Source organism: Chenopodium quinoa, unplaced genomic scaffold (assembly GCF_001683475.1).
Source record: "Chenopodium quinoa cultivar QQ74 unplaced genomic scaffold, ASM168347v1, whole genome shotgun sequence".
NCBI lineage: Eukaryota > Viridiplantae > Streptophyta > Magnoliopsida > Caryophyllales > Amaranthaceae > Chenopodium > Chenopodium quinoa.
Window position 1 is genome coordinate 1,467,402 of NW_018743893.1, and position 144,179 is coordinate 1,611,580.

At 36.1% G+C, this 144,179-nt stretch overlaps 9 protein-coding genes, 1 long non-coding RNA gene and 1 pseudogene across 13 annotated transcripts in view; 8 read left to right on the forward strand and 3 right to left on the reverse strand.

Annotated features, from left to right (window-relative positions):
- Positions 1 to 13,350: 13,350 nt before the first annotated feature.
- LOC110686724 (two-component response regulator ARR6-like) lies at positions 13,351 to 16,834 on the forward strand. 3 transcript variants are annotated; one of them, XM_021863332.1, is made up of 5 exons: positions 13,351 to 13,988; positions 14,128 to 14,204; positions 14,292 to 14,369; positions 14,722 to 14,795; positions 16,144 to 16,834. In XM_021863332.1, the coding sequence occupies exons 1-5, from the start codon at positions 13,892 to 13,894 to the stop codon at positions 16,457 to 16,459; spliced, it is 642 nt and encodes a 213-aa protein (XP_021719024.1). In that variant the 5' UTR covers positions 13,351 to 13,891; the 3' UTR covers positions 16,460 to 16,834. The 3 variants fall into 3 exon arrangements, with proteins under 3 accessions (XP_021719024.1, XP_021719025.1, XP_021719026.1); XM_021863333.1 differs by having other exon boundaries at positions 14,725 to 14,795; XM_021863334.1 differs by lacking the exon at positions 13,351 to 13,988 and having other exon boundaries at positions 13,998 to 14,204.
- Positions 16,835 to 17,452: 618 nt separating this feature from the next.
- LOC110686774 (ABC transporter C family member 3-like) lies at positions 17,453 to 23,359 on the forward strand. The gene is made up of 10 exons (XM_021863377.1): positions 17,453 to 17,462; positions 18,195 to 20,047; positions 20,140 to 20,226; positions 20,321 to 20,920; positions 21,160 to 21,324; positions 21,424 to 21,715; positions 21,814 to 22,334; positions 22,413 to 22,476; positions 22,584 to 22,823; positions 22,930 to 23,359. The coding sequence occupies exons 1-10, from the start codon at positions 17,453 to 17,455 to the stop codon at positions 23,046 to 23,048; spliced, it is 3,951 nt and encodes a 1,316-aa protein (XP_021719069.1). The 3' UTR covers positions 23,049 to 23,359.
- Positions 23,360 to 25,878: 2,519 nt separating this feature from the next.
- Positions 25,879 to 36,056, forward strand: LOC110686775 (annotated as a pseudogene).
- Positions 36,057 to 36,334: 278 nt separating this feature from the next.
- Positions 36,335 to 38,607, forward strand: LOC110686725 (protein EDS1L-like). 2 transcript variants are annotated; one of them, XM_021863335.1, is made up of 3 exons: positions 36,335 to 36,896; positions 36,979 to 37,782; positions 37,867 to 38,607. In XM_021863335.1, the coding sequence occupies exons 1-3, from the start codon at positions 36,381 to 36,383 to the stop codon at positions 38,581 to 38,583; spliced, it is 2,037 nt and encodes a 678-aa protein (XP_021719027.1). In that variant the 5' UTR covers positions 36,335 to 36,380; the 3' UTR covers positions 38,584 to 38,607. The 2 variants fall into 2 exon arrangements, with proteins under 2 accessions (XP_021719027.1, XP_021719028.1); XM_021863336.1 differs by having other exon boundaries at positions 36,994 to 37,782.
- Positions 38,608 to 41,911: 3,304 nt separating this feature from the next.
- Positions 41,912 to 45,443, reverse strand: LOC110686726. Its single transcript, XM_021863337.1, has 3 exons — positions 45,200 to 45,443; positions 45,029 to 45,095; positions 41,912 to 44,913 (listed from the first exon to the last, which is right to left on the reverse strand). Exons 1-3 carry the CDS (start codon positions 45,266 to 45,268, stop codon positions 43,961 to 43,963), a joined length of 1,089 nt encoding a protein of 362 aa, XP_021719029.1. The 5' UTR covers positions 45,269 to 45,443; the 3' UTR covers positions 41,912 to 43,960.
- A 3,440-nt stretch (positions 45,444 to 48,883) lies between these two features.
- Positions 48,884 to 77,255, forward strand: LOC110686727 (general transcription factor 3C polypeptide 3-like). The gene is made up of 21 exons (XM_021863338.1): positions 48,884 to 49,178; positions 49,258 to 49,325; positions 49,404 to 49,468; positions 53,740 to 54,071; positions 55,293 to 55,395; positions 56,562 to 56,669; positions 60,453 to 60,634; positions 62,432 to 62,627; positions 63,368 to 63,625; positions 63,970 to 64,113; positions 65,059 to 65,137; positions 67,335 to 67,448; positions 67,549 to 67,718; positions 70,371 to 70,489; positions 72,001 to 72,124; positions 72,249 to 72,320; positions 74,128 to 74,254; positions 74,447 to 74,561; positions 76,190 to 76,380; positions 76,469 to 76,581; positions 76,793 to 77,255. The coding sequence occupies exons 4-21, from the start codon at positions 53,764 to 53,766 to the stop codon at positions 77,057 to 77,059; spliced, it is 2,790 nt and encodes a 929-aa protein (XP_021719030.1). The 5' UTR covers positions 48,884 to 49,178; positions 49,258 to 49,325; positions 49,404 to 49,468; positions 53,740 to 53,763; the 3' UTR covers positions 77,060 to 77,255.
- A 38,952-nt stretch (positions 77,256 to 116,207) lies between these two features.
- On the forward strand, positions 116,208 to 120,256 carry LOC110686729 (TORTIFOLIA1-like protein 3). The gene is made up of 5 exons (XM_021863339.1): positions 116,208 to 117,144; positions 117,247 to 117,355; positions 117,925 to 118,490; positions 118,700 to 119,171; positions 119,666 to 120,256. The coding sequence occupies exons 1-4, from the start codon at positions 116,347 to 116,349 to the stop codon at positions 119,135 to 119,137; spliced, it is 1,911 nt and encodes a 636-aa protein (XP_021719031.1). The 5' UTR covers positions 116,208 to 116,346; the 3' UTR covers positions 119,138 to 119,171; positions 119,666 to 120,256.
- A 2,260-nt stretch (positions 120,257 to 122,516) lies between these two features.
- On the forward strand, positions 122,517 to 125,659 carry LOC110686730 (GDSL esterase/lipase At5g14450-like). Its single transcript, XM_021863340.1, has 5 exons — positions 122,517 to 123,029; positions 123,947 to 124,156; positions 124,254 to 124,426; positions 124,525 to 124,798; positions 125,155 to 125,659. The coding sequence occupies exons 1-5, from the start codon at positions 122,789 to 122,791 to the stop codon at positions 125,403 to 125,405; spliced, it is 1,149 nt and encodes a 382-aa protein (XP_021719032.1). The 5' UTR covers positions 122,517 to 122,788; the 3' UTR covers positions 125,406 to 125,659.
- Positions 125,660 to 127,895: 2,236 nt separating this feature from the next.
- On the reverse strand, positions 127,896 to 128,687 carry LOC110686731 (40S ribosomal protein S16-like). Its single transcript, XM_021863341.1, has one exon. The coding sequence runs from the start codon at positions 128,572 to 128,574 to the stop codon at positions 128,128 to 128,130; it is 447 nt and encodes a 148-aa protein (XP_021719033.1). The 5' UTR covers positions 128,575 to 128,687; the 3' UTR covers positions 127,896 to 128,127.
- A 1,419-nt stretch (positions 128,688 to 130,106) lies between these two features.
- On the reverse strand, positions 130,107 to 132,837 carry LOC110686732. The gene is made up of 2 exons (XR_002504290.1): positions 132,613 to 132,837; positions 130,107 to 130,412 (listed from the first exon to the last, which is right to left on the reverse strand). It is a non-coding gene; the product is annotated as an uncharacterized LOC110686732 (long non-coding RNA).
- Positions 132,838 to 143,316: 10,479 nt separating this feature from the next.
- The window catches only part of LOC110686733, a 2,436-nt gene continuing 1,573 nt past the window's right edge, over positions 143,317 to 144,179 (forward strand). Inside the window, exons 1-3 of the mRNA XM_021863343.1 lie at positions 143,317 to 143,370; positions 143,551 to 143,715; positions 144,024 to 144,179. The exon at positions 144,024 to 144,179 is cut by the window's right edge and continues 25 nt beyond it. Of these exons, the coding sequence (XP_021719035.1) occupies positions 143,615 to 143,715; positions 144,024 to 144,179 (257 nt within the window). The 5' untranslated portion in view covers positions 143,317 to 143,370; positions 143,551 to 143,614. The remainder of the gene's footprint in view (positions 143,371 to 143,550; positions 143,716 to 144,023) is intronic.

The window sequence follows — 144,179 nt, forward strand, 5'->3', positions numbered from 1 at the left end:
AGGTGTTTGCCGACTTCATTGTTGAAATGACAAGGCCGATACAGCCGGATAAAACTGATCAAGTTTGGAAAGTATATGTAGACGGGAGCTCTACTGTGAATGGTTGTGGGACAGGCGTAATTTGTCATTCTCCAGAGGGGGACAAATACGAATATGCTCTACGATTCAAATTTCAAGCTTCAAATAATGAAGTTGAATACGAGGCCCTGCTAGCTGGTATCCGCATGTGTAAGGCAGCCGGGGCAAGGAAAGTTGATGCCTGTTCTGATTCTCAACTCATCGTTAGCCAGTACAACGGTGACTATGAGGCCACCCATCCGGTGAAAATTAAGTATCTTCAGGCGGTCAAAGAGGAGGCTGGGGCATTGGATGAATTCAATCTAAGTCAAGTACCTAGGTCCGAGAATAATCAAGCGGATGCACTATCAAAACTGGCATCATCCGCCACATGTGATACGCCTAGGTCAGTCTTCTAGGAAGTCATGGAAAAGAAAAGCATTGAACATGATCCCATTGGAGTTCTAGATCGAAGCTCCACTTAGATGGACCCCATCCGGGATTACTTGGTAGACGACACTCTACCGGGTGTCTCATCAGAGGCGGCTGCTCTTAAAAGGCGAGCATTAAGCTTCGTAATGCACAAAGGTGAACTCTTCCGGAAGGGTTACCTGCAGCCGCTATTCAAATGTGTAACCCTAGAAAGGGGAAAGGAAATGCTGGAAGATCTGCATGCCGGCTTCTGTGGATCACACATTGGCGGAAAGACACTTGCCAAAAGAGCCAGGCGGCAAGGATACTTTTGGCCCACCCTCGAGGCAGATGCATTAGATCTGGTAAAAAGATGTGATAAGTGCCAGAATTTTGGCCGGTTGATCAGACAGCCGGCCACTGATTTAACAGCTATTCACAGCCCTATTCCCTTTGCCAAATGGGGCATGGACATTCTGGGGCCATACACTCCTGCCCCAGGCGGCAAAAGATACATTTTGGTGGCTGTTGATTACTTCACCAAGTGGGTTGAGGCCGAGGCGGTAAAGGGCATCAAAACTAAGGATGTCATCTCCTTCATCTGGAGAAATGTCATCACCCGGTTCGGTGTACCAATGTCAATGGTCTTTGACAATGGCCCCCAGTTCGAAACGCCTGTCCTAAAGACTTGGTTGCAAGATCAAGGGATTTCCCATTACTTTGCATCCGTTGGCCGTCCTCAAGCAAACGGTCAAGTTAAAGCTTTTAACAAGCTCATCTCAGGCGGCATAAAGAAAAAGATTGAAAAGGCAGGCGGTCTTTGGGCAGAGGAATTGACTCATGTTCTTTGGTCTATCAGAACTACTAAGAAGGGGTCAACCGGTGAAACTCCATTTCTTATGGCATATGGCACAGAGGCGGTGCTTCCCATTGAATTGTATGAGCCAACACTTCGAATCATGTTATATGATGAAGAGGCAAATTGGGAAGCCATGCGCCTGGCTTTGGATACTCTTCCTGAAAGAAGGGGCAATGCCACCTTGCGTCATGAAATCTACCGTCTGCGAATGACGAGGGCCTTCAACAAAAGGGTGCGTAAACGCCCCCTCAAAGTTGGAGATTTTGTGTTACGAAAGCTTGAGGCAACCGGTAGGGCGAACGAACAAGGGAAACTGACCCCAAACTGGGAAGGACCCTACCGGATTTTTGAAGAAATTAGAAACGGCACATACCGCCTGGAAACCCCAGACGGAATGCGGTTGCCTCGTACCTGGAATGTAGATAACTTGAAAAAGTACTACTTCTAAGGATTTTGTAATTTTTTGTAAATAGTATTGAAACGTGAAAGCATATAATTTCCATTCATACAAATTGTATTAGCACCTGTCTAGTGCAAGAACACAAACGGAAGAACACTTGTTAAAAACCACTGCTCCAAAAAGAGCAGTCATCCGGCGACACCCATCCGGGTGAAATCGTTGAAGAGAACAGCTCCCTTCCGGGTGGTACATTGTTCTAGCGATCAAATGACTCAAACGGCATTTACTTAAAAGAAACTTACAGCCGTTAGAAATGATCCTTTGCATCTAAGATTCATCCGGCAAGGACCCAAAAGTGGTACATCCGGCAAAATGAAAATCCTAGTGGGTTAATGCAACCGGGTATTACCTAAAATCCACCCAAACGGTTTTACAACCCATCCGGCTGCCAATGAAACGGTTGCCTGTTTACCGTTGGAGTAAACAGTTGGCCATTTCAGGGGCATTTTATTGTACCAACCGGGGCAAGAGTAGATCAACCATTGATCACCCATCCGGCTGCCAATGAAACGACTACCTGTTTACCGTTTGAGTAAACAGTTGGCCATTTCAAGGGCATTTTATTATACCAGCCAGGGCAGGAGTAGATCAACCATTGATCACCCATCCGGCTGCCAATGAAACGGCTGCCTGTTTACCGTTGGAGTAAACAGTTAGCCATTTCAGGGGCATATCATGGTATCATTACTTCATCCGGCGAAAATAGAACGGCTGATCATGTTAACCGGATGAGTAGTAGAGAAATTGTAAAAACTTGTAAAAATGCATGAATAAAAACAAAATGCAAATAGTAGAATAGCAAAACCGAATGCGTCGGTTAGTAGATTAAAAATTTATACATAAAAATGTTAACCGGACCCCCGTCCGGGAAAGTTACATTCAAAGATACATGGCACGCAGGCCGGTAAAAGAAGTTATAATAAAAAGAGAAAAATTCATTGCTACTCCTGCTGCTGTTGTTGGGCTCTGGCTGCTGCTCCGGCTGTTGTTACTCTTGCACCTGCTCCTGAGCCGGCTCTTGAGTCTGCGCCGTCTGCTCACCCTCTTGTTTCTCTTCTTCGACCAAACCTGCCCATTCCTCGAAGGGAGCAGGCGGGTCCAGTCCAAGGACCTTGGCATCATATACCTCTGAGGCATACTTGTACCTAAGGTCAAAGAACTCGTAGTCATAATCCGGGTGTATGAGCCCCCAAGCGAGCTTCATGCGCTCCTCATTGTCGGTCTTGTTCTCAGCAATCAGGCGGCTTTGTTCTTTTTTCAGCTCTTCTTTATGAGACGCCTGACTAGAATCAAGTTCATTTTTGAGCCGGTTGACGTCGGCGCGAAGGTCGGCGTTTTCCTTGTCAGCTCCTTCTAAAGCCTTGAGATTGGCTTGAAGGTTGTTGACCTTTAGAGCTAGCCCATCCGCCCTCGCCTTTTCCGCTTCAGCAGCCTCAATAGTTTGCTTCAGCAATTCCCCCTGTTCCAACTCTCTGTTAGGTTTTCAAGTAATTCTAAAACAAGAACTACTATAACAATTGTGGGAACAAAACCTAACTATGTATAATTGATAATGAATTATACAAAAATCCAAATACAATTCAATGTATTACAACCAAACACCAATTTATCAAATTAATACAGAAAAACACAATGAAAACACTAGTTGTGAAAGATATTTTACTTGCCTCTACTCCAAGCTATTACATCCAACATGAACATGAGAAAACCGGTGACCACTTGAGTCTCAATCCTTGACACACTGACTTAGGCGTATGAATACAATCCTAAAGAGTTTAATTTCCCCCACAAAGGTGCTTGGGTTTGATCCGGAAATACTCTTTGAGATACAAAAGTCAGCCCAATTGTTCTTTGCACTAAGAAACAAATTGATGATGAATAATTCACAAGAAAGACTAAAATCAAGAAGATTTCTCACAAAAGATTGCAAGTTTTTTGAGAGAAAAATGGAGAAATTACTTAGGGAGAATCCCATAGAAAAGTTCTGTATATCTTACGAAAAGAAAAAACTCCTTTTTTATAAAATAGAATCAACCGTCGTATAAAACCGCAAAACGGCAAGAAGCGCGGGCGCGAGCGAAGAGGCGCGGGCGCGCCACCAGCCCGCGCGGGCGCGCCTCATTCTTTGCCTAAAATCTTCGAATTTCCAGAAAGTTAGCGCGATTTTAGCGCGGTTTAGGCGCGGGTCGCGCCATGCCATGACGCGGGCGCGCCTCCAAACTTTTCCAGAATTTCCAGAAACTCATTGCGGTTTATGCGCGGTTTTGTCGCGAGTCGCGCCTAGCTGGCGCGAGCGCGATTCAGAAGAGCGAGCGCTCCTCCGACACTCTAAATTATCAACACTCTCGCCGTTTAGTTTCCAGGTCATATCTAATGGCATTGTATTAGGAAACATCAATGAGCTCAGATGCCCGTCTCTGGGCATCCCTTACCTCCTCTTGCTTCTTGCGCAAGGGGACCTGAAGCCCGTCAACTCTCAGCATCACCTGTCATATCAGCCGGTAGAGGAATGTTAGAATTATCTTCAAACAACTAAAACGGTAATTAATGAAATTACAAGAAGGTGATGCATCCGGTAAAATCACTTCAGCCAGGAGAGAAGTGATCCGATCAATGTTGACTGTATGCACAGCCGGCACAACCTCTTTCTCGGTCCGGGTTAGGGTCCGGATCATCTTCTTGGCATACTGTTGATAGTTGGGCCGGCTGGAGGTAGCATCTGCAATTAGAGATTTATCTGTCAGGTGTTGAGCATACGCCTCGCCAATATTCTGACGGCTGCCAGAAGAATCCCCGGATTGGCAAGCTTGGGTCTTTACTCGCATAGGCCCAAGCGGCCAGGGGGGATCAAAGGCAAAAGTCATACCTTTGTCGGACTGTAGGGTAGAATCACCCCCAGCCGCGTTTGAGCTAGTACCCGTTTGAGTCTGGCCAGCCGGAGTCACCGGCTCCTTCACACCCTCATCCACCACTTCAATGGTGGGAACAATCCCACTAAGGCTTTTGCCTCCAGTGGTGGGCCTGCCTCCTGCAGGCGGCTTTGGAATAGACTTAGCCGGCGGGGGAACCGACATCTTTAGTACCTTAGCAGCAGGCAGAGGGATATCCCCCGCCGGTCTTTTGACCATCTTAGACAAAGAGCGAGGAACAACTTTGTTCCCAGCCTGCAAATATACAAAACCAACCGGTTAATGTCAACACAATATACAAATGCTACAACTGATGAAAAAGAGGAAATAAATGTTACCCCGCCGTCTTTAGCCGCCAGCTGCAACTTTTTCTTCTCAATTTGCTCCTTCCGGAGCAGAGCGGCTGAGGTAGCCGGTGTCTTTTCTTTTGGTATCTTCTCCATCGCAACTTCTGCAAAAACAAAAGAATGGTTAATATGCAGTACAACATACCAATGTCAGGCGGCTAGGGCCGGTGATTAGTAAAAACCTACTCTTGGGAAACATGGTGCTAAGGTTGCAGGCGGAGAGAAATGCCTCATCCTTGAACCAGTCCGGGTGGGGCACCCAGAACTGAGGAACTATTATCTCACTCCCATCATCCAGGCGGGGGGTTGTCTTTTTGAAGAGGCCCTTCTACATGATTTTATCCCATGCCTCGCTTGGCACTCTAGGCATATCACACTTCCTACCAAGCAAAGCTGGGTGTTTATTGTATCTACGCAGCCGACAATTAAGTTGGGGAGATGGGGAAGAGACGACATAAAATTTGCTCTTCCAGCTACTCCATTTGGACGGTTTGTCCAACGTCATCATATATTCTGGGTGCGTGGTTAGAGTATACCATGCATTCCACCCACCTGGCGCCCTGCTGAGATAATGCATGTGTGCAAAGGCTTCCCAGCTTGGTTTGACCTCCTGCAACTCGCAGACGGCGATGTATCCAAGTATGTTGACCCATGAGTTGGGGGTCAACTGTCATACGCCCAAGTCATACCCCCTTAGTATGTCTTTAATGCAGTGGTGGAGGGGGAGCCGGAGGCCGACTGTGAATGCCGCCTCATAACAGCCGAAGTAGTTGTCGGCATTATCCACATTGTCGGTCTAGACGACGCTTGCCTCTACAGGTGGGACAACTACTTCCCATCCCTCCCCAACCAGTTTCTTTTGTAAAAAAGCAGGGAGAGTGGCATTTAGAGTGACCACATCCCTGGCGGACATGGTCATGTCGGTAGGGTCGCCAGCAGCCGACCACTTATAGGCTTCTTCGTCAATAGGGGCAGCCATTCCAGGAGACTCCTCATTACCGGCTGATCCCTCTCCGGATTCTTCACCGGATCCCTCTCCGGATTCCTCAGCGTTGGAACCAGAGCTATCCAAGATACTGTCACCCGGTGTGCTAGGTGTATTCGGAGAATTTTGCGGAACCCCTTCATTAGGACCCATCTCAGCCAGTTCCTCGGCTTGTTCTTGATTTATAGGGTCAGCCGGATCAACGGCTGCATCATCGGACTGGTAGTCAGGGTCGATTGTTGTCACTCTGATCCGAGCCATTCTGTCCTGCACATGAACAGAGACGGTCGGATTCGATGTAGGTGAAGGTTGTTCCAAGCACCCCCAGACGGCAATCCCAGTCCTAGACTCAATGTTGTTCCTGGTGACCGGCTGACCACAGTCGTAGGCTGTGCCGTGTGTGCATTGGCGGAGTCCATATCCTAATACTATGCAACCGGAAATAAAAGAAAGTGACAAGTATGGGATGCAAGCGGTACCTTTGAAATGAGAGTTGAGATTTAGCTTGAAGTCACCTCAGACGGGGAACTCCGCAAAAGTGTTTAAAGCTGAAAAAGACAAAAGTAAATACTTAGCCGGTTATTCATTAACTCACCCAAAAACCCCCTAGACGGTGTTCAATGAGGTGGGTCAGAATTATCCCAGACGGCATAAGGCCGGATGGGGGTTCTTTACAAACATTTGTAATAACTAGCTAGAATATTGTAAATCTCTCTATGATACCCCAGACGGTATTCAGTGAGCTGGGTCAGAAGCACCCCAGACGGTATAAAGACCGGATGGGGGGTTATGACTTGCATTATTGTAAAACTTAGCTAAATTAATTGTACAGTTCACTGAATAATACCCCAGACGGTATTCAGTGAGCTAGGTTAAAAGTGCCACCAAACGGTATAACACCGGATGGGGGGTTGTGATAAGCTTTGGTTAAAATAGTAAAATGTAAGGCTCACTCCATGATAACCCAGACGGTATCAAAGAAGTTGGGTCAAAGGTACCTCATCCGGTAAAAAAAGAAGTTGGGTCAAAGGTACCCCATCCGGATGAGGGTATATTAAAAAGGCCTGTTCAAACGATACCCAGACGGTGAGTCACCGGATTGGGGTGCATTGAATGCACCTTAAAATTTGGAAAGGTCATGAAAGGACAAGGATGATGACCCAACCGGCTTTAAAAACCGGTTGGGGTTTTTGAAATCATCACTTGACAAAACAAATACCCAGGCGGAGTAATCCCGAATGGGGATGCTTTAAAAGCCATGTTTAAAAAAAAAAAAAATAAGCAAGCCTGCTCAAGCAATACCTAGACGGTGAGTCACCGGATGGGGGTGCATTGAATGCACCTTAAAATTTGGAAAGGTCATGAAAGACAGGGATGATGACCCAACCGGCTTTAAAACCGGTTGGGGTTTTTGAAATCATTGCGTGGTAAAAGCTCATAAGTATCCCAGGCGGAGTTTGACCGGATGGGTACTTTGAATGCTTGGTTATTTAGAGGTAAATCTATTTGGGAATGGATCAGAGACCCCCCAGACGGTGTTAAACCGGATGGGGGTGTTTAGAATGCATTAATCTTAAAAGGTTAAAGACCCCTCAGACGGAGCTATGCCGGCTGAGGGAGAGAATTCAGCACTGAGATATGGGTTAAAGAACCCCCAGACGGCATGCAACCCGGATGGGGTGAAACGTTCAAAGTCCTCAAAAACGAAAGCTTAAAAGTAGAAAGGAAAGAGCAGCCGGTACCTTAGAGATTGGAGAAAGAACACCCAACCGGTCGCCGGATGTGCTTGATTTGAAAATGCCGGATGCAAGGAAACTTAGGAAATTATGCAGCCGGTATCAGAGCTCTCTCTCAGAATTTTTTTTTGAAAAGTTATGCAAAGTGTGGAAGAGAGAGAGGGTGTCTCTCATTTATAGAGAAGGAGCAGAAGGCGAAACGATGCCTTCTGCTCTAAAAACTTGAAATTTGAAAAAAGGGGGGAAGAAGACGAACCGTCTCCTCCCATGCGTCTGACACTTGTCACAGGTGACACGTGGACATGCCACGTCACACCTGTGAGGGGAAAATGTTTAGGGTAAAAATACCCTAAGACACGTGGCCCTATAAAGGCTTGCCACGTGTCAAGCTTGCAACGATCAGCAAAGGCCCAATCCCTTTGCGACACGTGTCATTGTACCCTAACTGAGGTAAAGCTCTCCCCTACTATAAATAGTAAGGGCAGACCTCATTAATGGGGATCGAATCATTTTCCACTAACCAAAAAAACATAAATCTCCTTGCAAACGCTCTCAAATCGAGAAGCATTTATTGTCTTATTTCCTTATTAAGAAAGAGACTAACTAAATCTTCGGAGGCGGAACACCCCAGCCCCAGCCGGAGTATTCCGTTATTTGTGCAGGTACAGGCTAAGGAAGGAGCATACTAGGAAATTGTAACTCTCCCGTAGAACACATAAAAAACCCCCAAACAATATATATATATATATATATATATATATATATATATATATATATATATATATATATATATATATATATATATATAATTCCCAAAGAAGTTCATAAACAATAATTGAATGAGCCTTATGATTAAAAGATAGATGTGTTGCATGATGATTATCATTCATGTAAAGTTCATAATAATTGCAAACATGAGTACATAATTTTCATTTGAAATAAAATTAATCTAAGCATGACAATGTAAAAAGATTAATTAATTAGTTGAATAATGTATTCACTATGCACATATTTTTGAGAATCTTCAATATAAAGATTCATGTAATTGGGCAAGAGGAAAAGAATAATATTGTTTTGTTTGATACATGCATTGCTACAAAAAAAAATTATGGCTTAAAAGGAGTAAGGGATTTAAAGAGTGGTGGACTATTTTTATACCCCCCACATGCAAGGATTACGGGGAGATAGTGTTTATTCCATGGTTTTTATGTAATCCTTGCACATGAATAATTAAATATGTTGATGGTCAGTTTGGTACATACACTAGCATAAATATCAACGATTTATATAATAGAGGTGGCCACATGATAATCAAATATTTAGAATGATACTATCCAGAAAATGGATATGAATAAATAACTTTTTACCAGCTATACATGTACATATTAAGTTGATGTCCTAGAAGGACAAGATCAATTGCTATTGAAACTAGCACACCTGAAGTGTGGTAATCCAAAGGGTAACAACAGTAAGAATCCTTGGAAGAGGAAAGGAGCAATAATAAACAATGACAAATTTGAGAAAGTGACACATTTTGATGGATCTCCTGAAGAGATCATTTCTAGTACTTTAAAATGTGTTATGACTATATAAAGTACTCCAAAAGAGTATAAAATGTTGTCCAACAAGGTTGGCATGTATCAAAATTACAATCAATCCTTCAGTGGAGTATGGTGAATTGTCTTGCCAATTGTAGAAAGAAACACATTGGTGTACTTATATCACATCATACTCATGGCCATGCATAAAGTATCTCTAATAAGGTGATCACCATTATTATGAAACTAACCATAATTTAAATACTAAAGGAAAAGTGATTGGATGTGATAATTAAATTAAGGCCATTCGGGTTCAATAAATACCCGTTATGCATGGAAACCTGAAGTTTCATTTGATAATGTGTTGACACTCTCTCAATGTTAGATATATGAAATGAATTAAATGGCAAGACATAAAATTGAGATTGAGCTATAATAATTTATGTTGATGAAAATTTCAAGCGTTAATATAGGTTTTGATTTTTGTATATACGAAAGAGTAATAGGTGACCAGAAGCTCATCAAAATTACTTATATATTATTGTCAAGTATTAGATGACCAGAAGCTCACCGAATACACTATTTAGGTCTTCAAAGATCCAGGAAATCACTATATAGTGGCTTTACATACAAATGATTTCATTATTCTTGATTAGGGTTATTTTATGTCAGCACATAAGAAATAGAATAAGAAAATAGACAACTGCATAACACATGTCTCCCCATTGACATTAATCTCCAGAAGAGAACATATTATGGAAATTGTAATAATAATTATACATGCAATGTAAAATTCATGAAGAAATGATTCTACATTGAAATTCTTCTCCAGAAGAGATAAATGTTGTTTAATACAAATCTTCTGAGAGATAAATTTTGATTGTGATCCTCGCATGAAATATATTTTAATGCAATACTAAGTTGGTATAGAATTATACGCCCCTATAAATGAGATATTTTACCAATTTAGGGGGAGAAGAATCAGCAAAAGTTGGAAAATGGAAAAGAATTTGATGATCCCTATAATGGTAGTTTGAAAAGTTATATGCCAACTTTTGTTTGTATAATATCAAGATATGTTGCACATTTATGATTTGATTTGTATTCAGTTATGACTCATGTTGCATAGCGTTGAAGATACATTTTGGTCATATTATGTGTATACATTGAGATAAAATCTTGCCAATTATACTTGAATCACTACACCTGAAGTGTAGGTTGGATGACCAGTTCCAAAATAAAGATATGATATGTGGCAAGATAGTGCAGTTAACACTTTTAACAGTGTAATAGTATATAAATACCATAATGTATGAAATACCCCAAATAGAAGTGGTATATATATAGATATCTGAAGTATAATAGATGGCCTATGACATGAGAAAGTCATAATGGTACGTACCAATTGAAAATGTATTCAGATATCATTACAAAATAGCATGCGGAATGTAGATTAAAGAATTTTATGATGTCGGTACACAATGGAACCGATGAATAATGTGCATATAATATGAATGATAGAATGGACTAATGAATAAGGAATCTGAAATATATATGTCCATTTTGATGTCGACATAAAATGATCAAAAGTTTATTATGGACCAGAAGTCCAATGAGATATGGATTTTTAAATCTACACTGTACAGTGTCTTGCATCATTTTGAGTCTTATGTTCATGTGCATGTGTGAGTCATGGGTTAATGAATTACTTATTGCATGTGTAGGAAGTTGTTAGATGCATTACTCATTGTACATTTTGCTCAATATCTTATCATGATTTCTATATCTCAAATTGCATGCATTAGTTTCTATATTGTCTTTGTGGTATATGTAATGTTCATTATATATATAGTAAGATATATTTACAAATTTAATGGAAGGAAAGACATATTTATATTCCAATGGGCTTATAATTATGATAAAATTATATATGACGTTGATCTAATATTATTTATGAATCATGTAAGAAAAGTTCCCGAAAAACTTATATGCAACGTATGTATAGCCCTACAAATTTTATTGCAATTATTATCAAACTCTTGAAAAGTCTATGTGACTACATCATTGACATCTCAACCTGAAGTTTGAGCATATGAAAGTTAGTGAGATTTGCATTTTGTATTTGCAAGAGAGCTATCATGTCAATTATGAAACGTCTAAAGAATATCAATGGAATACTTATGCGTGAGAATGTTTTATTATGGTCTAGAAGAACCATGATCAATGTATATAATTACATATGTTATATTAATTCATACGAGATTGAATAGCAACATTTATAATATCATGTGTTGCCATTAAGGAATGTTTGATCAAATAATGATCATCGATTTCTATTATTCACGACCATCAGAAGAAGGTGTTACCGCATAAGTTTAAAGTAACTTTATTCAAACAAAGGTTTGGAATGATATAGAGATAAATCCATACATGGTGAAATGAAGATACTTTATATGTTCACGTGAAGACTTGAAGATGCAAATTCAAATTAGGAGGGTCAAAGAGCAAGGAATGGTATTCTATTACATATGAGAAGACACCTCGCCATATTGGATTCATTGCAGCACTAGATAATCTCAAGTTATGTATTCATTAGGGGGAGAAAATACGCGCTGCACTCTTTTTCCCTTGACCATGGTTTTGTCCCACCTTGGGTTTTCCTGGTAAGGTTTTTAATGAGGCAGCATCTCGAGCGTATTACGAAAAATGTTGTACTCTTTTTCCTTCATTAGGTTTTTATCCCACGGGGTTTTTCCTAATAAGGTTTTAACGAGACACACTCTTCGATAATAGACATCCAAGGGGGGGTGTTATGAAATATTATGTTGTGTGGATATCCATTATCCTCCTTTATCATTTTGGAATGTTCTAGATCTAGGGTTTATTGTTATCTAAACAAACCCTAGTTATATTGTATGTATATATATCCCCAATCTATGGAATAATACAAACTGATCAATTCTCTCACATTTCTCTCATATTTCTCCTTATTTTATAACAATTATGAATTGTTGTGTCGTTTTCAGATTTGTGCTTACCAATTATAGTTGCCTATGTTACTAAAAATATTTCAAACAACATTTTTCGAATATTTTGGTGGTTTTCTGCTATTGTCGACAACCTAAGACCATTTTCAACCATTATTGTTGGCGGCCTTCAAATCTCCTATTTATTTATCAATCAATATGCCTTTGGTTACTTGTGTGCCTTTAACAGTTATAGTATTCCAACAAAAAATCCAAATCCATTTGAAATCGATAGGATGAGAAGACCCATTTCACTACTTCAATTGAAAATAGGTATATTCTGCAAACATACCCATTTTAAAATTGGAGACGATTAATGGAGGAAGATTAAGTCAATTAAACCGCAAAATATTTAACATAATATATTCTGCAAGTAATATATACACGTTTACATTGTTAATTGGAATATATCCTATTTGAACACCCTAAAATTGAAAATTCTGAAACTTATTTAACTCGAAATTTCTTAATATTCTCAGGTAAACAACAATTATTTTGTTCAATTAAACCGAATAATCTTTGCGGTGGATGTAAATTTAAGCTTCTGTAACGATAATTCAGCAGCTTCAAGGTTTTTTTTTTCATCTTCCATCATCGCCCATTCGGCCCTTTCTCTTTAACGCTGTTCATTGAGTTGCAGAAATGATTTTTTTAAATATTAAATTAGTTGCATTGGAAATGACAATTATTTGAAATTCAAACCTTAGGTTAATCTGAAATTTCAATCACATTTGAATGAAATATCAAAAGTAGTGGATTTTGGGCCCAATTAGAACAACCAATGAAAAGTTGACATTCAACATTGTATGTGGCTCCCACATACATTGATTATATGTGTAGCCTTTTCGAAAATTCTAAACAAACACAATTGCATATTGGCATCCAGTCTATCCACCCTCTTCAAATACGATAATGAGTTAATGACTACTCCTTATTACTCTTTCATGAAAAAAAAAATCCTCCAAATCCAAATCTGGTAACATTTTCCTCTAAACAATTTTACCAAGTTGCAAACTTGCTTCACCTACCTAACCTAACCTCCTTTAATCTTTACATAAAAATATATTATAAAAAAAAAAAAAAAAAAAAAAAAAAAAAAAAAAAAAAAAAAAAAACTTGAGCATTAATGATTAGTCAAATTGTACCAATTCAACTCTAATTACCAATTGATCATATTATCTACTCCACCTTTTTAAAATTGTTTAATAGTAAATCAAATCAAGTTGATTATACAGTGAAATCAAGTTGGATGGACTATTATATACGAGAAAAAAAAAAAAAAAATCACACAAAATCCGATTTTCCGAATCTCAACTTTTGTCACTTTTTGCCACCCACAAGAATATAAATATCCTGCCTTTTTTTTTTCTTCCTCTTTCTGTTCTTCAACAAAACCAAACAACAGAAATCCCCCAAAAAAACATAAATCCTCTTTTTTCTTTTTTGTTTTTCTTTAAAAATCCCAACATTTAATGCAAAATATTCTGTCTTTTTAAAGGGTTTTGCATGTTTCAAGCTTATTAATCAAAAAGTAATCCATTTCTTCTAAGATTAACTACTATAATGGCTGAAAAATTTGAAATTCATGTTTTAGCTGTTGATGATAGTTTTGTGGATAGAAAGGTTATTGAGAGACTCTTAAAGATTTCATCTTGCAAAGGTATAAATATACTTGTTGTTGATGAAAGGGGAAAATTATTTTTTGTTTCTTTTTCTATTTTTGGCTAAATGGGTTAGTATTTTTTTTTTTTTGCAATAGTTTCTAAAAATGGGTTGTGTTTTTTGGAATAATTGTGCAGTGACTGTGGTGGAAAGTGGGAAAAGGGCATTACAGTTGCTGGGATTAGATGAAGAGAAAAGCTCTGTTGAGTACACAGTATGTACAATTTTCATTTCATTTTATTATAAAAATAATAAATTATACTATGTTTGATGAATTCATTATATTGTGATGTTTTATTAGGGATTGAAGGTGCATTTGATTATCACAGATTATTCCATGCCTGAAGTTACTGGATTTGATTTGCTGAAAAAAATCAAGGTTATCTTTGCCTCTTTGAATCCTTTCTTACAATTTCTATGATTCTGCCCTTTGATATTATTAGTTTTAATTTGTACTTTTGTTTGGTAATTTCTGCTGGAAAATGCCATTTTCAGCCTTATAATATGCCTGTTCTTATATATTTTGGCACTGATTTAAAACTAGAGTATTGTATAGATGATGTTTTGATTAAATTTTGTGGCTTCCTTATTTGGAGTCAGAATATAATAATTCTGAATTTAGGCACAAATTCTTTAGACTTTGAGTATTAAACAGAATTTTGAGTATAATTCTGCTGTCTGTCTTCCACAGGTTCTTGATGTGATTTCTTTTTCTCTTGTTCTAATTTTAGCAGGAATCATCAACATTCAAGGAAGTGCCTGTGGTGATAATGTCATCTGAGAACATCCTTACTCGAATCGATAGGTATGGCTGCTTAGACAATTCTTGATAGTTTGATAAGGATTATAAGCTAGTAATAGTAAAGAAATTTGCTTTACCTAGTGAGCTTGATCTGGTGGTAACACTACTACCAAGCTAATTTATGGTCACATGTTCGAATTTTGCCTACAGGGACGGGGTTGACACATAAAGGGTCCGATTGATTTGAGTCCTGCACCTTACCATTTAAGAAAAGTGTCATGAACTTTACTTAGTAGGCCTTTATGAAGTTAAGCTTTGTGAACCATCTTCTTAATTGTAATTTGGTTTACAATTTTGTGATGAAAAATATTAAAGTCATATTCTTGCCCGAATTGCAAACAATGAACTCAGGGTGTGATAAGGCAAATTCAATCTGTTTCTGTTTCTGTTTCATCAGACAAGAAGTTTAATCCTGTCTGACTTTAGACATGCATGAATGCACGCAGATTACTCGTAACCTTAACTGGCATTAGTTTATCTTTGTCAAATATTGCAAATCGCATGCTTAAGATTTGATAATCTTCGTGATAGTGATATGAACACTATATAGATAATATAATTATCATATGGTCCATATGGTCAATTGAATTTACACCCACCTTTTGTTTGTTTATCTTATACTGTAGCATCTTGTTTCTTGTACCTACTTGATCTATGATGTCCTTGCTGATTATTTTGATATTCTTCAACTTTAATCTATTCAATGAGATCTTGAAACTATTATATTTAACGATATGCTTTGATCTGGTGACTCTTGTAATCAGGTTCCACTAAGTTTAAGGTATTAAGTACCTGTTAAAAGTAGGATATTCGATGAGCATAAAGAATAATCCTTAATTAAATCAAGTCAATGACGACTATCATAAGAAACAACAAAATCTATCTATGAATTTCATCATTATATACTCTTAAGAATATATCTAAAAGGGTAGAAGATTTCTTCTGTACAATGTTTTTTTAAAAAGTGTTGAATTCGTACTTAATAGAAAAAGATTGTGATATATGGAGTATAGATTTTTAGCACTTACCGTGCATTATGCTAAAATTTAGGCGTCGCACTATGTTTAATTGGATATAGAACTCACTTTGTCAACACTCTTCGTGTGATGGTAATATAATCTCAGTATTAGATAAGTAACATTAGTGTTTTGAGCTTGTCAAGACGTGTCTTTGTCAACTCTATATAGGCATTTTGATGGCATATTATAGTTTAATGTCTCTAATTATATTGCTGCACAGGGTGCTGTACACCATAAACATTCCTTTTCTGACTTGGGACTGTGCAAGTGTGCAAGCTCAAGTTTTCTTTTTCTAGTAACTTACCAACACCATTACAATTGTCCTCAATCAGATGCTTGGAGTTGGGAGCAAAGGATTATATAGTAAAGCCTGTGAAACTTTCAGACGTGAAGCGCATAAAAGAATTAATCATGAGTACAGGTGACTTGGATAAAGCTAAGGAAATTGGTATTTGTAACCCAAGTAGTCTACAGGTCAAAGGTCTGTCATCACCAAAATCATTCCCATCAGCTGCACCTTCACCTTGCGTTATCAATCCATTACGTCTCAGCTTTTCGTGTTCTTCACCAAAGTGTGTTTGCAGATCAAGGCATCTCAGGTTTCGTAGCAGAAGCTTGGAGTATCCTTCAGAGTTGTCGCTACACTGACCTGTTATTCTCTGTGGTTTTCTTGTGCCTGAAAGAGAGATTTTTGTGTGCATATGATGAACTGTAAATGAAGAGAGAACAAGAGAAATTTGAGGGAGAAAAGCCGAAAGTCTAGCAAGAAAAAAAGGATTTCTTTTTTCTCTGAACAAAACAGTATATTTTTTTCCTGACTCAAAAACAATGTATGTTGAAATGGATTTTACTCAATAGCAAGTAATTCTTGGCTAAGTACCTTTTGAAAAAATTCATGTGGATTGATTTTATGCTTCCTATTATAACATGCAAGAAAACTAGCTAATGTAAAATTTTCACATAATATGGCGTATGCCTTGTTCAAGCTGTGTTAGTCTTAAGGAAAGGGGGGACTTATTTTCACATACTTGGTGTAAAAGTCATAGGGATGATTTAGAGTCCTTCACAAGAAAAGTACTCTAGTCTAGTGCTAAAAACATGAGTAACTATAAACTTATACGAAGTACTTCGTGATAGAAATGTACGTGGTTATTGCTTCTCCGTGTTAATTATTGTTACTTGTTAGTGACTTAGTGTGTATAAGCCAAACTAATTCGATATTTTTTTGTTCAACGAGGACTTGAGGAATAACAATATATAATGAAAGATAAAATTTATGAATTCGCAAAAATATCCATACGCATAAATAATTAAATATTAAAAAAAAAATTCAACCTCAATTAATGTATAAAATGTATCAAAAGGTGTTGGAAATAGTGACCCTCTAATATTGCGTTTTTTAAGCTATGTTTCTATTTTTGGAAATTACACATTGTAACAATCAGACTGAATATTCACTTGTTTGAGTTGTTTCTATTGGACTCTCTATGTTATTGATGCAAATCATGCAACAATAACAATGCAAGAATTGTTGCACTTTCAAGATACTCTGTTTCCTCCTCCCTTTTAAATTCACCAGTCACCACCATTAACACACCTCCTCTGAAGGCAGCAACAACCCGACCACGTCAAATCGTTACAATGGTCCAAGGTATTCATCTTTACTTTTTCATATGAATATCATTGATCATCAATTCATCATACTACTTTTTTTTTTTTTTTTTTTTTTTTTTTTTTTTTTTTTTTTTATCATGAAAACAAATTTTGAATTATTCTTTTCAACAACTATACTTTTGTGTCATGTCCTTTATTTTGGTTTTTTTCTTAGAATCACACTACCTTGTAAATGCTTAGTTATAAGTTACCGCAAATTTAAAGTTTTTATAATTTACTTTTAATCTAAAACCCTACTATGTTAAACCAATTTATCAATTTGCCAATTTCACCCAATTTATATATAGTTCTTACTCTTCAATTGTGAATTAAGGTTTTTAATTCGGGGATAAATTATTGAAATCGTTGAATGTGAGCCTCATATATGGAAATTTTGATAATATCCAAAATTAATCCTCAATAATTGTGTGTGATTTCCAAATAAACATATCCATATTATACACTGTTGCAATAATGATGATCAATTGTTGTAAATGGCTAAATGCATACCTTTTGGAAGATGAGTCTCACAATAATCCCACTAGGGGCTATGTATTTGAATGTGTTATTCGTGTTGTTTTGTTCAAAATCAATTGTTGCATCAAATTAGTAATGTGACAACTAAATTTGAATGGAGTTTATAATCGTTAACGTGCATTTGTAAATTATTGATATACCTGTTGTATTAGTATACTACTAAAAAATGGCTTGTTTTTCTGTTATGTTATAGGATCTTTGAATAGTGAGAATCAAGTACTTAATCTTGAAGAACCCCTTTTGGATCATGGTGTTAATAATGCTAAAACAAGAGGGTGTGATACTGTGACTCCTTACGAAAATGCCGGTCTTTTCCATACTCTCTTTTTCTCTTGGTTAACTCCTTTACTTGCATTGTGCATCGAGAAATCAACCTTAGAGCTTGAAGATATTCCTCAACTAGGCCCTTCTAATAGTGTGTTTGGAGTATTTCCAGTGTTCCAAAGGCTTTTTGAGTCATCGTCACTAGCCGATAAACAAGATAATGTCAGTGGTGGTGGTAGTATTAGAGTTGTTACTACTAAGTTTGGGCTTGCAAAGGCATATTTCTTGTTGGTTTGGAAGGAAATCTTTTGGACAGCTCTCTTGGGGATAATATACACACTAGCTCAATTTGTTGCTCCATATCTTATTGATAGCTTTGTTCAATGCCTTAATGGTAGAGAGATTTTTAAAAATCAAGGCTATATTCTTGCTTTGACATTTTGTGCCACAACTTTTCTTGAGAATTTCATACGGAGACATTGGATCTTTAAAATGCAACAGATTGGAATTAGGATTCGAGTAGTGACAACTGTAATGCTATACAATAAGAGCTTGACCCTTCCTTCTTGGTTGCCACAATTACAAGGCGACCAGCAGGGTAGTGGTGGTAGTGGAGGAGAACTTATCAATGCCATGGCTGTTGATGTCGAGAGAATCGAAGCTTTCATTGTTTACATGCATGATACATGGTTAATCTTTTTCCAAATCGGTTTAGCTTTGCTAATTTTATACAAGAAGTTGGGATTTCTTGCCACCGTTGGTTCTTTTGCTGTAACAATAATTTTTGTGGTAGCAAACTCTCTATTTATGACATGGCAGGAGAAGTTTCAAAAAAAGCTTATGGAATCTAAGGATAATAGAATGAAGGCAACTATTGAGACTCTAAGGAATATTAGAGTTCTTAGGTTTCAAGGATGGGAGATGAGTTTTTTGTCTAAGATTTTTCAACTAAGAGAAGTGGAGATGCAATGGTTGAAGAAATATCTATATAGTTCAGTAGTGATGGGTTTTTCTTATGAGATAGGTCCAACTTCAGTGGCTTTGGTTGCTTTTGGCTCTTGTATATATATGGGAATCCTGCTTGACATGGGGCAAATTTTGTCTGCACTTGCTACCTTTCGGGTTCTTCGACAGCCCATCTTCCTCCTACCTGATACTTTATCCTTGCTAGTCCAAGCCAAGGTTTCCCTTGGGAGAATCGCCTCTTTTCTTTCCCTCCATGAGCTCCAAGATGATGGTTTAGAGAAGCTGCCATTGGGCAGTTCTGATACATCAGTTGAGATCGTTGCTGGGAACTTCACTTGGGATAGTAATTCTTCATCTACTACTACGGCAACATTAAAAGACATAAATTTAAAAGTGTCTTGTGGTATGAAGGTTGGCATATGTGGTACAGTTGGTTCAGGTAAGTCGAGCTTACTTTCTTGCATTTTGGGTGAAATGCCTAGGATCTCAGGGGTAGTTAAGCTGTGTGGGACAAAGGCTTATGTTGCTCAGTCACCTTGGATACAGAGTGGTACGGTTCAAGAGAACATATTGTTTGGTAAGGATATGGACCGACAAATATATGATCAAGTACTCGAAGCTTGTTGTCTTAAAAAGGACTTGGAAGTCCTTTCATTTGGTGATCAAACTATTATTGGTGATAGAGGTATCAACTTAAGTGGTGGACAGAAGCAAAGAATACAAATTGCTCGCGCTCTCTACCATGATGTGGATATTTATCTATTTGATGACCCTTTCAGTGCTGTTGACGCTCATACTGGTTCTCATCTATTCAAGGTGAAGTATATTTACCATTTATTTTTACATGTAAAAAGTAGTAAGATTATTAAAATTTTGATTTTGTAATACTATCTGATTTTTTATTACAGGAAGTATTGCTTGGTGTACTGAGAGGGAAAACTGTTATTTATGTTACTCATCAAGTTGAGTTCTTAAACACTGCTGATCTAATTGTGGTGAGTTCAGTAATAGTCTGTTTTCTTCATTTTATTTCATTGCGAGATCATCAAGTCATCTGAGTTTTTAATGATCTTACGTATTTCTTCTAAGGTCATGAAAAATGGAAGGGTTGCACAAGTTGGAAAGTATGAAGACATTCTCGTTCCAGGGTCTGATTTTACACAGCTTGTAGGTGCACAAAATGCAGCTCTGTCGGCACCTATTTCTGCAGATAATACAAAAAGTGTAATCAGCCTTGAAAATGTGAATAGTGAAGTAGATGATGATGGGGGTGCTGCTAGTTCTGCACCTGCAGCACAGCTCGTAAAAGAAGAAGAACGTGAGAGGGGTAAAGTCGGGTTCCATGTCTATTGGAAATATATCACAACAGCATATGGAGGAGCTCTGGTGATTCTTGTAATTCTAGCCGCAATTATCTTACAAATTCTTCAAATAGGGAGCAATTATTGGTTGGCTTGGGCAACTCCACCGTCAAAGGATGTAAACCCTGCTGTTAGTGGATGTACGCTACTGATTGTCTATGCATCCTTGGCTATTGGCATATGTTTCTTCACCCTTGTTGTAGACACGCTTCTTGTAACCACGGGATATAAAACTGCTATCACACTTTTTAAAAAAATGATGGAGACCATGTTTCGTGCTCCTATGTCCTTTTTTGATGCTACACCTGCTGGAAGGATTCTTAACAGAGTAAGTTATCAATCATCTACTCAATTGTATTTTTTGTTCACAAATCATATTTAAGTCACAATCTATGTTACTAGGACTTGGGTATGTACTCGTGAAAGACTTGACTACTTTATGATATTTTCCATGTTTTACTGAAATAAAGTGTCGGTTGGGAAAAATACTAAGTATATCACAATTCACAATAGAGATACTAGATTCAATTTTCATTTACTGATTAGTTTGATCACTCTATGATATAGTGTTCTACTGATCAAAGTGCTGTGGAGACTCGAATTCCGTCCATACTTGAGGGTCTCATTTCCCTCACCATCCAACTTCTAGGAATAATTGCTTTGATGTCTACAGTAGCATGGGAAGTTTTGTTTATATTCATCCCCTTGATCTTCGCCTCCATCTGGTATCAGGTAATGCTTTTAAAATGGTGATTCTACAAGTATGCCTATATTTTCGGTATGCAGTAGCTGGCAATTATGTAACAAACACTAATCAAATATTATATGTAGCAATACTATATGCCTGCATCAAGAGAATTATCACGATTGAGTCGAGTTTGTGAAGCTCCAGTTATTCAATATTTTGCTGAAACAATTTCGGGAATAACAACTATAAGAAGCTTTGATCAAGAGTCAAGATTACAGCCAACATATATGAAAATCGTAGATGCGTATTCTCGCCCTGAATTCCAACTTGCTGCTGCAATGAAATGGCTAATGTTGCGGCTGGATGCATTCTCTTGTGTTACATTTTCCTTCCTTTTGGTTCTCTCGTTGTACTTCAGAGAAAGCATAGATCCTGGTATGTTTTAGTATTGTTTGTATCTTTTTCTTTATTTGTATCCCTTTGTAATGGTAAATATGATACGGAGTAATATAAGTTTTATTTCATGGGTGCAGCAATTGCAGGGTTAGCCGTGACATATGGACTCACCCTAAGTTTTAAGCTCTCTGCATTAATATGGTGTGTATGCCATTGGGAAACCAAAATGATATCAGTTGAGAGAATTCTTCAGTACATGAGCATTCCTATTGAAGCTCCTCTTATTATTCAAGAAAACAGGCCAGCTAGTTCCTGGCCGTCACGTGGTGAAATAAGTATTCACAATTTGCAAATTCAGTATGCTCCACATTTGCCACTCGTGCTACACGGGGTGACATGCACTTTTCCAGGAGGGCTGAAAACTGGTATTGTGGGAAGAACGGGAAGTGGGAAATCAACTCTGATCCAAGCACTTTTTCGGATAGTTGAGCCTACAAAAGGTCATATTGTGATCGATGACATTAATATCTCTTCCATTGGACTCCAAGATTTGAGATCAAAACTGAGCATTATTCCTCAAGATCCAACCATGTTTCAAGGAACTATACGAAGCAATTTAGACCCACTTGAGCAGTACACAGATGCACAGCTTTGGGATGTGAGTGTCTCTTTTCCTTTTGGTGTATAATTGAAGGATTAACTATACATTCTAACTCGAGTGTTGTATAACTTATAGGTTTTGGATAAGTGTCAACTTGGAGATGAAGTCAGGAACATGGAAAGAAAATTGGATTCTAATGGTTTTTATTCCTTTCCAATCACACTTTCGATATAAACTATAAGTTTTTTTTTTTATATGATGATCATACTAATTCCAATGCATTTTTTTTTTCAACAACGCATATAGTTCATGAGAACGGGGAGAACTGGAGCATGGGTCAGAGACAACTAGTTTGTCTTGGGCGAGTATTACTCAAGAAAAGCAAAGTGTTGGTCCTTGATGAAGCGACTGCATCAGTTGACACAACCACTGATAATCTTATACAACAAACTCTTAAGCATCATTTTGCAGATTGTACCCTTATTACCATTGCACATCGCATCACTTCTGTTCTTGACAGCAACATGGTCTTGCATCTTAGTCATGGTACAACCAATTGCCTTCCATGTACACATTGCACATTCATTTTTCTCAGGCACCAAAATTTAATTTTTCATTGTTATTTACAGTAATTGCCAATTCTCTTTTGTAGGGCTCGTTGAGGAATGTGGTTCTCCTACAAGCTTGTTACAAAACAAGAATTCTTCGTTCTCAAAACTTGTTAAAGAGTATATGTCAAGGTCCTCTAATTCAAGCGACGACCCTTTTTAGACTACTCATGAAGAATAGATGATGATGTTGTCATTGATATGGTGCTAGTGCGGGTCAATTGTTGCTGGCTTGCTGGCTGCTGCTCCAGAGTCCAGTCTTTCCTTCCACCTTTGGTCCGAAAACTCATCAGATGGATGTAGGCGCAATTAAACTAGGGGTAAAATTATAATCAAATATTGATAGAGACTTGATATCAGTTAGGACTTAGGAAGTAGGGTCAATTCATTGCATTACCATACAACTCAAGGGTATTGAGCTTGATATGGGTGTTTTTGACAAGACAACAGGAGATATTCGATCATTTTATAATAAACTGAGTGTTTTGCTCCTATATGGTTTATGCCAAAGTAATAGATTAACATGTTTTCATTTTTATTCTCTCTTTTGCTGGTTTATGCCTAAATTTTAGATCAACTTGTTCCCTTTTCATTTTCACATATTTCTTATGAAATTGATGAAGTGCGGATGATGGCTAATTCTGGAAGATGAAGATCATAGTTAATATCAATAACTCGGTCTTAATTATGACCTTCTTCCTACTTACATTTCTAAAACATGTGAAATACACATTTTGTCAAATTGGCTGTGTTATTTTTTAGTCGTCATGATTTGCAAAGCATCATTCAGGCAAACCTGCTTTTTTTGTTTAACTATAGTTTTCTCGATCTTGTCCTGGTAAAGGATCAGTTAACCTACTGTCACATAACTACATTACCTGATGCTATGAATTACATGTGTGAAAATCACAAGCACGTGAACTTGCATTTCCTTTACCTTCAAACACAATTTATTTATTTTTAGTCCAATCGGCATACATGATAGGGCTTAGTGATGATCGATTAATTTTCGAGTCTTCATCTGTTTATATAAGCTTAATAATTGAGGAGTCCTCTAGGACTATGGTGGCATATATGATATGTGTCTTTGGAAAAAGAACAAAGAAATTATGACTGAGCCAGCAGCCAAAGTGGCTTGAATTTGATGAAGTGGTGGTCTTGGGCAGGGCAGCGTTGCTGTAACATTATGTTGCTATGTTGAAGAGGAAGGTGCGTAGTTGATGCTGCTACATTATGCATTTGTTGTGTTTTCATTTAATTGCCACAAATTCCCCCCTTAACTTTCTGCAACTAACTGGAGCTCTTAATCTACATCCTGGTAGTGATCATTAAAAAATGACATGACACGGACTGCATAAATAAAAATTTGGAATTTTTACCTATGTATAATTGTTGCTTCAAGAATGCCTAAGCTTTGTGCCACCTATCTCTAAATGCAACTTTTCATTCTGTTTTCTGACTGGCTCAATTTGTGACAATGAATGCAAATATTACTAGAACTAAAGTAGTATTACCACTACCTACATTCCTGAGAATTGTAACTGTAATTTGTGGTTATTTTAGAGGCAGAAAAACTGCAGAATCTGTAACTCCCAAGTGCTGCATAATTTTCAGCTTGTGATTGCTTGTTTATGTGTTAACTGAGTTTTATTCCTGATTGCAAATCGCTAGATCTCTATTTAAATGCCACTATGGGTTGTTTTATTGCATTTTCGTGAGACAGATATGCTTGTATTTTGTAACTGTAACAGACTATTAACAGTAAATAGTTTAATGGAGTTTTGAAAATAAGGGTTGTCACATGTGGGAGATTATGTCTTAGAAAACGAAGCTTGAATGTTTATGGAACTACACTTCTAAGTATTTGAACTATTGGATCAGAGTAACAGCTGAAAGCAATGATTTCCATACGTATCACTAACATTGCTTTGTCCTGCCTATTTTATGTAAATTTTCTCATAGCTAATTGACACTGTGGCTCTCTTCGTAGTGATCGTAGTTGGTGTACGAATGAGAAAATGCCTGGTAGTCTTTGAGTTTATGTATCCCTTCAGTAAGAGAATGAACGAGGCTGTGATCTTGCATTCTACATTAGCAAAAAATGATCGGGGGGTAACAGTAATATTCAAACACTTTGCACTAGCTAGTTGTCCACTAGATTCCTATTGCTCAATATGAAAATGTGGCAATCTATTAAGGACGGTTTTAAACGGAAAATGGGGCAAACAATAAGAGATAGAGGAGTATACTATAAGGGAGTATCAAAGATTTAATGACTGATTCATCCGTAATAAATTGTTTCCCACTAATTTATCCGTAATAGATTGTTTCCTTATTACTTGTCTCTAACTATTTAAAGAAGCTTTGAGCCTTTAACTGTATCCCTAAAAAGATCATGCTGAAATCTTTTATAGTTTGATATGTTGTATATATCATTTTGTCCTTTAAATCGGGATTCAACACTTGAATTTTTGATTTGTTGACCCCACTTAATGATAGTCAACCCAGCCCGGTTAACGGTTTTTTTTTACTTATTACTATAAGATAGGATTTTATTTTATTTTTCACGGTAAGATACGGAGATCCCCACCCAATCACAGAAAGGAGGATGAGGATCGAACCCCAACCACTTGGGGAGATGGAGGGACTAACGTCTCCTATGTCCTCTCGGGTTAGCAGGTTTTGTATTTTTTTTTTTAGCAGGTTAGACCCCACTGAATGTACATTAATACTCCGAGAAGACAAATACAATTAAATCATAGTGTATGAGACTCTCTCTTCCCCAACCAGTATTCCACATTTCCACCCCCACTTTGTCCCGTTCATTTCTACAGTCACTGTCTCAATTTCCCTAAATTGATTTCAATGGCGGAACCAAGCAGCATCCAGATCACAACATCCGATGCCGAATTGCCAGATTTGCCGACAGAATTGTGGAGAAAGGTCTTTGCTAGGCTGCCGGCTAAAACCCTAATGAGATTCAGGTCTGTTTTATGCATCTTCAAATTTACAACAACAATCGCAATCAATCCTATTTGTTAGCTGCGGAATGGTGTAAGAGGCATCGTATGCATATTCATAGTAGAGATACATGTAGGAAAATTGATGAACTTTTCGAAATTCCTGAGAATTGGGTTGTTTTAGGGAGCTGTTATGGGTTGATTTTGATCAAGTACTTATGGTTTTCGGATAGGATTGTGTTCTATAATCCTTGTATTCTGAAGTCCTTGTTGATTCCTCCTTGCCCTTTTATATCAATGGGATACAAATTCATAAATTATTGGCCGGGTTTCGCTCCATCTAGTAATGATTATAAGGTGTTTGCTTTCGGGTATGTTAAGTATTCCGAGTTTTCGATTGCAGTTTATTCACTAAATGATCACCTTTGGAGGATTAAAGATAGGTTGGATGTTCGCATTCCAGGATTTTTAAGTTTCTATGGTGAAGTTGGGGATGTTCTTTGTTTCAAAGGTTCTATGTATTGTTTAGGATTTGATAAGTACAAGCCTGGTGTTGCGTGTGATTTACTTACTCTTCTTGTATCGTTTGATTATGATTCGGAAGAGTTCGACTTTGCAGATTTGCCTAATGCTGCAGAACAAAGTATTAAATTTAATTTCGTTCTTGGTGAGTCAATGGCATTCTTCAGTATGTCTTCTAAGCGTACCTGCATATGGGTTTTGGTTAAGGATAATGGAAAGTATTCCTGGAGGCTATGGTGTTCTGGAGATGCGGATTTAAATGCTCTTCAGTTTCTTGAAAGTGTTACTCATACGAAGATTTTCAATGTGGAGAAGAATACATTTTTCTTACAGAATGATGGTAGATTGAATTCTTATAAATTTAGAAGTCATCAAATACAACATTTAGAAGATTATATTGATGGCCCGACATCTTTTGAGACTTCTGTGGAGAGCTTAGTATTGCACAAAGGAATCCAAGGGAAGACTTTGGCATCCTTCCCGTGCAACTGTTGAATATAGAAGAAGATTGGTTGAATTTAGACAATTGCAAGTAAAGCAATGCGGATGCTCTTAATTTGGTCATTTTTTTGCCACAAATTGGTAAAAAGGTCTGTTAACCCTTTTTGACATTGTGTGATTATTGTATGGTTTTCGTGTGTTATAATACATTGGTTTATATACACCTCTTTTGACATTGTTTAATTTCATGATTCTTCATTTTTTCCCTGTACAAAGGATAGTTTACCTTTCTCATTTACTAGATGAATAGATGATGATGCTATCAGAGTATGATAAAACAAGATTAAGAGGGAGGGGTAGAGAGAGAAGGGGAGGGGGAGTATGGTTAATCACTTAATCTCTGTATGGAGAAATTTGATATATACTGCAATCTGTGAAGTTGCAGAGAGGGGGGGGGGGGGGTGGAGTATGGTTAATCTCTATATAGAGAAATTTGATATTTACTTCAATCTGCGAAGTTGCATCGACCTTTATTTTAGCATGGACTTCTTATCTGAGACAATTGGCATCTATGATTGGATAGGTATTATAAAATAAAAATGAAAAAGACTTTAGCACACCCTTGGGGGAATGCTCCGGGTGCTGAGAGTGCTTTCGCCGTTGGTGTTCTTTCCGATCTCTATTTTATCTAGTGGCATTCGATCACAGAATCCATTGACAGCTGCGATAGCTTCTGTTAGAGCAAAGCCCAAAATAGCATTTCAGCCACTTGTTTAATTTATAAGACAAACGAATGATAGAGGGACACTTACTAGCTTCACATTGATCTGCTTATGTTATAGTATATGATTGATGATTCCCTCAAACCAAACCTCCAAATTATACATTCTTATAAATAGGTAAAGCACTCTAGTCAAAATTCCTTTTAGAACAAAAATAAATACCATACTTCATAAGATTGGCTTCCGCTTTTGATTTATGGAAATCTCAGCTTGACACTTTTATGACACGATCCTCCACCACTAATATCAGTCCAATATCCTAATTGCCAAATATACTCCTCCCCGAATGAATCATGTAAACTAAGCCAAATCTATCATAACAATAAGTTATTTGAAAATTGGTTGAGCCTAGAGGTCATTAGCCAACTCTTTCCCATCCCTGGTGAGAAAGAAAAGTATGAGGGTCCAGGCACCTTTGAGGACATTGATCAACCTCACTATATTTCATAGATATGAGGATGTTAAAATCGGGAACAAGTTGTCTTTACTTTTTACAAATCAAAGGCCTACATCAATTAATCTAATGAGTATTCACAACAAATTGTGAACCATTGGCAATGCAACTTTATGTGGTTCTAAGTAGTTGAAGAGGATATGGTTGGGTTTATTATAATTACGATGGGCAGAAATGTGAAAACAATATCAACCCCGTCTGGAAAATGGCAAATGTATATAGTCTCCGGCGAAGCTAAGACCATAAGGCATAAGGTAATTGGATGTCACAAAAAAGATTTTCTACCTTATGCTATTTATGGGTGCCATCATTAGGAAAACATCCAAGTAAGAGTGGTTCTTCTATCAGGTGAAGATGGAACCAAATTACATATTGTTGCAATCTGACATATGAACACTTCATCTTGGGACCTTCGCTACCTCTTGTTCCAGCTTATGAAGAACAAACCTGGTTTTTAGTGTGCCATTTTTTGGCAACTGATGATATTATTTGGATATGAAATACTATATTACAATTACCAATAATAATAGTAGTAACGATAGTATTAATGATACAAATTAAATGAATGTGAGGAGTATTGATTAGGAAAGGGCCATGGAAACTCGAAGAAGATCAAGTTTTAATCAACCACGTTAAGAATTATGACCCTCGTGACTGGAGCTCCATTAGATCCAAGGTCTTCTTCAATGTATTGACAAATTGTGTCTGTCTTCGACTCTTCGTACAACTTAGATTTATAGATTTAAGGTACACAACCATATATATATAGGTCCAAAAAAAAAGTAAACATGCAACATATATATGTATATATGATATATGACAATATATGTGCAATACATATACAAATATAATATATCGTAAATAGATACAAAGTATTATTTTGGAATTGAATTGAAACAAAGTTTAAATTTGTAATTGATAATCTACGAGTTATGAAATAAATTTGTAGTGTTATACTTCAAGTTTTAGTTAATAAGGGCCGGCAAAAATTAACTAAATATCTTTTTAATGATTTAGTACAATAACATTTTTATGTTTGATTAAAATTTACTATACTTTTAATTGATTTGATTCCACTTGAAACGATAGCTAAATTCAGTGTTGTTGTTGTTGTTAATTATTAATATTATATATTATTGTGATTATTTATATTAATTTATGTATTTATTTATTTATTGTAATTATTATTACTATTATTATTGTAACTATTGTAATAATAATAATAATAATAATAATTATTATTATTATTATTATTTAGGTGGGTCAATGCCAGTGGAAATCCGAGCATAGGTAGTGTTATACAACATTTTACCTTTTATTAAGTAGTTTCTTACAACATTTTTTTATTAGGTAGTTTCTGACAGAAAATATTATTTTTCTTATTTAATCTGATTGTCTGATTTGAATAACCTATAAGTCGAGTCTTGTTAGATTTGTAACAATGTGTATTAATATGTAATTTTCATAATTTTTTAAATTAAGAAATTATTGATATCTAATTAGCGATAACAAAGCATGGTCAGAACATATTTGTTATGATATGAATTAGTTTTTCTGATTTGATTTGAAATAAATAAAAATAAGGTGAACTATTCATGTAAATCAAGTTGATTATCACAATGTGTGTTTTTATAAGGTAAGATAAATAATCCTTAAGAAGCCCTCCTTGCGAAGGGAATTCTTAATGTAATTATCACAATGTGTGTGGTTTGCAATGAGTCTTAGTACACACATCATGTACTGCTATGTACTGCTATGTATTACCCCCATCACCAACAGCATCCTCCATCACCCTCCATCATCCCCCATCATCAGACCCAAAACATTTTTTAAGACACTCGCATCCTCGATCTTGTCAAAATTCTGGAGCATCAGATACGTCTATCAGGAAACAAATGGAGTAACAGATTGGATAGCTAATGTTTGACTTCTAGTTGTAGATTCCATGGTAATCAATGACTATACTAGTTCAGGTCTAGCTGTCATCCTTGAAATTGACACATTAGGAATTCCCCTCGTGAGGAGGTTTCCTAAACTTTTTATTTCGTACCTTAAAAAAAACATTGCAATATTAAATTTATGGAGCATAAAAAAAAAAAAAAAAAAAAAAAAAAAAAAAAAAAAGACTACCCTAATTCTCACTCTTCATATCCCCTTATTTTTTTGGGAATAGTTTAAATCCCCGTTCGCTCTCATACTTTGCTAATTGAGGAATTCTAAGGCTATAGTCTATTTTAAAGTAGGAAGTCAACTGCCTAAAAACCTTGAATAATATTCCTTGTCTAGTTTGACTAGGGTGGAGGAAAAAAATAAATAAAAATAAAAAAATAACAAACTTGTTCAAACGTATGATTTTGATTTTCTTTTTTTTTTTTTTGGTTGACTTGCAATTATCGCTTTAAAAAAAATTAGATCAATTTTATTTGCTGTTTTTATTATTAATCTACATTGCATGAGGGAACTAATTTTATTTAGCCTATAAAATTATAAGAAGGGCTTGATTTCATGCATCAATAACATATTTATTCTAAAGATCTCTACTGTTGTGTTATAGGCCGCATAATCTTGTATTCCTTAATCATCGTCAAATAATTAAATAGCATGATTAAAGGTATATATATCTCCGTTTTAATCAAGCTTTACTTAATTATTATGTACTTTATGCTATATACGAAGTATATTTGTTGTAAATCTTTAATATACACGTTTTTTCAAGAAAAAAGAAAATGGTTTTGAGGAATTTCTCGCACAATTTGATTTGTTTGTCACATTTTTGTATGTTATGTTGTGTAGGATCATTGAAAACCGAGGATGAAATTGTCCCTGATCTTGAAGAAGTCTTCTAAATCATGGCAACTTCGAAACAAATAACAAGGCTAAGACCAAAGGGTGCAAAACTGTGACTCCGTACCATAACGCTGGTCTTTTTCGTACACTCTTTTTTTCTTGGATAATTCCTTTGCTTGCGTTGGGGACCGAGAAATCAACCTTAGAGCTTGATGATATTCCTCAACTCGGCCCTTCTAATAGTGTGTTTCGAGCCTTTCCTGTGTTCCAAGCTAGGCTTTTCGAGTCATCATCACAATTTGATAAACAAGATAATGTAGGTGTTAGTAGTATTACTAGTAGAAGAGTTGTTATTTGTGAATTCGGGCTTGTAAAGGCTTATTTCTTGTCGATTTGGAAGGAAATTGTATGAACAGCTCTCTTGGCTATAATATACACACTAGCTCGTTTCATTGCTCCATATCTTATGGATAGTTTTGTTCATTGCCTTAATGGACAAGAGGAGTTTAATAATCAAGGCTATGTCCTTGCTTTGACATTTTGTTCCGCCACTTTTCTTGAGGCTTTTATAAATAGACATTGGATGTTTAGGATGCAACAAATTGGAAGTAGGATTCGAGCAGTGGCCACTGTAATGATCTACAGCAAGAGTTTAGCCCTTGCCTCTTGGTCATCACAATTGCAAGGCGACGAGGCTAGTGGTGGAAGTGGAGAGCTTATCAATGCTGTGGCTGTTGATGTTGAGAAAATCCAGAGTTTCGTTGTGTACTTTCATGATACATGGTTAATCTTTTTCCAAATTAGTTTAGCCTTGCTAATTCTATACATCAAATTGGGACTTCTTGCTTCTATTGGTGCTTTTGTTGTAACATTAATATTTATGGGAGCTAACTCTTTATTTATGACATGGCAGAAAAAGTTTCAAAAAATACTAATGGAATCTAAGGATAATAGAATGAAGGTGACTATTGAGGCTTTAAGGAATGTGAGAATCCTTAGGTTTCAAGGATGGGAGATGAGTTTTTTGTCTACAATTTTTCAACTACGAAAAGTGGAGATGCAATGGTTGAAGAAATATCTATATGGTTCAGTATTGATTAATTTTTTCTTTGGGATAGGTCCAACTTTAGTGACTTTGGTCACTTTCGGTTCTTGTATATTTTTGGGGATCCCACTTGAAATGGGGCATGTATTGTCTGCACTTGCTACCTTTCGTGTTCTTTGAGAGCCAGTCTTGCTCCTTCCTGATACAATATCCCTGGTAGTTCAAGCCAAGGTTTCGCTTGGGAGAATTGCTTCTTTTCTTTCCCTAGATGAGCTCCAAGATGATGCTTTAGAGAAGCTGCCGTTGCGTAGTTCTGATACATCAGTTGAGATTGTTGATGGGAACTTTACTTGGGATAATATTTCTTTGTCTACTACTGTGGCAACATTAGAAGACATAAACTTCAAAGTGTCTCATGGTATGAAGGTTGGTATATGTGGTACAGTTGGTTCAGGCAAGTCGAGCTTACTTTCTTGCATTCTAGATGAAATGCCTAAAATCTCAGGGGCGGTCAAGTTGTGTGGGACAAAGGCTTATGTTGCTCAATCACCTTGGATACAGAGTGGTACGGTTGAAGAGAACATACTGTTTGGTCACGATATGGACCAACAAAGATATGATCAAGTACTCGAAGCTTGCTGTCTTAAGAAGGACCTAGAAGTCCTTTCATTTGATGATCAGACTGTTATTGGTGAGAGAGGTATTAACTTAAGTGGTGGACAGAAGCAAAGAATACAAATTGCTCGCGCTCTCTACCATGATGTGGATATCTATCTGTTTGATAATCCTTTCAGTGCTGTTGATGCTCATACTGGTTCTCATTTATTCAAGGTTAAATCGTTTACCATTGCCTTGTATAGTCTGAAAAAAATTTATAGAAAACTTATTTGGAAATACTGCTTTTTGATTTTGGATTGCAGGAAGTTTTGCTTGGTCTTCTGAGCAGGAAAACTGTCATTTATGTTACACATCAAGTTGAGTTCTTGAACGCTGCTGATCTAGTTGTGGTGAGCTCAGTAATATAGACCACTTTTCTTCATTTTATTTGAATTTGGGATCATCAAGTAATCTAACCTTTTGATAATCTTATGACTACTTTGAATTTTTTGTAAGGTCATGAAAAATGGAAGGATTGTACAAGCTGGAAAGTATGATGACATTCTTGTTCCAGGGTCCGAATTTTTTCAACTTGTAGGTGCACAATATACTGCTCTGTCGTCGATACCTGATTCCAACAAGGTTGCATCTACTTCTGCAGACAATAAGAAGAGTATCATAAGTAATGATAATGTGAATGGTGAAGTAGATGATGAGGGGAGAGCAGCTGGTTCTGCACCTGTAGAACAGCTTGTAAAAGAAGAAGAACGAGAGAGGGGTAGAGTCGAGTTTTCTGTCTATTGGAACTACATCACAACTGCATATGGGGGAGCTCTGGTGATTCTTGTAATTCTGGCCTCAATTGTCTTACAAATTCTTCAAATAGGGAGCAATTATTGGTGGGCATGGGCAACTCCGTCATCAAAGTATGTTGAACCTGTTTTTAGTGGATCTACACTACTGATTGTTTACGCATCCTTGGCAATTGGCATATGTTTCTGCACCCTTGCAGTAGAATCGCTTGTCGTAGCCACAGGATATAAAACTGCAACTATTCTTTTTAGAAAAATGCTTGAAGCCATTTTCCATGCTCCTATGTCCTTTTTCAATGCTACACCTGCTGGAAGAATTCTCAACCGAGTAAGTGATCATTCCTTGTATAATTTCTTTTCACAATTTACTTAATATGGAGTACTTATAAATAACATCCTTTTTTTTACTAGGACTAGAGTAACAACGCTGGATGTTGATATGTGTCCAAGTGTTGAACTTGAATATTCTATGATTGTATCCATGTTTCGAATACATGTCATGGTTATTTGAGGTGAAATGAATAGTTTGTGGAGCTTATATCACAATAGTGACTTGGCTCAATCTTCCTTTACTGACTAGTTCAATCCACTTCCTCCCATTTAGTGTTTCGACTGATCAAAGTGCTGTGGAGACTCGAATTCCAACCTTACTTGAGAGGCTTATATCCCTTTCCATCCAACTTCTGGGAATTATTGCTGTGATGTCTACAGTTGCCTGGGAAGTTTTTATCATTTTCATCCCCTTGATTATCGCCTCCATATGATATCAGGTAAAATTTTAACTTTACAAGTATACCTCCTGTTTCTGTATGCACAACTGGCACTCATTGTTAGAACATAGATTAACTAACCAAGAAATTGTCTATTTTTCCTTCCCAACTTCAAGTTCATAAGAATATATGGGTATAAAAAGTGGGATAAATCAAGATCAGTAAATAGCTACCATTTTGGATTTTGCTTGTTTAAACATAACTTATTTATAAGGTCCCTACATTTTACTTAATTCCGAGCCCTATAGAATGTTTACTGTTCTAGTTCATATTCTGAAACACTGATCATCTATCATATGCAGCAATATTATATGTGTGCATCAAGAGAGTTCTCACGGTTGAGTCCAGTATGCGAAGCTCCAGTTATTCAATATTTTGCTGAAACTATGTCGGGAATCACAACTATTAGGAGCTTTAATCAACAATCCAGATTCCAGCCAACATATATGAAAATTGTTGATGCATATTCTGGCCCTGAATTTCATCTTGCTGCTGCAATGAAATGGCTATTGTTGCGGCTAGATGCATTCTCTTGTATTACATTTGCATCCCTTCTAGTTCTCTCTATGTACTTCAGAGAAAGCATAGATCCTGGTATGTATTAGTATTGTATCCTGTTCTTTATCCGTGTTTATCTTTGTAATGGCAAATCTAAAACTGCAAGTCTTATCTTCATGACTTCATGTACAGCAATTCCAGGATTAGCTGTAACGTATGGGCTCACCCTAAACGGTAAGCTGTCTACGCTAATAAGTTGTTTATGCCATTGGGAGAACAAGATGATTTCAGTGGAGAAAATTCTTCAGTACACGAACGTTCCTAGTGAGGCTCCTCTTATCATACAAGAAAATCGGCCAGATTGTGCTTGGCCATCACATGGGAAAATTGATATCTATAATATACAGGTCCGGTATGCTCCTCATTTGCCACTAGTGCTACACGATGTGACATGCACTATTCCAGGAGGGTCAAAAACCGATATTGTAGGAAGAACAGGAAGTGGTAAATCAACTCTGATACAAGCACTTTTTCGGATAGTTGAACCTACAACTGGTTGTATTGTAATTGATGGCATTGATATCTCATCTATTGGACTCCAAGATCTGAGGTCAAGACTGAGCATCATTCCTCAGGATCCTACCATGTTTCAGGGAACAATACGAAGTAATTTGGACCCACTCGAACAACACACAGATAGACAAATTTGGGAGGTTGGTTCTTTTAGTTAGCTCATTTTCTTTGCTTTCTATAATATAATTCATATTCTGACAACATTCTCCTTGGAAGGTAAACTGCTGATGCTAACTCGAATGAATTTAAAACTTGCAGGCTTTGGATAAATGTCAACTTGGAGACGAAGTTAGAAAGATTGAAAGGAAGTTGGATGCTAATGGCTTGTATAGCTTCCCATATGTGCTTTGATGTTAATGTTTTTGAAATGATTTATATCAATGGATGTTCTTCTTTCTAAAATGAATGCAGTTCATGAAAACGGAGAAAATTGGAGCATGGGTCAGAGGCAATTAATCAGCCTTGGGCTAGTACTACTCAAGAAAAGCAAGGTTTTGGTGCTTGATGAAGCCACTGCCTCGGTTGACACAGCCACTGATAATCGTATACAACAAACTCTTAAACGAAACTTTTCTGACTGTACAGTCATTACAATTGCACATCGCATCACTTCTGTTCTTGACAGCGATATGGTCTTGCTTCTTAGCCGCGGTAAACTCCATTGCTTTGTTTTTCTTTAGAATGTACTCCGTACTAACCTACCTCTATAATTCTATATTTATGTATTGTATCATAATTTCAATCCTTTGCAGGGATCATTAAGGAATATGATTCCCCTAAGAGATTGCTTCAAAACAAGTCGTCCTCGTTCTCACAGCTGGTAGCAGAGTATACAAAACAAGATCCTGAAACGTCTGCGTTTAAGATTAGTGATGGATAAAGTTTTGGGTTGCTTAACCAACTGTATTAAATTGTATAACAGGTGGCATATTTGTTTAATACTATGTATGATTAATCAAAATGCAAGTTATGCTACAGATAATCTAGCCTTGCATCTTCCTAATATCACATTATTAGTTTATAATTTTTTATTAAAGTATTACATAATATAATGACAATTAACTTTGATGAGTCTAAATCAATATAATCTTGATTAAGGTGGTTTAGCTTGGACAAAGACATGACCTTTAAAAGTCCAAGTCAAGCACGTAAGTGGGAAGCGGGGATGAATTCTCCACGAAAAAAATCTTACAATCATTTTATTTATGACCATAGAAATAGCACAATTTCACCTTTCAAGTCAATGCAAGTAGAATGACAAATATGCCCTTCAGAGCTATCATACATCGGCCTATATTAATATTACAAGAGGGCATTTCAGTAATTACCATCCCACTGCTAGCCTACCTCAACACTCCCAAACATAACATTTGGCCAATACCACCAACAATAATCAGAACAGCCATTTTCTGCTCTCTTCATGTAAAAATAAAAACTTCAAGTATAGGTATGGCAGGAGAGAGTGTAGGATTAAGTGAAGAGTTTATCGGTAGAGCTTGCGCTGTAGCCATAAAAGCTCACAAGTCATCAACTGGAAAGCCGTTTATATGTGAGATATCTAGGAGCTCGTTATCGGAGGTGATCTTTGGGTTCACAGGAACTTGGGATTTGGGTGACTGGTTTACGCATAAGCCTTTTGGAGAGGCAAAGATCAACCTTAATCACTTCCCATCTCTTAAAACTATTGGCAGCAACGAAGCCGCGACAGTAAACCAAGCATACCTTCAAAGATTTGAAGCACTATTGGAAAAAACATCATTCAAGAATGAGGTATGATTTTATGAAAATTGCTTGTATTATCATGAAAATTATATATATATTGAACTCAAAAACGAGAACATTTAACTTACAGAATTCAGATTCTCAGGTGGAAAAAGCTGCAACAGAGAAGCAGATAGTGTTCACAGGACATTCCTCAGGTGCAGCAACAGCTATCTTTGCAACTCTTTGGTTCTTGGAATCCTGGAACCAGAGACACATCAACCACGGCCCGCCCCGCTGTATAACCTTTGGATCACCGCTTGTGGGTGACAAAGTATTAACCCATGCTGTGAAACGAGAACATTGGAGTCAATATTTCACACACTTCATCATGAGATATGATATCATCCCTAGAATTTCCCTCACTCCTCTTCCCTCTATAGAGAAAGAATTGCAGCCGATTCTGCATTACTACAATCCAAAATCTCCCTTTTTTGCAAGTGATTCTGTAGGAAGAACAGCAGAAGCTTCAACGTTTGTTCTGACAGTGATGAGAAACGTCTCATTAGTGACCAGTCGTGCAGCCTGCAAATTCATGGGGTGTACAAACTTGTTACTGGAAAATGTGACCAATTTTATTGAGCTTAGCCCTTACAGACCTTTTGGGACCTATGTCTTCTGCATTGGGAATGGAAAATTTGTTACTATAAAAAATTCTGATGCCATTCACCAAAGTTTGTTTTACTGCCTTCAGCTAGGCTCTGAATCAGAGTGGAATGAGGTAGCCCAGAGAAGCCTGAAAGAGCATTTAATCTATGAGCACGAATTACTCGAGAGCATGGCAAAGCACCGTGTAGCTTACTTGGAGCATCTGGAAGATCTGCCTTTATCGGCAGAAAACATGGGAGAAGGTGAAAATTTCAATGTATGTGGTGCTTTGAATGATTTAGGCTTGGTGAGTTCTAAACTAACCTTTTTGTACACTTCAAACATGTACTCCAAATTAAAACTTTTGATAACAAGCTGATTGTTATTCCAGAGTGCAAGAGCCAGATTATGTCTTCGAGCTGCAGGAGAGCTAGAAAAACAGAAAGCTAGAAACCAAATCAAGATCAGCAGCAACAAAAACAAAATCAGAGATGTGTTGGATATGCTTGAAAGATATCAAGCCAATAGTGAGGTTCGGAAAATAGGATACTATGACGCCTTTAAGATGCAAAAGCACACTGAAGACTTCCACAACAACATCAGGAGATTGGAATTAGCTGGCATATGGGATGAGATAATTGAGATGTTGAAAAGAAATGAATTACCTGATGAATTTGAGGGGAATAAAGAGTGGATTGAGGTTGGTACTAGGTACAGGCGCCTTGTTGAGCCCTTGGATATAGCCAACTACTACCGCCATTTAAAGAACGAGGACACTGGATCGTACATGGACAAAGGTAGACCATCACGTTACAGATACATACAAAAATGGCGTGAACACGTGGAGAAAATGAAGGCTGAACCAGTGCCAGAATCCTGCTTCTGGGCTGAGGTTGAGGAGCTTTGCATAAGTACTCGCAACACACAGCACTTTGAAAATGTCGAGGAGAGAGTTCTCCATCTTGAAAGAAATGTATCATTATGGGCCCAGAATGAGCTGCTGGGCAAAGACGTATTCTTGAATGAATCCTCCTTTGTCCAGTGGTGGAAGAGGCTCCCTATCCAACATAGATCAGTATCTTGCATCAGGGATCTATTTCATGTATAATATTATATACTCCAGTCTCTTTCGGAATCAGCAATTTGCAAGAATACAATTTACAAGTAATGCTTAGAAAAAATGTTTTTCTTTTTTTTTTCTGAATTTCCCCTGTAAACAGACAACAGCTGTGGCACTAGAGATGCATAGCACTCTCTACAAATAAATAGATAATTGTGGGTTCAGATTCTAAAATATAGAAAATGTCATCATCTTTTAAGTGACACAAAGAACCTGATACCAACAACTAGATAACCGTGAGTTCAAATTCAGAAAATAGCAAATGAGATAATTTAAACAGATACTTAGCACCTATAACAATAGCTAGAGAGCTGAGTTCAGAATCTGGAAGAAAAAAAAAAAAATAGGGCATAATTAGAAGATAGATTAACAATGTAATAATGCATCTCTGGTTTTACATGCTAACTGAAGGGTTAGTCTTCAAATACTAACTTCTCAAAATACCTAACTATAAATTACAGTATATAGCAAATTTGTTCTGGCTCTCAGAAAATCTTTCATCTCCAGCAGCGCCCAACTAAAAGTATTTTTTTGGCTACAGTCCAAGATAAGGCAAATCGTTGGCATAATAATGTTGAATTTTAAAAGGGAGCTATAGCTCCTTTCCCATGCCCAAAGCCTAACCTGATCTTCAGACGCTGGTGGGCTTCCTTACCCAACTTAAGAGAACTACATAGCCTTCATTTAAAAGCTATTGGACAACATAATAATAATAATAAAAAAATAAAAAAAAATACTGTGTCCAATTCCCCCTTGCAGGTTATCAAAACATAACTAAGCATCAAATTATCCAACTTACGAGAAAGTATTTAGCATTCATTCTAAAAACTATTGAACAAATATCAGCACATCAGAAAAATCACTCCAATAACTAAACAAAACAGAACTTAAGCAGGCATTACTTGATCTCAATCATTGCTGAAAGCCTGAAACAATTATAACCTTCAAAAGACAGCACAAGCAATCAGATATAGGTGCACACTCAGTCACAAAAGGGAGGCTCAAAGATGAGCTATCAGTTTCTAGAAGGTTGGTATAGCAACAAATAGCCCAAGACAAAAGTACCAGGCGCACATACACAATGATTATCACTAAGTTGCTAGCCTCAGTTATTAGCTTTACATTTGTCAGAGGGAGGTTAACATAGTCTCTGCCCTCTCTGCTTTTATTTCTGTCATCGATTCTATGGCCATACGGCCCATACCAACTCTGTAACTTAACAAAAACTGACATCCAAAACAAGGCAGCACAACTAAACTGGTAGTCTCTTCTCTCCAGGCAATATGATAATACTGTCATAAGCCATTCCCAAATGACACAGACTAAAAGTTACAAGTGATTGAATACCACCTGATTCTAAGATCTCGACATAAAATTTCTCAACATAAACCATGTCCATCGTGTAACCACAACAATTAAGACTTAGAACCCAGGATTCATGTTTGTGTCGTGTTAATTTTAGAGCATTGTTGCACAAACCATTTCAAATAGCCTGTTTCATACACAACATTCCAGATCTGTTAATCAATTAAAGGTTGACAACGAGAATCAATATGGATAAACAATGAAGATGGCACATCACTTGTACAACCACCATAGTTTGCAATGTAACTAGATAATTACGTAAGACCACATTTTTAATTTGTGGAATTAACAAGGCCATACACTGCAGGCAAATCACCAGTAAAAGAACAATTGACTTTACATCTTCACTTCACAAATTCTAATCTCTGTCATTAAAAGGTGATGTGCATTTCTTCACACCCAGGTCAGAAACAAGATAGAGCGCAAGTAGGGGTAATAAGATATGGTAACTAACCACGACAATGTTCAGGATACAGATGTTAAAAGACTCTCAACATAAGTTGACACTTCTTTTGGACCAAAAAAACATGCATAAAATTTAATAAAATAAAAAATTTAAACAAAATAAATAAATATAAAAAATTAAAAAAAAAAACCTGGGGAGTGACACTTTCCTATGTCCAACCTTTGCAAGAGGAACATAGGAAATTACAACAAAAATTCACACTAATGTGAGTAAAGTCTGCATGTGAGTACAAACTGTCCATTCTCGAACTAGATAAAAGATTCAAAACTTTTGACACAGATTAAAGGAAGAAACATCAAGTGGTCTGAAGATTACAAAACAAGTGAGCAAGCAAATTACTCAAAAAGCTTGAAAAAAATATAGGTTTCAAAACCATAGTCCATACATAGCTCCATATCACTTTCATATGGGAGACAAATGATCAGTACCAAAGAAGATCAATTCATCAACTCTCTCCAAAGCAAAAACAGTAGTCAAAATTATTCTCCACAATACAACTTCTCAGGGTAAATGATGCACCAACATTACAACTCTGCATAACATTTTTCTACACTGAAGTTTTGGCTTGCATAATAAAGGAACTTACCTGGATAAAGTAACATAATTACATGTCATAATTCCCAAATTATATTATGATGGCCCCACATAGATCTTCAAGCTTCAAGAAAATTAAAATTGGCAGAAACATCAAAAACCATATTAGAGCAAAACCAGGATATAGAGACCCTTGACATCAATCACTTCAAAACATGATTACTAAAAAAAGGACTAGTTTGAAAGATATTTGCTGTAACATTTCACTACTCAAGCTAGAAAGTAACATGAAATAAAAGCTACAAATGCATTAAGAAATAACATGGCTATAAGGCCTATAACTCTATGGTATATCATGCATAGTTACATCAAAATTATGCAAAATGAAACTATACCTTCATGGCTTCATTATCCAGGGAAATGTGACCAAGAAATAAAAAAATTAAAGAAAAAAATGGCATATTCTTCCAAGCATAGATAGAAAGAACCCTACATGTTTGACACCCTCAGGCAATCAAGCCTCGATCTAACAGAATATCAAAAAAAATTGAGACAACCACTAGATCCTTAAACAAAATGTTCATTGCCATGACTGGAGATCATCAGCACTACCGATCATGCTGTCAAGGTACCCATACAACATAAAGGAACTGTTCAATAATAACTGATACAACATTCCTCGAACCCAAAAAATCAAGCCCCATAGGCCCATACCAAAACAAACAGTCAAACTACAGAACAATTCAGAGATTTCAGGCTAGTCTACACAGGCCAAGCTAAAAAAGAACTTAAAAATATGTAACAACAACAATGATGATGACAATAACAAGATTGTACCCCTCTGTAGTCCTTTTTTTTTTTGCACCATGGATCCATTTTTAGTGAGAGCTTTTTGGGTCAAATGGTGCAAAAATAAGGGGCGGAGGGAAATAATTGTAACCAACAAACTAAAAAAAAAACAAATTCCATGGTCATTTATATAAGCAAACTCAGAGGAATGACTGAATGCTGTATAATTGATCCTGTCTTATAGATCCTGGATGATTCTAAATTACATCATTGAAATTCATCGGTCAAATTCTCTATCTCACTACATAACGATCAGCATCCTGGACCTGGCATATTACATACCTAAATCAATAACCTATAATAGCCAATAAAAACAGCAAGGGCACCAAAATGATTTCTTCCGGCAGCAGCGGACACTGATTTCACCAAACACATAGAACTATAGAAGATTTATTTTCTTTAGTAGAATTGGATCCACCTTCAGCAACAATGAGCCAGAAACAAGCAAGATACTAACCATAGCTCCAAGATAGCTCTCATAGAAGAAAGAACATCTCCTTAATTATCAATAAAACCAAAGTTAACACCGTCATATTCCATTAACTCCATAAGGGCTAAGTAAAAAAAGTCAGAAAATTCAGATAACCGGATTTTTTAATCCAAAATTTGATTTTATTATTCGAATATTCAGATTTCAGACCCAAATCATCAGATATAACCAAAATAGATGTTTGATCCAGATTTTTGTGATTAGAGATTTGTATCGGATCCGGATCAAAAAAATTCCATATTCCTTCAAAATTTTAATGCACTTATTCACAGATTTATAAACTGAACCATCTTGACCTTTTATGATGTGCTTCCGCCTTCCTTTAAATTAATGCTGCTCAACAGCAGTCTGAGTTATTTGATTATTTCACAACTGATGAGGAGCCACTATCAGATGCAGTACAAAACCGTAGAGATCCTGAATGTCACACAATCACACAAAAGCCATTAAATTTCAATTTACCATACAGACTTTACAACATATCAGTGATACACATTAGTTACAGGCAAGAAATTTTCACTATATCAGTACTGTTTCTTGTTCCTGTCTTATGAGCCATAGCACCAAACCATCTGTAAGTGCTCTTAATTTTTCCAACCAGATGCAAACATGCAATTTCCTTCAAGCTGAACGAACATTTCCTGCAAGTTCCATTTAAGTTCTCTAGAAATTTAACTGAGAAAGTTGCATAACACATAAATGAGTATTAAGCCAAAAAAAATGTGTTGGAAGTTAAATAATAAACCAAGGTGCCCCAAGCACAAAAGCTCGGCCTAGAGAAATTTTAAGAGATGGAAGATTTATGGGTTGTTGTCTTAACCACCTGCAGGACTAACCACTATTTGATACGACTATATGAGTAGTAATTAAACAATGAAAAAGAAGGTTCCAATGTCAGTTTCCCCTCATCAGCCTTTCAGATCATGGCAATCAAATTCGATATCCCCAACAACCTCGTTGTGGAGTCAAACCAGTATTTAACGAGCAGAGGGCACTAACAGCTCTCACTATAAATAGCACAGCCTCCTACATAAGTTGTGCTTCTAAGACAAGATTTTGAAAATATCAATTATGAATATGTGAAACTGAAAAATAAATGGTGTAAAAAAGAGTCGAAAAAGACTCCATAAACAAACATAAAATGGAACCACAGAGAAAAAAAAAAAAAATTAAGCGAATTAAGAAGTAAACATACTAGGCAGTAAAGAAGGATCTCAGCTTCTTCCATCAAATTCTCTTTCAATGTGATGAAACAGATACCAAGTTCTCTCCAGCACGAAACAAAATACGTATCCGTAGTATATAGCTAGTATCAAATCCAAGGATCAAATAGTTTGCTGCTAACATAAAAGACAAAAACAAATAGAGAACAGACAAGATTGTAATGATCTTTAATGTATTCAATTTCTGTACCACTTATCTATTCACATACTAGCATCAATTCCTCTACAATCAGCAAAAGCATCACACAGATTAGGACCAAACTCTCTATATTCAAGCCAGCTCAATAACTCGGTGCTTAAAACCACAAGCTTTTATACCCACATCTACGAACTAGAATCAGGCTAGATCAACACAACACTGATAGACACCACAAAGTAAAAACTGAGAATTCCACCATACATAAGCTGAGCCCAAAAGAAATACGACAACTTTATATCCTAAACCCTTGAAGACGACATGCTACAAGAGCGAGCCAAACGAATTGTTAGACTACCACCGGACACACTGGCCTCCTTCTCTACTGGTTCTGAAGCATACTCCTTCCTGCATCCAGGACAACGGGCATCCTCCTCAAGAATCCTCTTGTGACAAAAAAGGCACAAATGGAACCCACACGGGCAAGGGAGAAAACTGGAGTCCGTCAAGTCCAAATCCTCACAGCATATAGGGCACGATGTAGGCACGCGAGGAGTCATGTTGTTACGAACCCAAGGGTTTGCAAATCCTTGAAGCCTCTCTGCACCAGACGGAAAACTATGCTGTTTAGCCAAATTGGGCAAACTCTGAGGCCTAAAAGCATCATCCGGTCTCCAAGCTTTGCAATTCTCACTACCCCTGCCCAATATCCCAACCCCAACGCTCTTCGATTTCTCCAATTGAGCATCCACATTCTCACAGATAGGCAGCTGACCTTCAAAATTCAACCCATCCGTGGTTTCTCGGCCAGGGGAAAGATTAGAGTTAGAGTTATGACCTTGATTAGCATCAGAAGCACCAACCAAAGCATCTGCAACAGCCTCCCAATCATCCAAACACTCATCATCCTCACAACCACCACCACCATCACCATCCTCTTCTTCTGTCAAACTCCCTGAGAAGCATCCCCTGCCGCTGCTGAAGCTCGAGCTGCTGCTGCTGCTGCTACCAGTATAAGTAATCCCTGAATCATTTCCCCTAGAAATGCTGCTCGTCGGACTATTCGACGGGGACGATTCTGAGTCACTAAAGTGGTGGCTGATCTCCTCAACTCCCGGATTTACCACTTCTAAATCCTTACAGCACTGCGCCGCCTTATTCCGAGTTTCAATCGCCGGCCCATTGAATTTACCACCACCACCACCAACATCAACAACAGGAACATTCACTTCCTCCTTGCAATTCTTGTTCTTCACTATTATTAAAATTATATTCATCACAAATTTCACCAATCAATCAAACTTCAAACACTAATCGAAAACCAATCCAAAATTTTCAAGAAAAATAATAATAATAAAACATTGCAGTACCTTGAGAAAGCCACTGTTCACGGCGAGCATCAAGCTTACTCTGCTTCAATTTCGCCGACCTATTCGCCTGAACAATCACAAACTCCATTTTCAGACCAAAATCAAACAATTTTCATGCAACAAAAAATTTCCCAAAATAAAATCAAATTAAAGAGATAAGATGTTAATTACCCGTTTTTTCTTGCCGAAATCCTTGGAGACATTAGGAATCGAAGCATTGATGGTTGAATCAGACACCATGATTGAAGATAAACCTCGAATTTGATTGAAATCAAAAACCCTAATTTCCGAATTTTATTTTTTTTGGACGAAGAAAAAAATAAAAATATCTGACAGAAAAATATAAATGGTGAAGAAAGAGAATGGATAACGGAAACTGCTCTGCTCCTCTCGCTCGCCTTTTCGCAGCAATTAAAAAACCATGATAACATTTTCTCAACCATATATATAATCTTTTTTTTCCAATTTTACCCTTGACATTTTCTTGAATTTACAGGGATTTAGGGTAATTTTTCAGCTGTTGTTTGTGATGAAACGGTGTCGTTTGTTTGTTGGGGGTTTGACTTGTGTGAATGACGTTAGATGTACGTGTGTGCGCTTGATCCCCAAGGTAAATTTTTGGGTTGGAGGGGTATTTTAGGGAATTTGATATTTGGGAGTAAATTGGATTGAGACAAAAAAAAAAAAAAATTGTTTGATTTGGATTCTCTTACAAAATCTCTAGATTGGATTGAATTGGATTTAATTTGCTTAATGCTAGGTGGTATGAATGCCAACAAATAAATAAAGAAAAATAAATAAATGGAGAGTACATTTTGACATTTCACATTGCACAATAAATAATTATGACAAGGAGGATGGTGTAAAAAAATGGTTAAAAGTAAGAAAAAATAGATTTGATTTGTTTTTCGCAAGAGAATTTAAGTTTATATCCTTATAAATATGCAGTGCATTTCTTTAAAAAAAATAAAAAATAAAAATAAAAAAAAAACAAAAAAACATATAGGGTATATTTTTGAGATTTTGCAGTTTTAATTTGAGGGTATATTTGTAAAACACACATACAGTGCTAGTGATTTGCAACCGTAGTAGGCATCGCGTTCTAGTAAACTGCATATTTTTCATAATGTTCTTAACATATTTTACTTTTTTTTTTTTTTTTGTTTATAATGTTCTTAACATATTTTACTTTTTTTTTTTTTTTTTGTTTATAATGTTCTTAACATATCCATCTATTATCTAGCGCCCTATGTATCAAAAGCTTCTTTGCTCTAACTATATTATTATTCTTACTCCATCATACATCCAATATTTTTTTTTAACATTAATCTCTATTACTCCAACCATCCATTTTACATAAACAATTAAACACCCATGTTTTTGCACACCTCACCTTTTTTTTCTACTGTTGCTCACTATTTCACATTATAATTTTTCATTTTTTTATTTTTTTTGTAAATTCTTGTGCAAATAGGACGGAGTATATGTTAAAAACATTATGAATATGAAGTTCTCAAGTACGTAGTATATTTTTTATTCCGCTATGTCGTATTTTTCAAGTGTCATTAAATCGACTTAAAAAAATTAAAAAAAATTAAAAATTTCTTACACTCAACCATTTTTATATACAATCACTATTCTTTGTCTTAGTTATTGTGCAAAACAATAAGTGTTAAGAACATGTGATCAAAATGTACTCTGTATTTGTTTACACTAAAATAGTAAAATGTGTTCATACAAAATAAACGGGATATATATTATACAGCTGAACCCATACTGGATTGAAAAAATTCATAAATTCCGAAAACAAAAATTACGTTAAAAGCAATTGCATGTTGTTATCTTTGATATGATAGTCCATTGGTTCAGTGATGTTTTTTCAATTGTGGTTTATTTCGTTCGTTTGGCGAGGATTGAAGATCTAGGGTTTTATAATCACCGTAAGTATTTGAAGAACTACATGAGTATTTTCACCCAATTGACTATGCATCAGTGGATTGCATGTTGAATTAGTGCTAACTCACAGATTGTATTGCTTTAGATTTTTTTTTTTAATTCAGGCTATTGTTGATCGAATATGCGATTTAATTAATTTTAAGGTGTTCTATATTTGTATTTGTCTTTTAATTTAGATTTCTTAGGGTTTGTCACTCGACTATATATCATTAACGAAATCTTGTTTCTTTATATATTAACAAAAAAATCTAAATTATAATTGCACAATTTTTATCTTAACTTTTTTCACCATATCACTTGAAAGCTCCAATCCTTAAATTATGTGCACTTTTTTAAAAAAAATAAATTAAAAATATATAGCTCCATAACTTTCACTATTCCTTAAAAAAAACTTCCAATATTGTTTTTTATTTTTTTCAAAACCATATAGAGGATTTTTTTTTTTAATTTTTTACAAGGAAAACAGTAGAAGTTAAGGGGCTAAATATTAAAAAAAAAACGCAAATAATTTATTGACCAGTCCATCTTGTGTACGGCTGGCCACAACATGTGATCACTTGTAAAAAAACAAAGTAGCTCTTATAACACTGATCGAGTAACTCGTATAACACTGATGAAATAATGCTTGTAGCACTGACCGAGTAACCCTTACAACCAGAGGCGGATCTAGAATTTTAATTAAGTGGGTTCAATTTAACAACTAACATTTTTCATATTTATATTGTGATTTGGATCATTTTGTAAGTATAAATTTGTGAAATTTATTAATTATCTCAATTTTATTTCTAGTATTTATTTTAATTATGTGTCTTATACAACGAAGACAATCTATAGAACATATAATGCCCCACAATAGAAGTGTAAAACGTCATTTAACTCCAATGTAACTATGTAAGTGGGGTCAAGTTTGATTAAAAGAAAGGCAAATCTCTTGGAAAAAAAAAAAATCCATTACTTCTACTATATAATTAAAAAATTTGACACCAAAGTAAGTGGGTTCCTTTGACCCCTCTTATCCCTTAGAGCATCTGCCTATGCATATAACAGAGCAATTTCTATATATAATGTTAAAAAAAAATAAAATTCCATATATACGCTACAATTTGATAAAATTCCGGACTTACCGTCCACGTCATCTTTTGTTTTTTTTTTTTAAAAAATAAAAAGCTTAAAACCGCTAATTCCTTGGGATTTTTTTCCAAATTGAGCTTTATTGGCAAATTATTTACGAAACCGTGGCAAATGTATTTCCCAAACTAAGCTTCTGGGGTGAAACGCTGTCTCGGACAACGTTTTACACCCAGTTTTTTTTTTTTTAAAAAAATTCAAGACGTAAAACGTATGGTAATTTGACTTTTTTTTTCTCAAACTTCGTATTTCATACTTTTTTATACAAATAAACGCTGCTTGAGGCAGCGTTTATATCTTTAAATGAAACGCTACCTCAGGCAGCGTTTCTTGCGGGGAATTATAACGAATTCCAGTGGCTTTTTTTTTCTCAATTTTACAAACGCAACTTACACTCTCTCTCTGACTAACTCTCATTGTCACAAACAAAGAACCACTGCCCTTGCCAACGCCTCCCCTGCCGCCCCTGCCTCAGGCTGCGTTTTATGCTGTACAATAAATGCTGTCTGAGGTAGCGTTTTATGGTAGTTTAACTTTTTTCTCAAACTTCGTATTTCATATTTTTTTTATAAAAAACTGGGTTTTATTTCTTGAATTTTTTTTATAAAAAACTGGGTGTAAAACGTTGTCCGAGACAGCGTTTCACCCCAGAAGCTTAGTTTGGGAAATACTTTTGCCACGAGACCAATTTGGTTAATACTTTGCCAATAAAGCTCACTTTGGGAAAAAATCCAATTCTTTGTTTGGTATCGTTTTTTGTTTTCAGTTTTGCTGTTTTTTTAAAACAAAAAACAAAAAAAAGGAAATAAGAAGTTATTTTTACTTTTCTGTCGTCCGTATTCAAATTATTATGATATTAATAAGTTTGAGTGATTGTTGATTCGTTAGATAACATAAATCATATGATCAGTCCTGAAACCACCATTTCCCCCCCTCCTCTTCAGCTTCCCACAAACATTGACGTCGGAATGCCGATGACCATTTGATCATTCAATTTTCCTCAGCCACACCCGTTCATCGCTGCCACCAGAGCCAGCTTCTGCCGCCCCTGACGCCGTTGGAAAAGGTCAGTGTTGTTGTTTTTTTGTTTTTTTTTTTTAAATTTTTTTTAATACAACCGGTAAAACCCTAACTGTACTTCGCAGCCACCTCCACCAAGCTACCTCCGACTTCCTCCCCTGCGTCGCCGCGACCAGAACCACCACAAATTCCGGTAAGTCCTCCTACTTTCCCCCTTTTCTTTTTTTAAATTTTTAATAAATTAATTTCCTCCACCACCCTTATTTTGCAGCCACCACCGACGACGCTTCCACCGAGCTTGCCGTGCAGCCACCACCGAGTTTTTATCTACCCATAGTGAGTTCCTTTTCCCCTTTTGTTTCAATTTAATTTAATTTTGGAATAATAATTAACCCTTTTATATATATATATATTTTTTTTTTAATTTTTGTGTAGGATTTGTACTAATAGTTAGGTTTAATTGTCACATTACAAACCCTAATACAATGCATGTTAGTTTAGTTTTGCTTAGTTTAATCTAATGTAGTTTAATTTAGTTTAGTTTTATGTAATGTATGTTAGTTTAGTTTAATATTATGATATGTTAGTTTGGTTTGGTTTAGTTTAATATGATGTATGTTAGATTACTTTAGTTTAATATAATGTAGTTAGTTTTGTTTAGTTTAATATAATGTAGCTTAGTTTAGTTTAGTTTTATATAATGTATGTTATTTTGGTTTAATATTATGATATGTTAGTTTTGTTTAGATTAATTATGATATATTTGTTTAATATAATGTATGTTAGTTTAGTTTATATATTTTTAAATAAATCATTTGCATAATCATATGCCTAGATACCCGTTCAAGGCATACACATTAGGAGTATGTCTTGAATAGTCCTCGGATGAGACTGTCCTTGTACGCTTATTCTCACTTAGGTGGTGAATGTATGTCTTGTTATTGATTCTAGGGAATATCCTGCCTTGTTATTTCTCTACAATGTTCTCCGGATACATATGTAGGTGTGTTTAATCGCCTACATCGTGTACTTGGAGAGTTGTATGGAAATGCTGTCGGATTTTTCATAGAATTGAAAACCTGGGTTACATTCATTAGTGGGATTAAACGTACAAGGATGGGTTAGGTTGGAGTGATAAGGACCCTTGGACATCATTTTAAAGCGCATTTGCATTTCAATAACACTTTGATGGATAATGAGTATTAAATACGCTTTGTGACTAATGTGATTACACATGCGTGAGTTGTGTAGAAGTTGTAATCATGAAACGAAGAGAACGTAGCTGGATGTATGAAAGGAAGGTTGGGCTTTCTATTAATCCAGAGTTCGTGAAAGGGGTTGATGAATTCATTCAGTTCATCAAAGATCATCTCGAGAGTAGTAACCCGAATGAAGTTAGGTGTCCATGCTTTAAATGTAAGAACAAACGGCTTTGGGATGCGGAAACGGTTAAAATTCATTTGTTTCGCAAGGGTTTTCTACCTAATTACTATGAGTGGATGTGTCATGGGGAAGGGTTTCTAGGAGTTCTTGAAGGGTGGTCTAACAAATATCGTGAAATGGTTTTCGATGCTTTTGGTCATACTAAAGACCAAGGGCATTCAGAGGAGGAACCTAATGCACAAGCCAAGCATTTTCTAGATTTGTTGAAGGCTTCTGAACAATCATTATACGAAGGGAGTTCATTGTCTGTGTTAGAGATGGCTAGAGATGACTGCTAGAATTACTAGTCTAAAGTGTGAGTATAATTTGCCCTACAGATGTGTTGATAGGTTTGCTTCTTTAGTCAGTAAAGCGATTGCTAACAACAACCATATGGCCAATACATTCTATGAGGTGAAGAAGATTGTGAAGGGTTTTGAGCTGCCTCATGAAAAGATTCATGCATGCCCGAAAGGATGTATGTTGTTTTGGAAGGATGATGCTCAGCGGGTGTGTGGCAGCGACCGATACAAGAAGACTTCTAAAGGTAGCTTAGTGCTTTTGAATGTTTTATTTTATTTCCCGATCACACCCAGGTTACAAAGGCTCTTTGTAACCAAGAACATTTCGGAGGAAATGACATGACATTCGAAAAACCCTGGAGTACAAGGTACAATGGCACACCCTAGTGACATGGCATTCGAAAAACCCTCGAGTACAAGGCACAAAAGGTTCCTAAAACTTAGTTACTTAGGTTTTTTTTTTTGTCATTTCAAGCCCTATGCACCTAAAACTACCTATCATTGACATTATATGAGAAAGAAAGAGTTCATTTGATAATAAATGAAGAAAATGGGCAATGTAGAAGTCACCTAGGCCACATTTGGATGAATTTGGATGAAAAAGGTTCCTAAAACTTAGTTACTTTGGTTTTTGTTGTCATTTCAAGCCCTATACACCTAAAACAACGAATATCATTGATATGTTATGAGAAAGAAAGAGTTCATTCGGTAATAAATGAATAAAATGGGCAACGTAGAAGTCACCTAGTCCACATTTGGATGAAAAAGGTTCCTAAAACTTAGTTACTTTGGTTTTTTTTGTCATTTGAAGCCCTATGCACCTAAACTACATATCATTGACATGTTATGAGAAAGAAAGAGTTCATTTGCTAAGAAACATTGAAAATGGGCAAAGTAGAAGTCACCTAGGCCACATTTGTATGAATTTGGATGAAAAAAGTTCCTAAAACTTAGTTACTTTGTTTTTTTTTGTCATTTGAAGCCCTATGCACCTAAAACTACCTATCATTGACATGTTATGAGAAAGATAGAGTTCATTTGCTAAGAAACATTGAAAATGGGCAAAGTAGAAGTCACCTAGGCCACATTTGTATGAATTTGGATGAAAATGGTTCCCAAAACTTAGTTACTTTGGTTTTTTTGTCTATGCACCTAAAACTACCTATCATTGACATGTTATGAGAAAGAAAGAGTTCATTTGGTAATAAATGAAGAAAATGGGCAACGTAGAAGTCACTTAGGCCTCACTTGGTTCTATTTTGTTAAAAATGCTTCCTTAAACTTAGTAAGTTGCTCCTTTTCATATGTATATCTTGTACGAGGCTTACTAGAAGAAGGTTGAAGAGGCAAGCATTCAAGGGATTCGGAAGAGTCCGAATGAATTGTACTGGGAGACCGTGGGTGGTCGCAACAAGAAGGGTCGTGTGAAGGGACTTGGTCGAAGTGCAAAGCTGTACTATGGCAGCCGGATGGGACGAATTTCCACGTCTTCACAGCAGTACACGCCTTCCATTGTTTCTCATATGCAGGATCAGATGGAGCATAGGGTGCAGGCTCTTCGCAGTGAAATCCGGAGTGAATTGGAAGTCGAGATGGAAGCCCGACTTGAAGCAACAATGGCCGCAATGGAGTGGAGAAACCAGGAGAGGTGGGAGGAGTTATGAGTCGTTTGCCCATCGGGACCCAGGGATGACCCGGGTAGTGGCGGAGCACTGCAGGATATTCCGGCTGTAGCTTAGCTTTAGTTAAATGTAGTATGTACATGTACTTAATTTGGATTATGTTTTATGGCCGCATACAATGTGTGTGTGTGTATATATATATATATATATATATATATAATTAAATCATTTATTTAATTTTATCATGGATTAGGTGCAGGAGGTATAGGTTTCGAATGGTGGTAATTCCCAAAAAAAAAAATCAATAAATTTATTAAATTAGCAAGTTTTTGATGGATAATTCGTCAGAAACCCTGCTGTTGCGACGGAAAATTAATCCGTCGGAATATTGCAACGGAAATTCAGATGCAAAATTCCGTCGTAAAAACTAGGGAAATGAAATCCGTCTGAAATTTGTGACGGAATAAGGCACTGTAAATTTCCGATGGAATAATATTCCCTCGCAAATACAGATATTCCGACAGAAAATTCCGTCGGAAGAGTGTATGTTCCGACGGAAATCAGTCCGTCGGAATGTTGCGACGGATTTCCAATTTAAGTCAAACCAAGCTTTGACAAATGTATTTCCGTCGGAATTAGCATTTCCGACGGAAATTCCATCGGGAAAGGGCAAATTTCCTACAAAAGCTTTGGCGACAGAGCATTCCGACGGAATTTCAAGTGACCCCGACGGAATTTTTCCGTTGAAAAACATCCTATTTCTAGTAGTGTAAGGTAGCGAGTAGCTGTCAATTAGTAGTGGGTATAGGTTAGCTGTCAAAAGATCAGTTGATAGTATGAGTGTTTGACAAAAGTAGCGTTTGCAATACTAAAATATATCAAAATTCATATAAATATTAATTAAAAAGTAATAAAAATTTGTCAAACGCTACCCCTCTTCTAAACACTAATATTTTTAATGTTTGAGAAAAGCTACCTAAACGCTACCTCTATCGCTAACCGCTACTAGAACCGCTACCTTGCCAAACACTCTCAAATTTTTTCTAGTAGTGTTTTGACTAGTCAAAACGCTAATCGCTACCTCAAACGCTACCACCAAACAGAGCCATTTTTTTTTTTTTTTATTTTACTGAATTATATGACGTATTATACTCAATTGTGACCATGTTTGTTAAGGGTACGAATAATTCTGTTTAATTTGTGATTTAACATGACTGCAACAGATCACTTGGTCACGATGATTTCCCTATATTTGTTGCAGGGTTACTTGAATTGTTTTATCTCGATGAAGAGCGAAGATGGGATGAAGGAAGACAATATCTTTGAGGAGAGAGAATTATCAGATGGGGAAGAGGAGGAGGAGGAAGAAGAAGAAGACAACGAAGAAGATGGTGATGGAGGTGAGGAGGGAGAAGGTGAAGAAGGCGAGAATGAGTTGGAGGAAGAAGAGGAAGAGGAATGTTCAGTGAGATTTGAAGGGAATATAAACCCTTTGGATTTTGTTAAAGAAGGTACTTCTGAGGTTCAACTTTATCAAGAGCTGGAAAAGCTCAACTATGGAACTTTGGTTGGGAAGAGGCGGAAAGGCCAAGGGTATTTACTTTATCACCTTGCATTTTTTTTCATTTCCTTATAGTTGTGTTGACTTCTGCATAATTTTTTTTTAGAAAATATTATTTAATTGTATATTGAAACAAGAACAGTCTAGCATGAATAGCAGTCTAGCACCAACACTTTATATAGCGATGGGGCATTAATGTATGTGGAAAAATAAGTGTGTTTTTTTGCATATAATTGACTGATCTTAACACATTGTAATTCTGAGCTCAGATAGCCCTTATCAAAATGACTTATTTTTCATGCAATAAGTTTATTTATGATGAAGAGAACAAATATGTATGCAATCTTTTGGGTATTTAGAAAGCCTGGCAGAGGTAGCATTCAAAAGTGGTTTGATAGAACATGAAAACGCATATGACAATCATCTGTTTTGAGCGAATTTGTGTTTTGAGTTAGCAAGTTGGTGTTAAACTGTTGGTACATTGTCAACTATGAACTATGTCTCAACTGGTTAATACCTGGGAATCGCTGCCATATATGCACTTATTTGAAGACCTTAAGTGCATATTCTTCACTTTGCCTGAAGGTTCATTTTACTGCTTTTAGTCCTCGTATATTCTTAATTGCATAAAGACCTTCAATGCATATTCTTCACTGCTACTTATTCCGATGTAAAGTCTAAGTAGATCACTTACACAGCATAAATGCTTTCCAGCAATATAATGACTTTTTGGCTGCTTGTGGATTTGTTAGATTTATTAATGTTGTAGGAGCACAAATTTATTCAGCTACTATCATTTCATTAGGGTATATCCTGGATTGAGATCTGTGAATAATTTTTTGAGTTGTGAATAGTTCAGGGTATATCCTGGATTCCTGAGATTTGGAGATCTGTGAATAATTTATTGAGTTGTGAATAGTTGTGTGTGGGTGTTGGTGTGTGTGTGTGGGGGTGCGGGGTGGGTGTGGGTGTGGGTGTGGGGGTGTGTGTGTGGTGTGTGGTGTGTGGTGTGTTGTGTGTGGTGTGGGTGTGGGTGTGGGTGTGGGTGTGTGTGTGTGTGTGTGGGTGGGTGGGTGGTGTGTGTGTGTGTGTGTGCGTGCAAGTGTGTGGTTTCATTCTTAATCAGTTTGATACATCATATGTAGAAGCTCAATACATCATATGTAGAAGCTCCCAGGTTATATTAAGCTTTATTTGGGAATGTTGCTGGTGTGAGTTGACATTAAATTTTTACAAATTGGTTATTTTGGCAGAGAAGGGTCAGCTAAGAAGCAGAGGCCGGAGATTAATGTTGGAGCAACCCCTGCAGAAATGGAGGAGGTCATGAGTTATACTTCTAGGCGAAGATCTAAGAAGGTAATTATATTGATAATTGGGACTCTGTTTTCTTTAGTGAGTTTTTGCAAAGTTTTTATGATGGAATTTTCTTTATCTGTTAAAATGGTTTCTTTAGAGATTAAACTTATTGCATATAAGAACATTTGTGTCTGAAGAAAGTAAAAACAAGGTAATTAGGACATGGATAACTAGGACATGCGTAAGTTAAGTGTACGAAGATGTAAAGCTATATGTGGACAATATGGTGCATAAGCGTATCGATATTAAAAAAAAAAAAAACAACAACAGCAACAACAATATTCTGTCTATTAATGTGCTTAAGGATCTGTTTTTTTTTTTGTGTTCCATCCGGTTCACTCTTTGGGCTAATCCGGATTTGGGGCTCAGTTCTGGGTGGTTAGGTTCCAATCCCCTCCCAATTGTTGTTGTGGGGGATCAAACACGCGGTTCTCCCTACCAAGTGTCACCACTACACCAACATCCAATTGGTTGCTTAAGGATCTATTATGGGCTGTGATTATGCCTTCACAAGGGTTTAATTAATTGGTTCCACATCTGGATGGGAGAAATTTATCAATATCATGTTGTGATATATATTTTTCATCTATCAATATTGACTAAATGCATGTATCTATACCAATGGTGCTTGTTGTAGAACTTGTCGGAAAGCTTCATTTCCACGCGTTGAAATTTTTTCTATCAAATTCCCACTATACTAGTCATAGTTAGAATTATTTGTTTGTTTGCTCTGGATAGTTATATGCTGTGATGTTTTACACTTACATGGTGTTGAAGTTCTTCACTTTTTATTATTCCGGTCATGTCCTTGCTCTTCCTTTTCCTTATTTTTGTAGTCAGTGTGTGTATTTTGGGATCCTTGGCTGCAGCCTGCAGTTATCATGGCAGGACATTTTGCAGCTACATTAATTATTTATTTATTTTTTTAATTTTCTTTATTATTATTATTATTTTTTATTCTTGTTATTGCATATTTTGAAAATGTGAGGCTATTTAATTTGTTTGGGAGTATCTATATTCTACACACTATACTTGCAACTTCTTTATATGGTGACCTGTAATCTAATATCTTATGATATATGCATATCTCCCTTACTCCTTACTACTACTTTATTTCGTGTTTTATCACATCTCACTCTGTTTTCTTGTTTTATACTATACTACAGCCTAAGAAGAGAGGGAGGCGTAAAGGATCAAGAAATAAGCTTAGCACTGAAATCACAAGGAAGCTTGGTGATGCTAATCTTCATTATGCACATGGCCGCTATGAAGAAGTATGTGTTGCTCTATTTAACATTTGTGCCTCTTTTAATTTTGGAAGTTGAATTTTAAGTTGAATCAATCATTGTCTACTCAATTGATGTATTTTCCCTTTCCTCTTTAATCGCATTGAATTATGGTTTTTTTTTTGCTTCCCTGCATGATCAGAGCAAGATTTTGGCCTTCTCAGGTTTAGCACACTCTCTAGATAATGATTATTCTCTAGTAGTTTGGGTTAGGGAGTGAAAATGAATGCAACTGTACTTATAATAAATTAAGACTAGTAGTAGTATAGGGTTTGCTATAAATAATAATTGGAATTGTTTTGGAAGCAGACAAATTAGTGTAAGATGGTGTGGTACAAAAATTAAGTTATGGTCAACCACCCACAAAGATTTACAGCCGTATAAGTTCTTTGATGTTTGTCATCTGTCTGTGGAGTGTTCGATTTGGCGATCAAGTTATTTTCTGGGAAAAGTTAGGGCACTTCTTGCTTTTTTTTATATTCTATTTTTATATGATACTGTATTACATAGTTTGTACCCCCCTCTTTTTTTTTTTTTTTTTTTTTTTTTTTTTTTTTTTCTCTTTTACATGTAAGATTGCCAGCCATGCAAATTGTGGAAGTAATAAGGGGATTTTTTTTTTTGAAAATCTGAATGATTGGCCAACCTTAAATTTTGTAATTCGAAATAAATGATAGTTACAAACTAATCTGTACGACTCTTAACACTTTTTACAAGATGGAGTTTTCAGAATACAACTATTGTCATGAGGCTTTGAGAGTGGCCTACTGTGCTTTTCTTTGGGCTACTATATGCAGCTTTTCCTAGGGTTACCTTTTAACGACTGAAGCGTGATTGGCACTCTATTTGTCTATTTATTCTCATTGTTTTTTTAGACGAGTTCTTTCCTGTGCAGATGTTTATCCTTATATTGTCCTTGAGTATTTCCTTATCTAGGAGTTTACCTATATTTTTCTTGAAAAGTTAGAAATTCTGACTTGTTTTAAGTGAATATTTTGAAAGGAAATGAAACTTGCTTTCTTTGGCATGAGTAAGGAGACTAAACGGGTTATGTTCAATTGTTCACAATTTGGGGGGTTGATCATGTTTCCTTCATGTTCAAAATTAGGGAGGCACTTAACTTGAAAGTTGAGGTCCACATTTGGGGAAGAATCCCATTACTAACATTATGTATGTACTAGTAATTATGCTAATTAGTAGTATCCTTACACTTCACTTTGTTAGTGGCAGTGTTAGAGAAAGCACATCACATGAAGAATATGGTTTAACTCTAGGTATTGCTGATGCTGGTTTGCACTGTCTTCTACAAGGGGTTGAAGACTTCCTTAGGATGCTTAAATTTTTTTTCATAAACTGGAGTGTTGGTTGTGTGTTCTACTTGTGATTGTTTACAAAGGCTGTATATTGAGATGCTGCACCTGCTGGGGGTTTGATCCATAGTTGTACTTAAAGGAAGTCTTCACTTTTTAGAAACCTAAATGTATTTAGGTCCTGGTCCATTCATGCAATGTGGGGATATTAATGGGAAGCTAAAACACGGAGGAAGCTTGTGTATAGAGGGCCTAGTTGAGGACTTTTCCCTGTTTGTTGCTTTGCCACATAGCATATCCAGAGTTTACACGGGCAACTTATCTCAGTTAACACAGTTCAGACTTCAAACCTTGTGGGTTCACACTTCACAGTCTACCGTCACCGAGGTACATACGATTAATCATGGCGAGTTTGAAGTGTAAGGAGTCAAACTACCAATTGACCACATCAGTGTCTGGTGTTCTTTTGAGAAACAGAAAACAAGGCTCTGAAATTTCTCTTGCTCTAGCCAAATTTTAAAGTCAATGATTATGAGGCAGGAAGATAATGTATATACTAGAGGTCTACCCTTGGTGCAAATGTTTGAAATGGTAAACCTAGGAAAACAGGCTAAAAACCTATTTAAAACACCTCCAAAGTAAATTATTCACCTTCTTTTTGGTCTACCATGTCTAGGGCTGTGTTGAAGGGGATTTGCTATTCAGAGTTGTTTGACCTCTCAAAGTTGTGGAATGCTGAGAAATTGAGAATCAGTGGGGAAGCCTAAAGCATGGTATGCTGGGGTGTACGAGAATTAGGAAACTCTGGCTAATAGTTCTCGATTTTCCAGGAATAGTAGTGGTTCGTGTTTGTCCCATACTCCCATCTCTTCTACTTTGTACCGATTTGAACCAAATCTTCCCTTTGTGTGGTTGCCTATTTGCCTGGAAGCTACATTTCTCTTTTGTCATTTGTTATTCACCCTGAAAGTGTTCAACTTTTAAACAATTTGGCAATGTGCTGATGCAGCATGTATTTGTCAATACACTTAACTTGTCATAGCAATCGTGCCCTGTATATCTGCCTTTCTGCCTTGCTTTGCCTTGCTTTGATTATCACTTCTTTATAAATCAAGAATTCAGTTTTGAGTTCTTCCTTTTTTAATATCTCCCATTCAGGGGCGGCACTGACATGGTGCACGTTGGGCGACCGCACAGGGCCCCTCAATTTATGGGGCCCCAAAATTATGTATAACTTATTTTGAGTATATTGAACAACTTAAGTATTCTTGGTTCACTGGTAAGGTGGTAGTGCATTGAAGAGAAGGTCAGGGGTTTGAACATTGATTCCACCTATATTTCTAATAAAAAGCCATCAACTTACCTAACTTTTTTTGTTTACCTTATTTCTCTTTTTTCGATCAATTAGAGTGGTTTAGAAAATTCTGGAGACTTCTTTTTTTCATTATTTTATTTATTTTCCTTATTGCTCTTTCTCTTTCTAAGATTATCTATTTGTTCATTTGCTTCTATCTCCTCTCTTATTTCTTGAATCTACTTTCTCTCTCATTCAAGGTTTCCATTTTTTACAAGGTTTCCATTTTTTACACAAAAGTAGACTAAAGTCTCAAATTCATCCCAGCAATTAATTGACGAGTTTGTAAGTAAATATTGTATCTTTTACTTTCTTTATCATATCTTATTGTGTGTAACTTTAAATGATGGAGTAATTTATTTATATTTTGGTAAAAACAGGTTGTTGAAATTTCTGTTTTTTTATTTTTATTTTTATTTTGCAACGAAATTTCGTATATTAAATTTGCAATTTGAATTATTGGGATATATGACAATTTTACAATCTTCAATTCCTGGTGTTATCTTGAAGTATTTGCTGCATAACGTGACAATTTATTACTATTAGTATTCTTTAATCGATTTTTTTTAAGGGCCCAATTTTAAGATATCGCACAGGGCCCCGGAATTCTTTGCCCCCCGCCCCTGCTCCCATTCTAAACCAATTTAAACGCTTTTCTCTTTTGTATAATGTGTGCAAGCTACACCCTTTCTCTGCTTGCAATATTGCCTGGAAATAGTAATTTGAACAGTTGATAATGTGCTGATTTAGTTTATATATGCTGGTTTAATAATTTATCAAGTTAATTATGTTTCGTTGATCTACCACTTCACATTGTCTTACTCTGGCTATTCTTTATTATGTCTACATCTTTACCTCTTCTGAGTTATGACCCAGTCTATGGTGTGGTCCATATTTGGATCGAGCATCTCTTATTTTGTGGTATCATTATTTTTTTCACTGATAATATACATTGTTTTGTGTAGTTCATTGTAGTTACTCATATTACTCCACTAACGTTATTATGCTTAATTAAGCTTAATGTTTAGGTGCTTTTCAGCTCAACATTACTCCTGTCTCAACTTAGTTTGTTTGGTGTCCATTAACTTTCTAGTCATTCTGTCTTAGGCTATCAGATTGTTGAGAGAAGTGGTTCTACTGGCCCCAAACCTACCGGATCCATATCATACACTTGGGCTCGTATATAACTCTATGGGCGACAAAGTGAAATCTGTGAACTGCTATATGTTAGCTGCAAATTTTGGTCCAAAAGAATCACCTTTGTGGAAACCGCTTGTGACTTGGTCCATGTAAGCATCCTTGAACTTTTTGATTATTCTTTGTTCATGTGGGAAACTCAAAGACAAATCCTTGGGAATGCTTTGAATTCGCCGACTTATTTGGAAAAAAGGAAGAAAATCCCCTGTCTGGAATGTGATGTTTATATTACATAGCTTTTGATGTAATTTTTCAATCAACTTATTTCTATTCTAAAAAGGAGGAATATGGAACATATGGAGTACTTGAACACAAGTGAAAATAGCTTTATGTACCTTTTCTTCTTTAAATGTAAGTATCCAAAGCCACATAAAGCAAATTTTAATATAATAGTTTTGTAACAAAATCGGTCTTAAGTTGTTAAGATATCAAGTTCAAACTAAGAGTAATACCACTAATACGTTTACAACACTTTAGGAGATGTTTGGTTTATAAATTGGTATGGGTTTGGATTTAATGAAATCAAGGTGGTATGGGTTTGAAACTTGTTTCTTAATGCCATGTGTTTGTTTTTATCCAAAAATGATTAATATTCTTTTTCCTTTTACTTGATACCTATTGGTTTGTTATGAGCCATCTCAACTTCCTCCTTGGTTTCTATACCCCCATATGTTGTGGGTTCAAGGTATAGGTTTAGAAATTGAAAATTTCACAAACAGTAGGTATGTCTGTATGGGTTTTAAGTTTTAGTTTTTTTAAACCCATACCTTATACCTATTTTTCATATTTGATCTAAACACCCTCTTACAATATTATAGAGGGAAAAAGGAGAGTAAGCGTAAAAATTTGGTTACCATAAGCATTTTGGAAAAGATCCGCTTTCAAATTTCATGTGTGGCCCATTGGCTGACAAAAACGAAAACCCATAAAACTCTGATACTTCATTTTCACCCATATAGGCCATATAAGTTAATTACTATGGGGTAACACATCATTAAAGGCACATTTTGTTTATGGTTGAAAGTTAGGGTTCACTGAAATTTCCATTAACATTTCTAAAAGATTGATGGCCCTTTGGTGCAGGCCAACAAGGTGGCAAATTGAGGTGATAGTCAATTAGTCATGAGATTGTGTGTAATTCTCTACGGAATGTTCGTTAGTGAGACTGAGAATGTCCCAGGTTATGGATTACCATTCTCTTTCTTTCTTTCTTTCTTTTTTTTTTTTTTTTATTACTACTAATTATCACCCTAAATTACTTCCATAATTGAGGGTAATGAATGAGAATGAAAATATATGCAGAAAAACACATACTTGGTAATGGAGATCCGTCCACTTGGGACATAACCTATTATAATATAGATTATAGACAAATTTTTTATTATTATCACTCACCAAACTCTTTGCGGGTCATTTCTTGCCTTGCAATGGTTGGCCACAGATCATTGGCAATGGCTCCCCACATTACTTGTAACCTAGCTGAACTGAGGTGATCATGGAAACAGCATTTTAGGTCTCAATATTCTTACTTGAAAGAATAGATTTTGTGAGTGGCTTTGTTATTAATCGAACCAACTTAGCCCAACACTTCTGTAAATAATTGGTAATGTCAAAAACTCCAAGTAGACTTTTAGAAGGGTCGATATAAGCTTTAAAAGGGGAGCCTTGATAGGCTAATATTTTATAAACCCATCACTATCTTATTTCCGTCTGATTTTTTTTATACTTTTGAGGTGTTCATATTGTTTGTATTTATGAAATTTTAGAAATGGATTTCTCATGAGGTTCAGTTGTAGAATTTTTCAAGAGTTTTGCTCCATTATCAGATACTTTACAATTTGCTGGTGATAATTTTACTTGATTTGATGGTCTCATAATTTTTTATGCAGAGAGCTGGGTAACATTGGTCAAGCTTGGTGGTGTCTTTCTAAGGCAATTACTGCGGATCCAGCTGATATTACACTCAGGTACCATCGTGCTTCACTTTGCATGGAGGCAGGAGATTTTTCAAAAGCTGCTGAATCGTATGATCAGATAGTTCAAATCTGCCCTGATAATGTAGAAGCACTCAAGACTGCTGCAATGGTATAGTCCTGATCCTCATTTTTAAATTTCTATAGTAGATCTTTAATTTTTATGTATATTTTTCTTTTTTTTACTGATGACTTGGATTGCCGTGTCACTTGTAATATTTGATGTCTCACTATGCCCTTTATGATGACTTCTGACCTTTAGAAGAATGTGTGGTGTTTGCTACTGTGACAGAGAAATGATACACATTTAGTAGGAAAAAGTTCCGATTATGATGCCTTAAACTCCTAGGCTTGTTTTTCTACTCATTGACCTTATATTTCATGCCCGTTTGTATTACCGTATTACTAGTAGAAAATACAAAGATTATCATTTTGAATAATTCTGAATTTCCATTATAGCAATCAGTAAAAAGATCCTTATAAAAAATTCAAGGGCTCTTTGTGACATTGTTACTGATGCAAAGCCATTTTGGTTCTGTGTTGTGATTGGCCTGAATAAGATGTTGTCATATTACAAATTTCTTTATACAGCCTTGCTATGATTTGTGCACTTCTCATCTGAAGATTAAATCTGAGGATGTATCTTCTCTGTATATACGAGTAGTATTTAATCTCATGCGTAAAATCAAATGTTTTATTTGGTCAAGAGGACATGTAAAATGTGTTGTAATAATTCTGTTATTACTTATTTGAAACTTACCAAAGTAGAAAGGAGAACAATCTTTTTCAATGAGAGATAGTAATGTTTTATATTTTGAAAATGTTATGTCTTTTACTAGTTTTATTTTGCAGTTGTACAAACGATCTGGCCAATTTGAACGTTCTATTACTATTTTGGAGGACTACCTGAACAACCATCCTTCTGAAGCTGATTTAACCGTAGTTGATATGTTGGCTTTATTCTTCATAGAAAGCAATTCCTATACTAAAGCACTTCAGCACATTGAGCATGCAAAGAAAGCCTGTGGTTTAGTGAAAGAGTTTCCTTTATGTCTGAGAGTAAGAGAAGGCATTTGCCATGCTCATCTTGGGAATATAGAGAAAGCAGAGGTATGATTTTTAAATGATACTGAAAGCATTAACTTATAATGTTGGTTTATTTGTTTTCTGGTTGCTTGAATGCTTAGCTACATATACTACTTGCTTTCTTGTCTGACATGTATGCCTTAGTGCCTTACCAGCAACCCCACCCCCACCCCCCACCAAACCCTTCCCCCCCCCCCCCCCCCCCTTCCCAAAAAAAAAAAAAAAAAAAAAAAAAAATTGTTATTGATCTGCAAAGGCTTGTATTTGTTAATTGCTGATTGCCTGATAGAAAGAATTATGTAGTTATGGTCAAAATGATATTGGTACCTCTACACTTATTGTATTATTATTTTTCCAATGATGTACAGATTTGTTTCTCTCTTCTTCAAAGGAATAATGTGGAACAGCAAATGGACTATATGATGGCAGTGGCCAACTCATATGTGAATCTGCACCAACACGAGTTAGCATTGAAGTATTATCTGATGTTAGACGGCTGTGTCTTAAAAAATGTATGGTCATTTATTACTGTGTTTGAAATTTTCTTCATTTTTTGTGTTTGCTTAGCAATGTGTACTGTTATGTTGCATGCTAAGTGTCAGAATTTAGCTTTTTTATGCAAAATTTCCTTGTTTTTTTGGTTTAAAATGAAATATCAAGGCTCAAGTCACTCAAGTGCATACTTAAATTGGAGTGGCGAGGGTGTGACACAAGTACTTGAGGGGAGTTGAATAGTCTGAGTAACATAGGTTTTGAGCTACATACATCTGATTCCCTGTCCCAATTTGAGTGATAGCCGGGTTTTGTGTATTGAATTTCATGACATCACATCGTAAACATAAGAAATGAATATTTGCTATGCACATTGATAAGGAACAAATAATGAGGGACTTGTGCTTGTTGCCTAGTATAGTAGTATATGGGTTTTGTGTATTGAATCTCATGACATCATAATAAAAGCAATATGAACAGAAGAAATGAATAGTCGTTATGCAGACTCATAAGAAATGAATAGTTGTTATGCAGACTCGTAAGAAATGAATAATTGGGGACTTATGCTTGTTTAATTGATCAAGATTTTGAAGGGGTTAAAGACTCAAAGTTAAACGAGCCTTAAATGTTGATAATGAATTAATTAGAAATGAAATATATGAAGTATATCTATACAGTAAACTGGCTACTAGACTATCTACAAAAGGCTGTATAGAAGTAAAGCAGCCTGCATCATCAAAATACCAAGTGCCTAATAACAGTACAAGTTGTACCTTATTCAAAAATCCTCGAGAGCTGTTGTGAGATGTTACCTTTTTTTTTTTTTTTTTTTTTTTTGAATTTATTATTATTATTATTATTATTATATTACTATTACTTTTTAATTTTTAATTTTTAATTTCCTAGGATAAATTCTTTCTCTATTTGAATATTTTCCAAGACTATATTGAGTTTCATTTTGGTAGGAGCTCGTAAGTCTGAAAATTGCTCACTGCTACTCTGCTCTGGAAAAAGCTGCTTCAGCTATCCAGTTTTTCTACAAAGGTTTGCAATTTTTCTGCAGCACTTTTCCTTACTCTTCTTTAAGCTTATAGCCTTATAGGCATGAAATTAATTTATTTAGTGCCCAGTTATAAGTAAGTTGAATTGAGTTAATCATATTTCTCATTTCGTCATACTAACTAATGCAGTGCTGTGGTGTTATCTGTTTGGTATATTTGATCTTACGGCTATTTAATACCCCTAATTTATTTGTTTGATTAATTTGAGATTTATTGGAACTCGTTTTCAGTACTCATGTCATATTTGAATCAAGGTTTGATACAGGTTGTGCTGAATTAGGTGTCAACTTTTTCTCAGATCTTGTAAATAATAGGTTGGGTTGAACCGAGAGTTATTATTTTTTTCCTAGAGCCTAATTTATAATATCTTGAGTTGAATTGTGTTTTGAGCTTTATAGGTTTTGGGTCAAGACAATTCATATCAATTTGAGTTTTTGATTCTTATCGGGTTCAATCTTATACTGGTTGGAACCCATGACCTGAACCATAACCTGTTTATTTAAACAGGTAAGTCTGGACAGACCTGAACGCAACATGACCTAACCTGCCTAATCTAGTCTGACCCGCATAACCTAATTAACTCTTATGTTTATGCTGATTTTGAATCAACTGATTAAAAAAAATAAAACCATTACATTTGATGTCATATATGTGATCCATACAATTTATTAATACAAGAGATAAAATACTCATGTGAGAAGACGCAATTTGCAAGAAAGAGATTTAGCGATTCACAACTTATAATTACAAATACGTAGTAGTAAACTAGATTCTACTTAAATTTATAATACCATCAACCAAACCAAAGGTCCAATTAATAATCACCTTGATTCAGATTTCTATGGTTTTTGAAAATACGAGGTTTTTAATTGTGAAGGTTGAAGTTGCAGACTGACAGCTTCTTGGGAGTATGTGAGGTAAAATATTTTCACAACTGAGAGAGAAGGGGGAGAAGAAAGAAAGGGGAAGAGAGAGAAGTGAGTGAATAAAAAATGTCTGAGGATGATTCTATAATGAGGTTTTCCACAAGTACTCTAGAATATTTTATTAAATCAATTACTAACCAATCTTGAAAGAATTTTTTTTATTATTATATAAGGCCCAATCCACCCAAACTACAAATAGTCCAATATGTTGAAAAAAAAGTAATTGCGTAGTTCTCAGTGAATCTATAAATGCCAAAGTCATGTAATAAGATGACAGGTTTTTGCGGGTTAAAATTCTCAATCCTAACCTAACTTTGATTTAAACGTGTCGGGTTGACAGGTTGTGTCATTTAATTACTTGACTGGGTCAAATATTGTGACAGAAACTGCTAATTTTGTGCTAGGTTCATGGTTTGGGTCAACTTTTGACAGCTCTAGTTTCTCGTGTCAGGTCAGCTTTTAAGAATTCTATCAGAAAGTATGCCAAGCATGAACTTGATAATCTTTCCACCGCCCAAATTATTTTTGAATGAGTGACCCAATCTTGCCACAATTTATTCTTAAATATCAACTTCATTGAAATTTCTCCAGTATTACTAGTATCAATTCATTTGTCTTTGGGACCAGATTCATTCCTTATTTCCTTTTATAATAAAGTTTTCAGATTTTCAACCCTATCTCCCTCTCAGGATAGGCTCTTACATTAGCATGAAATTGGTTATCATATAATTGAGGTGAATCCATTTCTATATCGATATTGACGATATATGCAAGGTTAGATTTTGATTGTAACCCATCCCAAAACTGATAGAATACTCTTTGTGTTTAGTATCACACTGCACCTTTTCTGTTAACCTTGGTCGTTGTATCACTGTGACTGGCAGAAATATAGATTCTGAATTGTGAAAAAATTAATGGCATTATAACTTTTTTTCTTAATCAAAACCCAGGTCAAATGTATTCAATTATTTTGGGTTAGAGAGAGTAACTGTTTTGATTGTATTGTAGTGTTATAAGTTGAACAGTATCTGTAATAGCTGCATATTGCCTTGTATCTAAGGTATAGGTCCCACCTCCCAGCATTCACCTGCTTCATTGAGATTGCTTTGTCTAGTGTAGAAATCTATTTTAGCTGAGAATGTTGTAAGCTGTGAACTTTGCTCGTACTCGTAGTATATACTATATGATGTTGCTTAAAAAATTGATGTGGTTTGACCACCTTAATTCTTGCTAGTAACTAGTCTCTCATTTCAGGATTACAAGCAAGTGAAGATGACATTGATGCTCGTTTAACTCTAGCTTCCCTTCTCCTTAAGGAAAACAGAGAAGAAGAAGCGGTTGAATTGCTTTCACCTCCACCTAACCCAGGTAGTGATGTGGCATGTTTCTTGACTGCTTTTCCTACTAAAAACATTTGGGGATCAGAGTTACATGACATCCTCTCATGTGAAATATTCTTTTCTTCCAGTATTCTCAAAGGACATGCATGCAGATAAATCAGAACCTTGGTGGCTCAATGTGAAAGTAAAGTTGAGGTTAGCTCAAATTTATAGAACTAAAGGGAAGCTCGAGGCCTTTGTTGAAGTGATCTACCCCATTATTCATGAATCACTTAAGATTGATTCGATGGATCAGAAGGTACTTTTTTTGAAATTGTAGCCTCTGGAAGTGATTGTCTCTTGTTTATGCATCCATACAATCAGACACATGAGTTTGCACTTGCATGTATCCACACCTGTTTTCAGTCATGCTTGTTTATCTGTATATCCAACATACTTACGTGGAACATGCATCTATTAGGGCATTATGTCTATTCTCGAGGAAGTTCCTGCAGCTAATAATCAAGCAGATATTATTTAATTCTATGTTGAGTTGTTTTGTCATGCCATGTGTATGAACGGTAAAATTTGTGTCTGTTTTGGGCAATTGAAATGCTAAAAAAACACAAACAAGCATGCCTTAGTGTGGATCTCGGCGTACGTAGGGTTTAGTGAGGTGGAGACCTATGCAACCTCACTCCTAGTTGCTTTGGGACTAGTACATATATTTTTTCTGAAAGACAGACTCAAGCCAATATTCATCGTACAGTTTATTTCATTATAGGATGGTCAAGAAGGCCAAGGCCCCTGTCATATTTTTCTGGACCCAATGGATGATGTGAAGATTACAAATCAAGCAAAGCATACTAAAATATAATAGTGTTATTGCAGTAGTGGAAGTAGGAGTTTTATGTAATGGACTCAAGCTTGCTGGACCCTCACACACACAATTAACACAGCAAACAGAGAGAAAAGATCGAATCTTTGTTGAAAATATTGAAAACGGGGATTTGTACAAGTTAGCAACTTTAGGCTGCTAATCTCTGTTAGTGACTTTAGGTCACCACTCTCAAAATAGTGACTTGAGTTACTCCAAAAGTCTGCTTGCCTCTTCCTTTCCCCTCTCTATTTATAATAAAACTAAAGACCATTAAATAATAGTACTAGACTGCCCATAATTCCCCTCCTTAGGTTAGTTTATGTTTATTGCATTTTTCAATCATACACAAGTTGTTTTCCCTGCTCCATGGCTCAAATGCCAAGCCATTGATTGCCTAACTTTGTCTATATCATTTTTTCCTGTGCTTTTATTCTTTCCTTTGAAGAGCGGTCTCCGCTTTTAAACTTTTTTAAACTTTTCAACTATAACCATTAATTGTCTATTATCAAAAATTGTCTTAAATTTAATAAATGGTTAAAATATAGCATTATGAAAGTATTTTAATTTATAAACGTTTAGAATAGTACTTCCTCTGTTTTTTTATTAGTTGCAACGTCTCTCATTTCACGTTTGTCAATGAAAATTTCAATCATATATTAGTTATTATCAATATGTAAATTTTTTAAAGTTTTGATAGTATGAAACTATGAATTGAGACAAACTTAACAAGACCCCATATTTTTCTAGAAGTATATATCATGAAGAATCAAAGAGGAGTGTGTGAAAAGTGCAAATGTCAAACTGTTGCAACTACATAATAGCACAGGAAGCATATGATAAAAAATGCTAATATTATATACAAACTTTGGAAAAAAAAAAAAAAAGGCCTAGTGGCCTACCTGGGGTTGGACGTATGGAGTTCTAGCTTCGTCCTTTTATGTGCCTCTTTTTAATATTGGTGCTGTTGGGAAACTATAAGACTTCACATTTAATGTAAAATCATGAATCATAAGTAAAAGGAAATATTGGTGAATCTGGCTACATGAGAGCTTGTTTTCCTCCTTATAAAGGTTGATGTTGAGTATATAAAGATGGTTAAGTCTAGAACTAGATTACTGTGAATATGGAAATGTGAGGTAGCTTAGCACTTAGTGTATGAGTTAAAAGTCCAAAATTAAGGTTTTGATATTAGTCCTTTCCATATGGGTTTCCGTTCTTCATGTCGTGCTGTCCTTCCTGAATTGTGACTGTGCTTCCATTACCTAATACCTACTTTGTGATTGTCACTGCTGTTGTTAGTAAATGCTATAACATTTGCTTCACTTATTTTTGATGGATCCTCGATGATATTGCTGGTTTTATTTGCAACCATGAAGCTTGGTTAGGTTGTTTAAATTTAGAAAAAGAAACAGGAAGCAAGGGAGAGAAGGGAGGTTAAAAATAGGGATGTTGCTTGCTGTATGGTCTTCTTGATTGAATGACTTTCAATAATCGATGGTAGTCCGTTGGTTACTTTAAGGAGAGGGAATGAGAGAAAGGAGAGCAGGGAGAGTAAATCTTGTCCATAGATTAGGGAATTTGTAGCTTTGAATCCTGATGGGATATGATGACTAGGATTGCATATAAGTTGGACTTGATCAAACTGGAACTGTTTTAATACAATCAAATACAGAACACACATCTATGTCCATCTACATTTAGTCATCTACCTTTTATGGCTGTATTTTGTGTTTATACTTTTTTTCACATGAGTATATATTTATTTATGAATCCTGGACAATACCCATTCCTTGTACCAGCAACTAAGCAATCTCAAGAAACTTTCTTTGTTATTCCCTTTGTATTTAGTGCCATGTTTTTATTTTCCAGCTTTCTTTCCACTCAACTGGTAAAAAATTAAATCAAGACTTGTGATAATTTCTTTGTTGGTTATCCATGACTTTTTGCACAGTAAAATACCATATGTGATATGTCTGTCTTTGTATCTGCTAGATGCTATGATTATAAACCATCTACCGAGATGTATGATTGCATATCACATTCCTATCATCTTTGTAAACTGTGCTGGCCTCTCTTTTCTATGTGTTCCAGGCAAAACAGAGGAAAAGACTCTCTATGAATGAACTATCTGAGAGAGTTAAAGTTCTTGGTGATCATCAAACTGATTCTGTCTTCCAAAACTTTAGAAGGCCAGCTCCCAGAAAAGAGTTGTAAGTATGTGCATCCTTTGACCCCGAATCTTACTAGAAGAATATTTTTTTCCTTTAATGATGGTGAATATGATGATTTGAACTTCCAAAACACCACTGAAATATTCTTGTATGTCTTGCCTTCTGCTAAACATATGTAGTGAGGTCATTAGAGAATTTACTCCGACCGAATAATTTCTACTAATCCACCTACAATATTGTGTTTGTGTGTTTGGGGTTATAGATTTGTAAAAAAAAATTCTTCCTTGCATTGTGGCACAGTAGCAGACTAGCAGTGTCATATACCCCTCTGTCTCACAAAAAAACCTTATTTCTCTCTAAATGCTTGTTCCACAAAAAACTCCTCAAGTTTCCCTTGGATAGGTCTTACTATTCTACTTAATATAGTAGTGTTTTGCTTCCCCTCTACTTGTTTTATTTAACTTCTCTCTAATCCCTTAAAGCATTATAGTCTCCAACTCTCCACTTTCTCTCACCTCATTTGTAAAACAATCAATATGCAAATCACATTGTGTTTTCTTATACACTTAACTCAACAAAGCCCCGCCACAAATATTCTCCTAAAAGGCTAAAACTATGTACCCAAGAGAAGTGGGAAGTTACTCTTGGGGCAGAGGGAGTATTTGTGCTCTTATACTAATTGTTTGGTAGTTTCCTACAATGCCTCCAAGGTTGAAGATTCTGAATACAGGATGATTGGTGTGGACCTTCAAAAAATGGTATTTATGATAGGTCTTACTATTCTACTTAATATAGTAGTGTTTTGCTTCCCCTCTACTTGTTTTATTTAACTTCTCTCTAATCCCTTAAAGCATTATAGTCTCCAACTCTCCACTTTCTCTCACCTCATTTGTAAAACAATCAATATGCACATCACATTGTGTTTTCTTATACACTTAACTCGACAAAGCCCCGCCACAAATATTCTCCTAAAAGGCTAAAACTATGTACCCAAGAGAAGTGGGAAGTTACTCTTGGGGCAGAGGGAGTATTTGTGCTCTTATACTAATTGTTTGGTAGTTTCCTACAATGCCTCCAAGGTTGAAGATTCTGAATACAGGATGATTGGTGTGGACCTTCAAAAAATGGTATTTATGATAGGTCTTACTATTCTACTTAATATAGTAGTGTTTTGCTTCCCCTCTACTTGTTTTATTTAACTTCTCTCTAATCCCTTAAAGCATTATAGTCTCCAACTCTCCACTTTCTCTCACCTCATTTGTAAAACAATCAATATGCACATCACATTGTGTTTTCTTATACACTTAACTCGACAAAGCCCCGCCACAAATATTCTCCTAAAAGGCTAAAACTATGTACCCAAGAGAAGTGGGAAGTTACTCTTGGGGCAGAGGGAGTATTTGTGCTCTTATACTAATTGTTTGGTAGTTTCCTACAATGCCTCCAAGGTTGAAGATTCTGAATACAGGATGATTGGTGTGGACCTTCAAAAAAATGGTATTTATGTGTATGGAGAATGTATCTCACTTTGCTCTATGCTTGCATTATAGGTTGAAAGCTAATAGGGCTGCAAAGTTGCTTAAAAAGAGAGCAACATCCAAAGAAGAAAAGATATCTACTGCAATGGCTGCTGGACTTGATTGGGAGAGTGATGAATCAGGAGATGATGTTCCGGTAGAAACATATTTTTTTACTTTGGAACTTCAATCTATCCTGATGAAAATTCCTTTTTTTTTTTTTATTTATTTTTTTGGTTGGATGTGATTATTCATTACTCTTTTGTCTGGGATGTGCTCAGCAACAACCATTGAAGGAGCCTCCATTGCCCGATCTCTTCAAGGACGAGGAGCATTATAATCTCATTTCAGATGTCAGTCTTTGTAACATGACTCCTATGCTAATGCTGCTTGCATGAACAATATTGTTAAGTTACATTATATCATTTTATTTTGATCAAGGCTTGCCAAAGTTCAGTTGTTTCATTACTATATAAGTCTACAGGCTGTTGTATGCTTGACCTATCTGAATTTCCCTTTTCTCGCTGTCTGATCTTATTTCTCTGCCATCACAGTTTCTGATTTAGGCATATTAGGAAATGCGGAAATAATCTAAGTAAATTTATTGGAGTTTTTGACATGTAGTAAATTGACTTTGGTTTTCATTGACATACACCAGCTTGTTTTGTAGGGTAGATTTCGTAATCCCATTAATACGTGTGTTTCAGGCTTATTTCCCAACCCTAATTACTAGCTTCAATTCTATTACTTCCTCCATTCTTTATTTATTGCACCACTTTCCTTTTAAGGAAGTTTCACAAATATTGCACCATTTCCATTTTAGGAAGCAAAATATCTCTATTCACACTACAAATACCTAATATACCCTTACTTTTGCCACTTGATTCTTTAGTTTATGTTTACATTACATGGATAACTTTGTAATTTTACCCCTCTCTCTCTTCCTTTTTCCCACTACCAAAAAAAAGTGTGCCAACCTCTATGGTGCAATAATAAAAGAATAGAGGAAGTATAATAATCCTACTTGTTTTCCATGGATCAAACTTAGCAAATTTTGACCATGTTTTATAATTTATATACAAGGAGAACATGGTCATGTGTGATCTTGTCAGATTTGTTTCAATCTATGCTTTCAAATTATCAACTTTTCACAATTCTCAAGTCTATAGATAAAGATATCGAGTCAAAATCATGCACTGGAGACAATTAAAACTAATAAAACTAGATTTTCCTAATTTGTATAATGTGATGTGCTAATACATGAAATATGTGTATTGTTTTAGTGTATATTTTGACCTGTTATTAATGGTATATATATGGTAAATTATGTAGCAAACATTATGCTTAATTTACTAATTATAAACATTCTAATTTTTTAAAGTAAATTAAACTTTGAATTGTTTTTACCCTATATGTTTTTAGTTATATCAAACTGAAACTCTAATTATATGTTATGTAAAATTTAAACTGTGACATGGCTTGCGTAGGTGGCATGCTCTATGCTCCCTGTCTCCGGATGTATTAATTTTGTGATACTTATGTTGTCTAGTTCTCATTTGTACACACAGTATTTTATCACATTGGCTGCTTGATGACAGCACCTACTTGACCTCTGTTAATTAGCAAGTCTTGGGGTTCTCAAATCTCAATGTTTAACTCCTTGAAAGGTTTGATTATAAAGTATTACTAGAAGACCTGTGGTATCATATGAATTGCCAAGTTTTTTTGTTCTTAATGTAGGTAAAAGTGAAGGTGTCTAAATCCTGATGGTGATTAACTTTGTTTTCGCTTTTGGAAAGCTCAATTTTTTTGTTCTTAATGCGCAGAGTGAAGCTCACTTACTAAAAAGTGAACATATTTCTGATGGCCCAGGTTGCCTTGTGCCAAGGCATGCCTTAGGTGCACCATGGCAAGCTTCTGAGATTGCCTATTTGCTAATGATTTTAGATTTATAACTTAAGACCTGCCATCCAGAAATCTACGTTTAGAGGAAGGATCTCTGAACTTATGTTCCAAGTTTGATCCTTAGATAGGCTGTTTGTGTCATGAGTGTGTTATTTTTCTCCATCAATTCGTTCTTTATCGTGAACTTTATGTATCCTTGTGTTCTATTGCTATGCTTATTTGCCTGAACTGATCATCTGTGTGCTTTTGTGTTAGCTATGCAAAGCATTGACATCTTTGAGAAGGTATAGTGAGGCTTTGGAACTTATAAAGCTCACTTTGAAAATAACTTACAAGACACTGCCTGCAGAGAAAAAGGAGAAATTTCAGTCCCTAGGAGCTCGTAAGTGTTTAACACAAGATTCTTCATGACTCTTTATCTAGTTCTTGTGTTCATGACTTCATGGTGGATTGATATTTTCCCATTTTCCATATTTTTTGCACTTTAATTTCATTTCAATTCCATCAAAATGAATATTATGAATGACTATTTTATGTTGTTAATAAGCTGCATCTTGCATCTCCTGTTTTGCAGAAATAGCCTTGAATGTTACTGATCCATCTGATGGGTTTGACTATGTACGCTACATTGTTCAGCAGCGTTCACAGAGTGTTGCTGCTTGGAATTGTTATTATCGATTAGTCTTGAGGTACATAATACCCTTGTTGTGCTCTTAAAACCCTGTTCATAGCTTAACATGCTGTAACTAAGCAGTTTGGTTCTTAAATTTGATTTCGCAGAAAGTTGCTCTATCCAGTTGAATCATTTTATTTTTTTGTGAATGAAGTCTTGTTTAGCCTAGTTTAAGCAAGACTAAAATAGAAGTTAAATTTTTATAAAACTCTATAAATACTATTTAAATGGTACTTTTCTCAAGAAAAGAGTACCATTTCAGGTTTTGGTGTGAAGTGTGAATTTAGATGTATGTATCGGTTAAAAACCCTGACTTGGGGGTTAGATAATTGGAATAAGAGAATTGGTAATGGATTAAATAATTTGGGAATGTATGTGTGGTAAAAAATCCTGACTTGGGGTTAGATAATTGGAATTAGAGAAGAAATTGATTGAGAAGGGACAAGCTGAAGTCTAGTTGACTAGTGACTTGGTTGTCTTTACGATGCCATCCTCTTGAGCGAGCTTTAACCGCAACCTATTTCATTATAAAGCTGTGTTTATCATGCCCTGGGCATTCCACCGCAGTGATATCCACAGACCTTTAAATCCTGGCTTAGGCATTTTGCCCATTTGGATGACATTCATGACATTTTGAGGATTCCTCTTATTTTCCTATCCTCCTCAATGTTTCCTCTTGCCTTGTTCCCAGATATCATCAATTGTTCTTTAGGATTTTGCCAGTCTGTCTCTACATTCATATCATTTATATGCCTTGCCACCCAATAGGTTAAGTTAGGAATTAGGATTTTTAATTTACAGAAGGGCTAAATCGGCTCCCTAGTTAATAGTTAGATGATCCTGATTTGCAGGTGTCCAATCACCAATTCGAGATGTATTGCTTTGCATGTAATTTGACATTTTTGAGCAAGTTTAGGTTATGCTTAGTTCACCTTATTCTACCATGTTACTTATATCAAATGATTCAAATCATATGAGAATAGAGAAGTTTAGATCATACTTTATTGTTTTATGTGCAATTTTTTTTACACTAAATATCTTTAATTCCATAATGAAAAAATTTATAAAATTTACATATATGGAAAATACAAATTAATACAAGTCTAATTAAAACCACATTTGATATATATTTCCTTTATGGATTAGCGTACGAGGTCAAAGTTTGTCAAATCAAGCAATTAGAGAAGATTAGATTAAAGAGAGTTCAAATTAGATCTGAAAAAATAAGTTCAAATTAGATAAGCAAAAATAAGGTGAACTAAACATAGCCTTAGCATCTGATTTACTCTCTTTATGGAACATACCCTTACTATGAATGTATCTGATAATACGAGCTTTAAGTTGCTTACGCTAGAAGGGAGGTTTTTAGGTTAGCTGTGCGTTAATGATTTTTATTATATATTTAGAATGTACATAGAGAGAAGGGATAAGGGAATGGGAATTCCCTACGAGTTCCGAGGGACCAAAACCCCGCCTTTTGGGGGGGAGGGGGGTGTGGGGGTGTGAGAAGGTTTGGAGACACTGCTCTCAGCCTAACTCCCAGGCGAATTGTGTTCGACTTATTCTCCCACAGTATTTTTTTTTTACGGTTGAAACTTGAAACTATCTTATAAATATTTCTTACTATTGTTCATCTGGCTTTAGGTTAGAGAATCGTCTCTCTAAGCATAATAAGTTTCTGCATCATATGCGAGTTGAACATAAGGATCTAGTGCCACCCATGATTATTTCTGGAAATCAGTTTACAATGATCAGTCAACACCAAGTAGCTGCAAGGGAATACTTGGAAGCGCATAAACATATGCCAAATTCCCCACTGACCAATCTCTGTGTCGGTATGTTTTATGTAATTTTATCCGAATCTGATTAATGTGAGTGTGCTGGTGTTGATTCTCCATTTAACTGATGCATCTTACTTTGCAGGGACTGCCTTAATCAATTTAGCCCTTGGACATAGACTTCAAAACAAGCATCAGTGTGTTGCACAAGGCTTAGCTTTCCTTTACAACAATCTGCGACTTTGTGAAAATAGCCAGGTAAGCTGGTGGTGTTAAATAAGAAAACTTGTTCAGGGATGAAGTTTGAAAAGTTGACAAGTCTATTACATTAATAAATATTATCTGATTGCCTAATATTAATGTTTTTTCTAAGTTTGTAATACCAATTTAATATATAAGTCTTTTACTTTGTGTGCATAATCTTAAAGTCACTTATATGAGACTGTAGTACTAATCCAAGTCATTTCAGGAAGCCTTGTATAATATAGCTCGTGCATTCCACCACGTAGGACTTGTCACATTAGCTGCTACTTACTATGAGAGGGTCCTTGCAATTTCCCAAGAGGACTGCCCCTTACCAGAGCTTATCAAAGTAGATAAAGGTCCTGCAAAAGATGTAAAATCCGGCTATTGTGACCTCCGGAGAGAAGCAGCGTACAATTTGCACTTGATCTACAAAAGAAGTGGAGCAGTTGATCTTGCAAGGCAGATGTTGAGGGATTATTGCACCTTGTGAGACATCGTGAATTTTTTGGTTCATGATCATATGGATGTAGTCTTGGTTTATGTGAGTTAAATACTTTTTTTTTTTTTGATAAATTTCATTTAGGCACGTTGGCCAACGCATACTTTTAAATGTAAATATCTTTAATTGCGTATAAGCAAAAAACATAAAATTTTGATAAAAGAAAATAGGTGTTGAGACGAAACTAATAAGACCTCACATAACTATGTTTTTATCTAACACTAAATCACAAAGCAAAGTCAAAATAAGTTATGTGAATAGTGTATAAAGTCAAAACGTGTCAACTAAAAAAAACAGAGGTAGTAGTAAATTATGGGAAAGTTTGATGAAAATTTTCCAATTGTGTCTTTCTTTTTGAATTGGTCATTTAACACCTCTTAAAATGGTAGTGAATGGTAGTGAAATTTTAACTCCCTCATAATGTACAATAACGCCTCGTTGAATTCACCTTATTTTGGCTTATTTGGTCTAATTTTATTTGAACTTATTTTTTCTAATTATTATTATTATAATTATTATTATCATTGTTATTGTTGTTGTTATTACTTATATAAATAATAATAATAATAATAATAATAATAATACTAATAATAATAATAATAATAATAATAATAATAATAATAATTCGACCTTTCCAAAACAATTCGACCTTATATTGACCCGATCAGAATTCAACCCGAAGTGTTGACCGCGATACCCAAACCAATTCTATTATCTGTTAACTCGAAACCCGACCTGATCCAAATTCGACCGATTTTTTTTTATAGATTTGATACCTATTTAACAGGTCTAACCACAAGCAACTTTGTTGGTAGCATTAATGATCTCTAGAGCTACAAACAATCCAAGTCGAGCTTAGTTTTACTCTGTTCGAGCTAAGCAATAGTATTAGTGAATCGCTAAACATCGCCCGCAAATTATCATATAAAGCCCACAAATATGTGTTGAAGTGACTTTATTGCCCTTTTCCTTTTAAAAAAAAAACTCTCTACTTCTCTCTAAAAAAAAATCAGAAAATCTACCTCTCTTAAAAAAATTAATTACGACAATGTCGAGGCGGCAAGGGAAAGAGGTGGCGGCGGCGACGGCGGAGGAAAGGCGGCTACCTGGTGGCAAGGTAATTATTTAATTATTATTTTTTTTTTAAAAAAAAAGGGCGACGGTGGAGCGTGGTGGGGCGTCAGGTCCGGCAGACAACGCCGGTGGCGTGGCGTCTGGCTTGGAAGCCCAGCCACCGGACAACCGTCCAAACCAGAAGCCAGCCCATTGGCTGTGGCGTCCAGATTTGGCGCCTGTGCCTATGGATGGGCGTCCAGTTCAGGCGCCAAATTTAGTTTTTTTTTTGTTTTTTTTGTTTATGTTTTTTTTTTATTTTTTTTTATTTTGCAAAATCAGAAATTTAGTTTTATTTAAAATAATTTTGTTTTATGTCTAATTTTTTTTTGTTAATGTGTTTTATTTTTTTTAAAATATTTATCAACTTTGTGTTTTTTTTATAAATCGTGTATATTTTATTTTTTTAAAATCAGATTTTTTTTTTGTGTTTATGTTTTATTTTTTTTATGTTTGATGTTTAAACATTTTTTATGCCTTAATTGATGTAGTATGTGGAAATTGTTTGTGTTAATGTGTAATTGTTTTTTTTATTTAAAATATGTAATACATTAGGGTATTATGTGTGTATTTGTGTATGTGTAATATATTTGTTTTTTATTTTTTATGTTTAATTATTTGAAATAATTTTTATACATTTTTTTTGTAAATCATAAATTTTGTAATATATTAGGGTATTATGTGTGTATTTGTGTATGCCGTATAATATTTTTCTATGTTTAATTAGTTGAAATAATTTAAAATTTTTGTTTTGTGTCCTATTTATTTATTATGTCTTTGATTTTTTATAATCTTTATTAATTTTATGTTTATAAACATGACGATATGTTGGAAGTGTTGGTATTTTGTATCTGTAGGTAGTTATTTATTTTTCTAAAAAACTTTTGTATGTTTATATATTTTTAAATTTTTTGTAGAATTCACTGGGTCGTCATGGTGCGGGGAAGAGTGTAGAGCTTCTTAGTAGAAGCTATTCAGTGGAGAGGTCGGGGCATAGACATGTTAGATCCCGTGGTATTTCGGCCTCGGCTCGTAGAGAACGGATCCACCGTCGGGATGAGGATGACGATGACGATGATGATGTTGAGGAGGGTGACCAGGAGGAGGAGCAGGAGGAGGACGCATATGAGGATGAGGATGTGGACAATGGGAGTGGACCGTATGATGATTACGGTCCATTCAGTCAGAGGGTTGATGACATATACGAGACACATATGGTGGAGGTGCGTAAGGGTAGGGGTGGTAGGTTTGTTAGTAGATCTGGCACATCATCTGCGTCCACTGTATCTGGGGCAAGCAGGAAACGGTCGAGGGCCGTTAATTATTCTTGGGTTGTTAGGAGTGAGGTGCCCGGTGGGCCTATTGACGGGAGTGTGATTCCTAGCTTTCTAGGACACATAGATGCCCGCATTTGGGAGGACCAAGAGAGGCCTTCAGTTACGGGGTTGTTGAAATGTCATACCCGGGAAAAGACTTGTAGCTTTTTGCGTACATGGGCCGAGGCTTGGTCGACGGAGAGCGAGATGTTCGAGCGACTGGAGGGCACTGGGGTGAATCACGTTCCTGCCACCATGCACGATAAGATTGACAGTACGCTGATCATGGCTTTCGTTGAGCGATGGCAGCCAGATACAAACTTTTTCCACCTTCCGTTCGGTGAGATGACAATCATGTTACATGACGTCGAGGCCATTCTGGGGATTCATGTTGAGGGTAAACGACTTTGTGCTGTGGCTGATGCAGATCAGGCAGATTTGCTGGTGGAGTTGTTGGCGGTGGACAGGGCTGCACTGTACACTGAGGCGCTTGGTGTTTGGGAACACGACGGTGTGAAGATCGCATTCGTGTTGCAGCGGTGTTTGTACCCCAGTGCACGTAGGACGCACGACGCACAGCTGGCTGCTTATGTTTTAATACTCCTCGGATGTACCTTGTTTCCGGATAAGAGCGGCGGAAATAAGCTCAGGCCACGCGACATAGTAGAGGCGTGTGACCCCGACAGTGTAGGCCTGTTTTCTTGGGGATCGGCTACGTTGGCGTATTTGTATCGCCAACTAGGATTTGCGAGTCGGGCTGACGCGACAACTATCACTGGGTGTCTGACTTTATTGCAGACTTGGATATACGAGTACTTTCCTGCATTGCGACCACATCGTGACCCGGTTCCTATTGATGAGGGGATGCCGCGTGCTTGTGCGTGGAGTCCGCGCTCGGAGAAGAAGTCCGTTGACCGCCTTCGATCGATACTATTGCTTGACAGGCTGTCCCCCTTAGAGGTAACGTTTATAAATTATTTCTACATTTTATTATATGCACTTATTATATTCATGTTATTAAATTTTAAAACTATGTGCAGGTGAACTGGATGCCTTTCGGCCCGAACTACCCAGGACTCTGTACACGGGACTCATTCAGTATCGTGAGATAGTCGAGGCATACATGCCCCAGCGTTGTCTTCGCCAGCTTGGATTTGTCCAAGTTGTCCCTCCTCCCCCGGCATGCCCGATGAAGGCGGTCCGACCTGCATCGTCGAGGGACTACGTCGTGCAATGGCCGGATATCATGACTGGGACGTGGGACCAGTTTCCGATGGTGGCCCGTTTATGGACTGCGGAGTTGCAGAGGCCGCCATCTGGGGTTCCTCCCATGTGTGACCACTACTACATGGAATGGTTCAACCGGCATTCGCACCCGAGGTTGATCGCAGATCTCGACCACAGCGATGATGATTATATGCCACTGCCTACTGCCATGGAAGCGGTATGTCTCATACAATATTTATCGTTGTTTTTTAATTAAGTTTTATATGTTGTTATTGTATTTCATGTTTTATTTTTTGTTGTATGCAGTGGATGGGAAAGATAATGCAGGACGTACAGAAACTCTCTCTGGAGAAGGACAACATGAGTGCAACAGTGAGAGCTTCTGTTGATAGTCTGGAACAGACCCTTGCGCATTGGGAGTCGGCGTCGAGGAGGGATTACTGATGGTTTTGTCATTTTATTTATAGAGCACTTTAAATGTTATCGTTTTAATTTATTAAATTGGACATTATGCTTTAAGTTTGTAACATTTTAGATTGTTCTTTTAGCTTTCAACTTTGACATAATATCATTGTTGTTTTTAAATTTTGACATAACCGTTCGTGGATCCGCGCAACTTACCCATGCAACATATAGAATGCAGTAAGCAATACAATATAAAAAATTAATGTTCTCATTAAAATAGCAACGTACAAATAAGGTTACATAGGATGAATGTAAACATGAAAAACTAAAATGCAGCTAGGGTGTTCCATTCGTGGATCCGGTCATGATATAGCGCATCCCAACCCTCTACGCTCGCTGTGCGAATGGTGTACCACCGAGGTATAATCGGTTGCACTGGAAAATCGGATGACATGTCTAGTCGGATGAAATGTCTGTATGACGACCCAAGAAACGCAATAGCTACCTCTCTGACCGGTGTGGTGACAGTCTCACGCGAACGCCAAGGGAGAACCGTGGTACAAGGATAATAAGATTGACTATGCAATCCCAACCCGAAATGCATGATTGTGCACTTGTAAATGTTTGCAACAGCAAACAGATCTAGGGGCGCGTCAAAATAATGATTTTGACCGCAAGGTCCACCTCCCCACCGGATACGCCGCAGAGCGCCATCCAAGTCATCCTGATACACATGACGATAAACATTTCGGTTAGAGGCAATTTCGATGTACATCAACTGACGCACCAAACCGTAGTTGTCTTCGCCCATTTGAAAAACATCAGCCACGACTCGGAATCCGCAGTTACCATCTCCGACTACATCATTCCACCCTTCCAAGTACGGCATGATGATGTTAGGTATCCTGTCCTTGTACGGAAACTGATCAACATCGTTTCTTCCTATTCACCATATAATTAAACACAGTTAAGAAGGCAGGAGTAACCTTATAAACAATGTGCAATGTAAAAAACCAAAACGTACCAGTTCTCAGGGGCATATTCACAGACGATGAAGATTGACTACGACTAGATGACGATGTCCGACCACGAGCACGACCACAACCAAGACCACGAATATACTCAAACGCACTCCTGTTCCGTCGTTGCCGACCTCGAGGACGGTCAACTCCTTCGGGTTCCTCAAAATCTAAGGTAGACGTGTGGAACATGTCATGAAGTACATGAGTAGCGTCACGAATAATAGAAGGATGACTGGAGGACACTCGGTCGTACATCGAACGAAACTGCTCCAACTCCTCCTGTTCACGGTCGGCCGTTTGAGTATCTGCATGCTCACCAATAATGAGCGTCCGCCAGAATGAATGAACCTGATCAACATGTAACGACGCCCTTTCTTCTGTAATAACGCGGTGAATGGTGCATGCGCAAGGTAATCCATGAGTTACTGAAATAGCACACCCGCACCGAGCATACACTTCGTCAGCCAAGTCCCTCATCCTGTTCAACTCAGTGAGAATCAACCCCAAGCAGTAGTGCGACACACGACCATGGAGAATCTTAAATATGAAATGGCTATACATCGTACCATGTCGTCGTCTGGAGTCCTCTAAAGAGTTCCTGATGCCGTTCTTCTGAGTTTTAATTGACTTGTTAAGTCTATCGAACAGTGTATCCAAAGCAGCGGTCGATGAATCAATCCAGTCCTTGGTAGCTCTATGAGCGCTCTCAACTCTACATGTTGTAGTGTTCCCGAAATGAAGTACCTGGTTTGTGCAATATTTGACAAACTTTTCCCTGTGAGGGACCCATTGCTGCATCACATAGTCCACCAGTGCCGGACACCACTGGTACGAATCCCTGAAGTTAGCCCATTCTCGCTCGTACGCTTCCTTTGTGGTAGCCTGTAGGATCTTCCGCCACTTACCATTCACCAATCTCTCTGCCATTTCCAAATTCTTGTTGAAAAGGTTGTAGGCTTTCACTTTCACGCAGTTGTTGATGTTCCATGTGCACAACAAGTGCTTCGACTCTGGAAACAACTCCCTAATGGGGGCAAAGAGACCTCCCTCACAGTCACTGACGATGGCTGCTGGATGAACATTAGGCCTGATGATTGCATGACAAATCAGAAAGTTTTGGTTCGTTGGAGTCATCCCCATGATCTCAACCAGTGGGAACTTGTACTTGTTTGTCTTGTACGTTGAGTCGATCAAAATCACAAATGGCCAAGACTTGATCATATCAGCACAATCAGGATGCACAAGGAAAAGATGAGTCACCTCCGCTGTATCTTCATCAGAATTAAACCAGAACAGGTAACCACGTGATTGTGCCTGGTGTAGCAGCTGCTGTATAGGGTTCCTTCCCTCTGACCGTTCAAACCTGAGTTGTTGACCGTTCAAACCTGAGTTGTTGTCTGACGTTGTAGATGTGTCTTCGGTTTGGATGGTCTTTTGGAAATTTCTCTATCACAGATGCTAATATTTTAGCAGGCTTGACTTGAGCATCACTCATTTCTTTCACAACTAGTTTCGCAGCAGGACTTAAGTCGCTCAGCTGTCGATGACCCTCTTCATATACTATCATCTCATGGTTGTGATACCCCCATTTAGAGTAACCAATCACTTCCCAACCGTCACGACTCCGTAGTTGTCGAACCTTTACTCTGAACTCACACCCACAACCTTTCCGCTTTGTATCAAACCGAGTGGCTGTACGAAAATCTCTTTCTTCTCTTTTGCGATAACGGCACATCTCAAAATGCGATCCATTCTACCATCCCGTTGAGATTTATGAGTTACTACTACCAAGCAAAATACAGTTGCAATTGCAACCTGTTTTGCCCAATCAATCGCTTGTTGAGCTTCTTCGAATGGACCATCATGTCCAAATATCCCACTGTAATCATTTCCATCTCCACCATAATCCTGCATCAATTATATATTATAATAAATACATTTAACGGATAATACATTTAATTTCTATATTTACACAGAATTAACACAAAAAAAAACATAATTATGTATAATATTATTCATACACATACACATACAAATTAAACACAATCTTTTATAAAAGTCACATAAACAATTAAATATTTTGGTATACATTAACACAAATCTACTCACTACATAAATAAAAACATTAAATTATTAAACATAATTTAAAAAAACACCGTTTTGAATTTTCAATTTGAAATAAATTAAAAAAAAAAAAAAAACTGATTAGGGGATTTTGCTCCCACCAATCGGAATGCACCACGTGGGCCAATCAGGTCCTGCCAAGTGTCCCCCAGTTGGACATCTCAGGGCTTGCCACGTGGCACACGCTTATTCGTCCACCCTGGACTTATTATGTCATGACACGTGGCATACTCCATGCCTAATGGAGAAGCGGGTCACCTAGGCCCAACTTCCGAGGGAAGCCCAATCAGCCCAAGGTTAACCTAAACCTATATTGGCACGTTTCCCGAGGTTATAAATACCTCCCTTAATCCTCATTAAGGGAGAGGACGCGAACAACGCAGATTACACACATTAAACACTCTCACCTAGAGAGACCCAATCACTTTAATTTCCGCATTAATTACTCCTTAATCAAGTACTAACTTGACCGTCGGAGGCGGATCTCCAACCATCCGGAGCATCCGTTTGTTTTGCAGGTACAGGCGTCCGGTTCCAGTCTCGGAATTGTAACTCTCCCGCAGGACATCAGAAAACCCCGAAACATTTTGGCGCCGTCTGTGGGGAGAGTACTTCTGAGTGGCACCCACGTTTGTACCGGCTCCTGGAGAGAGACGTCCCCTGGACGATCCTCTAGTTCAGTCGGACCGCGATACTGAGAATGAATTTGAAGTTGAAGCTCACACAGCTTCAGACGGGACCCTAAGGGCCCGACGTACCCGTCATACCGAAAGGAGGGAACGGGAACATCTTCAAACTGGAAGCGAGCCAGCAGGCGCACCGCCTGTTCGGTAGCAGCGGACTGATGGGTCTGCTCCCAATACAAGGGACGAACTCATGACCTTCATGAGGGACTTCAAGGGAGAAATTCAAGAGTTAATCAACAAGAAGTCGCCTGCTCTGGACAAGGAGCAGTCGGCTAAGAAACCCTCCACTTCACGGAAGAGGAAGCCAGTTCAAGGGCGAGAGGCGACCCCTCATCCTAAATCTAGGAAGTGGGAGCCACCTGCCCTTGATTTCACAAAATACCGTTTTCCTACTCCAGGAAATAGGAAACCTGTTCGTCATATTCAGGCGGACGGGTCGAGGAAAACATACACAGACGCTCGGCTACTGCTAGAGCAGAAGAAGAGTGACCGATTGTCAGAGTCGGCCTCTACTTCATACTTCCAAGACAGTCTGCGAAATACCTCGATGAGGCATACTCAGTCGTATCATGAGAGTCAGTCAGGCGGCACCTCCCGTCAGTCCGGCTTTCATAGCGACCAGGCGGTACCAAACTTACCGTTTGTACCGCAACAACAGTATTTTTTACAGCCACCTCCGTTTGGTGGACATGCAGCAAAAAATGTCCAACCTATGGACTGGCAGCTACGGTTGCTTAGACTTGGTGAACAGCCATCGGCCTTCTCCAAGGAAATTACTGAAGCCGCTCAGCCGACCAAAGTGAAAAATGTATTAGTAGGCGCCTATGACGGCACTACTGACCCAGAAGACCATCTGATGGCATTCACCAACCTGATGTACCTTCAAGGGTTGGATGATCCCACTTGGTGCAAGTGTTTCCCAACGACTCTCAAAGGAATCGCACAACAATGGTTCGGCAACCTGCCGACTGGTTGTGTAAATAACTTCAAGACGCTTGCTTACTTATTCACCTCCAACTTCGCCATGAACATCCCTGCGAAGAAGACGACCCTTGATTTAAGAACAATTCAGCAGGGCGAGAAGGAGGGGCTTCGTTCTTACATCAGGCGATTTAACCTGATGAGAATACAGATTCAAGGGTTACCGGATGAAGTAGCCTATACTGACTTTTTCAGAGGTCTCAAAGACGGGTCGACCTTCAAATTTGATTTGGTCCGAAAGAGGGTGGCGACTCTTCAAGAGGCCTTGATTGAAGCGGAAGCCTATATACAGGCGACTGATCTTTGTAGTACGGTAAAACAGTCAGACGGGAGAAGGTCCGACAAAAGAGAAGGACGACAGAAACAGTCGTCAAACAAAGACGAGAAGAGAAAAGAGGTTTGGGCGGCTGATTCCTCTAAACAGCCGGCCCAGAAGAAGAAAAAAGAATTCAAACCATACTCCCCAAAGTATACAATTAACAAAGATAGCCAATTTATCCTAAAGGAAATCAAGGGACGAATCTCAATTGAGAAGCCGGTCCCCATGAAGGGTTCTGCAAACAACCGGAACCAAGAAAAATTCTGTGATTATCATGAAGATGTTGGTCATCACACCAATGAATGCATCAGTCTCATGCGGTATCTGGACCGCCTGGCTGAGCAAGGTGATCTTGACACTTATGTCAAGAAATCTACGGGGAACACTTCCTCGAAAAAGCAGTCGGCCAAAAAGAATCAACAGGCCGACAGCTCCGATACAGATGATGCAGTCGTCTACACCATTGCAGGCGGCTTCTCAGGAGGCGGCCCCACTATTAGGAGCAACAAAGACAATATCAGACGGTTAGATGTAAATTCCGTTCACCAAGAACGATCCTCCAAATATTCATTTCCTGAGATTGTCATCACTGAAGAAGATCTAGGAGGGGTAAGAGGGCCGCATGACGACCCTATCGTTATTGAATGTAAAGTGGCCAACCAGAGAGTTGGCCGAATCCTCATAGATACCGGAAGCTCCTCAGATCTCATCAGTAGCAAATGTCTGTCGAAACTAAAATATCAGACTGATTGCATACATCCGGCATCCCACCCTTTAGTAGGGTTTGGAGGAGGAGTCGTCCACCCAGTGGGACGAGTGGATTTACCCATCCGCCTGGGCGAAAAAGGGGAAGGACGACACATGGTAGTCCGGTTCCTGGTAGTAGAAGAACTCTCGGCCTACAACATGATTCTGGGACGACCAACCCTGAATAATTCCAAGGCTGTTATAATCCCATCTCTTATGTTGCTCAAGTTTGAGAGGGATAATGGAACAGTCGGGTCCCTAAGGGGAGATCAGAGGATGGCCCGAGAGTGCTATCTCTCGGATGTCAAGCCCACTGTTATGGCCACTAGGTCGAGAGGTAAAAAAATAGACCTTGACAATGTCAAGGAGAGTGCGCCTGTTCAAGAAGCAGGCGGCAAGAAGAGAAAGGCATCCCAGACAGGGGCCGCAACAAAAGACAGAAAATAGCAATCATTGGCAGAGGAGCGGTCGGATGAATTCCGCCCTCAGCCAGCTGGTGAGCATACGGACCTGATCTTAGATGACTCGCGTCCTGACAGAACAATCAAGGTTGGGACGACTGCTCTAAGGGACCTGGGTGACGACTTGCACAAACTATTGAAAGAATACAAGGACATCTTTGCATTCGAAGTCCATGAAATGCCAGGCATTAGTCTTGATCTGGCGGTACATAAACTGGCCGTGGATTCGAAAAAGAAGCCGGTACGGCAGAAGAAGCGGAACCATGGCGAAGAAAGAAGTCAGGCGGCAGCCGCCGAAGTTAAAAAATTACTTGATGCAGGGTTCATTCGGCAATGTTACTTCCCAGACTGGGTTGCAAATGTGGTGCTTGTTAAAAAGCCGAATGGCACCTGGCGAATGTGTGTAGACTACACAGACTTAAACAAGGCGTGCCCCAAAGACAGTTACCCTCTGCCTAAAATTGATAACCTGGTCGACTCAACAGCCGGCCATGCTTTGATGAGCTTTATGGACGCCTACTCTGGTTTCCATCAAATTCCTTTATGGAAGAAAGATCAGGAGAAGACGGCCTTCGTCACTGATCAGGGGTTATACTGTTACACGGTCATGCCGTTTGGTCTTAAGAATGCCCCAGCCACTTTCCAGCGAATGATAAACACTGTGTTCTTTGATCAGATTGGGAGAAATGTCGAGGCATATATTGATGATATGATTGTCAAGTCTAAACTTCAGAAAGATCATCTGTCGGACCTCCGAGAAACTTTCGCCACACTCAGGCGGCACCATGTCATGCTCAATCCCAGGAAATGTTTCTTTGGAGTTGAGTCTGGGAAATTTCTCGGATTCCTTATCAATCAGAGAGGAATAAAGGCGAACCCTAAGAAGGTGCAGGCGGTCATCGACATGCAGTCGCCTCGTACCATCCGAGAGGTTCAGAAGTTAACAGGTTGTATGGCGGCCTTGGGAAGATTTCTAAGCCGATCAGGCGACAAATGCCTATACTTTTTCCAGGCAATTAAGAAAAAGGCAAGGTTTGAATGGGGGCCGGATGCTGAGGCGGCCTTCCAGAAATTGAAAGTTCACTTGCATTCCTTGCCGAGGCTGGTCAGCCCTTTGCCCAAAGAAGTACTCTACATGTACCTGGCCGTCTCTGATCAGGCGTTAAGCGCTGTTCTCCTTGCTGAAAGAGACGGCTGTCAGCTCCCGGTCTACTTTGTCAGTCACGTACTGAAAAATGCCGAGTTGAGGTATCCCTTAGTGGAGAAATTTGGTCTTGCACTCTTCATGGCTGTTAAAAAATTGAAGCCCTACTTTTTGGCAGATGCAGTCGTCGTGTATACAGACCAACCTATCAAGCGGCCACTGAACACCATGGAGTCGTCAGGCCGAATGATCAAATGGGTCATAGAAATACAGAGCCTCGAAGTTACCTTCGAGCCTAGAAAAGCAGTGAAGGGGCAAGCCTTTGCTGACTTTATTGTTGAGATGACTCGTCCTCCTGACTCTCAAGTTTCAGACCAAGTCTGGAAGGTATATGTGGATGGAAGCTCTACTTCAAATGGTTGTGGAGCAGGCGTCATATGTCAGTCGCCAGAGGGCGACAGGTACGAGTATGCTCTACGCTTCAGTTTTCAGGCCTCAAACAATGAGGCAGAATATGAAGCTTTACTAGCCGGAATCCGCATGTGCAAGGCGGCAGGGGCAAGAAAAATATACGCCTGTTCCGATTCACAATTGATAGTGACTCAGTACAATGGCGAATACGAAGCAACCCATCCGACCATGATCAAGTATTTACAGGCGGTCCGACAAGCAGTCGGCTCCCTTGAGGATTTCCATCTGACCCAAGTGTCGAGATCAGAAAACAACCAGACGGATGCACTTTCAAAATTAGCATCATCCGCCTCCTGTGATACTCCTCGAACTGTTTTTTGGGAAGTAATGGAAAGGAAAAGCATTGAGGAAGACCCTATTGGAATCTTAGACAGAAGCTCAACCTGGATGGATCCAATCAGGGCATATCTGACAAACGGTACCCTGCCGGATGATCATCAACAGGCGGCAACACTAAAAAAACGAGCAACCAGTTTTGAAATAATAAAGGGAGAACTTCACAAAAGGGGGTACCTTCAACCCTTCTTAAAGTGTGTTACTCCAGAAAAGGGGCGAGAGATACTAGATAATCTTCACTCTGGTTACTGTGCTTCCCATATAGGCGGTAGGACGCTTGCTCAACGGGCAAGGCGGCAGGGCTACTTTTGGCCTACTTTAGAAGCAGATGCGATGGAGATGGTGAAAAAATGTGACAAGTGCCAAAGGTTTGGCAAGCTAATTCACCGTCCGGCTACTGACCTCACTACCATTCATAGCCCACTACCGTTTGCTAAGTGGGGCATGGATATTCTGGGTCCATATACGCCTGCTACAGGCTGAAGGAGGTACATACTTGTTGCCGTCGACTACTTCACTAAATGGGTAGAGGCGGAGGCTGTAAAGGGAATCAAGACGAAGGATGTAATTTCATTCATTTGGAAAAATGTCATCACTCGGTTCGGGGTCCCATGTCTATGGTTTTTGATAATGGTCCCCAATTTGAGACGCCTGTTCTCAAAAGCTGGTTGGGTGACCAAGGAATTGCACACTACTTTGCATCTGTCGGCCGTCCACAAGCAAACGGCCAGGTAGAAGCCTTTAATAAAATCATCTCAGACGGTCTCAAGAAAAAGATTGAACGAGCAGGCGGCCTATGGGCGGATGAATTACCACATGTTCTCTGGGCCATCAGGACGACTGAAAAAGGGGCGACTGGAGAAACTCCATTCCTCCTAACTTATGGTGCGGAAGCTGTTCTTCCAATAGAACACTACGAGCCGACTCTTCGAGTAATGCTATATGACGAAGAGGCAAACTAGGAAGCTATGCGCCTGACATTAGACTCACTTCCTGAAAGGAGGGGCAATGCTGTCTTGCGCCATGAAATTTACCGCCTGAGAATGACTAGATCATACAACAAAAAAGTACACAGGCGTCCACTCAAAGTGGGGGACTTTGTACTTAGAAAAATGGAAGCAGTTGGAAGGGCTAATGAGTCTGGCAAACTAACTCCCAACTGGGAAGGACCCTACCGAATCGGTGAAGAGGTCAGGGACGGTACCTACCGTCTGGAAACACCAGACGGCCAACCGTTGCCTCGAACTTGGAATGCAGATAATCTTAAGAAATATTTCTTTTGAATGATATAAATAGTCAAGGGCTACTTAATAAAAGTTTGCATACTTAATATTCAATTTTGTACTAAGAGGGGCACGCCTACTAACAAACAGTCGGCTACTCTCCATACTCAGTTTTCATTTTTACTTAAGAGGGGCATGCCTACTGACAAACAGTCGGCTACTCTCCATGTTTAATTTTTATTCTTACTTAAGAGGGGCAGGCCACCTATACATTTACAGTCGCCTACTCTCCATTGAGTATTTCACTTTATCATCAGAGGGGCATGCCGTCTGTACCTTTACAGTCGGCTACTCTCCATTGAGTATTTTACTCTATCTTCATAGGGGCATGCCGTCTGTACCTTTACAGTCGGCTACTCTCCATTGAGTATTTTACTCTCTTCAGAGGGGCATGCCGCCTGTACCTTTACAGTCGGCTACTCTCCATTGAATATTTTACTCTATCACCATAGGGGCATGCCGTCTGGATATATAGTCGGCTACTCTCCATAGAAGAGGGCCGACTGGTTCCAAAGCACACAGCCAACCCCCTTATACTTAGCTAAAAATGATCAGGGCCTGGCCGACCCTGTGCCTAAACAGGCGGCTACCCTCCTCTTACTTAGCACCTACGTTCACCAAGAACTAACCAAGGCCACAAGCCGAATGATCATTCCAGGCGCCAAGCCAACTGATCCAATCTTTAAACTAATACGACCTGTCCCATCATAGCAGGCGTCCGGCGGCATCCCTCCGGATGAAATTCGTCGCAGAGAGCAGCTCCCTTTTGGGTGGAACATTGCTCTATAAACTAATTACACGGCACCTATACGACTGTCCCCAAGGGCAACCACGTAGCCGTTTTTGAGACAAGGATAACTCTATCACTAACCAAACCAGTGGTAGCAGTTGACATCTGAGTCAGATGACCGCCTGTATTACTTGGGATAAATGCAGGGGGTACCTCTTGAGTTAATAGCCAACAAACATTGGCGAATCAAAAGGTTCAGCCGGCCTCCGCCGCCTGGTACCTTTACTACTCAAGCAGGAGTGACGGCGACTGAGTAACACCAAAGTTAACTCATAGTCACTCTCTCAAACTTAGTATGGAGCCTAAAAGGTATGAGTCGTCCGCCTGTTTTTAGCAAACAGGGGCTCTCAACCACTACTCCTGCTACATTAACAACCTATGAGTTAAAAGCCAACAAACATTGGCGAATAAAGGGGAACAACCGGTACCCACCGCTTGATACCTCTACTACTCAGTTACTTGGCGACTAGGTAACAATCATGTTTACTTGGTCACTCCTTAAAAATTTAGTATGAAACTAAAAAGGTGTTCATACAGCACCTGTTCACACTAGATTAAATATGGCGGGGAACAGTCGGCCTAGACGGCCTAAAGTCTCTAGCCTAAAAGCATGACAAGTAGGAAACCACTTTCCTACTTGGTTAATTTTACAAATGACAGGACCGCCTGCCTAAAGGGGATCCAGTCTTTAAAATGGTTCGAATACCGATTGGATAAATGGCCGACTGATCGTCTAGCCTGGAAACAGACAACCAGTCGTCCAGGGGCATAGGCGGTGTGACTAACTATCCGTACCTGTCTGCAACTATCGGCCATGTAAAACAGTCGGTATAGTGTACAATTGGATATCAGAATATTCAATACTTAAATAAATTTGAAGCAAAACAAAAATATTCATTAAAAAGAAGCCGGTCATTAAAGACCGGCAAAATATTCAGAGCCCCGGCCCCCTGGCCGGGTAAATACAAACAAACGGCACGCAGGCCGGGGAAAGAAGACATAAAGCTTATGAAGGGGGCAGATCTTCAATATTAGCAGCTGCCGCCTGGTCAGCACTCTTTTTGTTGGACTCGGCTTCAGTTGCATCCTTCTTTGATGTATTACCCCCAAGCGGCATAAGCGCCACCACCGGCTGCTCCTCCTCCTCCAGTGCCTCTTCCTCTGCAGCCGCCAGGATCTCTTGATTATATCTATCAGAACACTGGCGGTACGTTTTTTCCCAAGAGGCAAAGTCGGCATTGGGGAAGAGGCGGCCCCAAGTCATGCGCTGGATTTGAGCAGAGTCTTCCATCATCTCCTGGACCAGCTCTTTCTTTTCTTGCTCGGCCTTTTCCGAGAGCTCCTGAGTAAGACTCTTCTCCTGGGTCACCAGGCGTACCTTTACGCTCGCCAAGGATTTCTCCAAGGTTTCGTATGAGGACATCTTTTGGCGAAGAGGTCTCAGCTCGGCCTTGAGGTTGTTGATGGTCGCCTCCAGCTCGCTATTCCTCTTCTGGGCCGCCTCTAACTGAGCCCGGATAGCGGCGGTAGCCTGCGCCTGATAATAAAGAATATCAATGGTCAGAACTTCATTTTGGGCAATTTGAAACATTGCCTTATCACAGTCAGAGGCGGCCATAGCTTTTGCAGCCTTTACCTCTTTGTTCTTCCGGTCAAGCGGCTTGCGAAGGCCGTTCACTCGGAGCAGGGCCTAAGTAAAAAGGGGAACAGGCGTCAGTTTCCAAACAAAAAAGAAAACAGGCGTCCTGGAATTCAAATACTCAAAAATATGCTAAGTATACCTCAGCAAGGACCCCTGCAATCCCGTCTAGGTCAAGGGTGCCGACACCCCTGACCGCCTCCCTTTCAGCTGGAGGAACGACTTTGATCATAGACTTGGCCACTTCGACCAAGTCAGGCTCCTGAGGGCCGGCTGCATCAAGCATAAACAAACGGATTAGACCTAGTAAAGGAGGGAGCAAGTCTAAAATTTACAAGGACAATTTCATACTTCTAGGTGGCCCAGCTGGAGTTTTAGAAGAAGTGGCCGGCTGTTTCTCAGCTGCCACATGTTTCCTGGCAGAACCAGGAGAGCTCGCAACAGTCGTCCTCCGGGCCTTGGGGTCCGGCTGTTGGGAAGAAGAAGCTCTTGCAGCGCCCGTCTAAAAAAGAAGAAAAGTGTCAGTATATGCATAAACACAACTCCAAAAAGAGGGTGAAAGGTTCGAAGCCCACCAAGGGTGCCCCCTTGTTGGGGGAGTCGGTTGAAGACTGTTGCATGATGGAGGCCCGCAACATGGCCGCCGCAGTCTTGGAGGCGGTAATTTTGCTCATGGCGTCCGCTGCAAAAACAAATAGCAAAGTTAATAAAAGTCATAACAAGAAATGCATGGAACAACAGAGTATTCGACAGGCCGACTACCTCTTGAGCACCGACTGCTGAGGCCACAGGCGGCCAAAAAGTACTCGTCGTAGAGCCATTTGAAGCTCGGGACGCAGTGCAGGGGTACTTGCTCTCGTACCCCTGAAGTAGAGTTCACCTTCGACTCTACTTTGAAGAGTCCTTTATCTAGGATCTCTTTCTTAGCCTTGGGGGGAACAGGCGGCATGCTGCGGCCGCCTGCAAGAAGGGGCGGATTCCTGTTCCACCTGTTGAAGCGCTTGTTCAGCTCTGTGTCTGAACTCTCAAATGATAAGGAAGGTGCTCCGCCAGTCCTTCCATTTGTTTGCTTTACCTCTCGTCATGAGGTAGCCCCTGTGGCTCGTCAATTGATACCAGCCGGTACCGCCTGCCTTAGGGGTCCGGCTGAGGTAGTTCATGTGGGCGAAAGCCTCGAAGTTCGGCTCCACCCCGTGCAGTTCGCACCCGGCCACATAGCCGAGTACGTTGACCCAGGAGTTCGGGGCTAACTGCCATAACCCCAACTCATACCCATCCAAGATCCGCTGAACAGCCGGATGTAGTGGGAAGCGCAGCCCAGCCTTGATGGCCGCCTCGTAGCAGCCAAAGCAGGCGCCATCGTAACTGGTACTTGCCGGCCAGACGACTTTGTCTTCTGGATCCGGCACGAACACTAAAAAGCCGGGGGCCATTGTGTGGTTTGCGATAAATCTCTCCACTTTCTCTTGCATGGCCGTGATCCGACCCCGAGGTACCGTGCAGTAGTAGGGGGTATTTTGCTCTCGGTGAGAGGCGGATGGCTCCGCCCAATCGTCCCCCTTCTCAACTGCGTGGGAAAGCCTCTCCTCTTGTAGGCGACTGTTTTTCTCTTCTGTGTCCAGAGAAGCATGGCCAGAAGAGCTAGACTCGGAATCGTCCTCTGCCGAGTCCGAAGAGGGCGACTTCTCCCCTCTCCCGGAGGGGCCCGCCTCCTCTCCTTTAAAAGGAGCAGGAGAGAATGTAGAATTGTCAACTGTAAAATGGGAAGGGGTCACTTTGACTCCTCCCTCAGAACTGTCGGCTTTCAAGCCGCTTTGTTTCACTTCCACATCTGGCGCCTGGTCAGATGTTTCACTAATCGGCACCCTGTGGGAGGAGCCGTCTGAGTTTGAGATCCTGGCAGTCTTTTTTGTTCTGGCCATCATGCTCTGCATAGACACAGATACAGTCGGACTTTGTATAAAGGGAAAAGATGGATCCAGAAAAGGGCAGGCGACACTCCTAGTCCTAGATTCAGCCGTCCCCGGTGACCGGCTGATCACTAACATAGGTCGTGTCGTGTGCTTCCGTGGTGCCATTTCAAAAAAGAATAAAGTAAAGAGAAAATTAAGAGTAAGAGAACCGACGGTTACCTGAACGAGTGACGATTGATGAAGTTCTGAAAATCCTTTGCAGTCGGCTTGTCAGAGCAGGCGGTAGGCAGAAAGGGTCCAAAATGTCAGAGCAAGTTCAGGGGTCCGAATGTTCTCTCACAAAGTTTTCAAGTGTGAAAATGACCGAAGTCAACACTCCTTTATATAGGCGAAGTGAGAAGGCGAAGGGTCACTTCCAGAATTCAAAATTTTGGCGGGAGAATCTCTCGGCCTCTCGCCGAGTGACACCTGTAGCAGGCCGTCGCCTGTTATAGGGCGATACCTGTCACAGGTAACACGTGACCAGTCACGTGCCACCTGTGAGGGGCAAATGATTAGGGGATTTTGCTCCCACCAATCGGAATGCGCCACGTGGGCCAATCAGGTCCTGCCAAGTGTCCCCCAGTTGGACATCTCAGGGCTTGCCACGTGGCACACACTTATTCGTCCACTCTGGACTTATTATGTCATGACACGTGGCATACTCCATGCCTAATGGAGAAGCCGGTCACCTAGGCCCAACTTCCGAGGGAAGCCCAATCAGCCCAAGGTTAACCTAAACCTAGATTGGCACGTTTCCCGAGGTTATAAATACCTCCCTTAATCCTCATTAAGGGAGAGGACGCGAACAACGCAGATTACACACATTAAACACTCTCACCTAGAGAGACCCAATCACTTTAATTTCCGCATTAATTACTCCTTAATCAAGTACTAACTTGACCGTTGGAGGCAAATCTCCAACCATCCGGAGCATCCGTTTGTTTTGCAGGTACAGGCGTCCGGTTCCAGTCTCGGAATTGTAACTCTCCCGCAGGACATCAGAAAACCCCGAAACAAAAACCATTTCCAATTTTTTTTTAATACAATTTCGAATTGTCAAACTTAATTTAAAAAAAAAACCTTTCTCAACAATCAAACTTCATTTTTAAAAAAAACCCATTTCGAATTTTCAAACTTAATTTAAAAAAATACCATTTCGAATTTTCAAACTTAATTTTAAAAAAACCTATTTCGAATTTTCAAACTTAATTTTAAAAAAACCCATTTCGATTTTTCAAATATAAAACAATTTCGAATTTTAATAAAAAAAAAAAAAAGGGTGGCATCTGCCAGGGCCGCCACAGCCACTGGACTGGCGCCTGGCAGGGCCGCCTCAGCCAATGGACTGGCGCCTGGCCAGGACGCTTGTCTGGTGGTCTGGGCGTCTGGGCTGGACGCCGGTGTGGTGGTTCTGGCGTCTGGCTTGGACGTCCATGCTACGGTAAGGGCGTCCATCCTAGGCGCCGGAGCCACTGCACGGCCACCTCTTTCAGACGCCGTTACGTAAACCGTGAATTTTAACGGTGGCTTACCTCGTTTTCCGTCGACGACGACGTACCTCCGGCGTCCCCCGCATCTCCGGCCTGCCCTCCGGTCTCCCCCGGCGAGCCAGTACGGTTCCACATTTTTTAAATCGAGATTTGTTCAATTTTAGAAAATGGGCATAATTGTCATACCAAGTCATATTTGTGGGCTTTATATGGTAATTTGCGGGCGATGTTTAACAAATCCCTAGTATTAGTGTTTGAGCTATCTCAAGCTTGAGCCAGCTATTAAAAACTTATTCGAGCTTGGCTCATTAAGCATTCGAGCTTTGTTCAAGAACGTGCTCGTTTGTATTTCGAGTTTAAGCTCGAGCTTGAACGAGCTTAAATCGAGCTTAATTAAATAAATGAGTCCTAATTTATCATAAAAAATGATTTCTTTTAATTTTAATGTAGCCACTTAATTTCATGTGAGAAGTTTTCGTTCTTTCTAAAGAAAAAAGTAATGCTACAGTGTTATTTGCGAGCCAGAGAATATCTCTGAAAACTATGTCCCTTTTTTTGTTTTTTAGGTTGAAGCTACGGAGTACTACAACTAGCATCGGTACCACCCTCTCTTTCTGTCTTGTCTAAAAACTAGCTAGCATTGTAAATTTGTAACCCGATAGAAAAGAGACAAAACATGTACTATGTCAATAATTATTACTCGTAATACTTTACTATAGCAATAACAAGCATCCGGCTACTTGCCGTTCTAGCTACTACACTTAGAATTTTAGCCCTACAATTTTTAATGGAAAATGCTCTATATAACTTTAAGGGTTATGAATAAGAAGATAAAAGAAAAAAGTATTAGTGAAATAGATTCATAAATTACACTAATTTGCGCGTGGTTTTATCATGCATTCCTACATTAACACCAAATAAGAAAAGATATTTAAATGCTTTTTTTAATTTCAATTCCAATTCAAAACATTACGTTGTCTTTGAGTTGACTAATTGTGTTTCGTAATTTGCTTTTAATTAGAGCAAATTAATTTGTACAATCCAAGAGATTTCCGCATGCATACATATATATATATATCCACAATTTTGATTTTTCATTTGTTCTTTACAAATGAACAAACAAAGGTTGAAAAATATTAGTACTCTTAAAGTCCGAATTTGGATAGCTTGACTCGATTCGCACCACCCCTAGTTCTTTTCCAATAAACAAACGATGAAGTTGAGGACTTTAAAATTTTCTGAAATTTTACTTAGTTCATTATTGTTAAGTTATCAAATACATAACACATTATAAGTCATGAGTAGTAATTTATAAATTGGAGTCCATTGTAGAGGAATAAAGTTTCATAAATTTTTATTTTTTGAGATATACACCAATTTCCAATTATGTAGCATAATTTGCGAACATGATGTTAAAGAAAGACAAGAATATATATTAATGTTGTGTACTTTTATTTATTTTTACCTTAATGACTTATACTCTAGCTGTAAAATTTATCTTCCACTTACAACCTTACCATTTTTTTTGGGTTATTTATGGCCTACTTGTTTTGATCATCAAACTAGTGTTTAGTTTGGGCAATGCCCCGGGTCTATACGTCAAATATTTTTTACTTCGGAAAACAATTTGTAAAAAAAAAAAAAAAAAATTCTCGTGTCGTACATTAATTATATTTTAGAAGAATATATAAACAAAAGTATTAGATGGCAAAGATGGTATGGCCTCTTATTTATTTTCGAAAGGACATGAGTTCAATTCTTGACATAAACATTTTTTAATTGACATATACCAATTTTCTTTGATGACGTGGCATGTTCGTGTGAACTTTTTTCAAATCCTATAATTTCTATAATCCAATTAATAATTGTGAGAACTTATGTAGTGGAGCCTAAATTGGTATGCATTCCCTCTGTTGTAGAGCAAGCTCTTCAACTTGTGGGTTCAAATCATTTAAATCAAGTCTTACTACAAAATAAATAAAAAATTTATTCTAAATTGTTGATAAAACATTTATATAAACTTTCATCATTACTTAAAAGTCCTAAAAACATATTCATATTAGTTATCATATATTGCACACATATTGCACATATATATTATGTCCATATTAAATAATTTATCACTCATTTAAGCTCATTATATGCTCATATGATAACATTTATATGGTAGTCTTCTTGACTTTTTTGTAGCAATTGTCTCAAAGACCAAGTTGATACCTCTTTAATTGCACCTTTTGTCCAAGTATTGTACCTTGACAACCTTATAATATAACCTTACAAAATAAATTTAAATATTTTAAAAAAAAAAATTGAATTTCAATGTGATGTGTTATCTTAAATGATTATGCTAATTAAGTACCAAGTATGTATGTATTATACTACTTAATGTTTGTTACTATAAAATAGGAAATGTTGGACATTGTTGAGTTTGTCAAAAGTAGTCCGAATTCAACATGGGGTTCCCTTCGTGCAAAGATGGGACACTCAACACCATTTAAATTAAATTACATCTCCTTTGGAAATGAGGGATGTTATTTTAAAAGCTATACAGGTACAGAGTACTTCACAAGTTCACATTAATTAATTGGTTTTCTTGTACTTGCATATATATGATGATAAATATTTCAATATTTTTGGTTTGTAAAGTTTTCAAGTTTTTTACTATTGTTTTGTTGTTTATATTTCATAGGAAATTATCTTAAGTTCTACAAAGCCCTCAAGAAAATATATCCCGACATCAAAGTAATCTCAAATTGTGATGCAACATTGAAGGCCTTGGATCACTCGGCTGATATATATGATTTTCATGTAACAGTGATTGATTTTCAATTCTTTATTTGCTATTAATTGTTTCTAACAAAAACTTTATAAATCATATATACATTTCACCTCCTAATAACTTAATTAGCTTTCATAATTTTTAGAGTTACACAAATATCTCAAAGATGCTTCAACTCACTCAACTATTTGGAAAGATAAGATGGGATCCTCTTCAGGGGCAGAGCTAAGTTCAAGGCAACGGGGTCAATTGACCCCACTTAATTTTTATATAAAAAATGTTACTAACATTTAAAAAATAAAAAAAAAATTACTAATTCAAATTGAATTACTTAATATGGGAAATATGATATCAAAATTCGGATAATTTAGCAACGTAAAACACACATATTTGTATGTAGATATATGTGTAATATATAATATATAATATAAATTTATTTTTAGGATTTTTTAGTCTTTATGAAAGTTTATATAAATGTTTTTATTAATAATTTAGCATGATAAATTCATTTAATTTTGGTTAAAAGTGATTTGAATCCACTTATTGGAAAACTTACTCCAGAAACCATCCTCTTGCCCCAAAAGTATGCATCACATGTGATCTAAATGATATCGTACCCCTTTCCCCACCCGGCCCTTGAATTCGGTTCACATCGTTAGTTTAAGTTATGCTATCAAAATTATTAATAATATTGGAGGAATTACTGATGAAGAGAGTACTTAACAATTATTAACACAAGATATTGATTTATAGGTCTTTGTTAGCGAATATGATGTACGATACCCATTAGATCAAATGATGAATGGAACATTTGGTGCCGCATTGGCTGAAGCGGCTTTCCTACTTTCACTAGAGAAAAATAGGTCACTTGATCATTTTATACTCACCAAAATACTCTAAATGGTTCATATGTATTATAATTAATGTTCATGCATTATGATCATGTTGTAGTGATATTGTTGAAATGGTGAGCTATGGTCCGCTTTTCGCGAATCAGAATAGCAGACAGCAAGTACTTTGTGATTGCAATTTGTGCCTTAATATAGTTGCATTATGTTTCATAAGTACCATAAAAGTCGTAAGATGTGCCTCAACCATATATAACGTTACAAAATGAATTTTAATTTAATGTGTTGTGTTATCATAAGAACAATTATACTAACTAAAACCTAGTATATTTTACCAATTGACTCAATGTTTGTTATGGTAAAATAGAAAATGTTGGATATATAGTGTTGAGTTTGTAAAAGATAGTCCAAATTCAACATGGGGTTCTAAACTTCTAGTTCCCTTCGTGCAAATATGGGACACCCACCACCATTTAAATTAAATTATGTTGCCTTTGAAAATGAGGGTTGCTACTTTAAAAGCTATACAGGCCAGGTATAAAGTGCTTCACTTAAATATCTTGAGCTTGCATGTATATAATACTTATAATTATTGAATAATTGGTTTTGGAAACTTTCAAATTTTTTACTACTGCTTTGTTGTTTCTATTTTACGGGAAATTGTCTCAAGTTCTATAAAGCCCACAAGAAAATATATACAGATATCAAAGTAGTCTCAAGTTATGATACAACAGTGAAGGCCTCATATCACCTTGTTAATATATATGATTTTCATGTAATAGTAACAATAATTGATTTTCAATTCTTTGCTATTGTTTCTAATTATTAAAAAAAAATAAAAAAAAAATCAACTCTTTGTTATTGTATCTGGTTTTATATAAATACATACATATATATATATATAAAGCATACATTTCACTTCTTAGTAATTTAAATCTTTTCATGGTTTTCATAGCCCACATAAATATCTCAAATATGCTTAAACTTACTAAAGAATTTGGGAAGATAAGAAGGATCCTCTTGCCCCAAAGGTATGCATCACATGCTATCAAAATATCAAAATGATATCATATACCCCTTTCCCACCCCGACCTTTGAATTCAGTTCACACCAATTGTTTGAATTACGCTATCAAAATTATTAATAATATTGGACGAATTAGTGATGAAGAGAGTACTTAACAATTATTGACATGCGATATTGATATAGAGGTCTTTGTTAGCGAATATGTTGTGCAGTATCCAGAAGGTCCAATATTAATGGAACATTTGAAGCAGTATTGGCTGAGGTAATTAAGCAAATTTCACTTTCATCACTTTGATCATTTTAAACTCTTCAAATTAACCTTTATTGATAATTATATGTATTATTAATATAATGTTCGTGCATTATGATAATAATGTAGTGATATTATTGAAATGGTGAGCTACGCTATGCGCTCCACTTTTTGTAAATTGAAAATGGACAAAGTAGAAAGTATTTGTCGTTTGATTACAATTTTGGGATTGAATGTCAACATATTGGCCTTGTTTGGCAATTATCTGACTAGCTAGCTGTTTATATTGACTTTTTATATATGTTAGCTGATTAATTTATTTTTTTTTATTTTTTTTTTACTATTGGCTCTTAAAGTCTTAATTAATACGTTTGGTAAATTTGGATGTCGGTTGTTTTGTATAAATATGACCTTTTAAGGGCATTGATATATTTAATAATAATAAAAATAATATACATTGCACATAATAATAATAATAATAATAATAATAACAATAATAATACAAGTTTATCACCTTGTGTAATACCTCGTATTTTTGAGACATATTTTCCAATTAATTAATTAATATTTTCTAAAAAGGGTATTTTAGTAATTTATTTTACTATTTGAATTTTGGAGCCAAAATGATATTTGAATTTTGGCGCCAACAACATTTTCAAAACTCAATTATTATTTTGGATTTTGGATAAGATTAATTATCCATTTAAATATTTAATTAAAACCGAAAAATATATTTATTTTAAGATAATTTAATAAATGTTAAAGTATATTATTTTGGACTGATTTTATAAAAGAATTTCCTAAACTAATTAACTAATTATTTTTGGATTTTCTAGTGAAGGAAAAGTGGATTTTGATTAAGTTAATTAAGATTTTCCTAATTATTTATTTTAATAAAAACTGAAAATATTACATAGGTAATTTCGGATTTTTCTAGCTAAATAAATCAGGTTTTATTATTGTGTTTGGTCTGAAAATTCTAAAGAATAATTAGTTTGAAATTTTCGGCTAATCAATATAATTAATCGGATTTTGTTTAGATTTTATAAAATAATTATTTTACTTTAATTCCTATGTTTTCCTATTCCAATATAAATTATATTTGATCATATATATTTTGATCTCAAATCTCTTATACTTATTTTCCAAGCAAGCTTTTATTCCCTTAAACTATTTTCGTGATCATCATACTATTTAACAGTTTCCATAATCTATTTTCTTAATTATTCTCCAAGCAAGCTCACTTGCCTTCTTTTATTTCATGACTAAACACTTACCTTATTTCTTTATTTCTTAATCACCATAAACTAAACCTTCCTTAATTCTTAAACTCACCTTTTCAAGTAATTCCATAAATTACATTTGCCATAATTCTTCCTACAAAATCTTACCTTAATTCTTGCATGCTCAAGCCTATAAATACCCCCCCTCATACCTCTCATATTCTTCACACCAAAACTCAATTCTCTTCTTCTCTCTTACACTTCTTTCCCCTCAACCTTTTCCTACTTTATAGTCCATGCACATTAGATTTGGGTTTATGTCTAAAGATGTTGTGATAACCCTATGATTATGTTAATTGCAAGGTGTATTCGTGATTGAACTTTGAAAGTGCGAAATGTTGATTGAAATTCGGAATTAAGGTACGTTTAGGTGGCTAGATGCCTTCGAAATTGTTGAATGAATAATCATGTTTGTATGATTTAATTAAATTGTTTTGAATTATAATTTATAAATTAACCTTGAGAATTCATGTTTTAATAAATATGTTTGAGAATGGAATTCTATCTTGTTTTGAATGGTTTGAAATTATGTTTAAAGAAATTTGGTTTTTAAAAGTATGTTGGATTGATTTAAAAAGTTTTTAAAAAGGTTTGATTTTAAAAGCTTGTTGAATTAAATACAAAAGGAGTTTTTGAATTATTCATTATAAAGTTTAATTTGATGTTATTCAAAGAGGAATTTTATGAGAATTGTTGGATTATTTACAAAACCTTTACAAGTATGATTATTATATTAATCCCACTATGCGGATTTATTGAAGACTATGGATTTTGTATGACCTAGTCTTTCCTCAAGAATAGCCTTTCAATATAAAGATACTAGCTTAGGGGGTGTGCACAGTTAGGAGAGGAATTGAGTTTTTAAAAAGGAATTGTTTTTTATCACTTGAGTTATTATTCAAATTATTATTGATTTATTGGAATTGTTTTGAGAATTGGTTTTGAATTATGAGGTTTGAGTTATTGAATTAATTATTGGAATTTCATGATTGGTTTTAAAAGCATGTTTGCAAATAAATTGAGTTTACTTATCTTACACTTATCGTACTTAGCATATTTTGCTAATCCGTATTTCCTATTTGTCTTGATTCGCCATGTTTACATTAATGGTAAGCAATGTTGACTATTTTCAGGTGGAGTCATAAATGAGCATTTGGGAGTCCCGGGATTGCTTCACCTAGTTTAAGAATGTTGTTTTTGTCTTTATTTTGAGTACTCGCAACAATGTTACTATTTTTATAAGTATAAATAAAATAAAGTTGAGTTTCCGCTACAAGTTTTATTGAGTTAAGTATTTGAGTAGCCTTGCATAATCACACGGCGGTAATACGCCTAAATCTATCTCTACGGTATAATTATATGTGATATACTAGTATTTCCGTAGAGGGAGATTTTGGGGTGTTACACATTGATAAACAAAAACTTGTTTATCAAAGGGCGTGCATGTTGACATCTAACTTTTATTTAACTATTGTTTTCTTTCTCCTCCTTCAACCTTTTGGTATTTTATGATTTTCTCTCTCCTCCTTCAACCTTCAATTTCAATGGTGGAAAATACCCCTTCTCACTATGACTCAAACAAGTAACATCTATGGAGGAATAAAAGCTTACCTACCTCTGTAGGGTTAACCATGTTTGTCATTTTCACTTTGTTATCTGGGTTTTCGTTTAATTCTGGCGGTGAAGCCGCCGGAAATGGTGGTGCAAAGTCGAATTTAATGGAGGAAGGAAAACTCAGCTACCCTTTAGGCTTAACCATGCCATTAATTTCTCCTTTTGTTTATAGGGTTTTCGTTCGCCGGCGAAAATAATGGTGTCAAACGGACTTGGAAGAGGAGGTGAAAGTGAGCAGTGATTGGAGGAAGAAGATTAAGGTGGGTGGGAAGAAAAAATATGAAAAAGAGGAAGAAGATGAACATGAAGAAGAAGAAGATGGGAGGAAGAAGATGAACATGAAGAAGAAGAAGATGGGAAGAAGAAGAAGATGAATAGTAACAAACGGTGAGTTAACGGTGTTAACTCTAAAAATTTGTCCAACTTGTCATAGTGGCCCACAAACAGTAAAAATATATTTTTTTTAATCAAAAAACACAATTTCCAATGCAACTTATTAACAAAAATGCCATTTGATAAACATAATTTATTTATCAAGGTTATAAACTGAGGCTTTCTCATAATAATAATAATAATAATAATAATAATAATAATAATAATAATAATAATAATAATAATAATAATAATAATAATAATAATAATAATAATAATAATAATAATAATAATTGGCAAAGCTAGCAACCGCATTAGTTTATTTTATCTGATATGAGTTTATCTGATCTGATCTGAACTTATTTTTCTAATATGATTTGATCTGAACTTATTTTTTTATCATCTGATCTAATCTAAACTTATTTTTTTTTTAATAAGTAAAAATAAGTTGAACTAAACAAGGTCTAATTGATAGTTTGGCTTTTATACTATTAATTCTAATTAGTGAATTAATAAAGTGTTAAGTTTGACTTTGTTAATTGTTTTGGAACGGAGTAAGTAAAATTTTACTTTATATAAGTGAATGGTGAATGTATCATGACTATGATAGAGTGAGCTATGGTGGGCCTAGAGGCCCAAAAAAATAGATAATATAAATTCAAAGAATGCGCAAATTCTTAGCTACACACTTGTATAGCTAAGCTAGCTGTACCACTACACTCATATATGAACATATAGTAATTCAATATAAGCATACGTTTTTTCCCCCTTTTTTATATCTTAACTCTCTCTCTTCTTCTTTCGTACCTCTATTAATCTTTTCTCTCCTCTATTTTCTTCTCAATCTGAAATTTTCTCTCTCCTCTTTTTTCCCCCTTTTTTTTTATAAGTTAATATTCTTTTTTACCTCACTTCCCTTCAATCTTTATACTTCTTTATCCTTCTAATTTGGATATTCTCCAATTCGTCCCCATTGTAGCATTCTCCATCATCATTATCATCATCATCTTCGTCACGATCGTGAAGCTTGAGGTAATTTTGAGTTTTTTTTTTTTTTTTTTTTTTATTTTAATTATAAACATGTGAATGTTGTAAAATTGTTGATCTTTATCAATTTTGCATTTGTGATTCCTAATCTATTATGTTATAGATCGATAATTATTGTTTTTATAATGAACCAAGATTAGATTAAAGGTGGATATTCAAATTTTTAGAGTTAAAATAATTACAATCGAATTTGTGTTCTGTGAATAAAAAAATATGAACATACAGTACTTTAAAATTGAACATTTTGTACAAAATGAACATTTTGTACAAAATGAACATTTTGTACACTAAAAATGAACATTAGTATATAAAAAATGAACATAATTTAACGATATATTTTATCTTTATTTTTTGTTAATTATTATATAAAATGAATTTGAACCTATATGAATATATAGAAACCATGTTCAGTTTTAATATACTAAACATTCATAATTTTATTGAACGTGTTCATTTGTTTACGTGTTTATTTTTTTGTACTAAATATTTATTGATATAATGTATTCACATATTTTTATGAAATGTTCATTTTATTAGGTATGGTTTAGCTATTCTATGATTGTATGATAAATGTTCTTTTTTACTATACTAAATATTCATTTTTTTTACATGTTCGTGTTCATTTTTTTTTTATTACTAAATGATCATTTTATTTTTACGTGTTCATTTTTTTTTTTTTTTTTTTTTTTTTTACAAAATGTTCATTTTTAAGGTCGTGGTCCATCAATTTTATGATTATATGATAATCATGTTCATTTTTAATATACTAAATAATCATTTTTTTTAACATGTTCCCTTTTTAATACTAAATGTTCATTTTTTCTAACGTGATCAATTTTTTATTATTGAATGTTCATATTTTTTTATTTTAACACCTGACAAAAGCATGAAAATAGTTTTTAACACCCCCTAAAAAAAGTTTTATTTTAACACCAGACAAAAACTACAAAAATGGTTTTTACCACCACTTAACGGTCTCCGTCCAAAAATTCCGTTAAGTGGGGTCCACAGTGATACGTATCACCATTTTTACTTGTTTTAAAAAATAAAAATTAAAAAAAAGAAAAAATTAAAAAAAAAATTCCTAAAACTACCCATCCACCCCAGCCCCACTACCGCCACCTTCTTCTCCACCCTCACCTAGCGCGGTCGCCAGCGCATCCACTCCCCCTCCATTTACCCGACCCACCTGAACCCTCCCCTTCCCTTTCCCCAGCCCTAAACTGCCATTAACACCGCCAATAGCACCGCCAAACGCCCAAACCGCAACCTTCCTTCCCCAAAAACGGGGACGAATTCGGCCATTAATGGCTAAAATCGACCGGTTTTGGGGCTGAGTGGCCTTAATCGGCCGATTTCGGCCATCAATGGCCGGATTCGTGGCCGTTCTTGGAGCAACAGCCATAAACTCAGAGCAAATTGAAAAACAGAGCAAATCGAAATTCGTGGCGATTGGAGGCAGCTGCGGTGGTGAAGGGCTGCTATTGGGTTTATGCATGAGGTGGAGTGAGCTGCTGCGATTGAGAGGGGGGAGGTGGAGCTGCCGGTGGCTGCGTCGGCGGCTGTGGGTCAAGGTGAAGAAGAAGGTGGCAGTGGTGGGGCGGTGGTCAACCTAGGGTGGCTGGGTAAGATTAGGTTTTTTTTTTATTTTTTTTTGTTTTTTGGTCAATAATAAAGCGACACGTGGCTCATGACCCCACTTAACGGATTCCTAAACGGAATCAGTTAAGTGGTGCTAAAAACCATTTTTGTAGTTTTTGACTGGTGTTAAAATAAAACTTTTTTTTTGGGGTGTTAAAAACCATTTCATGCTTTTGTCAGGTGTTAAAATAAAAAATATCCATTTTTATACGTGTTCATATTTTTTACTAAACGTTCATATTATAGGGCGTGGTGCAGCTATCCAAGGTGCAGGTAAGACTTATTGCAAAGAATGTACGGTCCTTCTACAGTTACATCGGCATGAATATGTGTTATATGTCCATTGAAGATTGGCCCACTACACATTTCAAGCAATGCAAATCAAATTACTCCAATTTCTTGCATTGCAAGTCGCCCAAAGAAAAATGTTTATCACAAGAAAGAAAACTTGATACTAGATAGCATTAAATAAATGTGAAGTAGGTAAATTAAGTTTGCAAATTAAGGTGAGATCCAAAACTTTGGTCTTCATTGCCACAAATCTCTTGCTTTATCAGTAAGAAAAGCTTTGCTTAGGTGTTTCATTACTAATTATGCTAGGAAGCTTAACCTTAATTTCTTATTATAACTTCAGCGATTACATTTGCTGGCTAATAAATAACAACATAAACTTATAATACTTCAACTCAAGTAGTAGTACTATCCTAAATAGTCCTATATAGACAGTAGTATGCAATGACGGAGCCGGAAATTTAACTACCAAAGGACCAAGTGTTAAAGTCGATCGTGTATTTGAATGTTGAAATCATACACTTCAAGATATAGATAAATAGATAAATATAAGTACATTTCTTCAATACTATAATGTAAAATCAATATAAATTAAATAAATTGAAAGAAAAAAAAAATACTCTGTAATAATTAAAGAGAGAGGCCAGATATTTAACTGAAAAATTAAAAAAATTTCAAAAGTATTTGAGTTTGTGTCTTTATTAGAGGGTTTTATCATACTCTAAGTAATACAGTATGTAATTCTATATGCAACCAGATAGATTATTTTATATATTGGACCTTGCATGCTGAATATTGTTTTCGCTCTTTCTCCTATATAAAAAAGTTTATATATGTTTTTGCTCAGTTGGTGATTAAATGAATAATAATCTCCTATAATCATCAAAGAGAAAAAAAATATCCTTAAGTGTACAATACACTCGGGTATATATAACAATCTTTGCCTCCTATAAATAAATGACTATATATGCGTTGATATAAAACATAGCTCGTACACTACAAACATACTTCGTATATGATATGAACCCTAACACATGGATTGCTCAACATATTACTCTCAAAGGCTTTGGATTTATTTAACTACTATGCTTGTTAATTGTTGTTACTCGTGCGTATATCACATGGATTGTAACTTGTAAGGGTAACACCAAAAGTGAAAGAGCAAGGGCCGCCAGAAGTTTAATCGCACATTACTTGACAAATTTCATTTATCCCCACCACCAAATCACTAATCTATCATATATATATCCTCTTCCTCTTACTAGAATTGTCTCTTGAATAATGGAAACTTTTGTAAGTTTCAATTAAATTTTTGAATGGATCAAGTTTGACGAGAGAGAAGATTGATGAAATCAAAGGCAATGTATGCAAGAATAAAGTGATCTGGTGGTATCTCATGACTAATTATAGCATGAGACTAAATTAATGAGATATTCAGAAGAGGGTTATTGATGATATAATTTTAGTGGGACGAAGGGATTACAGCCATATTGCAAATCAATGCAAGATCTTCATCACAAATAGGGAGCTGTCTCTTAGTCAACCAACAATAGTTTGACCTTAACAATGGGAAAATTAGAAAGGAGTGGTAAAAGACAAATATAGGTGGGAGAAAACACAAACAACTTAACATTCATCACATGTACTCGATCTATTATTACAACTTCATTTTTCAATGAAATGATTGAAAAGATTTGTGCATCCGCTTGTGGTAACATATTACGTTGGTTGATCAAAGTCAATTAGCGTAAACAATAATTTCGCTTAGTTTTATCAAGCTATAAACTAAAATAACAATTAAAAAAGATGTATCAATCTCTACAAATATCTATCAAGTGTAACATGTTAATTTAATTTTGATTAGAAGACCATAATGCTTTAATTTACAAAAATAATTTCGAAACTCTTTTATTAAGATTTACTCATACTCTACATCATATAGGCACATACTAAACAAAGTCAAACTTAAAAAGGTCACTCAAAATGTTATATATGTATTGTTAAAGTTATACCATTATATAGATTTATTTTTTAGAACAACCATTACATAGATTTAGATTGTTGATAATTGTTTAAACAGAGTAATTATCATATTAAAGTCGTCTATTAAACAAAAAATTAAGAAAAGACATGCTTGGCTTGACAGTTTGACATATTAAAAGTGCTATGACTTCTAACTTTTATGTACCAAAGAAAACTACATAATATAATCAAATGGAATTGAAGAAGTTCAACTCAAAGCATGAACTTACTTTAGTTATATTATAGATATAATCTCAAATATTTAAAGGTAGAGGTACCATTATATGTAATTCACGCGTGACCATATCTCTCTCCTTAAGCTTTTTGGTGCGTTGACATGTATAATTAGGGACACATAAAATTTAGTATAAAAGTAGAAGACCTTACTTGCAGGCTTCTTATCCATATTAAGAGCTAATGATTAACTTTACTCACGCCCTTCCTAGCTTAGCCAACTTTACGGATATTAAATAAACTTTTGTGTTTAGTGTTTACATCATAGTAATACACATAGTAATTGTTATTGGTTATTAAAAACTATTAGGTTACAATCATTATCCTCTACTTAAAATGCTATCATATCATCTAACCAAGTACTGTGATGTATTTTTAAACACTTTAACTATTGTCCTAAATGTTAATTTTTATAACGCTTAGCTTGTCTAATGTTCAACTAACCAAATATGTTTTGTTGTATACTCCGTATTTTGGAACACTATGCTAAAACCTTATCCAAAAGGTATCGTCGAACATGCCCTTGATGATTTGTTTTGAATTCAATTGAAATTACTCGATTAAATTTGACTAAGAACCTCAAAAGTTTAATGAAAAAATTGACTTAAAAGATTTGTGTGTTGGGCATTGTCATTATTGGAGCAACTATGGAGTGTACCCAAACCCCCAAAATTCAGTGATGTTACACTAATACATAAGTACAACATACTACATTACTACTTGGGGCTAGAATAGAGTTGGATTGCACTAATCGACCTTTTTAAATTTTTATTTATTTATTTATTTATTTATTTATTTATTTATTTATTTATTTATTTATTTCCATTGATTGTATAACCTATTAATATAGATGATTTTTAATATATAGTGTTATTAATTGATTGAATCGATCTTAAATAGCAAGGTAACGCTGATACTTTTCCTTTGGTATGCATCGTATATAGATAGCCCCTTTACAAGGGTTGTAAAATATCCATCATTCCAAAAAAAACAAAAACACATGTACCATCACAAGATTCACAAAACTCACAAATTAAATTAAGGTAGAACTATTAGGGTTGTTGGATAGCAAATTAAAACCTAATTCTGATATTAGCCCAATAATTAATAGCGTTGAACTGGAAGCTTTTCATTATTTGTAAAACATGTGTTTATTAAAATTTGATGTTGTAACTAGTTTTTCATTCTTGCCTAATTTAATAATTTAAAATTGTATCAATATTTTAACATATAATTAGATACTCTACCAAATTACCAATATGATGAGACCATGAAAAACTATGAAAGCACAATTAACAGCTTGTAATTGACTAAAGCTAGTATTAGAATTAGCATTAGTTGAAGGATAAAGATGGAGTTTTGTCATCGAATCTATCATAAATAGGACTCTTAAGTATGTTCGATTAGGAAGGAGTGATTAAGATAGAAAATGATTGTATTAAACTATTAGTTAATCTAACTTGTAACACTAGTGGTTTTGGGTACCCAAAAAATCGAACTAAAACTGCTATTTAGAGTAGTGTTATTACTCAAGGTAAAACCGCTAAACCACTTTTCGTAATTAACAGTGCGTGGCAGATCTAGAAATAGCATCAAGCTCTTGAGTCGTAAAAAGAATTCATACAAAAGTTCTGTAAAAATCTCAAATTTTTACATTATTTAATTGGTGTATTGAACTATTGATGGCCCTATTGCTATCAACATGCATCCGCCCATACTAAATAGTGGTTTTAGGGCAACTCTAATGATAAGCTAATTAGCAAATTAGCCTGTTATGTCACATGAGATTTTAAGTTAATCTCTTTTGTAGATAGATTATGCTCCAATGATTAGCTAATAGCTTGTGATTTAAGTAAGCCTTAATTTCTTAATTAGTTTTTTTAAATTTAATTTTATTAATAATTATAGCATTTCTTTTTGGCAAGTGTTTTTCCCAAGCAAACGACAAAGCTAATTTTCTTGGCCAAACTAATTGCATTTTATAGCTCCAATAATGCAATAATGGTCAAACTAGTAGCTATCCTACATGAACGGTTGGGTGATATTGATATTAAATTGTTAATCTTCCATATATTTGATTTGAATCTTGCAATGTGCTTATTATCATTCAAAACATCAGGATAGATAGATTTTTTCATGAATAAAAGTACTTTTACTATTGCTTTCTACTGTTACCCTAGCAATTAAGTTTTAAGGTAAAAGTGTAAGAGAAAAATCCGGAAAAGTAACCGCACCAATTGAGGCATTGAAAGAGAATGTTGGAGCTGAATTTTTACGCATAATTAGGAATCAAAATCAAGATTAGTAATACAATTAAAACTATAAAAGGGGCAGGGGAGTGGTCTATTTAAAATTTAATCTGTCAATCAATTGAAATAAATGTTGCTAACTAACCCAACAATATAACGCTTAATTGAGAAAAGATCATCATTGCCTTGTGTTCAATTTTTAGCTAACATTGATTGCACAGTTTTAGTCCTTAATATTTCTTGCATTTTACTACTACTCCACACTTTTAGCTAGCTAATCAAGTGATAATGAGCTTTCATCCAAGTAATATGTATGTATAAATAGTACTCTGGTTGAATAAGGAACTTACGAAAATAAGATTATGCTTTGATAGGTGATTTGATCGATGTCATGATATATGCAAATTCTTTTAGGTCATATTTTGATTGTTTTCAAGTTCATTCCCACTTTTTTAGGGAAGCTAATTAATACCCTTTTAACGCTTACACAGAGTAGTTAAATTTGAAGGTTATGAGATTCAAATATTAACGTAATAGCAACGTTTTTGCCTCTCGGGTGGTTAGTATTCACCTCTTCTCATTGTTAAGTTAATGGTCCATATACTCACTCCATAACATTATACTATGTAATCAATCTTGCAATAACCAAAAAATGTTACGACACAACTAAACATGGAATAACAATCACAGAGTAATACGTAAATCACATATCACTATGTCTACATGTATCATAAATATTAAAAATGTTCCTTTTTAATATTTTTTTTTCTATTTTTTTCATTTCACGACCGAACATGTTAGTTTGTAAAATACATTTCACGACCGAACATGTTACTTTGTAAAATGACATAACAATATAATAATGTATCTTGTTGATATAGATACAAGATACAAAAACAAGAAAATGGACAAATGAAGAGGGGTGTGTCCTTATTAGAGCTTGAAGCATAAGAACCATATCTTAAGGACATCAAACGTCCAAAAACATTGCTTCATTTGGGAGATATCCCTATCTTTTAGGGACCATATATCCCATACTCTTCTGCCTCGTGTACATTCATTTCTTCCATCCTTTGCTTCCATACGACCACATTTAATTTTCTTTTTGCCAAGAACTAACTTTTATAAGAGGTAGGTGAATATATACCCTCACATATATTTTCTGTCATAAACCCTAATAATAATAATAATAATAATAATAATAATAATATCTTGCACTCAAACTATCTTTACCTTTTCACTTGTACTAGTAAATATTAATTGTAGCTCTTACGCTCCACTTTGAATAACTTTTATTGTCTTTCTTTTCACTGCAAATTCTTGTGACTATGTTTCATACTTTTTACCACTTTTGGCTCCCCAACTACTTTGAGACTTGAGAGGTATACTTATTTAGTGCAATGCCATTGAGTTTGAGATTTTGCGCCGAAAGAATATAGAATGCGTTATTCATGGAGATTCACTCGATACCTTACTTAAATGCTACTCGTATAGTATGCAATAAGAAAACTTATACAGAGTATTAAAAAGATGATCAATATATAACTTAAGTAATGTAATAAATTTTAACCTCCCATTGGACTTTGCACGGTACTAGACTACTAGTCTTCATCGTCTAATGGTACGTAATCGCTCCCTTGAGTTGCTTAAATTATATTTCCCCTTCATTTTTTCGGCTCCTCACATTTTCACCATTTTTGTTGGCAGTATTTCCATCATGCATGTAGAACTCAGTTCAACTTTTAGGTACTACAAATTAAACATACAAAGTATAATTAAAGCCAGGCCAAACTAAGAACTTTATTGTGGTTATGTAGGTTAGACTCAATATTTATGAAATATATATGTACACCTTAGTTAAGTACTTGTATAGTTTTCTCTGACAAATGTGTGACCATGTTTAATACAAGTATTTCATACATTTAATTTCTTCAGGCTCCCCAACAAATTTTTAATGCCATTAAATTTTAAATTTTTTATTTTTTTTTAATAGTTTTATTTTCGTTCAGGTGAAATTTTAAATACTATTCAAACCAATTAGCTTATTAGCCCCAAATTGGTTTGAATAGTGGGTTCAACTACATGTACATTAGTACATATACTGACTTTTGTAGTGCATGCAAAACGCAAGAATGAGTTTGAAATTGATGTGATATAGCTGGAGTTTGCTGTTGTGTATGATCTTATTAAAGAGGAGCTGTTTGTGATTTAAGAAATAAGTTATGTTTGGCTGTTACAATCAATTTCGAGAACTTTTAGAGTTTGTTTTGGTCACCTTATTTTCACTTATTTTAGGTGTAATAAGTTTAGATATGTTTAATTAAGTTCAGATCAGAAAAAATAAATTCTAATAAGGGTTACCCTATACAAATTACAACTAAGATAAGGTGTAATAAGTTCAGATAAGATAAGATAAGATAAGTTCAAGTAAGTGAAAATTAGGTGAATAGAACACACCCTTAAACTTATCATCTTCTTCTCCAATTCATCAAATTTATAAACAATTTACCTAACAGTACGTCAAAAACATGGATGCAGCTAACAATATGTCAAAAACATGAAATATACTTCTTCTACATCAAGTGCAACGTTTATTGTAAGATTATAATGAAAGGTTGCTAATGCTATCATAAATTAAGTACTTGTATAATTTTGCAAGTAAAATTTTGAAATATATACTCTTCTTTTTTTTATTTTTACTATTATAATTTTTGTAAACTTAATTATATGTTTACTTCTACTTCCTTTTTTTACTTTTAAACTTTTTTCATCCGAGATCTAAATGATCTAAGATATATAGCAGATTAGACACTATGAGAAAAGGAAAATAGTGGGGATCTGCATCTTTAAAATGTGTGGAAATTGAATCTCCAGTTTCAAGGTTAAAATTGAAGATTCCTTCCTTGATTAACAGTAGACCAATACTTTGTTAGTACAAGATCCTTTGTTTGGATATTGATATAAATTATACGATACCTAATTAAGTAGTTAAAGTAGTTGAAAGTTAATATTTCAATAAAAGAAATGTAATCCAATTAAACCATTTGGTTGAGACAAAATGATTCAATTTAATTACTCATAAATTTCAGATAACCTAACTAAACCCAATCCTTATAAAGTGACTAAATCATCAAGTACTATCAATTAATTACTAGTAAATCAATGTAATCTTTTAGCATCGTATGTGAAACTTGGTTTAAAATCAATAGAGAAATACATGAGGTAACGACATTAGCAAGACGAAAAGCAGTTAAAGAATTCACTAATTGTATTAGTATTGTAATAATCCTAACACGATGAGCTACCATATTAACTCGAGAATACATGCCGATGCTACGCACTAATCATAGAAAATGATACTGTAGTTAATTTATCACGTATTATTCACACCGTTTAGAATAACGACAATTTGTACTCCCTTCGTTTTTTTATAGGCTAGAGACGAGATTACGCAGAGTTTTAGGTGGTTTAATAAAAAAAGATGTCAGTGGGGTAGATAATGTTATTATTTTATTGAAAAATAAAGTGGTGTAAGAGAGAATGGGGACCATTGAAGGAGTGAGAAATGATAAAATAAGAAAGAGTAAGGACATTAGTGGATAAAAATATATTAATAAATTATAAGAGATTTCCAAAAATAGAACTCTAACTTATAAAAAAAAAGGACAAAAATAATAACTCTAGCTTATATAAAAAAAACAGAAAAAGTATTTATCTACACCGAACATTCTTCCTAGTTAATGGCAACAACAATAATCAAACTTGTAAAACAAACAAACACAATTTCAATAACTGTCTCACCAAAGACTCACATAATCAATAACTACCCACTACCATAAAAACCCACAATTACAGTCAAAAACCCAAAACAAACCCTTAAAAACGACATCGTTTCACTGTTTCCACATGACTCCAACTGACAACTCCACTTCCTCTCTTTACAGTTTAAAAACCCCCAAAAAATCCCACTTTCCACGTTACCCCCTTCAATAAAAAACACCCCACTTTCTCTCTCCTCCCTCCACCACCAATGCCACCGGAATTCCCCACCGCGCCGCCGCCTCAACCACCGCCACTGTGAAATAATTCTTATCTTACCCTCACTCCCCAAAAATGGCGCCAAAACAATCGCCGGCGACAATGTCACGTGATCTCCGGCACCGAGTCCTCACGTGCATGACAAAACTCTCCGACAGAGACACACTCCCGCAAGCAGTGTCGGAGTTAGAGTCCATCATTCCGACACTCACCACTGAAACATTCTCACTCTTCATCAATTCTCTCTCCTCCACGTCAGCCGCCGACCGTTCCGCCGTTCGTGTCTCCTCCCTCAAACTGTTAGCTTCTCTCTCCTCCTTTCATGGCATCTCCTTGTCTCCTCACCTCCCTAAACTCATCTCCGCCGTCGTTCGCCGTCTCCGGGACCCTGACTCCGCCGTCCGATCTTCCGCCGCTGTAACCACCGCTTCCTTTGCTCGCCACGTCAGCAATTCTCTCTCCTCCATTTTCCGACCTCTCGCTGATTCCCTCTCCTCCGAGCAGGAGTTCGGGGCCCAATCGGCGGCTGCCATGTGTCTTTCCGCCGCAATTGAGGCATCTCCAGCGCCGGAGACTTCGCAGTTGATGAAGGTGTTGCCGAAGTGGATGAAGTTGGTGAAATGTGACGGTTTTAAGGCGAAATCGTCGTTGATTTTGTTGATGAAGAGTTCGATTAGGGTTTGTGAGATTGGGAATTGTAATTTGTTGAGAGATTTGGTTAATTGTTTTGTTGAGTTTTTGAAATCTGAGGATTGGTCTGCTAGGAAAGCGGCTGCTGATGCGTTAAAGGAGATTGCAATGGTTGAGAGAGAAAATTTGTCGGAGATGAAGGGTTCTTGCTTGAAGATCATTGAATCCAGAAAATTTGATAAGGTTGATTAATTTTTAAATGTAATAATTGAAAAATGTTGAATTATTTGATTTGATTTTGATGAATGTTTGATTAATTTTTTAATGGAGTTGGTCATTTTGTAGGTGAAAGCGGTTAGAGAATCGATGAATCAGGCGTTAGAGGTTTGGAAGGAAGTTCCTGATGTTTTTGATGATGGATCACCACCTCCTAATTCTCAAGAATCTTCCAAAGGTCAGATTTCCTGCTCTTCTCTCTCTTTGGATTGTTTTTTTATTTTTTTTAGTGTAGTTTTTTATTAAAATTTGAAATGCAAATTTTGATGAATATGTGATTCATTAAGTGAGATGAGAGTAGATTATATGATTTATATCTTTAGTGAATTGATTCGATTCGGTGCATAGGGAGCCACGATGGACAATTATGTAGACGGGATTTGATTCCGGGTTTATTGCTTCGAATTGAGTTAACTCACACCTTCATTATAGGATTATGTTTGAAGTTTTGTGAAGATATTGATCCAAGTAACCATGGGTTAAGGAGTTGGTCTTAGGGTTATTCTGTCATTAGAATACTATAACATACGGATGGATTTCGGATGTACAATTTGCTTTGATTTGAAGATGCTTCTTTTACCTCAATTTGATTATCCTTCTTGTTTACATCTGGATTACAAACCATGCTCATATTCATTCCTGTTATAATGTTATATTTAACTATGTTGTTATTTGGATGCTTGATCGATTCTTTAGCGGGTTTGTACCTTCATCGTTTTGATGCGTTTTGATTGATATGGATAACAGAAAATGCTAGTGATGGACGATATCCTGGCCGATCTAAAATTTCTAGTGCAGTTGACTCTAATAACACTCCTCAAACAAGCAGAAAACGTTTTCCACTTAGGAAATCATCCCCATCTGATAGTGCTTTGAAAACCACGGCTAGAAACAGAGGTACTCCTGATGTTATAGGGAAGAGGTCAAGCCCACCGGTTTTCAGGAAGCTTGATTGCAAGAAGTCTTCTGATGTCAACACTGATGCTACTGATCATTATGGTTCATCTGGTACTCCGGCTTATGGAGAAAATTCAGTGGGAGATGACGAGGGTGTTCTACGAAGAGCAGATCTCAGACAATCAAAGCATGATACTAAGCGAGGTCTTTTTAGCAAGAATTCTGGTTCTCGAGTGATGCCATGTCCTGAGGATGACTCTGAAGCTACTGTAACTGTCAGCAATACTGCCACAGATGTTTGTAAACACCATACAGATGTTTGTAAAGACCACAAAGATTTTGAGGATCTTTCTCTTATCCGTAAACAGCTTGTTCAAATTGAAAGCCAGCAGTCCAGTTTGATGGATGTCCTGCAGGTGATTCTTGGATTATTGCTTACCTATTAGTATTTGGTCTCACTGACATTCAACAAAAAGGATCGTTAACTTTATAGATTAATTCTATTCTACTTTCCTGTAATTTGTTTTATTAGCCTTTGGTCTTATCTATCTCTCCTTTTCCTTATTCAGTCAAACCATTATTCTTGTTGCTAACATTGATTTTTTTTTTTTTTTTACCGAACCAGAAATTTATTGGAAGCTCACAGGATGGTATGCGTACTCTTGAGACTCGTGTGCATGGCCTAGAAATGGCCTTGGATGATATATCCTATGACTTGGCCATGTCAACTGCAAGGATGTCCTCTGCCGAAGCCACAAGGAGCAGCTCATGTTGCTTGCTGCCTGGTCCGGATTTTTTGAGCTCTAAATTTTGGAGGAGACCTGATGGTCGTTGCTCAACCTCACGGTTTTCTTTTGGTGGCACCACACCTTCGGTTTCTGCTATGCGTAATATGGCTGATAAGAGGCCTGGCAATACAATCGGACTTGAGAATCAGAGGTTTAGTCTCCGTGGTCCTGGCGGAGTTATCATGAATCCTTTGGCTGACATTCATGATGATTCAAGGAGAGCTACAGAGGTATCAACTAGCAGAGTATTGAGGAGTGTACGTAATGTTGCTTGACATAGTGAATGGTCATCAGTATTCCATTTTAAAGGTAATTTGCTATGTTCTCTTTTCCTAATTATAACATCTCCTATAATCCTTAATAAAGGCTATTGAATTAAGTTTAGTATGTATGATCTTAGTCCTCGCAAGCATTCATCACTGTGCTCCGAACATGCATGCAACCTAACCGGGCATAGCCTAAATTAGTACGAAGGATCTTAGATGTTGCTATTTTCTTACATGTATAGAACAAGCAAGGAATGATCTTACCTAAGTTGTAGATATAATAATGTATAAAAATCTGTTTTGCCTGGTTGGTGAAGTTAGCAAGTGGCTAATAATATGCAGGCTAGGCTGTTTCATCATTTCCATGTGATAGCTCATTAAACAAAAGTACTAGTAATATTATTTACGAAGTATTATTCTCTTATGCAGTATTTAACTATCTACTCTCTGTGTCTGTCTTCTATTTTCTTCTCTAGTTGCTAGAATGGTCTTCTGCTAAATTGTCTCCCAACTTATATTAGTACAATTGTTAAACAGGTGAGGGAAATCCGGACTGGCTACTCCAGTAAGCAACTCTAGCAAATGGTACATGTGTAACTGTTGACACTGCGTATTAAAACTGATATAATCAAGTTGATTAAACTATAATACTTCCTCTTCTTTTGGTTTCCCTGCGTTAGAGGAAGTCACTGGTAATGTTACCACAGAAGCTACTTTTGCGATACACAAATATTGGAATGTGTTTATAGGGAAGATTCTTTTTCCCTTGGTGACCTAGGCCATTTTCTAGTCAGTATACTACTACTCATGTTTGTTATTTGATACAACTACTGCTGCTTAGTCTATGTCGAAGTTTGATGTTGTGGTCCTGTGTTTTATTGTTTCATGGTATCACAATTCACAGCTACACGAGAAAGCATTCTAGTTTGGGTTGTAGCTGAGTATTTTTGCTCTAAGCAATGTAATCTCAGCCTTTACGTTGTAATGTTGAGTATAGCTTAGACAGTTTATTCTGTTCTGTGTATATATTGTGCAACTATTCTTAGTGATTAGTACAATGGCTAACTCTATGAGACCGGCTCATTGATTAAAGGGTTGATCATAATTTATACGCCTTATTTTCTGTGATTGTGTCTAATTGGGCTTGCCTAGGTAAATGGTAGTGTAGAATGCATGTTAATCTACACAATAGTGTTGTACAATTTTGAACATTAAGTAACCTTGATGAAGAAATTTGGCGATTTGCGTTACTTGGAAGAAACTGTGTATAAACTATTCAGCAACCATCAAAGACGGAGAAGAATATCTGAAGTAATGCCACATTGCCTGAGATTTTGGGAGTTTACACCTACTAATATGACTTTGACTCTAACATAAGAAATCTAGAAGAATGAATGGTGCATTTGACATTTGAATATGTCGGTAACTTGAATGATCTTCTTACCATCATTTCAAGTTTCCCACCAACATTTTTCTTCTTATTTACATGTGTGAATATGAAATTGATGGTGGTATAATGTTAGATATCGACGTATTAGTTTTTTAATCTTATTTTACTTATTTAAACGAGATGAATTGAGAAAACGTCTACTTTTTTCATCATACTACATTTTTTTTTTCAGTTTATCTCGATGATTCTAAATTGAGTAAATTCTTGTTTCTCGAAATGAAATTAAATTATATGTAGAATTAGAACACAATCTTGAAATCCTAAATATGAAATTCTAGTATAAAGGTTTAATCTCTTTGTTATTTCAAACATAAAGACGTGTTAAATAATATCGGTGTCTAATTGTGTCGATGTCGGTGTAAATTTGCCATAAATATTAATTTCCCCGTACAAGCTGAATTTTGTGATATAAGCCCATGAGCGGATCCTCTTTGGGCCACTCTCATAAGTCTCATTGTCCATGTAATAAATTTAACATCAATGTGTATCAACTAAGGGATAACCTAGTTAGGTAGAATAAATTTAATCTATCAATTTCGGTTATAATTAAAAACTACTTGTGTTTCCGAAAGAGGGTTATATTTGCCATTTAGGCGTTCCCCTTTAATGCTTACATTTCAATATTTTTTCAAGATTAAAATAATTATATTTTTCACACAATTCTCTCCTACATCCAAATTTTTCATGCAAATAAATTTTTCAATATATTTGTATACTCCGAATGCAATTATTCCTATTTATGAATACAAAATTATTTACTCCGTATTACCTATGCAAATATTTTATTTTTGAAGTTAATCAATATTTTAATATGTAGTACTTGATATATGTGACATCTAATCATTGTTTTCTACTATGTTAGTTTCATTATTTATGTGTAAATCAATCAAACGTAACCTTCTTTGTTGAACGGAAGGAGTAATATTAATAGGAAAAATTGATTCTAATAATCTCACCTTTGACCGATTCGCCGTTAATAATCTCACCTTTATAGGCAACTTTTTTCTATTGGTCCCTAACCTGTTGGTAACCGGTTTTCATATGTGAATATGCTACGTGTCACTTTGTGATTGGTTGAAATTAAAAAAAAAATAAAAAAATTTAAAAGAAAAAAAAAAAACCTCAGCCACTCAAACCCCCACACCACCTCATCCCAAATTCCCGCAACCGTCCGTTCCCACCCCCTCCACCCTCCGGCAGCCGCCTTCCCCATCCCCACCACCATCGAAATCTTCCCCAGCCCTCTCCACGACCCACACAACGACAACGCCTCCCTCCCCAGAATCAATGCAGTCGTTATCCCTGTCATCGTCCTCAAAACTAGACGACAATGGCGACGAAGTTGCAGGTCTCATTCCTCTCGCTTCAAAGCAACCTTACGTTTCTGAGCTCCTCTCGTTCACCCTTGATCATCTTCACAAGGACAGTTTCTTTCTCTAAATTTCTCCATTTCTGACTTTTTGAGGTCTAATGTTTGCGGCATTAATTTTTGAATTTCTAGAGGTTCTTCAAGTTGATGCGGAGAAGATTCGGCGGCAGTTACATGAGGTTGCGGGAGCCGAGAGAGGGGAAGATTCCGGTGGTGGAGGGGGTGGGAAGGGATGGTAGTCGGAAATTGGGATGGGGTGGTGTGGGGTTGGGATGACTGGGTATTTTTAAAATTTATTTTTTTTAATGTGTCACTTAAATTAAAAAGAAAAAAAATTAACCCATTGTACAGGTAACCGGTCATAAGAAATCATTAGAAGAGAATTTCATATATAAAGGTGGGATTATTAGAAAAAAAAAATTAAAAAATGGGATCATTAACAACAAACCGACTAAAGGTAAAATTATTAAAATTAATTTTTCGGTTTTTTCCATATTAATTCACTCCAACACTTCTAATTATAGTAAAAATAATAAAAATAATAATAATAATTAACATACACACCTTAAAACATGTATTGGATGTCGAAGGTGGAGCCACCTTGGAATAGATAATTGGATAAACACACTGCCAAATTCTAGATTGATTTATTCGGTGCAAAATAAGGTAACAAATCACGAGTTCCCCAAAATATCTTCAATAATTTAGACCCAAAATCCAAATCCTAAAATTCCTAGTATTTTAGATCATTCCACTTTCACTTTTAGCTGGCTTATTCAAGCTCAAAGTATAAGTAAACTACCATAATCACCCCTCTTTCATTTCTAACAATAACAAAAAAATGGGGTGTTTAGGAGGTGGTGTATTGGTGGTTTTAATGGTGGTGGGAGTGGCGGTGGGACAGTCGGTGAGAGATAAGCCGCCGTGTAAATTCCCAGCGATGTATAATTTCGGGGATTCGAACTCAGACACCGGTGGCATTTCAGCGGCTTTTCAGCCTATTCAGTGGCCTTACGGCCAGACCTTCTTCAAGAAGCCGGTGGGTCGTGATTCCGACGGCCGTGTTCTCGTCGATTTTATTGGTAACAATTTTTGTTTTGTACATCATTATTTAGTTGGCTTATGCTATTTTTGTGTTTTAACTGTCATGGTCAATTACTACAAATTACTTGTTGTATAGTGACAATTATAGTCCATAGATTATGTCATTATGTGTATGTATGGTTGGGCAAATAACCGCAAATTCTTACTCTGTTAAACGTCGTATCTAGAATACTAGTAGTGGATAAAATAATTAGATGGATTGGGAATGCGATATTATTTTGAGTAATTTATATAGATCGCAAATGTGATAAATTGAGTGTGTTTTTTACTAAAATTTGAATAAAGTCTATTCAAGAGGGAAATAAACATGATTAGATACTAATTTCCCTAAAATGCCCCTTATAACTTATGAGATTTGGTTAGAGAATTTGGTTCTTAATTTCATTTTGCTTTTTAGGTCCCGTTTACTCCACCTTATTTTTGCTGAACTGATATTATTTTTACTGAACTGAAATTATTTTTGTTGAATTTAAATTATTTTTATTGAACTGAAATTGATTTTACTGAATTGAAATTATTTTTGCTGAATTTAAATTATTTTTACTGAATTTTTATTATATTTCTTCTTTAAAGCTATTGATTTTTACTGAAATGAAGTTAATTTTCCTGAACTGAAATCATTTTAACCAAACTTAACTTATTTTCACTGAACTGAAATTATTTTTATTAAATATTATTTTCTTAAGGTGAAGTAAACAGGGCATTAGTTGGGTAAATTTTTGAGTTGCAAGGAGAAAGAGAAACAAAACAACCAGGGCCTAGTACGTTTCAATTAAGCTACAAAAAATCTAGACAAAATTAACATGTCTAAAAACTTCTTTTACTCGTATACTTTAGAATCACCAACATACTTCAATTTTGATTAGTTAACAAAGATGTGAGTTTCTTTTTGCAGCGGAGCAGTTAGGACTTCCGTACTTGAGTGCATACTTGAACTCGATTGGAGCAAATTTTAGCCACGGTGCTAATTTCGCAACAGGAGGGTCTACTATTCGTAGGCAAAACGAGACAATATTTCAGTATGGGATTAGCCCTTTCTCACTTGATGTCCAAATTTGGCATCATGATCAGTTCAAGTCTAGAACCAAGGATCTTTACAACCAAGGTAAAATTGTAAAATCTTGTTTATGCTTGGATTTTGGGATGGATAATGCTTGAATTATATTATGTGCTTATTGCATGAATTCCTTGTTGAAATTCAGTTCAGAGTCCCTTTGAGAAAAGTGTGCTTCCTAGACAAGAGGACTTCGCAAAGGCTCTTTACACATTCGACATTGGCCAGAACGACCTCTCTGTTGCCTTCCGTACAATGAACAATGAACAAATTCGTGCAGCCATCCCTAACATCATTTCCCAGTTTTCTTCTGCAGTTCAAGTAAGTTTCCAAGATTAAAACACCACCATTATCTTGACTGTCAAAATATATATATATTTTTTTTCTTACAAAGTATGCACCTTTGAATTGTTTTACAGCATTTATATGAACAAGGAGGAAGGTCATTCTGGATACATAATACCGGTCCAATTGGTTGCTTGCCTGTAAACCAATTCTACATTATAAACCCTAAGCCCGGATTTGTTGATGAATTTGGCTGCATAAAAGGGCAGAATGATATGGCTATCGAGTTCAATAAGCAGCTCAAGGATGCTGTTACAAAACTAAGGGCACAACTTACTGAAGCCGCGATCACATATGTGGATCTTCACTCTGCCAAGTATGGACTAGTTAGCAAAACAAAGAGTCTAGGTAATCAACTCATGCTATCTTTACAACTTTTTCTCTATCTTGCTTTGATGAGACTTAAGAATGAATAGCAACCAAGTTTAACTGTTTTAAGCCAATCTATATCACATTATCAAGTATGCATGAGCTTTTTATATGTTTTCACTAAGCTCAATTTTTTACCAGATTTGTTTGCTTCCGGATAAATCTCAATGTAGTATATACAGTTACTCGGATTCTTCTTTTCACCTCAAATATGTTAGATCCTGGAGACTTAGACGTGTATAAACACTCCATTTTGAACCAAAACATGGAAATTTAACATGTTATGTTTGTCAAATAAGTAATTGTTCTACTTTCTCTGTTTTATTTCAAATCAGGATGGGCAGACCCAATGAATGTATGCTGTGGGTACCATGAGAAGTATGATCATGTATGGTGTGGGCAAAAGGGTGCAATATCGAATGGCACGACAGTGTATGGTGCAGTCTGCAAGAACCCAGCGTTACATGTGAGTTGGGATGGTGTACACCACACTGAAGGTGCAAATCACTGGTTTGCTAATCTCATATTTAATGGCTCACTTAACGATCCCCCAATTCCCATCACCCATGCTTGTTATAGGAATTAAGGTTTTCAATCTCCCCTTGAATCAAAATTGATTATGTTTTTCATGCCGGAGATTAATACTTACTACTTGTTAGATGAATAATCTATACTAGGAAAGGCGCAGGATTTAGAGGATCAGCCTTGCAACTGTACTTTTGTATGACTCATTTGGGAGAGGTCTCAAGTGCATTATGCTGTTACAAAAAATTGTTGTCACATTGGTAGGTCAAATAATGTGACATTAAATTGAGATTATAACAGCTTGTTTTTCTCGGCCTCCTCATATTATCTTATTTATCTCGAAACAAGCTATGATTAAAAAGGCTTCAATGCTAAATAAATTACAAACATAAATAAAAGCCTAGAATCACGTCTTAATTCCACATTGCATTACTTATTTAAAGCAACAACCAAGATCCTTGAAGACAATCCATATGCATAAACTCTCACCAGTGCACCTTTACTCCTTTAGGTATTAACAATCTTGCAAAAGCAACTTACTTGTCTGTCCCACCAAGACCATTTTAAAGAACATGATCAGTGAAATTATTTCACAACTTGTAACAGTCGTAACAAGCAAATATTCAAACTTTCATGATCGACATCAATTGCACAATTCATTCAATAAAAGGTTCATTCGTGAAATAGCTCATTGTCAAATATGTTTTGGTTACAAGCAATTCACGCTCCGAAAATATAATCACGTATAATATGTTCGAATTGTCAATAAGACTCATAACCATAATTTAGAAGTTTGGGGAAAGAAGAGAGGTCACAAGACCAATTGCATTTAGACTGCAGGGCCTCGCTTCCTATAGAACATGTGCTTGCAAGACTTGTAGAACATCCTGAACCACGGCTACAAACCTGGAAAATTACAAGCACAAGCCTAGACCACAACCCTCTTCAAGTCTTCATTAAATGGTAGGTCACGATTTTCCACGAGACAGATACCCATACCACAACACAATTCATCAAAAAGCCAGGAAAAGATTCTTTTGCCCTTGGCCTAGATCGCGCTCTAGTCATATACTACTCGTATTTGTTCATTATTTGATACAACTACTGTCTAATTCATGGCAAATTTGATACAGAGTCTTGTTGCGATGTGTTACGATGTAATATTCAAAGCCCTAGTATAGAATGAGGGTTAATTTACGCAATTGAGCTCTACAATTCAAAGCCCTTAAAGTAACCTTGAAGAAATTTGCTTAACTTAGGAGTTGAGCACACTAGTCCAGTTTGCTTCAATTACAACCCTAGTTGTATTATTATGATAAAAAACACAAGCTAAGTTAGAGGAGAAATTTTCGATGCAAGCTGAGCTGTCTGCTAACAGTCTAGAAAAATAAGTTTGAACTGGCTCAAGTCTCTGCTTTGACCTTTACGAGATCAAAAAGGTCTGCTGTGTGTAAACAAAGTGTGGTTATCTACTTATTTGACTAGAGAGGAAAAACTAAGATCTGAACAAAAATTTAACAATACATTCATGCTAGTCATGAGAATGATTACAGAACTCGTTTATAGGATCAATAATCATTCGCTTCAGATTATCACAAATCAATGCAAAGTAAGGGTAAATTGGTTCAAGACAAGGTAAAATAAGTACTTCCTATAAATTGAACACATCCCTTCTTCACTGTATATACATCAAACAAGCTATTCACTTTTAAATTTGTTGCTTCTCTGAGGAATACACTAAACAAAAGCTCACAAATGATATTGATGTATATTAGATAAAATTAGCCCAATAGAGTCATAAGGCAAGAACTAGATTTTCAGCGTACAAAATACAAGTTCTTAGGACAAATTAAGCGAATAACTAGATAGTCAGCCTACAACACATGGAGGTTGAATACGTTTGTAACTGAAGACAACACAATGATTAACAATCTATAGCCTCTGAAGGCAATAATTACTAGATTGTCGAGGTACAAAACATGGAAAGCTCTTAAGAGAACATAAGAGATACTAGCAATAATAGACACTAGGCTACATGGCAACACCATTAGGAATGGAACAAGGCTACCAACACAAACAATGAAATCCCAAAGCATAAAATCCAGAACTAGTTTAACAGTTTTATACCTCAAATTGAACCAGATAAGTCTACCTTGTTAAAGGTTAATCGGCGATCAATATGTCTCACTTGAAATTCATGTCTATGACCATCCTAGAATGCTAAAAAATGGAGCCCATGATTCCTCAACACCTTACTCTTTCATAATCCACACATTGAATTCATTCAATTAATCTTCGGTAAATATCATTAGGCATAAACTTTCATTGAAAGCGTGCAAACCCAAACCCAAAATGAGTATAATTTGCAACTTGCTATCTATTAGCAAGCAATTACCAAACATACTAATCCCTAAAATCAATGAATTGATACTTCCATTCAGTTTTCCAGTCAACTTAGAAATCAAATACCAATATAACATTTCAAAGTAAAATCAAAATAACACAACAACAAATTAAAAAGCATATAACCACCAAAGCATTGCGATAAAAATGATGAAAATATAAAATCCGACGATTAATTGAAACTTTAAGTACTTTTCTAATCCAAAATTTAGGGTTTAAACTAACGAAAAAGAGAGCTCAGAATCATCAGAAAACCACTAATAATAAAAATTATCCATAACATTACCTAAAACCAGAGAATATGATAGGTAGAAATTCCAAACCAAAAACAAAAAAAGAAGAAGCTCTGGTTTCTCTCTCTCGTCCGCCATTGATGTTCTTCAACGGTAAGACTTCTGGAACCTAGCACGAGCACCACGACCACCAAACTTCTTGGGCTCACAACGACGAGGATCAGCAACAAGCAAAGTACGATCATACCTGACAAGAATATCCTTGATCTCCTTCTTGGTCTGTTCATCGACAAACTTCTGGTTGTAAGCAACAAGAGCCTTAGCAATACTCTGACGAATAGCGTAGATCTGAGAAGTGTGACCTCCTCCTTTGACACGGATCCTCATATCGACGCCATTGAAGCGTTGACGACCGAGAAGAAGGATTGGTTCGAAGACCTTGTAACGAAGAATCTCAGGTTGAACGAGCTCGATTGGAGTGCCGTTGATCTTGATTAGACCTCGGCCTTCTTTGCAGTAGGTTACTGCGACGGCGGTCTTCTTGCGACCGAAGCATTGCACTGAGTGGACTGGAGTTGGGGCTGGAGTCGCCATAGTTGGAGGTTTGAAGCTTTTTTCTCTCTCTACTCACTCTCTCACTCTCTCCTTGGAGGCAGGGGGTTTGGGGATTGTGCGGCAGAGAGAAATGAAGGAGGGCGAGAAAGGAGTTAGGGTTATAGGGTTTTGTGGGGGGAAATTAGGGTTCTGAGTGACGGGGATTTTTGGGCTTTGTAGCTATAATGTTTTGTTGGGTCTGGGCTTTGGCCTGTCCATTTTCAATACATCATTTAATCTGTTACTCCAATCTCATTTAACAGGGGTCCTTTTGTATCAAAATATACTAATAAGGTTTTGGTTTTTTTTTTTTTCTTCTTCTTCTTGGTGCTAATTAGACTCGGTTTATTAGACGGGTCGGGTTATATAACTATATAAGTGGGTGATTTTTGAAAGGGTTAAAATGGAACGGGGGTATATTACATGTACACCGTTGTATTCATTTGTTGTTACTTTTACCTCTCTTGAATCAAATTTGATTATGTCTTTCCTGTTAGAGATTAATGAAAACTTAGTTTTGTACACCAATATGACTCATTTGAAACTGGTCTCAAGTTTATTATGGTTCAAAAACTATATTTTTTTGTATAGGTGGCAAATCAAAATTGATTTTTCGACTAACGATATGAATAAAGAAATGTGAAGCTCGTTACAACAATAGTATTAACCCAATTAATTGAAAAAAGACTGTTAATAAAGTTTCATAACCATTATTGCCTAGATGAAAGCTCGAATTTTCTACCGTGTTTTCTCGTCGCAACATTAGGTCATGATCGGACTGCCCTCCACCACTTCCAACCCACTATCATTCAAGTTGATGGTTCTTGGAAAAAGAAAATGGTAGAACAGGGATAGGTTGGGCCTTTCCACCAACTCTATCATTGTCATCGATAGAGGCACTGACGGAGTTAGGCGGGGACAAATTTTAAGAAAATTTGGTTATAATAATTCTTTGCAGCATAATTATAAAGCAAAAAAGTTGATCTAGTGATCAAAGTGTGTATTATGGGCTTTCACTGTGTATTTTGATACAAAAGGGGTTTCTAGTTCAAACACTTCAAAGGGAGCACAATCGTGTAATTTGATACAAAAGGGGAAGTACAAGATATCAAATAGGAAGGTTTGAAATTTGCGCATGTCTCCAAAGTAGGTAGGGATCAGGTGCAACATGGTTATGAGATAGCTAATACTACCAGTATTTTCTTTCCTATTGTTAATGTTATATGGAGTATTCTGCTTTCGCAGTTGTCATAAATCATAAAAGAAACAACAACAGTTAACCAACTTTTGTCTCTAATTTTTTCACTTAATGTTGGACTCAAACAAGTACAGTAGCGTATTTCTTTTTCCTTTTTAAGTCGGGTTTACTACTTCGCCACAACGCCAGCAAATCCAATGAAAATAAGCAAATAAATCATGGATGCAAAAAAGATGGTGGTATCTTTGTGAGCAAAAGGCCGTGACTGTAAATAGCATGTTGGTGTTTGGTTAAACCTGTACAATCCTGGAATTTAAATGTGACTTGGATGGTGTAAACCAAACTGAATCAGCTGCAAATCATAGCTTTACTAATCAAGTTTCTCAGTGCAAATATATCATTTTACATTCAAAAAGAAGCCATACATGAAGCACAAAGTTTGCAATACACTGTTTCAGAATCCTACCAAGTAATTTTTGAGATTTGTGCATATGACTTGTCTAACATGTATTCTTTATCAAAAATATAAAAAAATAAACATATTGCATAAAACAAAAGGGTGTTTATTCAGCATGTGATGGCAAACTACAAAATTTCAGGCCGCATTTTTCTGATCATTTTGCTCTTCCTCGTTCAATTTCTGCAGAAAATAAATCAGAGATTAACATGAATTGTGACATCTTCCAAAACAATGATCAAGGATGGGCTCAATATTCAAAAGAAATGCAACACTCATCTAGTGTCTAGTGTCTGAAAGCTTTTCCAGTGAATAGTAGTTACTCCATAGTCCATACTAAAAACAGAGTAGACTGTTGTTTTCTCCAGCACTTACACAATTTCAGAATTTAATTCCTCTAATCCAAAAACTTGAAAGGATATACCAATCACAACATCTGCAGTATACATTTAACAAGAGAGATTTCACATGTCTAAATGAGAAGAGCTATGCACATCATAACATGGTCTTAAATCACAATGAGAATACTAACTGCAAATTTCACTTGGAACTTGTGAGAGATCAGATGACTCTTCACAATGGAAAAGCGAAATGGAGAGGTTAAGAAGGGAGATAAAAGGAAGTTGAAACCCAAAACTAATGATATCACACAGCCACTGCCATATACTTGGACACCATAGAATTAAATACTAAAGTATGTTTCAACTCATTTTACTTCAGATAAAATGGCTTAAAGGGCGTCGTATGCTTTTGAAACAAAAGTATAAGGAAAATAATACGAAGCAATAAACAACAAGAAGGAGGAATCACACAGCCAGGACATCAATCAAGAAATGGCAAGGACTTGTATCAACTATGTCATCATGAAGGGAATAAAAGACCAAGGAAAATTTGGTTGTACTGGAAAAATAACTAATGTGAATGTGCACAACTTTCCAGAACAGATCACGAAGGTTTTACCAACAACATTGTACAGCAAACAGGCACTCTCTGAACATTCTTCTATGTTCTACTTATTAAGTTTCATGAAGAAAATTCAGCAATTCCACTTAAACTTTTGCATAATTTAACCAGTGACTGCCAAAATTCACAATTCCACTAGTCAGTTAAAAGTGGAAGGATGTCATTTGATCCAGAAAAGAACTGTGAACCAAATACCAGAAGAAAGAAATTCCTTGCAGCCAAATGCCTCATTACTGATATTAAAATGATTGAATTCTTTCTAACACTCCTGCTATTCACAGCTAAGTTGAATACAGTCTGGTAGTCTAGGGAAAAATCTCAAATAAAAAGTTTTTTTTGCAAAGCTCTAACAATTAGATATGGCTTAACTTCTATTTTGTTAAGTACAACTTATTGCAGAGATGATTACTAGCAATGCCATCAATGAGTGGTGAGTACAAACAAAATGCAATCAAAACAGCTGATTTTTCCATTTGAAATATACAGCCAAATCAATCTCCTAGGCTGAGCCCAAATTCATAATAATCATTAACAACTCTCATCTTCGAATAATTATCAAATCCACAAGCCCGTACTCCAGAATCAGATTCCTAGAAAGTTCTTTTTTTTGTTTTAAAAAGACCTATTTAGCCACAGACCACAGTAAATGTCTTAGGTCTGGCAATGAAAGCCAAAAGAATTAGGAGAACACAACCATATACATAATTATGAAAACAGAATTCTAGCACATTCTGCAGTGACAAGAACCTTGGAAATTAACGGAACGAATTGAAGTCCTTAAATCTTCCTAAGAGGAGCAAATGACATAGTACCAGTTGTTATTCATTACAAAGTAAGCTTGCAACCCTTGTATGATTACATTTTTGATGATCTGCCCTCACATAAACAAGCCCTTATTCCAATTATAGGCTATAATTCAACAAATGGAATTAAGCCCTAAAATTAACATTTTTTCATACAAAATACAGTGTCATTCTACATAGTACAGAAGCTTAACTTACAATTTCACAAACCAGAAAGTCTTGCACAACTCTAGCTAAGCAAATTTCTTATGCAAATTGGGCAATACAAACCCAACTCATATTCCGTATGATCATGATTACTTAGCTAATCTCGCAATTCATGAATTAATCAACTACCCAATTTTTTTTTTTTTTTTTTTTTTGACAAAACTACCCAAATCTAAAATTGAAAAAAAAATTCAAAATTTCCAGAAACTAGAAAGATATTTCGATAAATGGCAACATTACATTGAATCAAAACTAAAATTGCTGAAACTACTATATCCAAATTAAAAGGGTACCCAGAAAAATTCAAGATGTTTATCAAACAAACAAGAAATTAGCAGAAAAGGGTTTGAAAGTGCATCTACAAAAAAGGGAAAATTGATAGGGTTTAAAATAAGGAGAGGAGAAAATACCGATTGGGCGTTATGCCAAGAAAGACCCCTGTAAACATTAACGGAGAAAGTGGTGGTGAGATAGATGGTTGCCAATCCCAGTGTTGCCGTAAACCCCTTGAATGCCCAGTCTCCCACCTTGCTTGCTGCCCCCATTTCTCTCTAAAATCTCTTCTTTATTTTCACAAGAGTTTTTCTTGATTTTGTTTTGTTTTTCATTTTGGTCAAGTAAACATGGGCCGTGTCCCCGTGTCGCCAAGAGTCTATGACACATCCTCGTGTGTATAATAGAAATTGTTTTTTATTTTTAACTCTATTACAATATGAGTATTATGTAATAGTTTTGAAACTCTAACTTTAAACACTCTCTATAAATTTATAATACGCGATTACATATTATCCCAATTGTGATAATGGTGAATTCCACCGTATACCAAATAAATGCTATCAATAATGCAAACGACACTCTTTTAATGATTTAATGATTGTTTTAAGATAATAATTAGATGCACTCAGTTGACTTCTAGACTATATAATCACACATTTGACTTTCACTATCTTTGTTGATTTATCTTTAAAAAATCATATAGGATTTATTAGTTACTACATTTTTTTCTTGAATAATACTATTAGTAACTACATCACAATCTGATTTCTTATTATCAAATACTAATATTTAATTAATTTACCAATTAGCGAAAATTAGAAAGGCCTAATTAATCCCTAAATGAAACAAGATATTCTTTGCCTTCCTAAACCTAGATTATTGTAGCCGTAAGTTGACCTAAAAATGTAACCCTATCCATCTATCTATATTATAAATACCCATGCAACAATATAATTATAACCAAATGTTCATGTAATAAAATCCCTGCAATTTCTTCCTAATAGCTAGTAATCTTCTTCATTTCATTTCTTTCCTCCTTAATTAAGTCATTTCACATAAAAACAAGTAGAAGAACTCAACAATAATGGCGGGTATCCCTCATTATTTCTTTGAGGCCGACTTCGATAAGTATTACAGGGACGCTAATGACCACGCTCACGTCGAACCTTACAACCTCTCCATGGCTGAGTGTTTAGGTCCTCTTTACTACGATGTTTGTAGTGTCGCTGAGCATAGTTGTCGTGAACTCGCCGCCTCCAAGGGCTATAGACCAAGATTTAAAGATAATCGAAGTGGATGGTCAAGAATCTCATGGAATTGAAAATATATATGCTCGTCATTATTAATTGTACGTGATTATTCAAGCTGTTGATCTAAGCTAGCTAACAAATTATTATTATTTTAGGTATGGAAATCAAACAATTACAAGATTATTCAAGTTCTTGATCATTTTGATGATAATCATCCATGTTTACTAGTTTTTAGATATATTATAGGGACGTAGTATTATGTTTTTCTTGATTAGTTTTATTAGTGTAAGCTTTATTAATTAAAGCAAACTTTGTTTGTATGATTTCTTTGGACAATTATTAAGCGTGATGTATTAAGGTCAAGTAATAATTGTAGTCAAGAGTGTAGGAAATAAATATTTTTGCATTGCATGTAGACTCGCTTGAATGGCCGATTAATTCATATTTGGTATTTCGATATGATGTTCGTTTAGTTCATAATTTTTTGCAATTTCTTATATCATATTTGGTATTTCGATATGATGTTTGTTTAGTTCATATTTGGTACTTCGATATGATGTTCGTTTAGCTCATTCTTTTTTGCAATTTCTCCAATCTTTGCTAATTATGCTCAATGCATTGATGCAATTAATAGTCATGAAATTGAATTATCGTTCTCGCAGCATGCAATAGCAATAATATGGTCCATAATTATTATGACACTAATTAATCCAGACACTATTAGTTAATAATCCCCTATAGTAGATATCATGCACATGCTTTAAAATAATTGGATCATCCATGCCCCATGGTAGTTATAATTTTTATTGGATTTAATTAGAAAAATACTTTTAAACAAGATTTACTGTATATATATTCGTGATTAAAAAAAAATCAAATAACTTACTTTTATTTTGAAATAAGAAAGAAAAAAAATAGTTTGGTGAAATTATTAAGCCATCTATAATATGTACATAACATTTTGCACAAGAATTTTTTCAATCCAACTAACAAGGGAAAATTAATAAGAAGTGTTTATTTTTAAATTTTAAAAAAAAAAAGTTTTCATGAGGACAACATGTATATATAGTAACAAAATCCTTATTTTTTAGGATATTTTGGATTTTAACACCTGACAAAAGGCTGAAAATGGTTTTTAACACCCCCCAAAAAAAAACTTTTATTTTAACACCTCCCAAAAATATAAAAGTTGGAAGTTAACACCAGTTAACGATTTCCGTCACGGAAATTTAACGTGGGTCCCACAAATTGGCTTCAACTTCAATTTTCACCCAGCAAAACACGAAACTTCCTCTCTGAACCTTCATTTCATTGATTTTATCCATTACAGATTTTTGGTGCTCATAATTTACAGATTTACAGATTTTTGGTGCTCATAAATCAAACCATACAAAAAATAAATAAAAATTCAACACCGGTTCATCTTCTCCTTCGTTGGAGAACAAAGCGACTGAGAACTTCCATTTTTTTTACCACCAATTCCGCCGCCCATAAAGGGCCCTGTACGGCTACTGACCAAGCCTTCGCAGCCAGCAAACATGTTAACTGGGGACCGGCCACCAAAATTAAATCAACCACCCAAGAAACCAACCTTGCCCCATCCCGTTAGCCACCCAGCTCCCTCCCCCGACCGACGACCGGCGAACCCATCCCACCCCTTTTCCCCACAAACGCAACCCAACCCTCTCCCTTTTCCCCTGCTGCCCCGACCCAAGCCACCACACCGAAACCACAATCAAAGATCTGAATCGCCGCAACCACCACCACTACCACCACTCTTCTGCAACACTTTGCTCCAAACCCTAACGAATCGACCCGCCTTAACCTTTTCGGCCACCCTAACCCCTAAACCACCACACCGTAACTTTTTTCGGCAAACTTAAATTGATTTCTAGACGAGGTTCGATGGATCTGCGATTTGCTCTGATTTCGGGAATTGATGTTGGGAATTGATTTTTTGCGGTTTGAGTGAGGAGGTGGCTGCAGGGGTTGCGATTGTGGGCTGGTATTTGGAGAGGAGCTGATTTGGTTGCGAGAACGGGGAAAGGGAAGGGGGGTGGGTTCGGTTGGCAGCGTAGGGGTGGGGGAAAGGGAGGGGGGAGGGAAGGGGTGGCAGTTGAGGGGAGGGTGGGCAAGAACGAAGGAAAGAGTTTGGGATGGCAGCCATGAAGATGAAGGGAGGAAGAAGACGAAGAAAAGATGAAGGGAGGAATAAGAAGAAAAAATGGGATGGCAGCCACGAAGGTGGGTTTCGTAAAAAATTGAAAACGAAGGAGAGTTGAAGCCAATTTATGGGACCCACGTTAAATTTCCGTGACGGAAATCGTTAACTGGTGTTAACTTCCAACTTTTATATTTTTGGGAGGTGTTAAAATAAAAGTTTTTTTTTGGGGGGTGTTAAAAACCATTTTCAGCCTTTTGTCAGGTGTTAAAATCCAAAATATCCTATTTTTTATACTAGAAATCTAGAATGATAATTGTTTATAATTTAACTTGTTCTTCAATAAGAATAATATATATATATATATATATATATATATATATATATATATATATATATATATATATATATATATATAGGGGAGGGATCCGGTAAGAACCCCTCCTTATATAAGAACCCTAGTTATATAAGAACCAATCTCAGCCGTAGGATTAAGGTAATTTAGACGGTTAAGATTAAAACACGTATTTTTCCTCATACCCCCTACGGCCCTACCACCCGATCAAAATTTTCTCTCTCCTCTAACTTTCTCTCTCTTCGTGCTCATCTCATTCTCTTTTGCAAACCCCCAAAAATCTCCATAGAAATTGCAATTTGAAGGATTTTCGACTCAGGTATGTTTTTTTTTTCGATTTTGTTCAAATTTCCATGAACTTAGCATGTTGTTCAAGTAGATTTTGCGATTTTTTGGTTTGCTTTTTGCGATTTTATGTTTTCCGATTTTTTGATTTGATTTTGCGTTTTTTTTTTTCGATTTTGTTCAAATTTCCATGAACTTAGCATGTTGTTCAAGTACATTTTGCGATTTATTGTTTTGATTTTTGCGATTTTATGTTTTCCGACTATTTGATTTGATTTTGCGATTTCGTGATTTGATATTTGCGTTTTTATGTTTTTTTTAGTTCGATTTTTCGATGATTTTTTCGATTTTAATGGTTTTTCTGTTTTCGATTTTTATGGTTTTTTTGATTTGTTTTTGATATTTCGTGAGTTGATATTTGCGTTTTTTTTAAAATGTCTGCTAAATGCTCGATTTCGTTAGTAAGCGAAATTATAGCTATGAATATGAATGTCCAGTATTTCTTAAAATCACTGTTTTTTTTTCTTGTTGATGGATATGTATCTGGTATTTGTTGTTGATGGATATGTGTGATAACACTCTTCCGTCAATGTTATTTAATGGCTTGAAATCGACTTTGAGTTTGATGAGTAGTGAGTCTGAGTCATCTTTTGGATTACCAATGGACACAATACGAGTGACCGGGATTGCTGTACATGTTGCCTTGATTTGGTGGCTATTGTTGTCATTGAGAGGAGAAGCCATGTTTGTATGAAGATTTTGTTGCATATGGTGGTATGGATGGTGGCTATTGTTGTCATATGGTGGTATGACGATTAATGAGCAAGCATAGCTTGAACAACTTGGCATTACTTATTCTGCTTGCATCAATTAGTCATGTCTAAAAACAAATCTGGCTTATTCTCTATGTTCTATTTTTTCTTATTTTTCTGGATCTATAGTTCGAATTTAGTGTTCGATTTTTGCTGATTTTTTTCGATAGCGGCTAGCCTGGCTAACCTAAAAGAACAATGCATATAGTACTTCGTAGAGTAAATAAAAACTGTAAAAGTATAAAACCCTCTCCCACTACACCAAAAATGTGGGCTCTGACCCTCTAAGTCCTTACAGTACTTAGTATTACATAATCTATTAATTTAGTAGGATTTGGTTTTTAGCTATAAAATGGACAAAATAACAGAGAAGCCTGAGAAGATGAAATTACATTTACATGGGATTTGATTTAATAATGTAAAACATTTGTCAGATGTCAGACTGAAGATTAATTAGTTCTGAAAGGTTTTGCAGAACAATCAGATATAGTGTACAATATAAAATTCTGTCATGCCCAATTCACAAACTTTTTTTCAAAATTGGTGATGTTGGTGCGATTGCCCCTGTTTGTAGGGGTTGTAGTGTGGTGGTTGATTTATGCAGCAGCAGCTAATTGGTTAGGGGTTGTTGGTAGTGAACTTGTGATTGCAGGGCTGAAAATAAACTTTAGAACATAGGTAGAAAAATTTGGAACATAGGAAAAAATTATAACATAGGTTGAAATAATTTAGAACATGGGCTGAAAATAAACTCAATCAAACCTTATCATGTTTCTGTTTCATTTGTCTTTTAAATTTCTAGTTTACTCATTCTATTTTGGGTTTTTCACTCTCCAGCATGTTCTAAACTCTTTTTTAGCATGTTCTAAACTATTTTTCAGCATATTTTAAATTATTCCTATGTTCAAAAATATAATAATAATGTTGGAATGTTACTAATGTTTTTTATTTCTTAAAATTGCAGCAAAATGCAAGGCCAAAATGAAGCAAAATCAGAAGGAGGAGTTACTAATATACAAGAAGAAGAAATTACTTATGTAAGAAAAAGGTAACTAAACTAATGTTCTAAACTTTACCTATTATGTTTTAAATTTTGTTCTAAAGTTTTCCAATATGTTCTAAAGTTTTCCCTTAAGTTCTAAAGATTTGTATTATGTTCTAAAGTTTTCCATTATGTTCTAAAGTTTTCCATTATGTTCTAAAATTTTCTCTTATGTTCTGAAGATTTGTATTATGTTCTAATATGTATCCATTATAGTTTATGTTCATCTTATCCCTTTATATTTGCACTCTATTTAATGTTAGTTGTATTCTAATTATTTTTAATTGTTTTTAAAGGAAAGTTGAAAACGTTGAAGCGGAAGTAATTGATAGATCGGAATTTGAGAAGCATATTGAAAGTAAAAGTGTTGCTATAAGACATAGAAAACTTCCAACAAGGCTTCAACCACCTCGAAAATTGCAAAAAAAGGAAGGAAGAGAAAAAGATCAAAAAGAAGAAGAGGGTAATAATGTAGAGGATGATGACAAGAATAATGATAGTAAAGATGATGGTGAGGATGATAATAAGGGTGATGTAAAGATGAAAGAGAAAGATGAAAAAGAGGAGATGGAAGATGATAGTGAGGAGGAACAAAAAATCAATAAAAAAAATCAAACTCAGGTAATAATACTCTTTAATCTTTACAATCTTTATTTTTATGTTCTAAAGTGCACGCTTATGTTCTAATTTTGCTTATTTATGTTCTAATTATGTTTATCTATTCATGGTGAGGATGTGAAGAAGAAGAAAAGAAAGATTGAAAAAGAAGAAGATGGTGAGGATGTCCAAGTAGTAGAAGCTAATGAGCAAGATAAACTAGTTAAGAGGCAACCTTATCAAAGAGTACCTCCTACTCAATTCATGAAGGATGTGTTGATAAATCTTTCGGAAAAACAAAAGCAAGCTATTTGGAACATTGGTTTTGGAGGCTTTTTGGAATTGGATTTACCAATCCATATTAATTCTACGTAAGTAGTAGAATGTTATGTTCTAAAATCATATTCTAAAATCATAAGTATTATCAATGTTATGTTCAAAATTATGATTTGTCATGTTTGAATTGCTATACACTAATGTTCTAAATTATAAGATTATGTTCTAAATTAGTTATGCTCTAAATTTTGTGCATATGTTCTAAATAATATGATTATGTTCGAAATTAGCTATGTTCTAAATTATGTGCATATGTTCTAAATTGTATGATTATGTTCTACATTATGTGCATATGTTCTAAATAATATGATTATGTTGTAAATTACTTATGTTTTAAAGTTACTTCTTGTATTCTAAAATTATGAACTCTCATGTTTGAATTGCTATACACTAATGTTCTAAATTAATTTTTTGTTATGTTCTAATGTATGTTTATTATGTTCTAAAATAGACTTTTTTTATTATATAATGTTCTAAATTATGTTCAAAAGTTTAAATATTATACTAAATGTTTTAATCTTCTATGTTCTAAAGATTGACTATTATATTCTAAATATAGCTGTATTGTGCTTTAAATCTTACATTTTTCATTATAATTCTAGGTTGACAGAAAACTTGGTTACGAATTTTGACACGGAGAGATGTTGTTTGATGTTACCAAAGAGAAAACAAGAAATCTTTTTGGAGGCAATTGATGTTCATTTGGCTTATGGGTTGCCATTGGGAGGCAAAAGGATTGAGCAACCAAATGATGAGTCAAATCTGAAATGGAGCAAGTTTCTAAAAGCTTGGAGAAGCAAGTTTGGCCTCAAAAAAGTATGATGATATAATGTGGTTATGTTTTAAATTTTATGTTCTAAAGTATGAATTTTATGTTATAAATTGTATGTTTTAAAGTGCTTTGCTTATGTTCTAAAGTGTTTTTTGCTTTAAAATAGATCTATTATCTCCATAGGTTTTAATTTATATGTTTTTTTTTACCTCTAAAAGGGAAGTCCAACCAACAAGAGATTGATTGACAGAATTCAAGAATTGAAGAAGGAAAAATCAGTTTCTGATGAATTTCTTTGGAACTTTGTGGTATGTGTTGTCAATTGTTGCATTCGATCAACAAACAACCCACAACTATACATTAAATTCTTGTATAGTTGTATGGATGTAAAGAAAATTGCTGAATTGGATTGGTGCACATTTGTGATTGAGCACTTGAAAGATTCTGTAAGTGTATGGAAGAAGGGAAATTCTTACTTTACAGGTCCTTTACCTTTTCTAATGGTAAGTTTTAAATTCTTACCATTATGTATATATATTATTCTTGTTATGTTGAAAATGTGTGAAAAATATTCTAATTAATTCTTAACATGTACTAAATAGGTATTCTATTTTGATCGTCTACAAAGAGGAGGGTTAGAAAAACCAAGAAAATGTCCACTAATTTCGGTGTGGACAAAGGAAAGGATTCAAGTGAGATATAAGTTTGAAAAAGATCATGGATTTGGATATGGAAAACTCTTGGAAAGAATGGAATCAATTGTGGTATGATATTTGTATATGTTTATGTTTAAACACTACACTTTATGTTGTTGTTTTCTAAATTTTATAATTTATATACTAGAAGGCACCAAAAGGAAAAAAGAAACAACCAAAACAAAAGGAAAAAGAGAAGAGAATGGAAAAATCATCAATAGGTTCTAGTTCTACAACTTCTCGAAATGACATGATGGTATGATTTAGTTTATATTGTAAATTATATTTTATGCTCCATTTAATCCTTTTCTGTTAAATTATCCATGTTATGTCCTTTATGTTCTAAAATATTTTTGTGTTCTAATGAAGGGCTTTTTGAGCAAATTTGGAGATTTGGCAAAAACACTTGCCTCGAATGTTAAAGAGATGTATGGCATGTTAGAACAAGCAAAAGATCTTTTTGTTGAGGAAGAAACAACAGGAAAAATGCAACATCTCATAGACAACATATGGTGCAAGTACACAACAAAGGTATTATAATTATGTTCTAAAGTATTTTCTGGTTGTGTTCTAAAGTATTTTCAGCTTATGTTCTAAAGTATAATAAATTTATATAAATATTATGCATATTATGTTCTAAATTATAATTTCTTATTTTATAGACATTCGTGAACCAAGAAGAAAAGAAAAGCCCTTCTATACTCAGCCAAGATCAACATGTCTTCGATGAACCGGCATTTATTGAAGAATTGGATATGGTTATGGATAAGGCATGGAAGAAATTCGAGGAAACAAGGTCACCAAAGTCACCGACAGTTGGTAATTTCACATGTACATGCTTAATTTCCAAATTATACTTATGTTCTATATTAGATGCTTATGTTTTAAAGTACTTTTTTATGTTCTAAAACATGCGCTTAAATCACATGCTTATGTTCTAAATTATATGATTATGTTCTAAATTAGTTATGTTCTAAATTAGTTATGTACTAAATTAGTTATGTTCTAATTGTTAAGCAGATTTGAGATCAAAGGAAGAGGAAAAAGATAAGAACAAAGAAGAGAGAAATGAAGAGAATAAAGACAAAAACTTGTTGATTCCCTCACCAGTAGTTGGTAATTTCACATTATTTTCAAATTCATTTTTTATGTACTAATATTTACTAGATATGTTCTAATATTACTTCTTATGCTCTAAATTTTTTCTGGTTATGCTTTAAAGTTAATTCTTAATTTTTTATATTCTAACTATTTCTAGGTTGTCTCCTAATTGTATATATTTCTTATGTTCTAAAGTTACTTTTTATTTTCTAATTATTTTTTGCTATTTGCTATAATACTTAATTTTTATGGTGTAATTGCTATGAAGATTTGGGATCAAAAGAAGAAGAAAAAGAGCAGTACAGAAAAGAGAGAAACGAGGAGGAAAAAATTGAGAAGAAAGAGAAAAGGAATGAGGAGTCACCAAAAACCCCAATTCCTCCAAAAAAGAAGCAACCTTTTGATATAACTCCTCCAAGTTTCAAGTTATTGACCCCCTCACCAGCAGTTGGTAGTTTTACATTATTTTCAAACTTTTTTCTTTTGAAATAATATTACTAGATTTGTTTTAAAATTACTTCTTATGTTATAAATTTTTTCTGTTATGTTCTAAAGTTATTTCTGATGTTCTAAATTTTTTCTAAATCAGATGCTTATGTTTTAAACTACTTTCTTATGTTCTAAATTATGTGCATATGCTCTAAATTATATGATTATGTGCTAAATTATGTGCATATGCTCTAATAATATGATTATGTTCTAAATTATGTGCATATGTTCTAAATAATATGATTATGTTCTAAATTAGTTATGCTCTAAATTATGTGCATATTTTCTAAATAATATGATTATGTTTGAAATTAGTTATGCTCTAAATTATGTGCATATGTTCTAAATTGTATGATTATGTTCTAAATTATGTGCATATGTTCTAAATAATATAATTATGTTGTAAATTAGTTATGTTCTAAAGTTACTTCTTGTGTTCTAAATTTTTCTGGTTATATTCTAGTTATTTCTAATGTTCTAAATTTTTTCCAACTATTTCTATGTTGTGTCCTTATTGTTTCTACTTATGGTTTGATGTCCCAGAAAATCAAGAAGATAATGAAGCAGAACTCACTTACGAAGAAGTGACAGCAAATGTTCTAAATTGTGCTTTTCTAAATCCAGATCATCCACCTACATTGGATGAAGAGGAGAAGCAAGAAGAGGAAAAAGAGGAGAAGAAAGAAGAGGAAAAAGAGGAGAAGAAAGAAGAAAAGGAGAAGAAGAAAGAAGAGGAAAAAGAAGAGAAGCAAGAGGAGAAGAAAGAAGAAAAGGGGAAGAAGAAAGAGGAGGAAAAAAAGGAGATCCAAGAGGAGAAGAGAGAAGAAAAGGGGAAGAAGAAAAAGGAGGAAAAAGAGGAGATCCAAGAGGAGAAGAGAGAAGAAAAGGGGAAGAAGAAAAAGGAGGAAAAAGAGGAGAATCAAGAGGAGAAGAAAGAAAATGAAGGAAGCAAGAATGAAGAGAAGAACAAAGAAGAAAAAAATGAGAACAAGAAAGGGTAATCATTTTGTAAACTTTAAAACAAATGTTGGTTATGGTTTAGTTAAATTTTAATTTAGAACTTGGTAATAATAAATTTTGGTTTGATTTGGTTATGGTTTTTGTTATCAATAAATTTTCGTTTGATTTAGTTATGGTTTTTGTTATCTATGTGATATTTTTTAATTGAATTAAGTAGGAAACAAGGAGAAGAAAAAGGAGAAGAAAAGACACGGAAAAAAAGAGGAAAGGATAAGCTTCCAATGTACTTGCGTTCACCTTTCATGGTTGAACATGAAAAACTTTTCAAGAATGTGGACAATAGAAAGGTAGCTGAGTATGCGTTTGCTCAAGGAGATAATAAGTAAGACTTTAAAACTTTAAAATTATATGCTTATGTTCTAAGCTATATGCTTATGTTCTAAGCTATATGCTTATGATCTAAGCTATAAATTATGTTCTAAACTTCATTCTTATGTTCTAAACTGCGTGTTCTAAGCTACGAGATTATGTTATAAAGTACATGTGTAAAACTATATGCTTATGTTCTAAAATAGGTACTTATGTTCTAAACTATATTCTTATGTTTTAAATTATGTGTTTATGTTCTAAACTACATGCTTATGTTCTAAACTACATGCTTATGTTCTGATTTTATTGTTCTGATTTTAGGGAGCTTTTGTATGCTGATAACATGGGGACAACGATTACGAGAGATGAGATTCATAGTCTCATAGAAGATAAGCACATGTTGAACAATGTTGTGGATGCTTATGTTTGCCTATTGAATTTTGAAAATAAAAGACGTGGTGTAGACAAGAAGAGTAG

What these genes read in the sequence shown, in the direction of transcription:
- LOC110686730 (XM_021863340.1), top strand. Translation starts at nt 122,789, where the DNA reads ATGGGGTGTTTAGGAGGTGGTGTATTGGTGGTTTTAATGGTGGTGGGA. An exon ending in TGTTCTCGTCGATTTTATTG is followed by an intron (nt 123,030 to 123,946) that starts GTAACAATTTTT and finishes TTCTTTTTGCAG; the next exon opens with CGGAGCAGTTAGGACTTCCG. An exon ending in TAGCAAAACAAAGAGTCTAG is followed by an intron (nt 124,799 to 125,154) that starts GTAATCAACTCA and finishes ATTTCAAATCAG; the next exon opens with GATGGGCAGACCCAATGAAT.
- LOC110686731 (XM_021863341.1), bottom strand. Translation starts at nt 128,574, where the DNA reads ATGGCGACTCCAGCCCCAACTCCAGTCCACTCAGTGCAATGCTTCGGT.
- LOC110686727 (XM_021863338.1), top strand. Translation starts at nt 53,764, where the DNA reads ATGAAGAGCGAAGATGGGATGAAGGAAGACAATATCTTTGAGGAGAGA. An exon ending in GGAATATAGAGAAAGCAGAG is followed by an intron (nt 63,626 to 63,969) that starts GTATGATTTTTA and finishes AATGATGTACAG; the next exon opens with ATTTGTTTCTCTCTTCTTCA. An exon ending in TTGATTCGATGGATCAGAAG is followed by an intron (nt 67,719 to 70,370) that starts GTACTTTTTTTG and finishes TATGTGTTCCAG; the next exon opens with GCAAAACAGAGGAAAAGACT.
- LOC110686724 (XM_021863332.1), top strand. Translation starts at nt 13,892, where the DNA reads ATGGCTGAAAAATTTGAAATTCATGTTTTAGCTGTTGATGATAGTTTT. An exon ending in AAAGCTCTGTTGAGTACACA is followed by an intron (nt 14,205 to 14,291) that starts GTATGTACAATT and finishes ATGTTTTATTAG; the next exon opens with GGATTGAAGGTGCATTTGAT. An exon ending in ATTTGCTGAAAAAAATCAAG is followed by an intron (nt 14,370 to 14,721) that starts GTTATCTTTGCC and finishes TTCTAATTTTAG; the next exon opens with CAGGAATCATCAACATTCAA.
- LOC110686774 (XM_021863377.1), top strand. An exon ending in CTGGAAGGATTCTTAACAGA is followed by an intron (nt 20,921 to 21,159) that starts GTAAGTTATCAA and finishes TCTATGATATAG; the next exon opens with TGTTCTACTGATCAAAGTGC. An exon ending in CAGATGCACAGCTTTGGGAT is followed by an intron (nt 22,335 to 22,412) that starts GTGAGTGTCTCT and finishes TATAACTTATAG; the next exon opens with GTTTTGGATAAGTGTCAACT.
- LOC110686726 (XM_021863337.1), bottom strand. Translation starts at nt 45,268, where the DNA reads ATGGTGTCTGATTCAACCATCAATGCTTCGATTCCTAATGTCTCCAAG. An exon ending in ATTTCGGCAAGAAAAAACGG is followed by an intron (nt 45,096 to 45,199) that starts GTAATTAACATC and finishes GTGATTGTTCAG; the next exon opens with GCGAATAGGTCGGCGAAATT. An exon ending in TGAACAGTGGCTTTCTCAAG is followed by an intron (nt 44,914 to 45,028) that starts GTACTGCAATGT and finishes TTTTAATAATAG; the next exon opens with TGAAGAACAAGAATTGCAAG.
- LOC110686729 (XM_021863339.1), top strand. Translation starts at nt 116,347, where the DNA reads ATGGCGCCAAAACAATCGCCGGCGACAATGTCACGTGATCTCCGGCAC. An exon ending in AATCCAGAAAATTTGATAAG is followed by an intron (nt 117,145 to 117,246) that starts GTTGATTAATTT and finishes GTCATTTTGTAG; the next exon opens with GTGAAAGCGGTTAGAGAATC. An exon ending in TTCTCAAGAATCTTCCAAAG is followed by an intron (nt 117,356 to 117,924) that starts GTCAGATTTCCT and finishes TATGGATAACAG; the next exon opens with AAAATGCTAGTGATGGACGA.
- LOC110686725 (XM_021863335.1), top strand. Translation starts at nt 36,381, where the DNA reads ATGACAAATATGCCCTTCAGAGCTATCATACATCGGCCTATATTAATA. An exon ending in AAACATCATTCAAGAATGAG is followed by an intron (nt 36,897 to 36,978) that starts GTATGATTTTAT and finishes TTTAACTTACAG; the next exon opens with AATTCAGATTCTCAGGTGGA. An exon ending in CTTTGAATGATTTAGGCTTG is followed by an intron (nt 37,783 to 37,866) that starts GTGAGTTCTAAA and finishes TTGTTATTCCAG; the next exon opens with AGTGCAAGAGCCAGATTATG.